The sequence below is a fragment of the Manis javanica genome, chromosome 3, assembly GCF_040802235.1.
Source record: "Manis javanica isolate MJ-LG chromosome 3, MJ_LKY, whole genome shotgun sequence".
Classification (NCBI taxonomy): Eukaryota; Metazoa; Chordata; class Mammalia; order Pholidota; family Manidae; genus Manis; species Manis javanica.
Genome location: NC_133158.1, coordinates 59,487,278 through 59,609,173, shown reverse-complemented (window position 1 = coordinate 59,609,173; position 121,896 = coordinate 59,487,278). Strand labels below are relative to the sequence as shown.

The 121,896-nt window shown below is 35.7% G+C and overlaps 3 protein-coding genes across 8 annotated transcripts; 2 read left to right on the top strand and 1 right to left on the bottom strand.

Annotated features, from left to right (window-relative positions):
* Positions 1 to 471: 471 nt before the first annotated feature.
* Positions 472 to 49,095, bottom strand: IQCB1 (IQ motif containing B1). Of its 4 annotated transcripts, none has more exons than XM_017676630.3 (15): positions 48,973 to 49,095; positions 48,413 to 48,495; positions 46,422 to 46,533; positions 46,037 to 46,196; positions 44,004 to 44,133; positions 41,740 to 41,833; positions 38,318 to 38,417; positions 34,366 to 34,544; positions 32,433 to 32,542; positions 31,710 to 31,819; positions 16,630 to 16,772; positions 14,986 to 15,134; positions 9,610 to 9,741; positions 1,929 to 2,085; positions 472 to 1,075 (listed from the first exon to the last, which is right to left on the bottom strand). In XM_017676630.3, the coding sequence occupies exons 3-15, from the start codon at positions 46,519 to 46,521 to the stop codon at positions 846 to 848; spliced, it is 1,794 nt and encodes a 597-aa protein (XP_017532119.3). In that variant the 5' UTR covers positions 46,522 to 46,533; positions 48,413 to 48,495; positions 48,973 to 49,095; the 3' UTR covers positions 472 to 845. The 4 variants fall into 4 exon arrangements, with proteins under 4 accessions (XP_017532119.3, XP_017532126.3, XP_036869014.2 ...); XM_017676637.3 differs by having other exon boundaries at positions 48,921 to 49,005; XM_037013119.2 differs by lacking the exons at positions 34,366 to 34,544; positions 38,318 to 38,417.
* Positions 49,096 to 49,137: 42 nt separating this feature from the next.
* EAF2 (ELL associated factor 2) lies at positions 49,138 to 74,719 on the top strand. Of its 2 annotated transcripts, XM_017676668.3 has the most exons (6): positions 49,138 to 49,366; positions 55,175 to 55,269; positions 59,116 to 59,252; positions 61,024 to 61,169; positions 69,036 to 69,290; positions 74,515 to 74,719. In XM_017676668.3, exons 1-6 carry the CDS (start codon positions 49,258 to 49,260, stop codon positions 74,559 to 74,561), a joined length of 789 nt encoding a protein of 262 aa, XP_017532157.1. In that variant the 5' UTR covers positions 49,138 to 49,257; the 3' UTR covers positions 74,562 to 74,719. The 2 variants fall into 2 exon arrangements, with proteins under 2 accessions (XP_017532157.1, XP_036869016.1); XM_037013121.2 differs by lacking the exon at positions 55,175 to 55,269 and having other exon boundaries at positions 49,226 to 49,366.
* A 7,218-nt stretch (positions 74,720 to 81,937) lies between these two features.
* SLC15A2 (solute carrier family 15 member 2) lies at positions 81,938 to 112,657 on the top strand. Of its 2 annotated transcripts, XM_073231568.1 has the most exons (22): positions 81,939 to 82,200; positions 84,011 to 84,098; positions 84,702 to 84,843; positions 88,361 to 88,453; positions 89,515 to 89,614; positions 91,678 to 91,768; positions 92,040 to 92,117; positions 96,973 to 97,055; positions 97,477 to 97,563; positions 97,737 to 97,826; positions 97,914 to 97,958; positions 99,006 to 99,038; positions 99,740 to 99,828; positions 100,963 to 101,044; positions 101,334 to 101,468; positions 102,360 to 102,524; positions 102,675 to 102,721; positions 104,278 to 104,388; positions 105,057 to 105,153; positions 109,355 to 109,501; positions 111,301 to 111,405; positions 111,750 to 112,657. In XM_073231568.1, the coding sequence occupies exons 1-22, from the start codon at positions 82,069 to 82,071 to the stop codon at positions 111,924 to 111,926; spliced, it is 2,217 nt and encodes a 738-aa protein (XP_073087669.1). In that variant the 5' UTR covers positions 81,939 to 82,068; the 3' UTR covers positions 111,927 to 112,657. The 2 variants fall into 2 exon arrangements, with proteins under 2 accessions (XP_073087670.1, XP_073087669.1); XM_073231569.1 differs by lacking the exon at positions 104,278 to 104,388 and having other exon boundaries at positions 81,938 to 82,200.
* Positions 112,658 to 121,896: the final 9,239 nt, after the last annotated feature.

The window sequence follows — 121,896 nt, the reverse complement described above, 5'->3', positions numbered from 1 at the left end:
AAGACGATGATTTGTTAATTGTTTCTAACTTAAATTCCTTATTGTTACAAACAGAGATGGCTTCTGGTATTAAAACATAAAGATGCATAGGAAAATCAGAAATTACTAGGTTAGAACCAAATTAATTTTATAGGTACCTTAGGATCATAACAGAAATTAAGCATTATATAGCTCTGAGCTTCCTAGGAGAAAGTCTGAAAGGGAAACAATGGGCTATATAGTTCTCATAGTTCAATAGAGTACAATTTATCTGGAGAAATTTTTCTTGCATCGAAGCTTAAGAGATTTTAAAATATAGTTCCTTTTAGAAATAACAAGATAAAAAGTGAGTTTAACCATTGTTTTGTAGAAAATAGTGATATGCCCTTCAATTGACCATTTCTTTACCATACTTTAATAAAGGCTAAGAGAACACTTCCTATATTAGTAGAAAAATAGGAATTCTCACTACTAAATGTGAAAAGTCGAAGTAATCCTGACAAGTTTTTCAGAATCGTTGAAAATGTTTATTTAGAAAACATTTTTTCATTGGAAAACAGCAGAAACAAAAGAAATATCACATTTCATATAAGCAGTTGAATGCCATGCTGAGATGGCTCCACAATAAAAGCCATACCAATTACTACTGTGTATGGCTAGGGATGGAGGTGGGGAGAAAATAAAATGAGATTTGAGATAGAGGTAGAAGGTAACTAACTCTTTTTTTTACTGCCAGCAAGTTTTATTTGGAGAGGAACCTCTGGAAAACCATGAGTTAGGATAGCTCTAGTCTACTAGCATGTCAGAGGCAAAACCAGTAAAATCTCCTGAAATATAGGATTTGTGTCACTTACAAGGATCTCTCGCTAAGGAGGTTTGGTTCCACCAATGAATAAAGTCCCTAACTCTATACTAAGCTCATCCTTTGGAACATCGATCGCATCTCCTGCTTCTTCCCCAAGCTTTTTCCACCAGGGTGCTTGTATATGCTTCAGGGTGGCGAGGTGGGCCTGCTTGGCCTTGGCTGCCACAGGCCTGGATCTACTTAAGAACAGCTCAGGTTCTTTCCCTGCTGCCTCCTTCAGACTTGGTGCCTCTGTAGTAAACAGAAACAAATGGAACAAAACAAAACAAAAAAACAAGTGAGTGGAAGAGTTCTATACCAAACAAGTAGGAACTTGGAAACTAGAGTTGGGACTCTATAATAGTAGGCAGGGACAGGCTTACAACTCTGAATCTATTATCACTGCCAGCTGCATATAGCATGTGGCTATTTCATCTGTATAGCTTTGGCTGGCAGTGACTACACTCCCCTACCCCAATTCTGTGTTTAAAAGAAAAAAAATTGTAGATTTTAGAAGATAATTTATTTAAAGAACAGGAACTTTTGAAATAATAGCAGAACCGCATCCTATATATGAGATGTTCAGTTCAGTGACCTGACCATTCAAAAATACAAAATTTGCAAGTAGTGTTATGAAACAGAGGACCCTGACCCTTTCTACTCCATTAAGTGTTTCAGAGGCTGACTGAAATACTGTGGCTTTATGGATGGGAACTTTCATGAAATGCACCAATAGTTGTGAAGAGATAAATCAATTGAAAATATGTCATTAAAAATTATAAAATGATGCTGTAACTATTGTCATCATCTACTTCTAAAAGCTTTTGAGACTACATAATAGAATCTAGTACGGCTTTAAAATTAGTAACTTTGAGTTGTTACCTATGAATGATAGCAAGGCTGGGGGAAGCAGTTAAGAAGGAGGTTATGGGATCTGCATCATTTGAAAACATCGTGTGGTGGCATGATCTAAATGTAGAAATTTCTGAGGACAGGAGATGGGCTAATAGACCATTAACAGTAATTTTATTCTGAAGATTTTAGAGGTCAAAAAATCTTGCACAGGATGTTCTTTGTAGGAAACAAACATGGAGTGAGCACATACTCATTAACTGTTCAATGTTGGTGCTGATCTGAGCCATCAGGGCCTCCCTGTGCTGCTCGGCTCTCTCTTGTAGGACCCTGCCCATTAAGTAATGCTGCAGTTGTTCTTGAGCTTGAGAATGGAGCTCCCTGCTGGTCACATCTGACATCTGAGTGCTCTGGAAATGGAGAATAGAAAGAATTGTCACAGGAAGAACATATTTATCAAAGTATGTTTCACCCAACCACTTAGCAGAGGTTCCAAAATGCTGAAATGTCTCTCATCTTATCAATTGAATTCTATGATTGATGTCTACCTTGTACTCTTGTGCAAGCACTGAATAGCCTCTTAAGAGCAGCTTTAGATACAAATGCAGGTGGGGGAGGTTCTTTTTGGTATGCTCTCATACCACACTTTCTCATACACTGTGGAACTGAGGAAGAACAGATTGAGAAATCACAGAGAAAATTACAAATGGTTTGGTAAAGATACTGGCCTGGAAGCTTTGTTCCAGACCCCAACTTTACTTCTTATCCAACTTTCACTCCCAAACTTATCTAGGATATCATGTTATAACTGGTTTCACAGAATAAGGGATGAAATCAGCCAAAGGACCACATTCCTTTAGCTAGTCAGCTGCTTCAAAGGGAACTTAATTAGTTTGGACAAGGATGCAATAATCTTAACTTTGAAGCTGATAAAACTTCTGACACCACAGCTTTCTCAAATTTTCCAGTTCCTGGATCTTGGATGCAACCCAATTACAGCTAACATCTTACTTTTCAGCCACAGAATCTTAAACAGCTGCACTAGATTGTAACTAAAGCAGTACTTCTTTTTTAAACAGGAGTATGCATCAGAATCACTCAGTGCATTTAAAATAAGATAGAAATCAAAGACCAAAATTTAAGACCTAAAACTCTAAAACTCTTAGAAGAAAAGATAGGAGAATAGCTTCATGACATTGGATTTGGCAATGATTTCTTGGATATGAGACTGAAGGAGTAGGCAACAAAAGAAAAAATAGACAAATTTGGACTTCCATCAGAATTAAAACTTTTGTGCATCACTAGACACTAAAGGCAGTACACAGGAGAAAATATTTGCAAATCCTGGTAAGGGATTAAGATCCACAGAACTCCTAACATTCAACAACAAAAACCCAAAGAACCTAATTAAAAAATGGCCAAACACTTGAATAGACATTTCTCCAAAGAAGATATTCAAATGGCCAATAAACACATAAAAAGATGCTTAAAATCACTAATCATTAGGGAAATGCAAACCCAAATCCAGTAACAATGACACACCACTTCATATTCATTTGGACGTGAAAGTAACAACAGGTGAGGATGTGGAGAAACTGGAAACACTGTGCACTTCTGCTGGGAAAATAAAATGGTCAGTGCTTTGGAAAATAGTATGGTGCTTCCTCAAAAAACTAAAAATAGATACTGTATGATGCAGCAATTCCACTTTTGTGTATATACACAAAAGAAATTAAAGCAGGGACACATATGTGTACATTCATGTTTATATTCACAAGAGGCAAAAGATGGAAGCAACTCAACTGTCTATAAACAGAAGAATGGATAAACAAAATGGGGTATATACACACAATAGAATATTATTCAGCCTTAAAAAAGAAGGAAATTCTGATAAATGATTTATGGATGAATCTTGAAGACATTATGCTAAGTGAAACAAGTCAGTCAGAAGGATAAATACTACATGATTCCACCTATACCATTTATAAATACATAAAGTAGAATGGTAGTTGCCTGGAGCTGGGGGGAAGGGAAAATGGGAAATTACTGTCCAAGGGATATAAGATGAAAAAAGTTGGAAGATCGATGGTAGTGATAGCTGCACAACAATGTGAATGTAGTTAATCTCTGAGCTGTGTACCTAAAAATGATTAAATGGTAATAGTTTTATATATTTTACCACATTTAAATAAATTTTTAAAATACAGTATACAAGGACACACCAAACCTTCTAAATCAGAATTTCTTGGGGGCTATGTGTTAGGAGTTGGGGGTGTGTGTGTTGTGCACGTTACTTTTTAAAGGGATTAAATTTTTAACTCTAAAACTGTCCTGAAATGATTAAATGGTAATTGTTTAATCCTCTATGGATCTTAGGACCCAATGATGTATTTGTTGTGGAAGAGGGACTTTCTTTTTTAGTATTTAGGTTAAATTTTTTTTTAACATACAGCTTTATTGAGGTAAAAATGACACCCAATAACCTTTAATTCAAAGTATACAATTTGATGAGTTCTGACACATGTATACATCTGTGAAAACCACCACCATAATCAGGATATTGACACCCATCACCATCAGGAGTTTCTTAGTCTTTTTATAATCCTTCATTCCCATATCCCCCCCAACCTCCCATCTCCAATTAACCAATATATTTCTTGGAATCAACCTATTTTTTTTACTATAGGTGAGTTTACATTTTTTAGAATTTATATAAGTGGAATAGTAATAGTATGTATTCTTTAGCTTCTTTTATGTAGCATAGTTATTTTGAGATTCATCCATGTTGCTGCCTGTATCAATAATTCATTCCTTTACATTGCTGATTAGTATTCCACTGTATGGATATATTACAGCTTGTTTATTCATCTGCTGAAGGACATTTTGGGTGCTTCTGGTTTTTGGCTATAAGCATTCATGTACAAATGTTTGTATGGACATATATTTCCTTTTCTCTTGGGTAAATACTTAAGACTGGAATGGCTGAATCACATTATAGATATATGTTTAATGTTTTAAGAAATTGCCAAACTGTTCCCAAAGTGGTTGTACTATTTCACAATCCCATTAGTAGTTATGAGAGCTACAGTTCCTCTACATGCTTGCCAACCTTTGGTATAGTCAATCTTTGAAATTTTAGTCATTCTAACAGGTGTTGAAGTATTCACTGTGGTTTTAATTTGCATTTCCATTACTGACTGATGATGTCTCTTTTCATGTATTTGCCATCTGTATATTTCTTTGGGGTGAAGTGTCTGTTCAAATCTTTTGCCTATTTAAAAAAACTGCTTTGTTTTCATCTTGTTGAGTTTTGGGAGTTCTTTCTATATTTTGGATATAAGCCCTTTACTGGATGATTTGATGTTCAAAATACTTTCTCATTTCTCTTTTCTTTTCTTCTTTGATCCTTTGGTTATTTAGAATTATGCTGTTCAGTTTTCAAATATTTGGGGATGACATATCCAGAGATTTTTTTTGAATTTCAAACTTAATTACATTGTGATCAGAGAACATACTTCGTATGATTTTAGTCTTTTTGAATTTATCGTGACTTGTTTTATGGCACAGAACATGATCTATCTGTGCACATGAATAAAATGTAGATTTTGTTATTGTTGAGGGGAGTGTTCTAAAAAATATCAATCAGGTCAAATTGTTTGATAGTGTCATTCAAGTCTACTATATTCTTGTTGCTTTTCTGCCTACTTATTCTGTAAATTTTTAAGAGATCGATTGTGGAATCTCCAACTATAACTGTAGATTTTTCTATTTTTCATCACAGTTCCATAGTTTTTACTTTGTGGTTTGTTTTTTTTTTTTACTGTGGCACATAAAATTTATGTTAACTACTTTTAAATATACAGGTCAGTGACATTAAATACACATTGCTGTGCAACCACCACTACTGTCCATCTTCAGAAATGTTTTATCTTTTCAAACTGAAACACCATACCCTTTAAACTGTAACTTCCCATTCTCCATCCCTAGCTCTTGGAAACCACCATTGTATTTCATGTCTCTATGAAAGTAGAATCATAAAATAATCATCCTTTTGTGTCTGGTTTATTTCACTTAGCATAGTGTCTTCAAGGTCCATCCATGTTGTCCTCATTTATTCTGAAGCTCTGTTATCAGGTGCATAAACATTTGGGATTATTACATCTTGATTAATTGACCCCTTTATCACCATGAAATAGTCTTCTTTACTTCTGATAATATTCTTTGCTCTGATATCTACTTTGATATTAACATTGTCACTCCAGAATTCTTTTCACTTGTGTTTGGCACACTCACACTTTGTTCTTTCTAATTTTTAACATTTTTGTACTCAAAGTGTATACAATCAACTCTTATTTTTTAATGTAATCAGACAATCCCTGCTTTTTAATTGGGGTGTTCAGACTATTTACATTTAATGTAATTATGATATGGTCATGTTGGAGTCTATCACCTTGCTATTTGTTTGCTATTTTTCCCATCAACTTCTATGTTTCCTCTTTTTCTGCTTTCTTTTGATTAATCAAGTATATTTTATAATTTCATTTCATTTCCTTTGTAGACTTAGTAACTATAACTTCTTTAATTTTAGTGGTTGCTTTAGGATTCATCATATACATCCTTACCTTACCAATCTACTTTCAAGTAGTATTATCCCACTTCATGTTTAGCATATGAATCTTTCAATACTATACATCTCTCTCTCTTCCCCTGGCTTTTATACTATTGTTGCCAAGCATTTTACTTTTATATATGTTATGAAAGCACTATACATTGCTATTTTTTTTAAAGCAAGGACCAAACTAAAACCAACTGCTTGTTTTTAAAAATGAAGTTTTACTGAAACATAGCCACATCTATTTCCTTACATATTATCTATGGCTGATCTAGTCCTACAACTACAGTGGTGAGTAACTGTAATAGAGGCTCTATGGTCTACAAAACCAAAACTTTTTATTATCTGGTGTGCATTACAGAACATTCAATGACATCCTGATTCAAAGAGTCAATTATATTTTATAAAGATTAAAATGATGAGGCAAATGTCTAAAATATTTATTTATATAGTTGCCATTTCCAGTGCTCATAATTTCCCTGTGAAGAATTAGCTATTTCTCTGGATTGTTTTGACAGAAATCTAAAATCCTTTACAACTTAAAGGAGATAACATTTCTGGCAATGTGAACATGCTGGTGATGAAGTATTTCATCTTCCATATGTCTGAAAAAGTTGCTGTTTTGTCTTTGTTTCTGAAATATTTTCAGGTAAAGAATTCTACATTGATAGCTTTTTCAGTAATTTAAAGAAATATATCTTCTTTTTGAATTGTTTTTGCTGAGAAATGTGTCATCTCTTTGTCTTTACATAATATTTTTGTTTTTTCTGTTTTTAAGATTTTCACATTATTTCTGGTTTGAGATATTTGATTATATGTCTTCACAGATTTTTTTTTCCATTTGCCTTTGGGCTTGGGTGTAGATTTATAATTTTAAGTTTGTAAAGTTTTTGGCCATTGTTTTTTTCTCATCTTCTTCAGGGACGTCAATTATTCATTTATTAGGCTAGTTGACATCTCAACAGCTGACTAATGTTCAATATTTTGAAAATTTTTTCTGTGTTTCATTTTGTATAATATACACTAGTATTCCTTCAACAGTAGTTTCTATCCATCAATGTCTAATGTGCTAGTTATTTGATCCAGTGTATTTTTCAAAATGCACATGGAAGTTATCATCTCTAGAAGTTTGATTTGGGTATTTTTTATATCTTCCACATCTCTACTTAAATTTTGAACATATGGAATATAGTTATAGTAACTGTTTTACTGTCCTTTTCTGTTAATTCTACCATCTATGCAATCTCTAGGTTGGATTATCCTCCTCACTGCAATCATGTTTTCCTGCCTCTATGCATGCCTATTAATCTTTGACTGAATGCCAGACATTGTGACTTTTACCTTAGTTAGTGCTAGATATACTGGTGCTCCTGAAAATCTCAAGCCTTTTCCTAAGAAGCAATTAAATTACAGGAAAACATTTTATCTTTTTGGCTCTTGCTTTTATAATTTGTTCGGCAGAATACAATAGTCTAAGCTACTGATTTTCTACTATAAGGTGAGACCTTCCTGAGCACTCTTTCCAGTCCCCTGTGAATTAATGCCCTGTGAGTTTTACCAGTCGTGATGGGAACATGCACCCACCATTCTTGGACCTGTGTGAGAACAAGGTACTTTTCAGATGACTGTTTCCTTGGCCTTGGGCAGTATCCTTTCATGCTTGTGCTGGTTAGTATTATGAAATATACTCAAGGGGAACATTCTGCAGATATATGGGGTTCTCTCTGCAGCTCTCTTTGTTCTGGTACTCTGTCCTATGAAATCTAGTTGCCTTATTCTCCTCGGATTCTCAGTTCCAACTGCTCAGCATAGGGATTCCAAAAAGCTCCTCCTCTGTCCCTTCTCCTTGTGCTGTGACCTAAAAACTCTCTCAAGACGGTAAGCTGGGGTAATCATAGGGCTCAGTTTGTTGCTTCTGAGGGATTACTGACCTTTGTTGTCTATGTCCATGTTCTTGAAAAACATTGTTCAATATATTTTATCTCCCCCACCGCCCCAGTTGTTTCAGGCAGGAAGTAAATCCAGTCCCTGTTATTCTATCTTGACTGGAAGCAGAAATCAAAACTTTTTTCAACTGACATCCAAGGGTAGGCGTGTCCTCTTCTCTTTCTCCACAGGCTCATATTAATTTGTAGGTTCCTAAATTCAGATCAGTGGGAGGGGAAGTAAAGGCCTTACTTATGCCTCCCAGATTGAGTCTTGCTGCTCAATTCTGCTTTTAGCAAGCTCAGTTCCAGTGGTTATCAAGTAAATGCTCAGGTATAATACATTAGTACTCTGGTTTCCACTTATATAGTTTTTTGGGATTTCTTTTGCATAAAGCTCTTTAGTTTGGGGAATTCTGGAAGAATGAAAGGATGAATGATAGGATTACATAAATATCACATCAAACCTCTAACATTAATCATCCAGACCTTCAGATTTTAGACATGTGTTTGTATGTGAGAGTGAGGAGAGGGAGAAAATGAACCCAGCCACAAACAACAACAGAAGTACAATAAACTGGATGTGAAAAGTACCAAGTGGCACTTTTATGAGTGGTAGGTTCAAATGAGGGAAGTAAGAATCCGGATTGGCTGAAATGTGTGAACTACCAACTTTCTGCATAAAATTAGAGAAGTGTAGAAGCATGGGAAAAGGATCAAGAGAGAGGACAGTGGAGGTGATAAGCAGAGGTGGTTATTAAAATTAGTAACAGGGATGATGAGTCACTCTAAAAGCAAAAAAGAAAATGATTTTCAAAGACATATAGGAGTACAAGGTCAAGAATTCCAAAGGGAAAAGCAAACAACACCTGATCTGTAGTACTGTGATTCTAGAAAGTGAAAGACATAGACATTTCTATTGGGAGAATGGTACTAGCAATATTACAGTGATCCAATCCTAAGAGGCAGTCAGTATGTTTTACATTACTAGCTCCTGGAGTTTCAGGAATAGTCTAAGGGATATCAGTTCCTACATGCATGCATTATGTGTTTTTGAGTATATACATGTAAGAATGCGTACTGACTAGCATCTATATATACCCTTTCTAGAAGCTTCTACATAGTCAGTTTTATGTACCTTTGCCAAAAAACAATGACCAAGATGTGCTGATACAATATGGGAAATAACTGATTTGAAGCAAAGTCTCCTTTACTATTGACTATTCTTCTTATGGTAATCATAAGCCACCAAGTGTATTAACTCTATAGTAAAGCCACTGCACTACCTTATTACACCAACAATAAATGTACATATACATATAAGAGATTGTTCTGCTGGTGAGTATCATGCACTGGGATAATGTTACACTGATATCGTGGCACAGAAGCCTACATACTGGATGTCTTCTGACATAGTCATCCACTTGTTGCTTCAGTTCAACTCTGCGTGCATCACTGAGTTCTTGAAGTCCTCGCCAAGGAGTAAATAATTTCCTTTTCTTACGGCACTTGGCTAGGAATTTGAGAGTCTGAAAAAAAAAAGGTTTGTGATTTTTATTTCCTGACTAATGTAACCATTTTCTTCCTAGACATACAGTAACAGCAACACTGCAACCGATGTTAACTGACTGTGTCCAGGCAGAGGGAGGGGCGCATGATGGGAGGAAGGGAGGGTAATGGCTTTAACTGCATTCTTCTGCAGTATTTTAACACTTTACGAGGATATATTCATATATTATATGTACAGTAAGCAATAAAGAGAGAAAAAAAAGAAATAAATTCTAATCTCATTTCTAGTCCTTTATATACTATATGATTTTGGGCAAGTCACTTGATGTATCCAGAACAGGTTCTATGTCTACTTTTCTGTTTTTTTTTTTCAGTTATAAATAGGTACTATTTACAGACTTTCTTGTATGGAAGATAAGAATTTAGCTTTCACTGCTTGTATACCCACATACTTTCCATAGCCCAAAACATCCAGTATTATTAAAAATTTAGTTAAATAAATGTTCAGCATTTACATAATTATAACTACATAAAGACTATTCATTTTTTAACCAGACAGTATATGATGACTGCTCTTCCTTCTATGCACATTTTTTTCTCTAAAATTAGTAATTCTGATATTTCCCTGTGCTTAGTTTTCTATGCGCTTACCATTGATTACGTATCACAAACTGCCCTGTTAATACATTAAAACATATTAGGCATTCTATCAAATTCATTTTCTTGGACACACATTGCCTGGAGCTCTCTGACCTGCTCCAATCTGGATTGGCTGTTCTCTATGTCTGGTGTACAACTGTCATCCTCAGATCTCCATTCACCATCATCTTAGTGACTCCTATTCATCTTTCCTTTTTGTTTCCTGGATTCCATGTTGTCTTCTTCCTTGGGTTATTCCCTTATTTTAGAAATTTTGTGATGCACAAAAATATCTTGAGTCAACCTTTACCATTAATTTATTGTTTAGCTAGGTGTAGATTTCTAGTTAGAAATCATTTTTCCTCAAACATGTGAGAGGCTTACTCCAATACATTTTAGCTTCCAATGTTGCTACTGGTAAGTACTTTTGTTCCCAGTGTATTTCACAGTAATGCGAAATAAACATGGGTGTGAATCAGTCAGTCCTTTAAAACTCATGACATCCAGTTCTAAGAAACCTTGAATTATTTGATTTTCTCTCCTTCAGTTTTTTTTTAGTTCTTTGCTTCAAATATTTCAATGTTTGACCTCCTGGATTGGTTATCTTTTATTTCTGTCCTGCTTTCTAGATTTCCCAAACTTTTCCCCCCTAGCCTTTTTATTATGTCTTTCATTTTTTCTTTTTCTTCTATTTGTTCTTTTAGAAATAAATTTGTAAATAGAAAATTTATTCTATTTATTTGTTCTTTCATGTAGTATCTTGGTTTTGTTTCATGTATTATCTTCTCTTAGTTCTCTGAGGAATAATAGATTTTTAAAGTTTTCTTAGTCCTGCCATCTCTGTTTTTCTACCAAGTAGTTTTATTGTTTGTCTTGGCCTCAGCTTTCCTTAGATGTTTTGTGATACTGTCAGCTGATATTTAAGAGTGGGCACTAAAAGCTATTCAGTAGGGTTTATCTATTAGTACTTCAATACAGGGCTACTGAACTGAGTTGCTGCTTTGGGGTTCCCCATTGTGAGTATACGTATGACTTTTCTCAAGATTTCCCAAGGAAAATGCTTTCAGTCTACTGTTTGCAGGATATATGCCTGTCTGACAGCATCCTGGGAGCTGAAGAAAAAATGGTGGGCTGGAGGTCTTCACATTCAATATATAAAATCTCCCTTATACTCTTGCTTTTAGTATGGCACGTGAGCCTTCAATTGTGGAGAAACCCTCCTCTCCTTCTGTCTTCCCTTTGCTTTTTCTCCCCCCCTTGCTTTTCCTTCTCTCCTTTATCTCCTGCTTTAGTACACCCTAGGCTGATGATGCAGAATAAAGATTCAAAACAGAGGAACTGCTGCACTTAGATCAGAAAAGCACACTTTGCTTTTCTTTGTCTCCCTCATTCTTTTGTCATGTAGGACTACCCTGAAATTATATTTATCTCCCAGTTTTTATTTATTTTCTCAACTGCTAATGGTTTGTTTCACTAAGTGCTTTTGTAGTCAGTCTGTGATGGGTATGTATAACAGTACTATAATACTTTTCTGCTATAATCATGTAGCAAGAATTAGCCATTATTCTGGCTCTAGAGACCAGACACCAGCAACCATCACCTTCCTTCTGAGCTTCTTAAGAGATGAGGAAGCAAGAGAAGTAAATGCTGGAGCGTTAAAAGGGAAAAGACAGCTAACTCTTCAAACTTAATTTCAACACACTGTATCACTCACTACAGAGAACTCCAACTTGTCTATGTAAGGATGTATTAATTTGAAATTAGTAAGTTTCCACAGGGTTTTCTTGATTTTTAGCTGCCTGAGAAACAATGCCTCTATTTTTGCACAAAGTAAGGGAGGGACAGAGGTAAAGAACAGTTATGGCCTTTTGTTCAGTTCAGTTCTGGCCTTTTCCTGACATGAACACTAAAAACCAGTTTTTCCTGAGGAACAAGTTTAATGAAATATTCCAGCTCCTTTTTACTACTTTCCATGAAATGGGTGAATTATTTCCTTTTCCTATCTACCAAGGTCAACTGCAGTGCTAATAAAAATGTAATGTGGGGCAGGGCATAAATCTGCAAAGAAGTAAAAAGCTAACCTTTTCAAACAATATGGCTTCTCTCTCACTTACCAACTTTACATTTCCCTGTATGGCCCCGGAAGATGACTGGTTAGCCAGAGACGGGTAAGATTCCTCAAGGGAGGAACAACCTAAGATAGGCACAGTCGCAGGGGGGCCATCAGGTGAGAAATTGGGGATCAACAGTGGTGAAGCTTAGAACCTCACCCCCCCTGTTTTTGAGAGAAATCTTCTGCATCCGTGGATGGTTTATTGCCCTTGTCTAGCTTGGATTAACACATAGTCTACAGGCACACACCTGATCATCTACAATTGCTCTCTTACAACACTAAACTATGTTTTCTACCTTTATCTTGCATCTACCTACCACTTCAGCATTTTATTAAAAATAAAAATAATAATAATAATAAAGGGAGAAATGTGGGATCTGCATATAAATCAAGTATAAAAATCAAACGAATATTCATATTTGACCTGATTGTTTATAGTTCATAATGCATGGCCCTTGTACTGTTCACCATGTAAGAACTTATTCACTGTGTAAGAATTCGTTCACCATGTAAAAACTTGTTTGTTATGCTTCAGAAGATTGGAGACTGATGATAATTAGGCTTGAGATGGATTAATGATTGTGCATTGAGCATTGACTCCCCTATACAGAATTTTATTGTTGTTAACAACCATTTGATCAATAAATATGAGATGCCCTCTCAAAAAAAAAAATGTAATGTGGGTTACATAAACAATTTTAAATTTTCTAGTAGACACATTAAAAAAATAAAAAACAGGTAAAATTAATATTTTGCATACACTAAGTTATATAATATCTAATCAATATAAAAACTATTAAAGAGATGTTTTACACTTTTTTGCACACTAAGTCTTCAAAATCTGCTGTGTGTTTGGCACCTGCAGCATATCACTAGTCCATGTCAAGCACTGAACAGCCACACATGGTTCATGTCCACGGCATTGGAAAGTCTGTACGCAGGTCTGTCTGTTTCATAAAAGAATAGTTCAAAAATGTGGCAAAATGTGTCCTGTACTGACCACTGCCCTGTTCAAAGTTTACTGACCACCCTCCTTTTTCTTCCCTCTCTGGTCATATTTCTTTCTCTTTTCTCTCTTTGAAAGGAATCCTCTTCTTACCTTTTCTATTTTGGGCTGGCTTTGCTTTGACTATTATTTTTACCAGTAAGCTGCAAAAGCTGAAAGCATGACCTTGACCCATCCCTTTCCTGTTCTTACTTCAATGGAGACCAATATTCCTTCTCTCAGGTGGGGCAGAGATGAGGCGATGTGACTCATTTTTTTCCTCATATGCCAAAGAAAAGTGTGAAAGGCAAAACAACATTGCATTCAAAGCCTTCAGATATCTTTCTCTAAGGAATGGTGGACAGACTGGTAAATCTCACTTGAGGGAACCTTTTTATAAAATATTGGACTTATCTAAATAGGCCAAGGTAGTAAGTCAACTTAATAAGGACCCAGTTGATTCTCTGACAGGGAAAAGTTTGAAAAGGAGGTAGCCAAGAGGTAAAAGTATTAGAAAAGACCCAAAGTCTCCTTTAGAGGAAGTGTCTTCAACATTGATATCTATGGGTGAATTTTCAGATGGCCTTGTTTAGCGATCTGAACAACAGGTGTGGGTGTATTTTGGCGATGGTACAGGATTGTCTGTTGCAGATAGCTTGAGATCCCCAGCAAAGCCTGAGGAAGAAGAGGATGGTAGACAAATCTCTATTTCCCTAGTACTTATGCTAGCCTGCTTTTTTAAATGTAAAAAAAAATCTTTGTAAAAGGTTCATCACAAAGAATTTGGCAAAGAAACTATTCAAAATCTTTCACTGTGAAAAATGGTATCAACAATATAGGATTATAAAATTAAATGCTATTGGACCTGAAATCATAATATAAAAGTTAACTAAGTATAAGTAAGTAGCCAAGTATTAGGAAAACTGGTCATTAAATGAAATAAACAGCCTTGTGCTATGCTTTTCCAAGACAGTAAAATACTACCATGCTCCAGATAAATCTCAGGAAAACTATCATTTAAGAACATTATAATTCAAGAATCTAATATATCATCTGTATATTAAAGAAATCAAATATGATATGCTGTACTTGCATAGGACTTTGTATTTTACAAAAACTTTCCCATAAATTAGGTCATCTGATTCACATAACAACTGAGTAAAAAAGGTAGGACAGATATCCATTCACACATTAAGCACATGCTGAGAGCTGACAATAAATAAGACTTAGTTCCTTACCCTTGAGAAGCTCACTGCCCAAGACAAAGAAAGAAAAAAAACTAACAAATAACAACATTACAGTATGGTAAATGATGTACAAAGGTTCTATGAAAGTACTAAGGGCTGAGTATCTAAAACCATTTGGTCAGTGGTAAGGAGGTTTTTATTTTGTAAAGGAAGAAACTAAAGCTCAAGAAAGCTAAGTGACTTGACCAAGACTTTACACAGCAGGTAAATTAGCAAAATCAGATTTGATCCCATGTTTTTGCTTCCTAATTCAGTATTCTTTTTACTACATCAGACTCACTGCTCTCTGAAGTGTGACAGCTGCTTTATACTCCATGAGAGATGACCTCTGTTGGTGAAAATTTTTCCTTTCCCTGTACCCTCTCCAGTGTTTCTGGATAATCAATGCTGATTTGTCTTCTATTTCCCGATTATGTTTTTCCACCTGACCTAAAAAGATGACAGACACTATTACAACATATTCATTGCTATACTTTGTCAAGTTCTGGAATCAGGATGTGATAATAAAAACAATCTGACAGCCCTTTTATTTTTTTCAATATTGTTCATTTATTTTCCCAATTACATTATTTCACATTGGTACTAGGATCTCAGAAACAAAAAGCCCAAAAGCTTTCTCAGGTTATATAGCTTCTTTAGAGAAAAGATTCATATAATTTTGTGTGGCACAGGAATGAGAAAAAGGCTAAAAATCCAATAGCAGGAACGTACAGAAAGAAGAATCACAAGTACACAATTAGGAAGTCATTCAGTACCACCAGAAGGAAAGGGCAAAACATGTGCATGTGTTACCTACTCTGTGTACTTCCAAACTTCTCTTAAACCACACAGTTCATTCTATTGATGACTTTCTTTCTACTTCCTAGGAGCTGATAGAGGTGAGAGAGGGAAAAAATCCTAGGATATCTCACAGATGGGATATTGAGAATACTGGTGCCATTGCCTGACATGGGGAATACAGGGAAAGGAAATTAAAGGGAGAAGATAATGACTAGTTTTTGGTACCCATGGATATCTAAGTAAAGCTATTCAATAGACAGCCACCTACAGAGCTGTGCTGTCCAATATGGTAGACACTAGTCACAAGTGGCTACTTAAATTTTAAAAAATGAAAAACTCAGGTCCTTGAGTGTACTACCCATATTTCAAGTACTCAATAGCCACTTCAGCCAGTGGCAACCATATTGGACTGTGCAGATATAGAACATTTCATTTTGCACAAAGTTCTATCAGGCAGTGCTGGTCTAGAGCTTGGGACAGAGGGTGAGGATGCAGAAAAGATTTAAAAGTGCAGTCACTTGGTGGTTGAAGCCATAGTTGTGAATGGGATACCAAGAAGAAGAATATAAGAAGAACAGGGTGAAGATGGAACCCTAGGAAACATCTATATTTAAAGGAAAGAAAGAGAAAGAGGAGGATAGTGAAGGACACTAGGAATTAAGTGGTAGGAGGGAAGGAGAAGAATAAAAAAAAATTTTGAAATCACTCAGATTCCCAGACCACACCTTAATATTAATTTCAGCTTAGTGTGTGTCAGAGGTGGCAAGAGATGTCACAAGGTTTATGCTGGAGTATAAGTAAAATTCTAATGGCAGAATGTAGCAATATTCTAACTCCTTACTTAGGGTTTTTTTCTATCTCTGATAGCTATCCTTAAGCATAAATTTTTATGTTTCACTAACTTATCTGTAAGATAAGAAAAGAAAACTAGGGGAAGAGATCAGTTGCATCAACAGTAGGCCTTAATCAGAAAAAGCAGTAATTTTTTTTTGATTTAAGAGATTTAATAAGGTTTACCTGAAAAAAGAGAAACAGGGAAAAGGTCCAAAGCAAAAGAAAGAAATCATCGGGTAGCTAGGCAATTTGGTTCTTTAAAAGATAATCTAAACATTCTTACACTTATAAAGCTGACACTGCCACCTACCTGGATGAACTATTTCGAGCATACTCAGCCGTAATTCTCGGGAAAGTCTCAAGGCTCTCTGTCTTTGAAGCTGCAATTGTAATTTATGGTCCTCTTCTTCCTTTTGCTTATTTAGCTTCAGCAACATCTTTGTTCGTTTAGATCTGTGACGGAAACATTAAGTGTCTTAAACACAATTTTTCATAAATTATATGCCCACTCAAGAAGTATATGAAAAATGTTGACTAATGCCATTTCTAATAATTTCTTAAGGAAATAATCAGATATGTAGTACAGATTATGTTCAAGGATGTTCTCCATAGCACTAAAACAGGAACAAGATGAAAACAAACCATATAGCCCACAATAGGGACTTGGATAAATAAATACTGCTGCATTCCCTGGATGGAATCTATGACCTATAAAAAATTAAAATTTCAAAGAATATTTAAGTATAGGAATGTACCCATAATCTAATGCCAAGTGAAATAAGATCAGGGTATAGAAGAGATCCAAATTGTGTTAAAAATTTATATTGGCTTACATAGAAAAAATTATTAAAAAACATTAAAATTTCAAGAGCAATTCTTACAGCATGGGGTGATTATAGATATATTTTATTTTCTTCACATTTACCTATTTCTCAATTATTGAAGAGTAAACATTGTTTTTAAAACTTATGAAAATTTTCATGTAGCTACAAAAAACTTATTTAATTAACATTTCTGTATTATCTGCTTTTATTCACCAAAATTTCTCCTTAGCCATTTCTATCTAATTTTGATTGCTTCCCATATCACTATGTGAGGAGATCACAAGTATTAGTCTACAGTAAATATACTAAAAATACCTTCAGATACTTATAGAAAAAGAAATCAGAGGTTAAGGAAGAAAGAGAAGCAGAATACATTAATTATTTTATCTCTATAGATACAGTGTGTCTCACTCAAGAGCATATGTTTTCTCTTAGATTCTTTTCCTAGAATTAAAGTGCCAACAAGTATGGTATCTTGGCTCTAGCTTTGTAGACAGACTTCATAACGACATACTTACAGAGGGTTATAATGACTTGTTATTCAATTTCTTTTAAAAAAGCAAGAACAATTAAATGTAAGACAACTTTAAAAAGAAAGTTTTTGAAGTAGAGAAGGAAAACTCACAAAATTATTTTGATAAACTTTTATGTGGGGGTATGAGTGGCTGTTGTTTGTTTATTAAAATTTAACTGCTACCAATTACAAGTTTTCTTTGGCTTTATATTTAGGCCAGAGTTGAGAGTTTGTTTCAAAATGTCTTTCTTAACCTTATTATCAAAGGTAGAGAACACCTCAAGTATGTGTGCACCAAAAGGAGAAGAGACTCTAGAGAAGATGTAGGGCTAGAAGAATAGTTTCTAAGTGTCTCTTGCTCTTCCTGAGAGTTGGAGATGAAATAAGGGATCTTTCCCATCCCAAAGAATGCCTGATGGAAACTTGCCTTGCCTACAGAACTCTTTGACCCCCTCAAAATTCTGGGTTTATATAGCATGTAGATAAGGACATTTTACCCTTTATTCACTTACAGAGGGTAAAGAGAAGAGGCTCTACAGAATCTCCTTTCAAAATGATTAACAACAAAACAAAACAAGAAAAGCACCTCTGTTTCTAACTTCTAACTGGTTACAGATTATAATGTCTCATGTTGCATTATCAGTATTTTTAACATACCACTAGTCTAAGAAATATAGTAGTCATTAAAACTGCATTACACAAACCAGAAAGACAGTAGAGAAGTGAGTTTCAGTGATTGAAATGACTATAAATTATAATATACATATTTCTTGATTCATATGCTTTAATATCATGTCTAAAAACATGTATTATGAATTCATAGGATTTTGATGTCCCCTCATGCCCCTTAGAAAATTCTAGTTATTCTGTGGCTAAGAGCTTCTACAATGACTCAGAAATTGAAAGGTTATTCATTTAACTGGTTTATTTGTAAGAAAGAATAGGCATATGACCATCTGGCATCTGTATTGCACTTCTGAAAAGGAAATGATTGATCAGATATCATCTTCTCAAAACTATTTAAGTACATTCCATGATTTACATTTAATCAACATGAATCTTTACCATCAAAGAGGGAGTTGACAAAACTGTCTGTTGCTTCTCTAGGGATTCCTCCATGTAGAAAAATAATTATGAACTGGGAGTGCCCCATATGAGTTTGATGTAGGGCAGGGACTTGGGACAAGCATCATAGTTAACTTTTCCTGCCTATGATGAAAAATGCTATGATATGAACAGTATAGTAAGAACAGGAAGGATTACATCTTAAAACTAAGATTCCATTTTTTTTTTTTTTTTAGATTCCATTTTAAAAACCAGGAAACTAGGAAGTAAGATTCCTAAAATATTCTTTAGCAAACAGACAATAACTCAATCACAGGGTTGGTGGTCTTGATCAATATGTTCCCAGAAGGAAGAGGCTCTCCTGGAGAAGAACTGACAAATTTTTTGTGTTAACTTTGCAGAATTACCTGGAGGACTGATAATAAAAGAGAAGAGACTTAATGTCTCTCACCAGAGATAAGCATTTACAAGTCTATACCCCTTGGCCCTTTGATAAATCCTTAAAAGAGGGAACTCCCAGCCTTTTAGAAAGCCTCCTCTCTTAAGGATGCCTGCACTTTCTCTCTATGTGTATACCTTTAAATAAAGGTTTCTCACTGCTCAACTTACTGCATTGCTATTTCATTCTATTTCCAAGTCTCCATTTTATGTCTGATAAATAGGGAGGGGATGCTGAGAGCTCAGAGTTGGGCCTGAAAGTTACCATCACCTGGATGACCTGCACAGAACTGCAGCTGCAGGAGCCTGCCTGAAAATCTCCTTTCTTTGGGAAGTTCCCAAATGTGGATAAAATGGAAGTTCCTGTGGCCAGGATTGTCACCTGGCCCTAGTTGGCTAGCTCACTGCACACGTGTGGGCAATAAGTTGCTATTGACTCTATATAAAGAGCTCTGCCCAGTGCTCTGGGTGATATGGTGGCATTGCTACAGGAGAGCAGAGCAGAGGTTGGAGTAGTGGCAGCGCTGAGGACAGAGGCCCAGAGGACAGCTGTGCAGGCAGAAAGGCCAAGAGGCAGAGACTTGCTTGCTGCACGCAGACTCGCTCTGAGTGAATAGGATTTTAGTGATTGACCTGCCACTATGGAAATAAAGTTGGGTATAACCCTTTCACCCCAAGAACATTTTACTATCATTTTCTTTGGTCACACTGAATCCATAGTGAACTTACCTGGGGCTGAAACTCATTGGCAAGACAACTGGCGTAGTTGACAGGATTCATTGTTAACCAAGGGAAAAGACAGGCTGCCCTTATGGGAGGGGTGCTTCAGCAGGCTGCCCCTGCGAGACAGAGTGCCCATGAGGCAGCAGGGACTGTGGGTTGGTATTAGAACAATATTTAAAAAGTTTACAGAAGAGGACACGCTTGTGAAAAAGACCCAAGAAATGGCCGCACGAGAATGTGAGCTGCAAACTGCTGTGAATTCACTGAAGAAGTAAATGACATTGATGTGAGAGGAGGCAATACGAGAATGCTGGCAATGAGGTGCCGTTGAAGAGGTAAAAGATTCCTTATAGAACGAGAGAGTAGCACTGCCAGGTTCTCTGAAGGAGGAAAAGGCCATAAAGGAAAAAGAGGAACTCCTAAGGGAAGCACAGGTGGAGGTGGCACGAGAATGCCAGCTGCAAAGCACTGAGGTGAATGTAAGAGAGCTGCTGAAGACTGAGCTAGCACTGCTGCAAGACAGTGTAGAAAAGGTAAAGGATGTAGCAGAGGAGGCACTCGGGGGAGTGGAGAGAAAGGTGCCATTAGCCCCAGAAATGGAGGAGCTGGGGAAGGATGAAGGGGTGGTGCTGGGGGCACTGACCCCTCCTCTACTGAAAGCATGCCCAGTGGTTGTAAAGAAAATAAAAACCCAGCAGCCGAGGGTTCCCAGAGGAAAGGCACAGCCCCCTCCCCAGGTCGTGGAGCACTCTATGCTCCCCCCTGTATACTCAGGCTAAAGCAATGAGAACAAGGAAAGAAATAAGGTCTGCTACTCACAAGAAGAATGTAAAGGGCCCCGTGAGGGTTACGAGGACCCATATGTGGGTTGATTTAATATGGGAAGGAGCAGATGGAAGGAAATTAGATGGGAAGCCAAATAGGATCTTACTGGAGCTATGGCAACAACTAAAACCAGAGCAGCAGTTCCAGCCATTAAGACCAAAAAAGCAGACGTCAGAGACAGCAACAATATCAGCCTGTGTGCCTGCAAGACATTTTGCTGGAGAGGCTGGAGAACAATTTTCAAGCTTCCTTGCACAGGGACCATTGCAGAGGATGGAGGGCACATAGATTGAGAGGAGAGAATCTTGGAGGGGTGGAGTGTGGATAACATGAAAGTTCCTATGGCCAGGATTCTCGCCTGGCTCTGGCTGGCTAGCTCACTGCACACCTGTGGGCAATACTTTGCTAGTGACTCTATATGAAGAGCTCCACCCAGTGCTCTGGGTAATATGGTGGCACAGCTGCAAGGCTGCAGGAGAGTAAAGCAGAGGCTGGAGTGGTGGCAGCATTGAGGACAGAGTCCCAGAGGATGGCTGCGCAGACAGACAAGCTTAGAGGCGGAGACTGGCTTGCTGCATGCAGATTCACTCTGAGTGAATAGGATTTTAGTGACTGATCTGCCACCATGGAAATAAAGTTGGGTATAACCCTTTCACCCCAAGAACGTTTTACTGTCATTTTCTTTGGTCACACTGAATCCATAATGAGCTTGCCTGAGGCTGAAACCCACTGGCAAGACACCAGAAAATAATTTCACTCCATCGTGTGCTCCATGGCTCCCCAAATCCTGCGGTGGTAGGGGCTAGTTCCCATGCAGTGCAGATTCAAGTGGACATAGAACACCAAGTGACACTGGCTTTAAGAGAGGGCAAGGGAATCTGTACTATACCAAGAAAATGTTTAGCAAATTTTCCCTCTGCACCTCTGCATTTTCCTGCTCTCAGCTGCCTGTAAGGCCACTGCCATTCATTTCTACTCTTGCTCTAATGAATTCCTTCTTTGCTGACACTCTTCCCATTCTCGTTCAGTCAAGAACCTTCCCCAGTTCAGGTTGAGGTTTCACGTGGTGTGCAGGAAGAGACATACCAGGCACAGCTGCCCAGCAACAAGTTGATGGGCAAAGCAGGTGATAGGATCTGTTCATTAGCTCAACAAACATTTATCTGAGTAACTGCTGCCTGCTTGGTACTGTACCTCAGGCAAAAAGAAAAGAGACACAGTCTGCCCTGACAGTGGTCAATTTCAAGGGATAATTGAAGAGTAGCAGGATATGCCACTATAGCATAAATATTATTTTGACCTGGAGGCAAATGAAAATCAACAAATGCAGAGAGCAGCCTTCCTGGAGCTTCCCTTACCTGACTAAAAAGCAGAAACTTCTGAGAAATGAGGACTGCCATAAACCCCCTCCCAGGGAAGTTTTATGGCAATGAAGAAGAAGAAAAGTTGGTGCCAAGATGGAATTGTACAAATAACTCCTGTCTTTCATTGGTTCCCCAATATATTTACCTTCCCACAGTTGGCTGCTCTAGGAAGCCTGAAACCCTTTTCCTTGCCCCTGTCACTTCTCTACAAATTTATTATACTTTGTTAAGGTGCTATATAAGTCCAAGTTCTAATTTGAGTTTCTCATCATACACGGTTTCTTCTGTATAATGTATGTTGCACGGGTTAATAAATTGTTTTTAATCTGTTTTTACTTTTTCTTCAGTCTAATTTTCAGGGCTTGAGCCAATGAATCTAAGTTGGGTAGAGGAAAAAGATTTTTTTCTTTCCATGTCTTGCCAATGGGTTTCAGCCCCAGGAAAGTTTACTATGGATCCAATATGATTTCATTTTATTCACACTGTACAAAGCAAAATAAGTATAATTAAAACACCTAAATATCAGCACCACAATAGAGGTAGAAGGTTTCTAAAAGGTAACTGAAACAGCTGTTAGCTGCTTTAGAAAACCTTGCTGAAGAAAAGAGTACTTAACAGAAAATAAAGTTTCTGATCATGAAAACTGATTAAATAAAAAAGAAACTCCCAGGGAAGTACTTTAGTAAGGGTATGACCATAGAAGAGTGCCTCTTGCTGAATCTAAGGAGCTCTGATGAATCTAAGCTCATACTTACAAGTGGTGGGCAGTCCCTCCCCCAAATAAACATGGGAAGGGGAAATTACTCTGAGATAATGAGCTCACCACAAAGAGACAGAAATAACCTTTGCAGAAACCCCAGCTATAAAAAAAGCGAGAGAAATTTGTATAAACTGTTGCAATTAATAGAAGAGTACAGGTGCTGAAGTCTGGAGTAAACTTGAAATTTAAAAACTTAATAGAACCCAAAGGTTAAGACTGTACTTCATATCCGTCCTGAAACCTCAAACTCAAAACAGCAGAAGGAAACAAACTCATTGTAATTTGAGGTTTAAGTAATTTTGGCTTCACAGCTAACCTGTTTTAATGGAAATATTTATAGCTGGTCTGGTTTTATAACACAAAGCAATGGAATTTCTACTTAAAATAGTGGAATATTATAAGATTCACAGATAAATACTTTTAAGTAGATAAAATCTATAATCCTGGGATACTTTTAAGTAAAGGTTTTAATACTGAAGAGAAGTAAACTGGCATATTTGTTAACTATGAGGCTAAATATTAAAGGTCTGAATTCATAGTATAGAGGTACTTTTAAATGTAGGAAGACAGAGAGCTTAGCATGACATCAGTAAAATCCATAAATAATAAATACTCTGAGTTCACAACAGAAGGTAAGGTATGGATAAAGTGAAGGTTCCTGTGGCCAGGATTCTCACCTGGCCCTGGTTGGCTGGTTCACTACACAGGTGTGGGCAATGTGTCGTTATTGACTCTACATAAACAGTCCTGCCCAGTGCTCTGGGTAACACGGTGGCACAGCTGCAAGGCAGCAGGAGAGCAGAGCAGAGGCTGGAGTGGTGGCAGCACCGAGGACAGAGACTGGGAATGCTGCGCGGGCAGAGAGACCCAGAGGACAGCTGCGTGGGTAGAGAGACCCAGAGGCAGAGACCGGTTTGCTGCAGGCAGACTTGCTCTGAATGGACAGGAGTCTAGTGATTGACTTGCTACCGTGGAAATAAAGTTCGGTATAACCCTTTCAACTCCAAGAACTTTCTACTGTCATTTCTTTGGTCACATTGAATCCATAGTGAACTTGCCAGGGGCTGAAACCCATTGGCAAGACATAAGGCTATACCAAGAACATCTCAGATATTTGAATAGAAGAATATACACTGTGACTCTCCAAATATACACTGTTTCCCAAATTTATTTGACCAAAGAAATCCTTTTTAATGTTTTTAAAGAAATAGCTTATAGGATACACAATAAACTTTGAGCAATGCTGGAATGGATTATATGTGCCTCTCATGAGTACTATTTACTTTAAGTATTTGTTGATGTTACTAGATTTGTAAATCTTTAAGTGCTAAAAATGTGCTGTATGCATTTTTCCCTCTACCATTTTTTCTAAGTGCCAAGTAATATGCTAAAAATATTTACATCATTTTAATCTTGTGAGGGACATAAACAATTATCTCCATTTTACAGATGGGAAATGTAGAGCTGAGAAAGGTGGGGCAATTTGTCCATGGCCATTCGGCCCATCAGTTGCTGGGGTAGGATACAAGCTCAAGTCTGTTTAACTCTCCCAATAGCTAGAATAGCCTCTGGTATATATTATGCACTTGAAATGTTCAAAAAATTAATGCTTGTTTTGCTATCATTATAGCAAAATTCATTCCCAATAATATTAATAATCTATTTTTAAAGTCTTCTCTGAAGGTAACTTTCATCAATGAAAATATCCACTAAGGGACAAAGTTAGCCAGAGTGGCTCCAATATCTACCACCACCCATCCAGATTCTTAGCAGCAATGGAAAGAAAACATACATACACAACTGACTTAGCTCCTAGATGATTTATAATAAAGTAGAGCTATCTCTGCTATCTCGTGCAGCTTAACTAAAGCTAAACTATAGTTCACTATTTTGAAACATTTTTATAACTGAGAAATGCAGCTGCAGTTATTAAAAGAAGTTTCGGTGTTCTTAAAAAAATCAAAATCTACAATATGCAAGTTTCACTTTAAGTGAACTAAAATTTAACTTTAAGGTTGCATGAAAAATCACCTCTAGGATGGCTCTACTTTATCATTAATGACCTGGGAGCTAAATCATTCCATATGTGTCTATGTGGTCTTTCCACGCCTCTAAGAATCTGGATGGGTCAGTCACATAAAAAACTGGGCCATATCTTCAGTATTTCATTTTTGGTCAATGTGAAATGGAGGTAAATGACAAACTACATTGTATTTCAATGATCTTATTTATCCATGCCATATTTACTGAGGAAAATCATGTTAACATACTTAAACCTTTGTATACTCACAGGTTTTTACCATAATTATAATAACAATTATAGCAATTTTTGATTTTAAGGGTTTAATAAGGTAATTGACCATTACTGACTTCAATTGTAGACTTAGCTTAGAAAAGACTTATCAAGTAAATAGTTGATAAGTTGATAAGTTTGTTACCTCAGATTCCTGTCTTACTTTAAGTCCTTTACTGTGGAAGTACATCTGGTTACTGGTACTCAGAAAGTGCTTCGGGGTGCTCATATTCAGAACAAAATAAAAGCAAGAGAAAAGAAGCAGCTGAAGGATCAAGATGGTGGACAGGAGGATCCTGAGCTCACCTTCTCCCACAAACACAGCAAGGCTATAACTACCTAACAGAGCAAATTTCTCCATAAATGGCCTGAAGACTAGCAAAACAGCTGTTCTACAGCTAAAGATACAAAGAAAAAGCCACATTGAGAAGGGGTGGAGGAGCAGAGATGCAGTGTGTCAGAATTCACACACTTCTGGCACTGACCTACAGTGGAAGGGTTATCACAGGTGCAGAGGTCCTGCCTGAGGCACAAGCAGTTCAAGCCCCACACTCAGTACCCCCACCCCAGGGATCTGCAGTGGGAAGATGAGCCTATACAAGGTCTGGTTTTGAAAATTAGGGGGCTTAACTCTGGGAAGGACTATAAGAAACTGACACATGCACAAACTGACTCGCTCCAAAACCCAGCACAGAGGCAGCAGTTTGAAAATTGAGCCACACAAAGATTTACTGACTACATTTTGGGTGTGTGCTGAAAGAACAGGGATCTGTAGGAACTTTCTCTGGAAACAGAAGTGCTAGTGGGTGCCATTTCTGACACTGCCCATCTTCCTAGAACTTCTAGCCCTGCCCTGGCATTTCCCAGTGGACATTAACCTGTCCAACCCAGCCTCCCCAGCAGATGCCCTTCCAAAGTGGCTCCTGCTCCACAGAACCTGGCTGATGACCTTAGCTGGGACTGGCACCCTACCACAAAGTGACTCCTGCCCCACCACACCCAGTGTGCAGCCTCAGCCTACACCAGCATCCCACACAAAGTGAATCTTGCCTTAGGTAGGGGCAGCCCTGCCCACCAGCAAGCCTCCAACAGTTGCATGCCAGTCAAAATGGTAGGATAAACATCCTACACAGGACAAAGCTGGGTCTGGGATTGTGCTTTTGAGCTCCACAAGACACTTTTTACATAAAGTCACTCATTCAAGACTGGAAGATATGGCTGATCTACCTAATACATAGAAACTAACACAGAAGTCAGGCAAAATGAGGAGACAGAGGAATATGTTCCAAATGGAAGGACAAGACAAAGCCAAAAAAAAAAAATACTAAATGAAATGAGATAAGCAAATTTACCTGATAGGGGGTTGAAAGTAATGGTCATAAAGATGCTCACCGAACCCAGTAGAAGAATGAACACAGTGAGAACTTCAACAAAGAGATAGAAAATATAAAAAAGAACCAATCAGAGCTGAAGATTAACAATAAGTGTAATGAAAAACAGACTAGAGAGAATCAACAGCAGATTTGAGGATGCAGAAGAATGGATCAGCAACTGGGAAAATAGGGTAATGAAAAAATACCCAAGCTGAACAGCTAAAAGGAAAAGATTATTTTTAAAAAAAAGAGGATACTTTAAGGGGTCTCTAGGACAACATCAAGAGTACTAACATTTCATTATGGGGTCACAGAGGGAGAATAGTGAGAGAAAGGGGCAGAATACTAATTTGAAGAAATTATAGCTGAAAACTTTCCCAACCTGAGGAAAGAAACAGACATCCAGGTCCAGGAAGCATGGACAGCCCCAAATATGATGAACCAAAAACTACACCAAGACACATAGTAATGAAAATGTCAAAAATGAAAGATAAAGAGAGAATCTTAAAAACAGCATGAGATAGGCAACTAGTTACTTACAACTACTTACTTATTACTACTTACACATAAGACTATGAGCTAATTTTTTTAGCAGAAACTTTGCAGGTCAGAAGGTAGTGGTTCAATAAATTCAAAGTGCTGAAAGGAAAAAACCTACAACCAAAAATACTCTATCCAGCAAGGCGATCATTCAGAATTGAAAGAGAGAGAGAGAGTTTCCCAAACAAATAATAGTTAAAAGTAGTTCAACACTACAAAGTGACCTCACAAGAAATATTAAAGGACATAACTAGAAGTAAGAAAATTATGAAAAATCTGTTGGTAAAAGCAGACATATAGTAATGGGTAGTAGATCAACTGCTTATAAAGCTAGTATGAAGGTTAAAGACAAAAGTTGTCAAATTAACTATATCTACAATAATTATTAAGGGATACACAAAATAGAAAGATATAAAATATGACATCAAAACATAAAATGGGGTATGGGAAAAACAGTGCTTTTAGAATGTATCTGAACTTATGGTCTGCTTAACAGACTATGCTCTCTCTCTGTCCCTCTGTCTCTCTCTCTCTCTATGTACACACACACACACGGTGTTGTATGAACCTCTTGGTAACCACAAACCAAAAACCTGTAATAGATAACAAAAAATAAAGAGAAAGGAATCCAATCAAACACTAAAGTCATTCTCACAAGAAAAGAGAGGAAGAGAAGACAGGACCAGAGAAGAATGACAAAACCAACCAGAAAATCTTCAAAATGGCAGTAAATATATACCTATCAATAATTACTTTAAATGTAAATGACTAAATGCTCCAATCAAAAGACACAGAGCAACTGAATGGAAAAAAAATAAGACCCATATGTATGCTAACTATAAGAGACTCCCTTCAGACCTAAAGACACACAGAGATTGAAAGAAGTGAAGAGATGAGGAAAGATATTCCACTCCATATAATTAGAGACAAAAAAAAAGCTAGCATAGCAATACTTAAGACAAATTAGAATTTAAAACAAAAACTATAACAGGAGACAAAGAAGAGAATTACATAATGATAAAGGGATCAATCCAACAAGAAGCTACAACTGTAAATATCTCTGCAGTCAACATTGGAGCACCTAAATACAAAAGGAAATACTAACAGACATAAAGGAAGAAATTTAACAGTAAAACAACAATAGTAAGAGACTTCAACATCTCATTTACATTATCAGTAAACAGTGGTTTTGAATGACACATTAGACCAGATGAACTTGACAGATATATACAGAACATTCCATCCCAAACTAGCAGAATACACAATCTTTTCAAGTGCACATGGAACATTCTCCAGGATAGATCACATGTTAGACCACAAAACCACCAAAAGGTGAGGAAGGAATCAAAGAATCAAAATATACCTTGAGACAAATAAAAACATAAACATAATGTTCCAAAATGTATGGGACACAGCCAAAGCAGTTCTAAGAGGAAAGTTTATAGCAATACAGGCCTACCTCAAGAAATAAGAAATTTCTCAAATTAACAATTTAACCTAGGAAAAAAAATCTGAGAATAAGAACAATCAATCTAAAATTAGCAGAAGAAAGGAAATAAAGATCATAGTGGAAATAAATCAAAGATGTTAAAAAAGCAATAGAAAACATCAAAGAAACTAAGAACTGGTACCTTGAAAAGATAAAACTGATAAACCTTTAATCAGACTGATTAAAAAGAAGAGGGCTCAAATAAAATCAGAAATGAAAGAAGAGAAATACAGAAATACATTGCATTATAAGAAATTTACTATGAAAAATTATGTATCAACAAAGTAGACAACCTAGAAGAAATGGAGAAAGTCCTAGAAACACACAATCTCGAAAGACTGAATCAGAAAGAAATAGAAAATCTGTCAGACTGATTATTAGTAATGCAACTGAAGCAATAATAAAAAAAACTTCCAATAAATAAATTACCAGAACCAGACCACTTTATAGGTGAATTCTATCAAACATTTAAAGAAGAGCTAACACCTATCCAACTCAAACTATTCCAAAAAATTGAAGAGGAAGGAGCACTTCTATATTCATTCTATGAGGCCAGCATTGTCCTGATACCAAAAACAAAGATACTACAAAAAGAGAAAATTACACGTCAATACCCCTGATTAACACAGATGCAAAGATCCTCAATAAAATATCAGCAAACCAAATTCAACAATATACTAAAAGGATCATTCACCATGATCAAACAAGATTTACTGTAGGAATGCAGGGTGGTTCAACATCTGTGAAGCAAACACGATACACCACTAACAAAATGAAGGACAACAATCACATGATCATCTCAATAGACACAGAAAAAGCATTTGACAGAATTTAATATCTACTTATGATAAAAATCTCAACTAAGTGGGCATGGGGTAACAAATTTCAACATAATAATGACCATGCACGACAAACCCACAGCTAACAGCATAGTCAATAGTGAACAGCTGAAAATTTTTCCCCTAAGATTAGGAATAAGGCAAGAATGCCCACTCTCAGCACATTTATTCAAAACAGTACCAGAAGTAATATCATAGGTTAAGAGAAGGAAAAAGAAATAAATGGAATCCAAATTGGTAAGGAAGAAGTAAAACTATCTCTATTTGCAGATGACATGACACTATATACAAAAAACCCTAAAGACTCCACCAAAAAACTACTAAAATAAATGAATTCAGTAAAGTTGTAGGATACAAAATTAATATACACTAATAATGAACTACCAGAAGGAGCATTTAAGAAAACAACTGCATCTACAAATGCATAAAAAATAATAAAATACCTAGGAATAAATATAACCAAGGAGGAGAAAGACCTATACTCTGAAAACTATAACATTGATGAAAGAAACTGAAGATGACACAAATAAATGGAAAGATATACCATTCTAATTGGTTAGAAGAACTAATAATATTGTTAAAATGTCCACAGTAACCAAAGCAATCTACAAATTTAATGCAGTCCCTATCAAAACACCAATGGCATTTTTCACAGAACTAGAACAAATAATCCTAAAACTTACACGGAACCACAAAAGACCCCAAATAGCCAAAGCAATCTTGAGAAAAGAGAACAATGCTGGCAGTATCTGACACCCAGACCTCAAAATATACTACAAAGCTAAGTAATCAAAACAGTGTTTTACTGGCAAAAAGACAGAAACATAGATCAATGAAACAGAAAAGACAGTCCACAGAAATAAACCCAGGCTTATATGGTCAATTGATATATTACAACAGAGGGAAGAATATATACTAGGGGAAAAGACAGTCTCTTTAACAAATGGTGTTGGCAAAACTGGAGAGCTACATGCAAAAGAATGAAACTGGGCTATTGTCTTAAGCCATATACAAAACTAATTTCAAAATGGATTAAAGACCTAAATGTAGGACCTGAACCCATAAAATTTCTAGAACAGACAGTAACCTCTTGGACATTGGTCTTAGCAATAGATTTTTGGACTTGTCTCCTCAGGCAACAAAAGCAAAAATCAACAATTGGGACTATATCAAGAAAAAAGCTTTTGCATAGCAGCAGATACCATCAACAAAATAAAAAGAGAATTTACTGAATGAGAATTTATTTGCAAATGATATATCTGATAAGATCCAAAATATATAAAGAACTCATACAACTCAACACCAAAGAAAAATAGCAATTAAAAAACAGGCAGAGGATCTGAATATACATTTACCAAAGAAAACATACAGATGGCCAATGGACATGAAAAGATGATCAATATCATTAATCATTAGGGAAATACAAATAAAAACCACAAGGAGATATCACTTCACAGCTATCAGAATGGCTATTATCAAAAAGACAAGAAATAAGTGTTAGTAAGGATGTGGAAAAAAGAGAACCCTTTCACTGATGGTGGGAATGCACACTGGTACAGCCACTATGGAAAATGGTATGTAGGGTCCTCAAAAAATTTAAAATAGAAATACCTTAAAACCCAGGAAATTCATTTCTGGGTATTTTCCAAAGAAAATGAAAACACTAATTGGAAAAGATAAATGCACCCCTGTATTTATTGAGGTATTATTTATAATAGTCAAGATTTGGAAGCAACTTAAGTGTCCATTGGTAAATGAATGGGTAAAGAATATACGATTCGAACGTAAGAACATGTTGACATACATGTCAACAACACGGATGAACTTAGAGGGTATTATGCTAAGTAAAATAAGTTACAAAAAGAAATACTGTATGATTTCACTTAAATGTGGAATCAAAAAAACAAAACACAACAAACAGAACAGAACAGACTCACAAATACATGAACAAACTGGTGGTTGCTAGAGGGGAGAGGGTGGGAGGATGGAAAAAATAAGAGAAAGGGATTAAGAGGTACAAACTTCCAGTTATAAAATAAGTAAGTCATGGGGATGTAAAAAGGCACAGGGAATATAGACAATTGTACTGTAATAATTGTGTGGTGACAGATGGTAACTAGACATTGTGGTAATCATTTCATAATATATGTAAATGTCAAATCACTATATTGTATACCTGAAACTAATGTAATAGTCTATGTCAACTACACTTCAATGAAAAAAAAGGTTAAAGAAACACATTACAAAATTGAAAAAAAAAAACATTAAGTTTTCAGCCAGCTCTATTCTAATAAGACATTTCCAGCGCTCTCAGATCATCATTCCTCTCATCAAACTTTTTACCTGAAACTCCTCTGCAAAGTTATCACAGCAGATGGAAGCTTCTTTAATCTCTTTCTAGTTTGGAAACCCTTCCAATAAGCTTGAATCAAGCAAGCTGCTTGATGTAGTTTCTGAAATTAAAGGCCAGAATCAATTTAGAGACATCGCTAAGAAAATATTTTTTAGAAGTTTACCTCTTAAAAGTATCAGGCATAGGCAAGTATTAACTTTCATCACTAATAAGTTGGGCAGGAGGCAAACATTTTCATAGGCCCAGGAAACGGAAGGCCAAGGCATACTAAACCCAACCTCCCAAAGGAGGTACATTAGGCCTTGGCAATTTCTAGAATGATTTCAGAATAGAGCCTGATTAGGTCCAAATTCTCCCTGATTAATCTCACCTTCACTCCCTTTACAAGGATTTCATAGTTCTACTTGCTTATTGCTTTAGCCTCTTTGCTTCACTTCTTGTGCCTGGCCTCATTTATTCAAGGATTCAAGGGTAAGAACTTTTTGTACAGGCAAAGTGAAAAAAAAGGCTCTGGGGTTAAAAATTCAGCCTATAAATAATGCCTTCCCCATCAAACTATGGTTGCTCTCAATGTTAGAGGGAAGTAAGTACAGAAAGAGGGAGAGAGAGCAAAGAAAAAAATTCAAGAGGCCACCATTCTCCAATATTTTGAATGTAATATGTTCAATGAAATGTTAGCAAATATCATGCAAACTGGTTTTATAATTTAATACCTGATCTTCTATTTCCTGAGATATCTTTGGGCTTAAAAGGCCAATGAGCTGTCTAAGTTCTTGACTGAACTCTGTCCCAGGCTCCTGCTTATACAGTAGGCTTGTAAGCCCTGAAATGGAATAACAAAGGTACAACTATTAATAATAAAATATGATGTTATCTAATCAGTATTAACTTGAGGCTAAAATTTTTATATACTCACTTGTGAAACTTGATGAAAAACCTGTCTAGTAAATCTCTAATTAAAAAAAGGTTAAGCAGAATCATTGTGGTAAGTCAAATAGAGATATAAAATATTTTTTTGTTTGAACCCAATTACCTTAAACTTTTTAGAAAAGATAATGCATACTGAGCAAATGCTTACTCTGTGAAAGTACTTAAACAGGTTATTATTAGTCATTATTATAGGAAGTTATTAAATAAAAATGTATAGTAATGTATGTAATTTGGGGCAACTCAGTAGTTTTTGAACAAATATTGTTAAGAGAAGTGCTATAACACTAAAATACTGCATTTTCATACCAAAATAAAACAGAGTAGTAATATGAGGTACAAAGTAAGTACTACTTCCAAGGCATGTTGGAATGATTTATTATCATTTATGTATTCAATCTAAATAAGCAGGTAAAATGGCCTTGGACTGTACAACTGCAGAAGCCACTATACAGATATTTCTTTACCTTTTATTCTCTTTAAGACTCAAGTTTCCAGAACCATTAATAATTATAAAGTATCTTGAGAAAATGGAACAATTCTACTATTGAAAAAAGAAAGGGAGATGGATTGTTAGAGTGAAATTTCTTTATAATGAACTTTCTTGGACATTCACATTTCTATAGAAGAAATCTAATTACAGAATTTAAAAATGTCTACTTAGCACAGTATCAACTAGAGAGTTCTATTACTGGTACTTTCCCTCTCTACTCATATAATATAAAATAATGACAATGCTCAGTAATGGCTGATGCAAGGTAAGCTACTCAAGTGCCTTCAAAGTCATCAAGAATGATTAAAGGCTACTGTAATACTTTTGGTATTAAATGCATCACATTATACTCTAATCTTTAAAATTTTTCATATAACCCTGTATTAATAAGTATATTTAATAAGCAAGAAACCTATTTCCTGACATGTTGAATAAGAAAATATACTGTTATGAATTCATGGCTCTGGCTTGCAAAGAAATAAAACAAAGTTAACATATAACTTCCATTGGCAATTAGAAAAAAAAAGACACTATCTGTGTGATGTTGGGTAAATTATCTAATTTTTCTGTACCTGTTTCCACTGCTATAAAATGAGGATAAGAATAAATACCTCATAGGGTTGTTATGAAGACTGTTTTAATGCACATAATGTAGAATAATATGTTACATAGTAAATGCTCAATTAAATGAAAGTTAATAAATGGGGATGGTAATATACTTAGCCCTTTCCTCCCCAAAATATCTGAACTTTTACTCACAACCACATTTGCTGGAGGTGAGGAAGATTTTTGTTTGTTTTTGAGGAAAGTCAGAGAAGGAGTTAAAGAGTAATTATGAATTGGTGTGAAGTTCAAAAGGGTTGTCAATCTCTTGAGCACAGCTCTATTTTCTCCAGTGAAGTTATTAGTCTTCATAAGTTCACTAGTCTTTCTGTTCATTATTTTACTACACTATATAGTATATTCAATACACAACTTTTTTGTCAGAGAGGGAGTATATATTCATTGTAACCTCATCAACAAAGCACCGTACATCATCTGTTGAGAAATAAAGATAGCTTGATTACATAGACTTTTTCCTGAATTGCTATCTGTTTTAATAGGGTGTTATCGGCACACTTCAGTTGACTTTTTCAAAACATAGATATTTTGTTTTGTTTCCCATAAACTATCAATTAAAAAAATCTTTTTGAGAATCTCAAGAAAAGAAAGAATATATACACTACCTTTGTAGCATGCACTTAGTCTCAATAAAATTAAAATTTCCTGATGGGATTCAGCCATCAACAGTAGGAGCTTTGCAGCAGTACTTCTTATGACTGGACTAGGGGTTGACAAAAGTTTGAGAACAATCTCATCTAAAATTGAATGCAGGGTTCTTCTTTCTATTCTGAGTAAATCACCACTAATAGAACAATATAAAGAGATGAAGAGTATACCATTACTAATTGATGTATAGGTATCATAACAAATTAAATAAAAGGTTCAGCAACTTGATGTTTAACTGTGGTCTGATCCAAGAAGATAACCCATATTTTAAAAGTATACCTTAGTTCCAAGAATGCATCACATTAAATCAATTAATAGTTATTGAATTCTTGCTGTGTGCAAGGCACCATGCTAGGTAAAATAGGGGAATACAAAGTAGCCAAAGGCCCTCTCCTTAAAAAAATCTGCAATCAAATTGCAGAGGAAAGATAAAGGTACAAAATATTAAATAGAAGATTCAAAAGCTTCAAGGCAACAAAAAGAGGAAAATCACAAGACAGTACATGGTTCATTGCTTAACGATGTATGAAGACAAAAACACTATATTCAATTATCAGGTACTTAATATAGGAGTAACTTTATCTTTCCTCTGGTTTTTCCTTTGTTACATTAACAGCCTCATCTTGCATTACTGCCGTCATGAAAACTTATCTGAAACTTACAAATGGTCAAAAAGGATTATGGGATGTCCTTTAACACATACTCTTAAGCAATATGTGATTTTTTAGGGATATGTACTTTTTTTGACTATCTATTTACTATTGATTAAAATATTTTCCAATTCTGTAAAAGTAGAGGTTGGCTTGTAGAAAATGAGTAATAGCCACGACTCCTATCTGAAAGCAATGCAAACTGATTCTCACTCAATATAAATGACTTTTGTTGACTAGAAAAAGAAACTGTAAAGGTTACTATCTACTGTTTTATAAGACATTAATCAGTTTATCTATTACAAATTCATTTCTACATCCCTATGACAAACTAACTCTGTTAAGTCTCCCTTCCTTAAATTCTCCTTTGAACCTATCTATATAATTATCTTACCAGTTCCCTCATTAACTAATGAGTTGAATAAAATTTTTGATCTGTTAATTTTATTTGCTTAAGAGTCATGTTTTTAATTTCTTGAAAATTGTAGTTCAGCAATGGCCAAAATGATTTTAAGAGAAAAAGAGATCAGTATCCTATCCTACGTTAGAAATCACGGATAGAAAGAGACTTTAAAGGTCATCCAACCAAAAATGTGGGAATCTTTGTGACACCTTTTCCTGTACCACCTTGGCTTTTACGCTGTACCCTGTGCCTAGTATGCCCACCCCTTTCCCTTGTACCATTCAGTGTTATCACACTATTCAAAACTCAGGTCAAAAACATGCTCATTTCTGGAAGTCTTCCAGATATATCCCTAACTCAATCTGATCATTTGTTTATAGTCTACATCCCACAATAAAGGTTATACTATATTGCAAAACACTAACTGGTTTAAATGTTTTTAATTGCTCTTTAATATCCTAACCCTAAAAATCATCTTCTGTAGGACACTACCTACCTACCATGTTATCTTTCTGCATCTCTTCTCATTGAAACTTCCCTATCTCTACTTTCTCACCTTCCATTTATTTCTCAAATCACTTCATTTGGTTTTCTGAGCACTACTTTACTAAAACTGTCATTGATAAGTATCTCATCAATACAAATTCGTAAATGCCAAGTGCTTATTTTCTTTGACCTCTCTATCTGTACCTGATATTCTCTACCTAGTCAGCTTCTGTGCTACAATGCTCTTCTGGTACTCCCCTCCATCTTCTACCCACAGCTTTCTGATCATTCCTTCTCATTCTTCACTTCCCCAGGATTCCATTTTCAGCCCATTTTCTTTTTCACTTTATTCATATTTCCCACTGAACTCATCTTCTCTCATGTTTATAACTATCGTTATAGACTGATCACTCAGCAATCTATAACTTGAGTCCAGATCTCTTCCAGAAGTTACAGTTTATCTATTCACCAATGAACACTTAAGTTCATTAAGTGTTCATTAAAGCTCATTAAAGTCTTATCTTTGGTTTTATAAATAAAGCTGCTATGAACATTTGTATACAAGTCTTTGCATGGGCTCTTATTCCACTGCCTATTGAATATATCTATTTATGTTCAACAAAACCAACATTGAATTCATCATGTCTCCCTAATCCAACTGCTTATGTTATTGTTTTGGTTATACCACTATCTATCTAATCACCAAATAGAGAAAACTTGGTGCCATACCTGAATGAACCACTTATTTTATCCCTATCAAAATGCTCAAGTGGAGCTGTTTTGTTCTCCCCGGACTCTCAGTTCTCTCTCTTCAACTCAGCCTGGTGGATATACCCTTCTGCACCACAGCCTGGAAACTCTCGATGCTATTTCTCCCTGGGAAATTGCTAGGTTCACTTCATTCATTTATTTTTCTCAGTGCTCACTTTCTTTCACTGACTGAAGTTTGGTTTCTTGAAAACTGTTGTTTTATATGTTGCCTGGTGTTTATTTTTCTCAAGTAGTAGGGTAAATCCACTTTTGTTAATCCATCTCAATCATAAAGGGAAGTGAAGTCCTGATGATTTCAATTTTGTTCTGTTTTGCTTTTTTAGTTTTAAAAAGTTTTGCAGTTTCTATATTGGGTTACATACAAATGTGCAAATCTTAGTGTACACCTTAATGAATTGTGACATACGTATATATTCATGTAACCATTACCCAGATCAAGGTATCAAGTATTGTAATTTTTTTCATCAGTTTAAAAAACCCATTCATTTTAAAATCCATTTGGTGCCAGTGCCTAAGGCTAAGCTACTGTCACTATGGTGGCTTCTACTAATTTCCTTCTTTATCTAGAGTTTTGTCCCCCTTAAAACTTTCCCCAAACAGTGACCAGAGTGATATAAGTGACATGTAATCTGACCATGTTCATACACTTAATTCTTTCATGGTCTCCACTGCCTGTATACAGTATAAGACTTAGTTTCCTTAACACAGCATATAAGCTCTTCATGACTTAAGTCTGTAGAACTTATTAGGTACCTTTACATACCAAACTTCAAATTCCAGCAACAATAAATTTTACCTACTTTTCACCCTCAGCATGTTGTTTCTTGTCTCAGTGCATTTGCTTGTGTTGTTACCTTTGCCTAGAAATACTGCTTTCTTTCCTTCCTCCCTGGCTGATTTTTCAGCCTAAGGCTTTCATCTCAGGTGTTACCTAATCCAGGAACCATTACCCCTCAGTTTGGGTTAGAAGCTCCTTTAACATTTGTGCACATCTTTAACATTTTAGCTTATATACTGTAATTATGTTCATATGTTTCTTCCACTATACCATAAGCTATTTGAAGATATTGTTTGTATCTTAATCTTTGTAAACTTTGTAAACCCAGTAACAGACATATACTTGGCACACAAAAGATGCTTATAAATCTATACTGAACTGAAAGAAAAAATTATTTAAACTGTGTATACTCTGCTTTTCTACTTTAACCTGGCAAAATTGCCTATTTCTTCTTTTCCTTTTATAGCACCTGGCAAAATATTGAGCTTGCAGTTTGCCATACATGCCACCTATGATTAAGTATTTTTTATTGTGATCCCAATATTTTTCTTCAGATATCAAAGTAATTTTTCTTCTCTAAGCCTGAGATTTGGTGTAAAATCTTCTTAAGCTCTAAGATAACATACCAATTTGGTAATAAATTTCCAGTCTTTTAGAGTATTTTATATTCATTTTTTTCTGAAAGACAATGATAATAGTAGAGATTTTTAAGTATCATGTAAAAGTCATATGCAGTCAATGATTTCAACAAAACTTGAATAAAACTGGTAATGCTTCTGATCAAAAATTAAAAATTACAAATATTTTGTAAAACCAACTACCTATTGATCTGCAGTATGCTCTGTAACATGGTCATGACTGTAGATCCTATTTGAACATCGTCAGTTTGCAGTAAGTGCAAGAAATGATCACTTTGTAGTACTAAAAGAGGAGAAAAAAGGAGAGATTAAAACAAAGATTCTATGATGATACAATCAGGATTTACTTGTCCTTTCAAAACCAAGTCAAAGTATGACCATTTCTGCTAAACATGCTGCCTTTGCATACTTTACAGTAAAGAAGATTTTTAGACAGTTTCAATAAACATAAATAGTCACTCCAATTTTATAAACTGTTATAGTCAGGGTACATCCACAAATACGAAGCTAAGAATCTACTGTTATCTCCCCTTGAATTAAAAATAAAATATATCCCAAATCGGAATCACTTTTCCTAGCAGTGAATTTCAGTAAATAAAATAAATTTCCTGTGAAGGAGAATGTGAAGGAATGGAAATGGTACAGAGGACTGTAATTAGTAGCTCACACTCTGTTTTATAATTTAGAATGCTTGTTAATAATGAAATCATTAACAACAAAACAATATTTGTTTTTAGGGTGGTTTACAATTTTTAGGCTCTAAATAGTTATGAAGATTTGGCATTAGATGCTTACATAAACTGCTTAACCTCTCAGAATACCCATTTCTTCATTTGTAAAACTAGAAATAATAGGCTCTCACAGAGTGTTACAGAATGTCATAGAATAGGACAGGTTCCCAGTAAATGTGTTTCTATTCTCTTTGTCACTAACTAGAATTCACTAGAATCAGGATTCTAATTAAAGTGGGATGAGGTATGTTGGCAAATAGCTCTGTGAACACTACCCTAGCTTCTACAAAACAACTTTACACTTTCTTTCTCCTGAGGGAATGTATTTGATTTCTTTTGGATACTAACTACAGTTCTTTATTTCTATTTACATAGTCTAACATTTCAGTATTTTACTAACGAAAATAACAATTCTTAATGTTTCACAACTTTAAAAAACAATTCTCCTACTATTAAAATTTCCATGGCCTCTTATTTTCTATTACTTCAATAATAAAAAAATTCTTTTCTTCTCAGTGTATTATTCCATTTTTGTCCACTTAAAGGCATTAATAACTATTTAATTACCTTTGAATTCACTGTGATCATGTACTAAGTAGTATGTATGTAAGTTTATCTTTTTTTCTACATTGGAAAAATTTTTTAAATAATTTACTAAATAGTCATTCCACTTTATTCTTTATATCGTTTGCCTTATAATGTATTATTATATAACTTATTTATAACAAACCAAGTCTAAACTATAACTGTAACCTTTGAAACTTAAAAAATTTTCCCCTAGGGATTACTCCTTAACAGGATAAAACTATTGGTAAATCAAAGATCAACGCATGCTTTAAATATCCTTAATGTTGATCACTTAAAGGGTGTCAGATGATCAGCTATGGAGGTACTCTTTTCTGATAATATTCCTTTCTCTTAATTAAAAAAAAAAAAAAAAAAAAAGCAGTTACTGTGTGCTGACCTCCAATGAGTTCTGCACAGTGGTATAGAGGGCATGTCAAAGTGTGGGCAAAGGGTCTGTTTGTTTCTACGCAGAAGATCAAGGCCTAGCTTGGATACCCAGAAAATGAAATAAGATACGATATGAGGAGGAGCTTCTGGCATCAGCACTCTCTGGAGGACTTGTGCCGGGGGATGATCATCAAAAAGCCTCCACAGGGATCCGGACGATGCTGCGGTTGTGGCTGCATCCAGCCCACCATCTCCTGGACTTGCCATAAGAATGAGGAGGGAGATGTCTAGGCTGGCATGTGCATACAGTGAGACAACGAATTTGACCGGATCTGTACTGTTGGAACTCAATCAGGAGTTGGGAGGGGTGCAAGTTGTAGCACTCCAAAATCTCATGACTATAGACTATCTATGGTTAAAAGAACATATGGGATGTGAACAGATCCCAGAAATGGGCTGCTTTAATTTGTCTGATGGTTCAAGTACAGCTGGAGAATATCCATCATATCATAGATAAATTTTCACAAATGCCTAGGGTGCCTAAATGGTTTTCTTGTCTTCACTGGAGATGGATGGTAATTATAGATTTGCTTTGTTTATGTCACCATATTCCTATTATGTTAATATGTGTGTACAAATTAGTTAGTAGTTTAAAACCTATACATACTTAAGGTACTCTACAAGAAGATATGTCAAAGAAATAATCAATCCTCCCAAGTTTCCTTCATATGCTACATCTATAGCTTTTCTTCTTCCTTCCTAATTACAACCCTTAAATAGAATTCGTGCCTCATATCGAATTTACCGAGTATCATAATTCCTCCAGGTGGTAAAGATACCTCGAGACAAGTGCTGGGCATAGAAGCCACAGGGCATAAATCTGCAAAGAAGTAAAAAGCTAACCTTTGCAAACAATATGGCTTCTCTCTCACTTACCAACTTTACATTTCCCTGTATGGCCCCGGAAGATGACTGGTTAGCCAGAGACGGGTAAGATTCCTCAAGGGAGGAACAACCTAAGACAGGCACAGTCGCAGGGGGGCCATCAGGTGAGAATTTGGGGATCAACAGAGGTGAGGCTCAGAACCTCACCCCCCCTGCTTTGAGAGAAATCTTCTGCATCCGTGGATGTCTTGCTGCCCTTGTCTAGCCTGGATTAATACTTAGTCCATAGGCACACACCTGATCATCTGATCATCTACATTTGCCTTCTTACAGCACTAAACTATGTTTTCTACCTTTATCTTGCACCTACCTACCACTTCAGCATTTTATTAAAAATAAAAATAATAATAATAATAGGAGAAATGTGGGATCAACATATAAATCAAGTACAAAAATCAAACGAATATTCATATTTGACCTGATTGTTTATAGGTCATATTGCATGATCAAAACCGAAAGTTTCTGTGATGACTGCCCTTGTACTGTTCACCATGTAAGAACTTATTCACTATGTAAGAATTCGTTCACCATGTAAGAACTTGTTCGTTATGCTTCAGAAGATTGGAGACTGACGAGAATTAGGCTTGAGATGGATTAATGATTGTACATTGAGCGTTGACCCCCCTATACTGATTTTTATTGTTGTTAACAACCATTTGATCAATAAATATGAGAGATGCCCTCTCAAAAAAAAAAAAAAAAAAAATTTTCCCCTAGATTAATGTAGGATTTGCTAAATGGAAAAAGCTAAGGTAAAAGTTATATTTTAGAAATTTTTCCATTATAATATCTACATTGTCAATATTGGCTCTTTAAAGCTGGAATGTACAAACAAGATTTATTTTTTGGTAGGGTTATTTCAATGTGGTTTAACTGGTTGTCTGTATAGTTAATGAGTTATTTAATTTTAGAAAAAGATAAAAAAATCAGCAGGTGACTCTATGATTATGAGTCATATTAAAAATCTTTTCTTACCATTTTGGATGAGTTGAACATGGCCTTCCAACAGCCAGAAGAGAGAATCGGTCACAATTTGGAAAAGATGTAGTAATTCATCTTTTTCTTCACCCTTAACACATATATAAAACCCCAATTTATTTCTCTGTAATTGATTTAAAAAGAGAAACAGATAGACTTCTGTTTCTGGATCGAACTTGCTTATTTATGAGGTACATGATCTTGTAGACTTTACTTAATTTATAAAACTTGTGGTTACAGGCTAGCAATACCTTCTCTACTTCCTAAAATGGTTGTTAACCAGAGATAAATGAGACAATATAAGTAGGATAAGAATTACAAGTTGATACACTAGGATTTCTCAACACTGACTATGCATCAGAATCATCTGTGGAGCTTTTTACACTACATCCATGTACAGGACTTAGTCCAAACATACTGAATCTGAATCCCCAAAGTTAAAGCCTGTATTTTTACAAAAAGTTAAGTGTGTGATTCGGTTATGCCCCCCAGGGATGAAAATCACTGCAATATGCAAATATATAATGTTAGCATGTAAATCATTATTAGTGCATTTCAGTGGCAGCTTCTCTTCTGACTCCATGAGGGCACAGACCATGTTATTTAGCTCTCCACTATACACTCAGTGTCTACAACAGTTCTGACACATAGTAAATGTTCAATCAATATTTATTCAATAAACAAACGACAACTTTCTGCTTCTTTTCTGGAAAGTAGGGTGACAAATTATTCTAGATTGGAATATGTATCACAGTAGGAAATAAAAATAGATCCAACTCACAATTCTGTCATTTACTAGCCATGCTATTTTAGTGAAAAGTTGTAAAAGGCTACTAATATTTCATCCATGTTCCCACAGTTCACATGCTTTAATTGACCTGAATTCAGTTAAAGCTACAAAATATGCAAATATTTATTTAGTGCCAGCATCTCTCAAAATGCCAATGGAGCTCTTAGAAGTAGAATTTGTGACCTATTACATAGAAAGCATATATTCTAAGTTAAATTCTCTGCCAACAATACTTCCTATAATCAAACCACTATGCTGTCCACATTGTTTTTATGTCTCATTCAACCTCATTCTTATAATTTTTTAATTTGTTGTTTTTTGAATTAAAAAGTCATCTCTCTTAGGTTTTCTATAAGAAAATATCGGAGATCTTTTCTACTTTATTAGTCTGGGAGTTCTTTAAATGCATGATTATATCTATTCCTCATATACCCAAAGCATCGGAAATGGAACTTAATATCCCATGGTGATTTAGTTATTCCCTTTCATAATTTACAGAAGTTGTTAATCTGCTCAATCTCTGATGTAGCAGTAGACCTACATGCATACAAGCCAAGAACTCTGGCAAGGTAAAGGAATTTCAGCCTTGTAGACTTAGCACTCCTTTTAAGTTCTATAACCAAATCAATCTAACTGACATTCACAGAACATTACATAAAATAACTGCAGAGTTTACATTCAAAATACAGGAAGTCCTTGCTTTTGTATGGTACCATGTTAATTTAAATTTGTGCATATGAAAACCTTTATGTGATTCTAATATGCATGAGTTTCAGTTAAGATGACACTGCACAAAGCAAACACTAGTTGCAATGGAACATGGACCAAAAAATATATGGAGGGCCATAACACAAGTCGGAAAAATTTTCAAAAGATGGGAATGATACAAAGTATGTGTATTACCTGACTATGACAGAAGTAAATCAGTAACAATAAAACATCATGAAAATTCTCAAATACTTGGAAATAAAGCAACACACTTCTAAATAACCCATGGGACAAAAAAAAAAAAAGTACGTATTGCATCTAGCACAATTTACCCAATAAATACTTGTTGGATTGAAATGACTCCTATGTTTGGGTTGAAATATTTTGACTAGAGAAGATCTGAAAAATCAAATAGGAAGTTCACCTTTATTCTCCTTCACAATTGGAGCTATTAGGAAAGCCTTGGGCCTAGAAAACAATACTTCACCATTAATTTAAGTAGAAGGTATGTTAGGAAGATGCTATGGAAATAACTATCTAATGGGTGCTACTCAAAGTTGAGTAGTAAGTCAGATCCTTCAAAAAGTCTTACATTATGCTTCAGCAAGCACTTTAAGAATTCTGAATGTAGAGATTCATTTTTTTATCCACTACTCATATTGTATTTTCAGTCAAATATTGCACATCTGAAAGATAATGTGGAATTTTACCTCAAGAATTAAACCATTTTGGCTACAAAATACAAAACACTAAACACATATACCTTAGCTGCATTGATGAAACATGTTTGTAATCGCCTCTCCAAAACTAGAAAATGTTCTGCAGCTGCTGGAAGTAATTCAGTGTAAAATTCCTCTGCATCTTCTCCCGGCTCCAAGCCCACACAGCAATGGCTGAAAAAGAGTAGAAGTTTGTGACTTGCTTTGTGTTAATTACAAATATCCGCTGAATACTAAACCTTCTACAGTCATTGTGCCTTAATGAGAATTTTCAGTATCTTTCTTTTTTTGCCAACCTAATAAAGAACTTTTGCAGGAAAATTAGTGTAATAATTTTCTGAAAAAGTAAACAGTGGTATGGACTTTGCCTATAGAGCCAGGACTCTTATGTCCTAAAAACCTACTAGTCAACCCCTCAGGAAACAATACACTTGGTTCACATGAAGAGAAACAAGGCAAGTTTTCAGTGAATGAGCTATAAACACTAAAAGCAATAGGATACTTTGAGAGACTAATTCATGGACATTTGAGTTAACAGATACATTTTAGACATCTGATAGCTGATAAATATCCAGGGTAGGATTAGTCTGTGGGGGACAGATTAGGAAATCAATTTAATACCATTTCTACTTTCCAATTTGTCTACTTTCCTAAAATCTGCAAAATATTTGACTACATATTTCTTATATCAAAAAGGGGAATAGTAAAAACCTAATTCTAGTAGGACCACTGTATATTCAAGGAGAGTCATTTAGAGAAATGGGTCATCTTGAAACTGCACATAAAATTCAGACCCTGGATATAAAATGAGTATATTTCCAAGTCTCAATAATAAAAAGTATCTGTGTAGACAGACTAATACTAAAAATAGTCCCCAACCCCAAAATGGTCTCTATGTGTGCTCCATAATGAATAAATACTGCTGCTTGAGGCTTTTCAACAAAATGTGCAGACACTGCAAAGCCAACGATGACTACATATTGAGTATGCTAAAAACTCAACTGGCTAATGCTCAATGTATCGTGTTTTGTTTTATTTTGCACACCAAACCCTCAAGTTAAGGGACTAATGCTCACATGCATCAGTTACTTTTTTTTCTTGGGTTCCTAAAGTTAATTATTTAAGAGTACCTATTTTGATTAAGAACATTAATAAATGAAATTATGCTTTCATACATTTACAAACATGGGGATTTCTAAAGACTTGGATTCCACCCCACAGAGCCTATCTCAATCAGTACTTTCAGGATCTAACATACATAACTAAAACAAAGACAAAAGCCTTGTTTAATTAAGAAATTAATCTAGAAAATTAAACTGTAAAAAAGAATATTATGTACATTTGTTTTTTTCTAACTGTATAAGCTTGAATCTGGACTTTACCTAGGAACAAATTGGGAATAAGCAGTTTTGAAAGCTAGGATCCAATTATGTACACTTTCAGTTACTTAACTAGGAAGTAGCTAAGGCACTGATTTATTGCTTCCTTTAAAAATAAGATTTTGATCTCTTTTCCCTTAATTTCTAGCATGGTAGTAGGTCAGTAAATGCTGCTTCTAAATTTTATTGGCAGAATTTGAGCTACATCATGAAATAGATAGTTGAGATAGCTACATCAATACAAAATGAAATGAATAGTTTCTGTATCTGTTCTCCTACAGTACTTTGCTTGTGCATTTTATTTTAGCACCTATTTCAATCAGCCTTGTATGATAAGTTCACATAACTGGTCACCTCCATCTTAAGTTTTTCCAGTATAGAGCCAGTGCCTTAATATCTTCATTTCTTCACTTATTCCTTAGTCAGTAATGAGTCCATTAGGTACTTGGGATTCAGTGGTGAGCAAAAGACATGATCACCATCTTCATAGAACTTGTGGAGCAAAGTTTTTAAACAGTGAAATACTCACAAATATAGAGTTATAGAATGATAATACAAATAATATGAAGGACAAATATAACCATAACATAGGAGGGTGCCAATGTCATTAGGCAGATGAATAAAAAGAAGCAAATGTTGAAAATAAGAATCTATTCCTACATCCCTCAAGAATAAGCTGGCTTATTGCTTCATTTTACCTTATTATCTGTGTGAGTTGTGAAAATGTAGTCCAACCACCCTGGATTCGAGAACAATCTTGATTGAGGACCAAGAGGCAATACTGAATGAGGTCATAACAATATATATCTTGTTTGATTTTCTTCAACTCTGAACTTCCTAAAGGTGTGTTTATTATTTCTAATGCAAAAGAAAATAAGATATACTTATTTTTACTCAGTAAATCCAACAGTTGTTTGTATTTTTATAGGTTAAATAAAAATACATTAAGAAGGAAAAAAAACCACTGCTTTATCACAGTGTTAAGATTTTACTGAACAAAGTAGAAACAAATGCTAAAAGTACACCCATGATGGAACCATTTTGTTACTTAAACAGTGTTAGCCAATCAAAAGCTTTTCTTACCTTTTAACTTCAACAGTATAACAGGGACATTCTGCTCAGGACTTTTTGCAACTTCAGCAGCTAGGGACAAGATCCTTGGGTCTGTACCTTTTGGCTTCATTTCTCATACCACCTATTTTAACAGTGTCAGGAAAAATAAAGGTCAAACAGCCCTAAAATATTCACTCCCTAAATAATGTTTGACTATAGTTTCAATATACCTGAAAACTTAGCTTTGCTTGGCTTCAGAAAGGTAGATTTTTTTCACTTCTTCCTTATAGGAAACTGTTTTTCCTAACTAGTGTACCTCTAAAAGAGCTAGAGACCCCTATACCTTACTATAACAGCTACAGTAGGCATTGTTTACTTTGCACTAAGAGCCGGGAACTGTGCTCGGTACTACACATTCACTCTCTCTAATTCACACAACGATCTTAGGATAGGAATTGATTTTCTTTTATCATAAAAGAGAAACTGAGTGTGCAGAAAAGAGCTAACTTGGGCCCCAGAATGCAGTCCTTTCAAAGGTCTACTTACAAGGCAGGCCATTGGCTGGTGTCTAGAACTTGGCTTTCAGGAGGGTTTCCACTATTCCCTAATAAGAATGGCTCACTGTGCCTAAACTGTAAAAACAATGTGGTTTATGCCCAACACCATAAATTCCTGAGATAATTTGTCATGAATAGACATAACAGGAACAATGTGAAATGTTAGTTGTATATTTTTGGGCTCTATTTAGTGCATTAATCTATTTGCTCATTCCTAGGCTACAAGAACATAGTTCATTGTGATACATGTTGGAGAAAAATAACACTAGATAAACTTCATGAAGGCAAAACTCATACTATCCTTGGTGGCTGTCTTCTTATTTCTAGTTCACAGCTATGTCCCCAGAGGCTAAACTAGTGCCTGCATGTGGTAGGTACTTAACAAATATATGTTGATGAATAAATGCAAACTTTGGGCATTTCAAAACTCAATTTCTTGACCCTCTGCTTTTCTTCTTGTCACAATATGGGAACTTTAGATTTCTGGTTAGAAGTCTTTTTAAAGTAAAACAGACTTAAAACATTGTCCCTCCTCTCTGGCTAACATAATAAAAGATTGCTAAAACAGTGTCATCACAACCAAACACAGATGTTAGGGTGCTGTGAAAGATGCAAGGGTCACAAAGGTTTTCTAAAAGACAGAGTCCCCAACTCATGTTCTGACTGGGAAGGAAAAGTATACACACACATGTATAAATGTATCTAAAATAAAGTAATTATATAAAATATGTTAAATGCCAAATAGATGACACAGACAATAAGAAAGCAGACCATAGTGAGAGGACTAAGATTCCTTCAACCACTTTTCTTATCTGTAAACAAAATAGGAATTCCTACCTCCTAGAATAATTCAAAATTTAGAAGAGAAGGTAGCCACCAAGAAGAGTCCTAAAATGTTGCATGACAGTAGTTAAGCCTCAATAATGACCATTGGGAGAGATTTTACTCTGTACCATGAACTAACTGTCTTAAATGCTTTCATATGTTAACTTATTTAATCCTTTCAACAACTCTAAGTACTATTATATTTTTCCCAAGTTTTATGGTGAATGCACTTAATTTTAGTTTGTACTAATTCACACTGCAGAGCATGGAGCTGGGGTTCAAACCCAAAAATTATGACACCAGAATCAGAATGCCTATCATACCAAATAATCTTAGTACTCCTTAATAGGGCAGACTTTGGACAAGCTGACAGGTTGAGGGAGACACATTCATCTACCTGCCTGAAACAATAAATTGAAAAATTTGACTAAGGTGTAAATTAAGGGAGTAGAATTTGATTACACACTTGCTCTGAGAAATCACCACCTGTTAGGGCAACCGTTTGTAAACTTTCTCTTGGGCGCCTCTCCTCTAATACAACACTTCTCTTATCTTTACCATTAAACTCACGCCTTTCGAGTTACTGAATTGAATTACTGAATTTCGAATATCGAATTTTCCAATTATTAATATGATTACCCTGTTGTCAGAAAACGAGCTCTGGCCTTGATCCTCTGGGAATCTCTTCTTCTTGGCCGCGCCCTTACTGTCGCCACGGCTCACTAGGAAGGAAGACAACTCAATACAATGTAGTTGCAACTGACCCTAAACACCTGCAGTACACCCCGAATCTCTCCCCTCACGGCGTCCCCTGCCCCGACCCAACACCACTGGGAACTTCCTCTGGAACATGGGGTCAGAAAACGACTGCCGAGGTAACGGCGCCCCTCCAGTCAGGTCCAGGGACCGAGCCTCTGAGGCTTCTTTACTCCGATTCTAGACCCAGCTTGGGCGCTCCCAGGCCTGGCGTCCGGATTCGGCCCCTCCTCCAAGCCTCGGTTTTCACACCACTTCTGCACAGAGAGGGAGTCGATTCCCCTGTTAAGAGCCCCTACAGGCCGAATCACTTGGCTCAGAAGCTTGTGGCCAGGACCTCCCGGTACCCGGAGCCCTTCTCCTTCCCGCGCCGCCACCCCAGGTCCGTTACCTCATCCTTGCTTCGGCTTCCTCCGCCCAAGAACCCGGCTCCCACCACTCACCTGGGAGGTGCGGCCTTCCCGGGTCGACGTGCGTGGCACCGCGGGAAGGAGCGTGGAGGCGGGACCAGGATTCTCAGAGCCAAGGGGCGGGGCGTCCTTCCCTAGGCAGCCAATCAGCACGAGAGAGGCTCCCGGGGGCCGCTCGCGACTCGAGGGGGGCGGAGCCTGGAGTTGCGGAGCCCCGAGTGACTGAGCCCGCTGCAGCAAGTGCAGCAGCCTTAAGGCTGAGGTGGCAGATGGTAGAGAGCGCGGTGGCCGGGACAGAGTTATCGGAGCTGCAGGATAATGATGAACGGAGGAGGAAGACTCTCGCACGTCGACAGTCGTGAGCGGGTTCTCAAGTTAGGCGAGAGTTTCGAGAAGCACCCGCGCTGCGCCTTCCACACTGTGCGCTGTGAGTGAGGACGACTCCGGGGAAAAGGAGCTCTGGGTATGGGTATGGTGGCACAAACCTCTCCATGCTGTGTTGCCACAAACCACCTTTCACTGCCGGAGAATGGGGTCCCTAGAGCGATCCACTGCCCTCCCCGCAGTCGAAGGGGTTGGTGGAAGGAACCGGCGTTGAGCAGGTGTGGGGTAAACCCTAGGCAGATAGACTTGACCAACAGGCGGAAAGGGAAACTGTGGAGAAGGTCAACGGGGGTGACTGTAAAGACATACCTGACTGGTGAATGGTGCAGAGGTCCCAAGGAAAGTAGTATGGTGACAAATGCAAGGGAGCAAAAGGACCGAGCTACTATGCGGGGCAGGGGGAAATGCCTTGAGGCTGGTGGGGAAATACTTTCTCCTTTCTTCACTTTTTCTGTCTGTTGAGGGTTCTTATTTATTGTAAGTGTATTCCTGGGGAGAGACTCTGAACCATTCCAATGATCTATATGGCTTTTGGACTTCTTATTTCATTCAATTATCAAATACTGATTATGATTATCAAAATATTGGAAGGTGTGTTATTTAATTTTTTATTAGAAAATTACTTACTCCCTATGATTTCTCCTTTTTATTTCCTTTTGTTTTTCCTCTGGAAGTACTTTTGGTAAATTTTTCCCTTTTATGTTGTTGAGGTAGAAAAGGAGCTCTTTTGCTTTAATAGTTGGATGATGTAGATTCCAGAAAGAAAATAGACTTACTATGATTTGCTATGTAAAACATTCCTTTTTTGCATAATAACCCTCATAGAATCATAAAGTAGAAAGGAAACTGAGATCATTGAATCATAACCTCTTATTTTTCTGTGGCAAAGTGGTAAAGTAGGTATTTTTTCACTTCCTCTCCCCAGCCTTGCCCTTCCTTTGTGTCTCATCATTCCAGCGGTTGCATTCATCTTGTCCTTAGACTGTCCAGAGATCTTTATAGTTTTTAACTCTGAAGTGTTCCATGCTTCGAAGCACTCAGTTCAAACTCACATTCTCCAAGAGTTTAGTTAAGTTGCAGACAATCTAACTGTAGTAATTCAAAGTAAAAGTATAAAGATCAATAGGTCTAACTCTCCAAGGTTATATTTACACCTTATAAAAAGGTTTTATTAGAAAATTGACATCCAGTTGGTAGAACAAATAGGAGAAATATTTGCAGATGAAAGGTTTTCAACAGTGTTCCTTGTTTATTGTTCTTTACCAAACTCTGTCAACCAAGGCTCTCACAACGAGACATTTAGTGCTGGCTAGGCAGTTTCTTTCCTTCAGTCCCATTTTCCAAAAGTATGATATAATTATGATCTGCTTTCTCCATGCCTTCCTCTCAAATAGTATCAAGTTCCTTTCCTCTTCTTTCTCAGGTATCCAGTAGTCTTCATATTCGTTTTTCAAATTACAAGATTTAAGATTAGAAAAATTTGCTCAAGAATATATTTTCATATAACTGGCATATATTATCTTTTTAAGGGTGTGAACCCCAAATTAAGTGAGTAAAAATAACCTGTGAAAAGCTTCTTGCAGGTGTTTCCAAGTCTTTCATTCATAAAAGTTCTCAACATGCTGGAACTGTGTCTCCAGAGTCAGAGAATCAGATGATCCAGCTACAAGAATGAAAGTAAAAATAAACAAAATAACAATAACAACAACCACAGTAAACCCAGATGTTTCAATATGCTCTCTGTCCTTTGGAAGACATAAGAAAGGTTTTCAGCCCTGAGTTTAATTCTTGTTGAAGCAGGCAGACTCTTTCTAAATTTATTTAAATAAAACCAGTCATTATCCTTGAAGATAAGTTCATTTACCATGTGCTCCTCACTCTTAACTCAGAGTGAGGGATGGAAACTGTAAAATAGGAGATCTGCCATACAGGGTGGATGGACCTAACTTATAACACTCAAGTCAAGTAATCTGGGAAAAAGTAATATTCTATCTTTATGTACAGGGGTAATTATGCCTGTCTAATATGCTTAGGCTTTGGACAAACCTGGATGTGAATTCTGGCCTCCACCAACTATATATGTAGTTTTAATTTGGGAACATTCTCTAAGTATTCAGCCTCAGTTTTCTTATATGTAGTACAGTAATAATGGTACCTACATTTCAGAGTCTTTGAAGGATTAAATAAGATAGCATAAACAACCTCACACAGTATTTGGTGCATGATAGAGAATAAATATAGTTACTATGATTATTGAAGCATTATATTCTTGTGTGTATGAGAAATGCTAATGAATGAAATTTAGTTAAACCCACAAAAAGCATTTATCAGGGCTTGGCAATAAGACCTATCAAAAAGATACTCTGGCATGTGGTAGGGAAGACATGGGATGTTCTATAAATAAGCTAAATGCATAGCAGCAGATGCTTCACTGGGTAGAGAATGGAGTAACAAGACTTGCTAGAATATTTTGAATTTGGGCTAGTACTGGCTTTACAATTTATATCCAGATAAGAGAATAAACATTGGAATTCCTAAGTTTGCAAACAACATCACTTTTTGCTATCAGGAAATGATGAAGCCTCAGACAATCTTCCTGTAGTCACTGCCCAAGAGTTCAAGTGGAGCTACTTCCCAAAAAGTGGTAAATACCTAAAAACCAAGGTCCTTTTATACAAAAATCTGAATTACCAGCTTCTCTCTAAACATCATAATATAACCTGGCAACACCAAGCCCATATTCCTCTTGGCAGCAGTTGGCTGGGGCCAAGCTGTGAGGGTCACTCACTATGGTTCCTGGCAGTCTGCTTTACTGCCTTGAGTTACCATCTGACCTCTCCTCTAAAGCATTATTCAGCTAAATAATAAAAGTTAGTTAGATAATGGTGATGCTACCCATTATTGTCCTTTGTGTCACTGGTGAAAAAATACAGGAGATTAGAGGGCCATGATTTTACTCTAGGATGTCATTGTAATGTTTTATATGTTTATCATACAAAATTCTTTATTGTCAAATACTAAGTAATGGGTGCCCTCTGTGAGAATAGAAGTGTACTAGTCAAAAGTACAAAAGGAATACAGCAATACTTACCCTAAAGAAATGAGAATCTTCAACTAAAGATTAATCTGAACCTCAGGAAAAAATTAGAAAGCACTCTTTTAAACATAATTTAGCTTAAATAAATTTATACTTAAAATAAGGTTGGAGTGGTTCAGAGAAGGGTCAATGCCAGAGTCAGTTACAAAGATCCTTTATGTACCTGCAAATTTAAAGGCATTTTGCTAAGGGTCCCAATTCTGGAGGAATTAAAATCTGAGGCCTTGTGTTTAAAAAACGTACAGTCCAATAGGGCATGACCACAAAGAGGTACATATTATCAGGTACTTTATATTATATTTTGATGGGCAGTATGGAAAATGCTACAGAAGTGGACAAGAAATTGAGATTTTTGAAGAGTACAGAGAGGGCTGCATCCAGAGACTGCTTCAGGGAAGAAGGGACTTCGAAATAAGTTTCAAATTCTAAGAGAGCAAAACATGGAGAAAAGCTGAAGGACAAGCTGTAGGTACTTTGACAAGTTAGTCTTTTGTAGACTGAAAACTAGTCCTCAGCAAGAATGGAGGGAGATGGCTTGGGAAGATATTATAAAAGAAAACATTATGATTAGGTGACAGTGATGACAAAGAGGGAGGAATGTTTCAAGGAATACTTACACTGATGAGCAGAACCTTGAAGAATAGTTAAAATTAGAAAGTTGAGCACATTTTAAGACCAAAAAGTATGACACCTGCATAGGCCATGATGATGACTACACTAAAATACTTTAAGTGGCAGTTACTTCATTTCTACCATGTAGATACTTAACATTCTTTGTTTTTTAGGATCAAAAACTTGAAGTTACCTTCTTTCCCCACTGATATTGATATCAGTAAGACTGATAACAAAGGGTGTTGGTCAACCCCTCATCTGTTTATTCTAGCTGAATTTTATGATTCCTTAGTCTAGCTTTAGCAAATATTAATTGCATGATCTGGCCAAGGGATTTAATTTCTTTCACCCTCACTTCCCTTATCTGTAAGATGGGGATATTCACTGCTTTACAGAATTGTTGTGAGGATTTAAGATAAAAGTAATTGGGGGGTTACCACATTATTTCACCCTCTTGTTTGATATCTTTGCTAATTCTCTTGGATTTTTCTGTCTTTCCTTCTGCCTTCTATTTTCTTTTTATTTCTGTAATACTCAAGGCTCAGTTCTGATTTTTTTCTTGAATATCACTGTCTTTTCATTAGTTGACATTAACACTTATTTCCCTAATTCCAAAACTTCTTTCGAGCATCCAAAAATTAACACTGTTATTATCCTTCATCTTTCTCATTACCATGATGTTACTAATAAACTCCCCAATTATTTTCAGCCTATTCTTTATCCTCATCACACTTCCTAGGGATATGTTACAAGTCAAACTCACATTTTTAATATTGCTTACATTACATTTTCTTATGTTTCTTAAAATCTAGAACTACACATCCATAGTTATTGCATGTATTCAGTTTTGAATTGAAGCTGCATGAAGAATACACCATAATATAAATAATACTTTGTGAATTATTTCTAATCACATGTGTTTAAGGAACATGAGGAGTGGATAATATCATTTCCTAGAGTTGTTAAGAGAATTAAATATGACATGCTAAGTAAGGTGCCTAGCAGGTAGCAAGTGTTCCATAAATGTTAGATATTATAATTGTTATTGTGGAGCAAGGCAATCTTTATGTATTGACAGATTTAATGAGTACCGGAATATTCTCTTTTCCCAAGATCTGCCCAATACATTTCCCTAAATTCTACTAGTAAGTATTTATTACCTTGGATTCAAATTTTTGCCTTTGGGGCTTCTGTATTAAGATAATCTCCTGGGGGTGGGGGTAACTGGGAGGAGCTTTTCAGTAATTGATAATGTTCTAGTTCTTGATCTAGGTGCTGATTATACACATGTATCACTCTCTGAAAATTCAAGTTTATGATTTATGTTCTGGTTTGTGTGTATGCTATGTTTTATAAAGAGTTAACCTAGAAAAAATAGGAATTCTTTATGAGAATTATCACCGATAACATATTGATGTGAATTATTTTTAAATGGCTTTCACATCTTAGAGGTGTTGAAGCTTGTTCAGCATGTGAAATATGTCAGCATCCTAAATTCCTTCTAGGTGATATACTTTAATGACATTGTTTGAATTGTCGTTTAAATCAAATTAAAGCTTATTTTAAGTTCTTCTGAAGTTGCCAATTTGATTAAATTTATGCATCTTTTAGTGGCATAGATATCCATGAAAAACTCAAACTGTCACTAAATAAGATTGCTTTTTCTTAAGTTTCCCCATGAGTAACTATAGTCATTTGTTTTGTATTCTGCTAGGATAACCCACAGGTGTTAGCAGGCACCCAACATGATTTAAACAAAATTTATGTGAGAAAAAGACTGAAAATTGAAAATACTATAGGAGTAACAGTTTTAGCAAATTGTGAACACTGATATTACTTAATTTATAACAGTGGGACATCTTAGTATAGTTTATCTTGACTAAATAGGATTCTGAGGGGGCATTTTTGGAGTTTGAGGAACACTGTTTTAAAGTACAGCCCTTTCTGATTTTTCCTCAGAATTATACATACAGGAATAAACTAGATTGTACTTTGTTATTTGTAATAAGAAGTCTCTTCTAAACCATTTTAATTGATGGCTATTGAAAATGATTAATCGCTCTGAAACATGCTTATATTTTTGATATACAAGTATCCAGGTATTCCATCTTAACAAAAATCCACATCTGTATCTATTCTTAGATGACTTCAAACCTGCTTCTATTGATACTTCCTGTGAAGGAGAGCTTGAAGTTGGCAAAGGTGAACAGGTGACAATAACTCTGCCAAATATAGAAGTGAGTATATTATATATAGAAGCAAGTTTTTAGCCTAACAGGATATTTTTGCAGGATTTCCACTAAATTCAAATGAAAATGATTGCATAATTCATATAGTGGTAGTTAAAATAATAAACACACCAAAATTTTTAAAAACTAATTTTAAACTATCTCAGGTAAAACAATCTTAAATTATTTTCATCTATTTAATAAGTTTCAAAAACTATCATATCGAATGATTTGAAACAATTGGAGGTCTAAATGAATAGTTTTTAAATTACTATTTGTAATAAGAAGTACTCTGAACTAGGAATAATAACATATCCCTTGCCTCCTTAATCCTAATCAGTTATAGTAGATAGATACATCAATATCTATAGCCAAAAGTTAAAGCATGTACAAAATTCTGTGCAAGTGCATAAATGTCAAAGTAATGAAAAATGATAGGAGTAGAGACTGGAAAGATAGATTGGGATCAGATTGTGAAGAATCTTTTTTATGCTGCAATGTAGGATTTGGTATCCATTTCTAATACCTTAAGTATTACAGAGCCATTAGAAGTTTCTAAACAGTCAACTGACTAAGATTGGTGCTTTTGGAGTGATTTTAGCAATAGTCTGGGGAATGGGTTGGAAAAGAAAGAGACTAAGTCAGGGAGGCCTTGACCAAAAATTTTGTTCATTTTTAAAATTTCAAGATGTTTCCAAGTAACACATCAAATACTATTTACATAAAGTTCTTCATTGTATGCTCTAGTTTTTTCAGTTCTTATATTAGAAATTTCTTAGCATTCAACTTAAGTTTTTTTTTCTTTTATATTGACTTGATTTATTCTTAGGGAAAACCAATATTTTAATATATGGAGAAAACTCTAAACTTGACAAGATTTTTTTGTTTTGCTTAATTTTTCTAACAAGAATGATATTATGCTGCTTCATCCATATTCTCCTTTATGCATTTATGGCATGGATGGCTTTTCATGGTTAGAAGTATAGCAAGCAAGATCTTTGTGCTCTAATCTTTTATCTTTTTCTTATTTTTATCAGTCAGCACTGTTTATTGATACCCTATTTTTATGTTAGACTGTATCAGTTGCTGCCTCTGAAGGTTTTCTATGGTTAACTAAATTTGTGGGGGCATTTTATTATATATTTCTCATTTGTTCCCTTAGAAACAAGGAACCTAAGAATCAATTCAGTATAAGATGTGAATAAGTAAACCTTCGTATTATACTGTTATGAAAAAGTGTTCAGATTCTGGTGTCTCTAAAATAGTTAGGAAATTTAGTACCCTTAAATCTAATTTTAAAAGTTATTATACTCCCATAATATTCTTAATTTTAAAAGTTATTGAAAAGTCTTAAATTGATAGATAACAAGCATCACTAGCCTGGTCTCAGATTATAGGATTGCTGATTAGTGATGATTGGTTTCCAGAAAAACTTTAATTGGGTACTTCTTAGCCATGTAGAATATTGTTTTCTCGAATTACAATCCTCCCATCCTCATCCTTTACATTGCTTTTCTACTCCCAAGTAGGATTTATTTGTTAATAAACCTTTTTCATTCACACATATCCTGTTTTCGTCAAGAGTTACCATTCATCATGTGTTTGGTTATAGTCTCAATTGAAATACCTCTTAAAGAAATAATTACTTACAGGAGGAAGTTTTTATGCCTTCAAATTGTAAATTTCTGAAACAGAAAGAAATCATTTGGGAAAAAGTAACCCCTTCCCCAGCCCAGCCCACCAGAGATGTATCCACAAAAAATATGCTTCAACATATTTGTATGTGTATATGCATACACAGAAAAAAAGAGAAAGAAGAGAAAGACAGATGGAAAGACAAATAATCTATACATGCCCTTCTGTGTAGCAAGTCCTGTGCTAGGTAGCTATTGGGAATATAGAGGTAGACTGAACATGGTCAGTGTCCTGAAAAATATTACCATTTAATGAGGAAGATGGGAAATAACTAATTAAAATGTAGAAATGTAAGGACTGTCATAAAGGTATACACAGAATATTATGGGAATACAAGAGAGGTAACTCGGCCAGAAGAGGGAGAGGGACATAGGATGCCTAATGTAGATGTAGGTTGTTAGTAAGAATCTAGTTTTTGTTAACCTTTTATTATGTAAAATAGAATAGTAGAACGAATCCCTATGTACTCATCACTGAGCTTCAAGAATTCTCAACATTTTCCTATTCTTTTTTATATATTTACCTACCACTTCTTTTTCCTGGAATATTTTAAAGCAATCCCAGACATTATGCTATTTCATAAATGCTAATATATATCTCTAATTGATTAGGATATTTTTATTTTTACTTACATACTATGCTATTATCATAAGTAGCAGAATTAATTGTAATACCTGGTCCATATTAACATTTTCATGATGGTCCCTTTTTTTTTCTCAGTTTTTTCCCTAGGAATCCAAATAAGATTACTATATTGTATTTTGATACATTTCTTAAGTCTCTTTTATTTTGTAATAGCCACTTCCCATTTTTATGCCATTGGTTTGTTGGAAAAACCAGGTTATTTGTCCTAGATAATTACCCACATTCTGAATTTCAAATTGCTTCTGTCTGGTATTATTTAACTTGTTCCTCTATTTTTCATATTTCCTATAAACTAGTAGTTATATCTAAAGGCTTGATGAAAGCTAGATTCATTGTGGGAATTTTTTAGGCAAGAGTATTTTCAGGTGATGCTTCATACTTTCTTATCACTTCATGAAGCATATAATGTCTGGTTGTCCCACTTAAAAAATTTTTTTATTGCAATAAAGTTGATCTACAATATTATGTTCGTTTCAGATGTACAACATTAGTATTGTATACATAACCAGATGATTGCCACAATAGGTGCACTTACCCCATTAACATACCAAGATATTACAATATTATTGGTTAAATTTTCTATGTTGTACTTCCATTATTATGTCTAACTTATTTTACAATTTGCATTTTGTATGTCTTAATCCCCTTCACCTATTCACCCATTCTCCAGCCTCTTCCTTATGGTGACCAACAGTCTGTTGTCTATATTTGTGAGTCGATATTTCTTTTTTGTTTGTTTTTCAGATTCTACATATAAGTAAAATCATATGGTATTTGTCTTTCTTTGCCTAGTTTATTTCACTTAGCATGATACCGTCTAGGTCCATCCATGTTGTTGCAAATGGCAAGATTTCCTCTTTTATGGCTGAGTAATATTCCATTGTGAATAAATACCACATCATCTTTATCCATTCGTCTATTGATGGGCATTTGGGTTGCTTCACTCTCTTTGCTATTGTAAATAATGCTTCAGTGAACCTAAGTGTGTGTATCTTTTTGAATTAGTGATTTTGTTTTCTTTGGGTAAATTCCCACTTTTAATGATGCTAAAATCAATCAGTAGGTTCAGTGTGACAGGTGTTCCTTGATTCATTCATTTTCCTTAATCTGCATAGGGAATCACCACTTTAAGAAATGCCAGATTTTAAAAACTCAACTTATGAAGGAAGAAGAGGATGGGTAGGAAATATGATTCAGGGCTTCTGTTCCCTTATTCATAAAATATATTGATTGTATTAGAATTGAATCCCAATTGCCAATTGTAGACCAATGAAACAAATCTTTGTTGACTCAGGTCAAGCCCTTCTCCTGTTCTCTTTTCTCAATGGTAGGAGCTTTGAGATCTCAGCCTTTCTTCCTCTGCCTTTTTTATTACACTCCTATTCTCAGAGTAGTGAACTTAGATAATTAGGTGACTTGAAGTATAACATAGATGGGGAAACCCAGATCTCAAAGGCCCTTCCAACTGAATTTCTATGATAAATTTCAAGTAATGATAATTAACTTTTTAAACAGGGTTCAACTACACCAGTAACTGTTTTCAAAGGTTCAAAGAAACCTTATTTAAAGGAATGCATTTTGATTATCAACCATGATACTGGAGAATGTCAACTAGAAAAGCTCAGCAGCAATATCACTGTAAAAAGAACAAGGTATGTGGCTAATGAAATAAATTATTTTATCAACACGTAAATTGCTAAGGAAATGTCAGTGAAAAAAGTTAGTGGATTAAATGACATTATTATATAAGGGTTATTTCTGTGTGGTACAAAAACGTTTTAACGTTTTTCCAAGTTTAAATTTAGTGGAGCTAATAAAAGAAGAAATGAGTAAGTAAATAAATAAATTTGATGGAAATCCCTACCCAAAACCTTCTACTACTTCTCCCTGTGGTATATAAAAGCTTGTTTTGTTTCTGAATGTTTTCTATATGTGTAGGTATACCTTCTATTCTATTGTAGCTTCTGTCATAGAACTGGACTAAAAGGAGCCATTATACACTCTCAAAAACAATTGCATCTTTATTAGTAAAAATTTATTGAGCACCTAGAATTGATAAGGCACTGGAAAAAGGAAACAAATACTAACCTCAAAACTCCTGCATTTTAATTGGATTAACAGATCATTCCCTTAATAAAGTCAATCAGAATATAGCCACCTCAACTCCTTTTTTGCAAATAGATGGTATACTAATTACCATGTAATATGAGGAATTTACTATATAAGCCATACAAATAGTATGTACAAAAGTTGTTCTAGGAATTAAAGGAAGGGAAAGGTTATGGTTAATTGGAGCATTCAGGGATCACTTACTGATGTACTGTGAGAGGTTAAGATTTAGGGCTTTAATTCCCCAGCATAGTTGATGATATGAATTACCATGGGTGCCTCTTAAATGTGAATTCCCAAATCCAGCTTCAGATCCGAGAATGAGTCTGGGAAGCTCTATTTTTTATTATCCCCTCCCTGACCATGTGATTTTAATTAGTAGGAAAGTTTGGAAAATACCGATTTAATGATCAGAGAGAACATGAGGACATAAGTAAGATTTGACTTATTTGGGGCCAATGAGTAAGACCTGTTTGACTAGAGCAGAGATTTGTCTTTGCCTGTGTGTAAGTATCGGGAGTGAGGTTCATAGTAGATTAGAGGTAAGGTTATAAAGGTGGGTTGAGGCTAATGCCTTCAAAATTAGCTATGAAATCAGGACATTGTCTTATTGGCATTGATTGCATATCAAAGTTTTTTTAACCAGGGATTGGCATGCTTGTATTTTTGTTTTAAAACAATCCACCAAACAAACTGAGTAAAATTAATATGGGAAACAGAAAAATGCATAAAACATTATTTTTGAAAGTAGTATTGAAGAGAAAAGTGAGATTCTAACTACTTTGTGAAAGAAGAACTGGCAGAATTTGGTGACTGGAAATGGGAGAGGCAGAAGTCAAGCATAATTGTGTGATATAGTCTTTTCCTGAAAGTATTGAAAGGGAAGTATGAATCTCCTTTAATAACATGTCATAAAGTTAGAAATGAAAAATGTGGAAGTGATTGAATTTTAACAGAAATGATCATTTTAGAATTCAGAGAATGCATTGCACCTGTTGTACGCTTATGGATAACTTCATTTTATTTTAGTTATTTGTATACATCTTATCTCTTCAATTTTAAGTGGTAGTCTTATTTCTGTTCACATTGTATCCGTCAACGGATCTGTGTGTATGCCATACATACAGCAGGGTTCAATAAATATTTGTTTGATAAATATTTGTGAAATAATAAACTAACATAGTGCTTTAATTCTTAAATATCATTTTAAAGATCTCTTGGGAAACAAGTGGTCAATTATAGTAACTTTGAAAGTTGAAGTTGTTGTTACCTTGCTATCACACTTATTTTGACCTTTGATGTTCTTAATTGCAGATTTGAAGGAAGTAGTAAAATTCAGTATCGTTTAGAGCAACAGCCCCAACAAATGTGGAATCCAAGTAGGACTCCCAGTCTTATAAAACGTTCTCCATCCAAAGACAAGATGTCCCCAGCATCTCCAATGGATGATATTGAAAGAGGTAAAATTTAAGTGCGTATATAGTGTGTTTTTGTAAGAAATTATTAAGAAATGTTAAGTGAAAATTTTCATTTTAATTAATAAGAAAACTATTAACTTTTATTGAGAGCATAATATTTTTTGTTATTTATTTGGGGGGAAAGAATATAGTTCATGATTTTTAGGGGATTATGTACATAATCAGTTGTACATAATCCCCTAAAAAGTCATAGAATCATTCTATAAAACAGAATTTGTACCCATTTTTCAGGGGGACAAAGTGACTGTTTAGATGTGTGTAACTGGAGTTTTCTTCTGTTTGACAGCTGTGATGATTCAAATACAATTCTTCCCAGCATCTTCCTATTGAAGTTCTTTATGTATAGCCAGACTGTAGATGTCTAAGGTGTCCCCAAACCAAGAGTGAAATGAGGGATTGTAATAAGCAAAAGCAGCAGAGGCAAGTTCTTCTGAATTGCTGCTCACTTCTCAGCTTAAAGGTGTTTCTAGGGAGGCACAGTCCATTTGAAAGTAAGGAACCTTAAATCTCCTTTCTTTTTCTAGCTGAAGTCTGGGTGTTGGTGTTACCATAATTGTGGTAGGACTAAGATCCTTTTCATCAAAGTATATTTTCTTCTATAATATTCTTTTGTAACTTGAATGTTACTCTCCCATCCTTCTAGGCCCAGTACAGTATTAGTTCACTAATGTATCAGTGGTCCCTTGACAAACAATAAAGAGGATTAAAACTCAGAACACTTGTTGCTACAAAGGGTCTTCAGTTTAATTTTATTATTATAGCATATCTGCTTCCAAAATGGATTTGAATCATGATGTCATTATATACAGTATACAACAAAATACTGGAACAGAAAATCAAGATATTGAATGGAAAGAGGAAGCAAATATGCTAATTATTAAAACATTAAATTCAGATCTGAAGTTCCTAGCCACTAAGATAGAAATGTAGATCTAACTAGCATGTTTTACATTATCTAAGAGACAGGTTGCAAAGAATCAGACTTCCCTGCTACTAAATTCCAAAAGGAATTCATACGGAAACTGTTATAGGAAGCATTAAACTATATAGTATCTTCAACAATAATTTTATAATACAAGAAGAAATCTAAGTGTCAGTTTTTTTAGCAGATTTTATTAAAAGCATTGTATTGAAGCATTGTATTGCAGAGGATAAGTTAACATGATCCAAGCATAAGATCTAACTTAAAGAACCTACCTTGAGATGTGTGCATAGCATGTTTCATAGTCTGTCTTCTTTTAAATATTTTCTTGACTGCTCTATTGGTGTCTACTGCTACAGTTAAATAATCTTTTCAAATTGATGACTAGATGTCTGGCAGTTATCCCAGTGTTTCTGTTGTTTGAATTTTTACATTTATATCATTGAGCTATCTGGAATTTTAGTTTAATAAATAAAAATTTAGATTTCCCTCCTTTCAGTGGTATCAATAAATAGGTATTGATAGAGAATCAGCAAACATGGTATTGACAAAGAGCATGTATCAATATCCATTTATTGAATAAGACATTTCTTCTGATATGAAATGCCATTTTTATATGCAAAATTTCTATATGGACTTAAGTCTGTCTCACAACATAAGATATATAATGGCCAATAAATATATGAAAAATTTATCAGATTCCTAATATTTTTAAAATACAAATTTTAAGAAGAGATACTTTTTATTTATGAGCTTGGCAGTAGCTAAACCATTTGTCAACATTCATACTTGTAAGGATATAAAGTAGGTACCTAATCTTTAGAATCAAGCTGCTTAAATTCAAATCCCAGCTCCATCACTTTTCAACTGTATTGTCTAAGGAAAGTTGCTTAACCTCTTATTCTCTCTGTAGATGTTTCCTCATTTGTAAAATAGAGGTAATAATTAGGGTTGCTGAGAGGACTAAATGCAATAATACCTATAAAGTGCCTAAGCAATTTCTGGCACTAGAAAGTGTTCAAATATTAGCTATTATTTTAACTTTAATTATTGGGTTTTTTTCTTGTTCCTTTGTTCACTCTTTCATTAATGTCTGCTCTTCTTCCTTACCAATCGAGATGCCATTTATTAATTAATTAATTTAGTTGTTTATTTTTTATTTACTGCTCCAATTAGAACTTCCAATACAATGTTGACCAGAGGTGGTCAGAGTGGAAAACCTTCTCTTTTTTCTGATGCTAGAGGGGTGGTCAGAGTGGAAAACCTTCTCTTTTTTCTGATGCTAGAGGGAAAACATTCAGTCTTACAGTTATGTATGATTTAAGCTATAGGTTTTTCCTAGATGTCCTTCATCAGGTAAATGCCCTTCTATTTCTGTTTTGCCGAGTTTTTACCAAGAATGACTGCTGAAATTTGTCAGATGCTCTTTGTGCCATTATGAGATGGCTTTTACTTTTTAATATGGTGAATTATTGATTGGCTTTTAAAAGTTTGCATTCCTAGGAAAACCTCACTTGGTCATGTCATGATGTACTGTCCTTTTAATGTGAGCATTTTTCAACTTCAGCAATATTGGCCTTTGGGTTTGGGTAATTCTTTGTCAGGGGATGTCCTGTGCATTGGAGGATGTTTAACAGCACCCCTAACTCTTACCTACTAGGTGCCAGTAGCTCCGCTCCCCACCTCCACCCCATTGTGACAATCAAAAATGTCTTTAGTAGACCTATACTCTGAAAACTACAAGACACTCATGACAGAAATTAAAGAAGATACCAATAAATAGAAACACATCCTGTGCTCATGGATAGAAAGAATTAATATTGTCAAAATCACCATCCTGCCTAAGCAATCTACAGATTCAATGCAATCCCTATCAAAATACCAATAACATTCTTCAATGAACTAGAGCAAATAGTTCTAAAATTCATATGGAACCACAAAAGACCACAAATAGCTGAAGCAATCCTGAGAAGGAAGAAAAAAGTGGGGGGAATTACACTCCCTGACTTCAAGCTCTACTATAAAGCCACAGTAATTAAGACAATTTGGTACTGGCACAAGAACAGACCCACAGACCAATGGAACAGACTAAAGAGCCCATATATAAACCCAACCATATATGGTCAATTAATATATGATAAAGAATGGGGATATAGAATGGGGAAATGACAGCCTCTTCAACAGCTGATGTTAGCAAAACAGGAGAGCTACATGTAAGAGAATGAAACTGGATTATTGTCTAACCCCATACACAAAAGTAAACTCAAAATGGATCAAAGACCTGAATGTAAGTCATGAAACCATAAAACTCTTAGAAAAAAACATAGGCAAAAATGTCTTGGACATAAACATGAGCGACTTCTTCATGAACATATCTCCCAGGGCAAGGGAAACAAAAGCAAAAATGAACAAGTGGGACTGTATCAAACTAAAAGGCTTCTGTACAGCATAAAGAGAGCATGTAGGAATCTAAATGAAAGTGAGGTCTTCACACCCTGTTCATAGTGGTAAAGCACTGATACGTCATATGTGTATATTGAAATACACAAAACAGCCATCAGGAAAAAATATACAAAGTGACACCTTCAAAAGCACTATAAAGATGAAATTCTAAAGTGATTCAAGTAACCCACAGAAAGGCAATAAAAGAGAAGTAGAGGGAACAAACAGAAAACAAAATGACACATTTAAGGGCTAACATATCATTAATTACCTTAAATATAAATGGTTTAAATAAATCAATTAAAAGGTGGAAATTGACGGAATGTATTAAAAATTAGCATACAGACAACTATGTGCTGTTTACAGGAAGCTGACTTAAATTCAATAAAATAAGTTAAAAATAAAAGGATTTTTGCTTTTATTTTAAAATAGGTTAAGAGTAAAATGATGGAAAAATATGTGCCATGCAAACATTAATTTTTAAAAGCTGTATGGCTGTATTAATATTTGATAAAGTAGACTTCAGAGCCAAGCAAATTTCTGCAAACAAAAGGAGGCATTAATAATGATAAAAGGATTAATCTACCAGGAAGACATAAATGTGCATGTATCAAACAACAGACCCTCACAATACATGAAGCAAAAAGTGATGGAGCTGGAAAGAGAAATAAATTCACAACTATGCTTGGGTTCACCAAGATTCTACTTTTTCAACAATTGATAGAAAAACTAGAGAGTAAGTCTACCAAAATATTGAAAAACTGAACAAGACAGTCAAAAAACATATATATATATATATATATATGTTCTATGCAGTATCAGTGAAACTCATCTTTTTTTTTCAAGTACCTATGGAATATTCAATAAGACATACCATATCTTGGGCTGTAAAAGAAGCATCAGTAAATTTATAAAAACTGAATCATACAATGTTCTCCAACCATAATGGAATCAACCTAAAAATAACAGATAACGGGAAATCTCTAAACATTTGGAAATGGAAGAGTATACTTCTAAATGATTTATGGGTTAAAGAGGAAGAATCAAAGGAAATTAAAAATACAGAACTAAATGTATAAAGGAAATACAACATAGCAAAATATGTGGGATGCAGCTAAAGGAGTACTCAGAGGGAAATTTATTGCATTCAATGCTTACATTAAAAATGAAGAAATAATTTAAGTTCCTATCTCAACAAACTAGACAAAAAAAAGCAGATTAAACCTGAAGCAACAAAAAGGAGCAACTTATAAAAATAAGGACTGAAATCAATGAAATTAAAAACAAAAATCAATGAAACTAAAAGGTAGTTCTGGCAGGACAAAAAAAGACAAAAGATACAAACACGAATATCAAAAAAGTAATGATATCTTTACAGATCAGCAGCCATTAAAAGGATTACAAAAGAATGTTACAACTTTATGCTCATAAATTTGACAGTTTAGAAGAAATGGACCAATTCCTCAAAAGCTAAAACTGCCAAAACTCATTCAAGATGTAGATAATCTGAATAATCCTATAACCATGAAATAAATTGAATTAGTGACTTTAAAGTCCCCCCCAAAAAGAAATACCTAGACACAGATATTTCACTAGTGAAATCTACCAAACATTTAAAATTACAAGGTCTCTTTTAGAAAATACAAATAGAGAAATAGTTCCTTAGTTCACTTTATGAGGCCAATATTATCTTGGCTCAGAAACCAGACAAAAAACAGTACAAGAAAAACAGAATCTCTCTCATAAACTTAGACTTAAAAATTCTCAACAAAATACTAACAAATCAAATCCAACATTTTATTAAAAAATTATGCATCATGACCAAGCCATACTTCCTATTCTCACATTGCTTATATTTGGGAGTGTGGTATAAGGATGGGAGAGATAAACAGTAAGCAAGCAAATAAATAAGCAAATGAATTTCAAAAAAAAAAGTGCCTTCAAGACAATAAAGCAAAGGGGTAGGGAAGGAAGGAGCACTTCTTGAAGAGGTTACATTTAAACTGATCTGAGGAACCAGCCTTTCAGAGATCTGGAATCTTATCAAAAGACACCATTGATAAAGTGAAAAGTATTGCTACAGACTTTGAGGGAGATATTCATAATACATATGTCTGACCAAAGGACTCCTAGCTGGAACTAGTTATAAAACTCTTACAAACCAGTAAGAAAAAGGCAACCAAATACAAATGGACAAAAACTGTGAGTGGGCATTTCACAAAAGAAGATGTCTAAATGGCCAGTAAGCACATGAAAAACTGCTCCATATCATTAGAGAAATGAAATTAAAACTATAAGGTACCATTGCACACCCACCAGAGTAAGTAAAACTGAAATGACTTGCTTTACCAGTGTGTGTGTGCCAAAGTCGAAGATCTGAAGCATCAGTGACTCTCATGCATTGTATCATGCATCATGTAAAACCACTTTGGCACTTTTTGATTAGATTAAACTTATGCCTATCTTAAAACTCCACAGTTTCTCTCCTAAGTTTCTACTCAAGAGAAATGAATGCATATATCAAACAAAAAGGCTTATAGAATAATTTTATACAGTTTTATTCATAATAAACCCAAAATGAAAACAACCCAAATATCCATAAACTGATAACAAGTAACCAGCCTGTGGTATATTTATACAATAGAATATCATGGCAATAGAGAAAAATGAGCTGCAGATTCATTCAATAACATGAGTGAATCCAAAAACATTAAATTGACTAAAGAAGGCAGACATGCTGAGTGAATCCATTTATATGAGGTGAAATATTTAGAAGGTGAAATGGTTGGTATTGACTGGAAAAGAGCACAGGGGAACATTCATAGGGATGAAAATGTTCTATACCTTGACTCAGTGTTAATACACAGGATATACAGAGGCTAAGATTCATATCTTTTCTATACATTTTGCTGTAAGTAAATTATAAAATGAAACAGAACATGGTGGGAGAATTTACCAAACAGCTGATGAAAAGAACATAGGGTGGAAATGTATTTGATGTGGTCAAATAACAAAACTAGTATGTCTATAATAAAATGGGGGAATGTGCTAGAAATTATCAGGTAGTTTAATACAGCAATGTACTAAGTCGATATCAAATGTCAGTATGGTGACTAAGCAAATTATTCATTTAGAACTTCTTGGATTGAAAAATTTTTGTTGAACTACTTGAAATTTGTATTCATGTACTAGAAAAATATTGACTGAAAGTCAGTGGATTCAGCTCTACCCCTAAATGGCTGAAAACTTTTGGCTATTCTGGACCTAGGTTCCCTCATTTGTACGACTGATCCAAATGATTTGTAAGATGCATCTAAATGGTAGCTGAAGACCTCTCCAACCATAGATTTTGTATATCTTAAAAAATTTTGAAAAATACTAAAGAGGAAGAACAGCAACATATTGCTCTTTTTATCTACTGAAACATTTACAACCAAAGTTAAAATGGGAGCTGCCTTTTAAAAAATACTTGAAATATTTCAAACCCTCATCAAGGGGGTGAGGAAACCTAAGTAAAGATGCTTCATCAAAATGTTCTCTAGGAAAACCAGGAAAAGAAGGAAATTCATCTAGGGGAGGTGACATAGACAAGATGATGGAGTAGGAAATACCAGTCTTAGTCCCTCAACAGAAAAAAAAACACAAAAATTAGACTGCTATCCATGAATGAAAATAGCCCTGGGAGGGTTCAGGAGTCCAACTAAGAACCTATAAGCAATATGGTGGAGTAAAAAATGGAAAGTAACTGCACAGAAAGGATCACTAGGGAGATTGGCTTAGCTGAGACATCTGGAGACAGCTAGAGATAAGGAGGAAGGGCAGAAGCTATAAGTACGAGCTAGGTGGAAGGTACCACCATGGTCACCAGTGACCTGCTCTTCAGAGGACCCGGCAGCCTTTGCCACTGAGGACTTCAAGAGCTGTGGATTCACAGCAGAGGACCTTGCAGTGTTAGCACAGACTCCAGTGGCTTCCTCCTCGAGGGTACCACCACCTTCCGTCACAGGTAACCAACAGCCATGGACTTCCTGAAGTGAGAGACACTGCTGCATCTGAAAAAGCTGAAAAAAAGAGAAAAGAAATCATCTATGTGTTGCCTTGCATTACATGTATTGGGGGAATAAGATGGGAACTGGAGGATGACTTCTGCTAATTAGATTTTAATTTTTGTAATTTTAATTTTTTACATCCTTGTATTTTATTTGAACTACATGTGATTTAAGTGCAGTGGTATAAATAAATATAATGTTTAGGTTTAGACATTGCCTATGTCTTTTAATTTTCATAAGTCTAACATTGAAGTATGGCTTGTCTCAATGGTAGAGGAACTTTTAAAATAAAATGCCTTAAATGCTATAATCGCATGTTTAATCTTATTTATTCCTCATCAACAGTTTCTTGAAAACTAACAAATTTTACTATATTAATTTAATGTTTATATCATATTTATTTAACCTATCTATGAATTTCTGTTTTATTTTCAGAACTGAAGGCAGAAGCTAGTCTAATGGACCAGATGAGTAGTTGTGATAGTTCATCAGATTCCAAAAGTTCTTCATCTTCAAGTAGTGAGGATAGTTCCAGTGACTCAGAAGATGAAGAATGCAAATCTCCTGATCCAGGGAATTATATCTCAGGACATCCTACCATATCTGCCATGCCACAGTTAAGGATCCCCAATATAGATGCTGACCATAATAGATACCACAACAACAGTGGCCTTCTGATGAATACTTTAAGTAAGTAGATATAAGCATGAATAATTAGAAAAGTAAGCATTCATAGTGGAACCATAGTGATTATGATCTAAAATTTGGATAAAAGCTCCTATTTTATTTACTTGCCACTATTAATTATTACATTTTTATTGAATTATTCATTTTCTTTTGACTCTGTGGCATAATGCCTTATTGGTTTTTCTCCTTTCTCTCTCTCCTTTGCCAGTTTACAATTTCCTACTCAGTCATTACTGCTTGAGTTCCTCAAGGTTTAATCCTAAGTTCTTTTTCTTTTTATACTATACTCCGTTCCTAGATAATATTTCCATTGCTGTCAAAACTTATGTACAGACAACTTGTAAATTTGCATTTCTGACCCAGACCTCTGAACTCTAGACACATATGACCAACACCATCTCTTAGTAAAAGGCATTTCAAATTTACTTTGTCCAAAACCGACTAAGAATCTTTCATTCACTGTATTTCCTCTTAGTGAAAAGCAGGTTCATCTAATTATGCAAACCAGAAGCCTATTGGTGAGCAACGATTTCTTCCTTTGTCTCTTTCAGTATAGTCAGTCCTTCATCAAGTCCTGTTTATTTTGCCTCCTTACTTTTTCTCAAATTCATCTACTTCTCTGCATTTCCATCACTATCTCTTTCATTGAACTTAACACTTATTTCTTGCTTTAACTTGCAATGACTTCCTAAAGGGCTCACCCCTCAGCTCTTCAAACCCATTTTCATCCATTACATACATTGCAGGCATACTAATCTTGTCATTATTCAAATATAATTTGTCACCTCTCCTGCTTTAAACTTCTCAATAGCCTGTGATTTCTTTTAGGACAGAGACAAAACACCTTAACATAATAGTCTTGCTCTTTCTGTTCTAGCAACATTCATCTTCTTTTTGCCACTCTACTCAAATACTTTCACCCACCTCAGGACCCTTATACATGCTTTCCTTTTAGCCAGAAACACTTCGTTCTTTTGGGGTAACTTTTTCTCCTTTAGATTACAGTTCAAAGTATCCTTTATCAAGGAAGCCTTTCATGACCTTCCTGACAAGGTCAAATTCCCCTTTCTATAGACCTTCAGAGCAATAGCTTCTTTACATAAATTGTCACAGTTATAAATTTATATTTATTTGTGTGATTTGTTCTCTTTTAAAATATAAACTCCAGAAGGACAGCTATCTTATTTTTGCTTATCATTGAATACTATCACCTAGCACAATACCTGATATACAGTAGGTGCTCAGTAAATGCTTTTTAATAAAGTCATTCAGGTTGATACTCTCTGGGGAAAAATGGGACTGTTAGTTAAAACTAATCTCACTCTGTTAATAAATGATGATAATGTCACTAGGAAAGACTGACTGTGGTTCTAGCCCAATACCAGAAATAAACAAGGGAGAGAGAAGCCAAGATTGGGTGGCAGAGTGGGTAAAACTATGAGTTAATTTGGGACCAAGAAAGGTCTTTTGAACTTCTAGGTATTTATGTCTTTTTTCTTATTCCTAACTTGAGAGGTAAAATTGGAGTGTCTGATTTCTTGAATGGCCAAATAATGACAAAAGGTTCAAGTCACCAGGAGGATAAACAATTATGAATCTGTATGCCATAATAATATATCTTCATCATGTATGTACATATATATTAAAATATATAGTTCATATATATATATACATATATATGAGTATATGTATAAAACAAAAATTGACAAGTAGGAGAAATTGACAGGCCTCTATCATAATGGAAGACATAATGCATCTCTAATCCAGCAGACAAAATTTAGTAAGGGCATAAAATCATTGAAAAATATAATTAATATGCCTATACTAATAGTAAATATACAATCCTACAAGCCAAAAATGAGATGCAAACATTCTTTTAGGTATCACATGAAAACTTTATAGAAATTACTTCCTACTGGGACAAAGTAAATAACACATTTCATAAGATCATATTTTATTGATCATATTATATGACTATAATACAATGAAAACAAATAACAACTAGTTTAAAACACATGTCTAGAAACTTCAAAACACATGCCTAATTATAAATTTCAAAATACATGCCTAATAACTTACATGTTAAAAGGAAACTATAAAGAAATTGCAAACTCTAATTAAACAATATCAAAAAGAATATGCTCAGCAATTTTGGATGCAACCAAAATGAAATTTATAGGGACATTTATAAGCCACAAAATATTCTTTTTAAAAATTTAAAATAAATGAGTGGAAGTTTTACTTTGAAGAACTAGAGGAATAGTAACATCTTAAACTTAAAGCAGAGAAAGAAAATAATATAGATTAGAATACAAATTAATGTACTAGGCAACAAAGAAACAGTAGAGGACCAATAAAACTAAAAGTAATTTCTTTGAAAATTAATAAGACCAATCACTATCAGGAGCTGATGAAAAAAATAAGAAAATGCACAAATAAACAATATTAGGAATGACAAAGTAGGTAAAATTATAGCCATGATATGCTTTCATTTTTGAAATTATGAGAATTTTATAAAAATTTTATCCCAATAAATTTGGGATAGAAATGAATAATTTTCTAGAAAAAGAGTATTTTACCAAATCTGAGTCAAAGAGAAGTGGGAACCCTAAAGAACCTAGTAACAATTGATGTCTCTTCCTCTTCCACCCTGTCTCCATATCCCCAAGGTCCTGGAAAAGTGAAGATAGTTTTGCAGATGAATTTAAACAGATCTTCAAGGAACAAATAATTTTAATCTTCTACAAACTCAGAGAATAGGAAAGCAGAAAAAATGACACAATTGTTTTATAATCCTATGATCTAATCTCAATATCAAAACTGAACAAGAACAAGATAACAAGCATTATAGACCACTTTCACTTGAGAACATGGATGCAAAATTACTAAAGAAGATATTGGCAAATTGAATAACTAGTAAAATTAAACAAGCAAGCTGAGTCATGACCAAATAAGGGTCATGCCAGAAATGTAAGAAATGTTCACTATATGAAATGGGTATCAATATAATTAACCACATTAACAGATCATAGAACTAAAGCTATACAGTCATTTCAACAAATTTGAATTAGACAAAATTCAATATTCAGTAATTTAAAAACTTTTACCAAAGGTTGAATGTAAGGGAATTTCCTTAACTTTATAAAAGTTAATTACAAAAACCAAAACTACTGCCAACATTATGGGAATAGAGATTCTAGAAGTATTCCCATTAAAGTCAGGAAGAAGACAGGAGAACCAATATCATGATTTCTATTCAGCATTGTAGTGAAGCTTCTAGCAAATGCAATAAAACAAGTAAAACAAAAAGGATATAAGAATTGGAAACAAGAAATAAAATGCTTATTTGAAGACAATGTAATTGCATAGAAAATCCAAGATAGTCAACCAACTATAGAAATATTAAAATAATTTGGAAGGATTGGGGATATAAAAATTATATGCAGAAGTCAGTAGTGATTTGGTATGCCATTAATAACCACTTGGAATTGCTTTTTCAAAAGTAGTTTCCTTTCCTGAAATACTTTATCAAAACTGGAAGTTTCCTAATAATAGGAAGTAAACCCTCTCTTACTGTAACTGCATTCATCCCATGTCTCAACCTTATCAGACCCAATACCCTCTTTTTTTTTTTTGAGAGGGCATCTCTCATATTTATTGATCAAATGGTTGTTAACAGTTAACAACAATAAAATTCTGTACAGGGGACTCAATGCACAATCATTAATCCACCCCAAGTCTAATTCTCATCAGTCTCGGATCTTTTGAAGCACAACAAACAAGTTCCAATACCCTCTTTTATATATTTTTAAGTCCCCTTTACTATCTTGAAGTTACCTTCATAGCTTAATATTATCTACATACATACATCTTTGAAAATAATTAACTTAATGTAATATCAAGACAAAATAAAAATAAGGTAATTTATAGTAAAGTAATATATATTCCACTTGTAAATGATCAGGTATGACTATATCAGAAGACATAACAATTAGTCATTTGTTTGCATTTACTTTTAATTTGGAATTAAGAGAAGCAAGACAACATTCAATTCATAATGTCAATAATCTTTCTCTTTATTTAACTTGTTAAATAAGGACTTGAAAAAAGTCTTTGAAATAAGGACTGGAAAAGCATTGATATCATTAATGTGTTTTCCAAAACAATTTAACAAAGAAAATCTTTGTAAAGTTCTGGAAAAAACAAAGTAAAGTCTTCTTTCACTTTACATGATAGTTGCATCCTTATAAATTTCAGTGAATTTTTATTTTATTATTTTCACAGGGGTCAGGTGGGGACTTAGTGAATTTTAAGTTCATGCAGAATACTTTTAGTTTATAAAAGTGAAATTGGGTTTCGGTCTTACAATTATAAACAGATCTTCCATGTACATGAATCTCCCACTGGACTTTCAAAAAGTTTTGCAGAATGTAGAAGAGTTCTTTATTGTTGAAGACTGTCCTTGGTTTGCAAGACATTTAACACTCCTGAATTCCCCTCCCAGTAAATGTCACTAGCAATGGAAATCATCTGGACAAGCAACTCCTCATGTAAATTTCTGTAACATCTACTAGAGGGCAGTATTGCTTTCATTGAGAAACATCGGTTTAGGCCTATGAAAGAACAACCCTGCTACCTAAGGGCGCCTCCCACCACTTTCCCCAAACCCATCTTCATTTTCCAAAGTATTTATCCCTACTGGGTATTATATTATATATTTGTTTACTTGTGTACTGTCTGTCTTGCCCACTGGATTGTATGTTCCCTGACTATAAGCACATGGATGCATTACAAAAGGAATCAATAATGAAATGCTCTAAACATACACTACTTAATGATTTTGATTAAATTTTAAGTAAAAATTTATGTAACGTTTTTCACTCTTCAAAAGATATAGTCTGATCTAAACCACATTTTCTCTTATTTCCTGATGTAATTAAATCAGTGGTGTAAAGAGAAGAGTCAAAGAAGACTAAACCAGATGCCAGGTGATACAAAAACTATGCTGAAGATTGATGGTGTATTTTTTCTTTACAGGCAGTATTATTTGAGTTACTAATGATGTGACTAAAATATTGGATAAGCAGTCTGATTATGACAAAATGCTGGCTAACCAAGATCACCTTCGGGGCTATATTTTGCATAATATTTATGTTATCCAAAAAGTAAATGTATTAAATAGTAAAGTATTAAATAATTACTACATTTTGCTATTTTTTTATTTTAGGAAATGATTTGCAGCTGAGTGATTCAGAAAGTGACAGTGATGACTGAAGAAATATTCAGCTATAAAAATAAAATCTATAAGATGTGATAATTTATATTAAAAATAAAAATTCCTAAGACTGAGGAAAATGTTGCATCTTAACTTTTGATGCTGTAAAAAAAATTTTGGTGTTTTAAAGGAAATTAAATATGATTCAGAATTTTCAGTTGATGTTATACTTTGATCTTTTATGAGTACCAGTATTTTCATGTGTTTTCATTTAATCTTAAAACTTCAAGAAGTTTTACAGACAAGAAAACAGACTCACAGGTTAAGTTACTTGCCCATATATTGTTAGTTAACAAGTGGCAGATCAGGTGTTCTAGAGTTCAAGTTTAGTGCTTTGTTTTACCACACTGCTGTCTCTAATCATGCAATGTCAAAATTAGTGATTTATAATAAATGTCCATAGTTTTTATTATACCTCTGAGCCTTTTCTGTATGATAGTCCTTAAATTTTGGTGAAAAAAGTCTTAATTCTTGACAAAATTAAACTATGATTTAGGGTAAAAGTGAAGCTAAATAATTGTTTTAGTGAAGCAACTGTTCTTTTACTCATAATATTTTCCATCATTTTTTTGTTTTGCTTTTGAGAGGAAAATAAGCAATTAAGTGTTAAGGAGATAATTAATATTTATATTTTTGAATTTGGGAGAAATGAAAAATATAGTTGAAAGTCCCGAAATAGCAAAACTTTTTTTTTGATTAGTGAACTTAATTTTTTAGAATAGTTTTAAGTTCACAGCGAAACTGAACAGAAAGTATAGAGAATTCTCATATACTCCCTGTCCCCGCATAGGCACAACTTCCCCCACTGTGACCATCCTGCACCAGAGTGGTATATTTTGTTACAACTGACCAACCTATACTGACACATCGTCACCCAAAGTCCATAGCTTACGTTAGAGTTCATTCTTTGTGTTATACATTCTGTGAGTTTTGACAAATGTATAATGACATATCCACCATTGTAGAATCATAGAGAGCATTTCACTGCCCTCCTCCCTCCTCCCCCACCAACCTCTGGCCACCACTGATCTTTTTACTATCTCCTTAGTTTTGCCTTCTCCAGCATGTCATATAGTTGGGATCCTACAGTATGCAGCCTTTTCAGACTGGCTTCTTTCACTTCGTAATACATGCTTAAGTTTCTTCCATGTCTTTTTCATATCTTGATAGCTCATTTCTTTTTATCATTGAGTATTACAGTGCCTGGATATACCAGTTTATTGATCCATCACCTACTGAAGGAAGCTTGGTGGTTCTAAGTTTGGGCAATTTTAGTTGAATAAATAAACCTTAATAATTGCCTTTTACCATAGGCATTTTTATGATTCTCTTTTAAAAATATCCTCAAGTTTTGGTTTTACTCTCTCCTACTTTCTCCTCTCTCCCTTCTTCTCTCTGGCTTACATCCAGCTAATCTATTTGTATGTTCTCTTTTATTTCTATTTTAGTTATTATAATACCTGAGAACCATAACTATGTCGCTTATTACTTAACTAATGCAAGCTTGAATATTCAAAGTAGCCAGTAAAATATATTTATCGCTTTAATATAGGAATACAAATTATAATGGTTTCTGCTGAAAGCTGTTATGCTGAGATTTATTTTATTAGTATTTACCAAAAATGAGTATATGGTGGTATGAGCGCGTAATGATGGCGCATAGCACATCATGTTCTCAAATTATACCTCTTGCAATCTAAACAGCTCATCCTTTCCTCTTATTGCAATTTCCCTCATAAATGAAGCATGTTCTCAGAGGCATGTTCTTTTTTATGGATTGACTATCCAATATATCATTCCCTATAGTCTTTCATGGTAGATATAAGTAGTTTAGAGAAAAATAAGATAATACCTCCTGTGCTTCTGTATCTCCTCATTTGATGTGTTTTCATCCGTGGATGAGACAAGTTCCCAGATATGTGGTTCTCTGCCAAACCATCTGATGACCCTGACATGATTCTGAGCAAATATCTTTTTCCCCCAGCTTTATTGAGATATAATTGATATATGAAATTGTATATATATGTTTAAGGAGTGTAACATGATTTATACACATATATATTACAAAATGATTACTACAATAAGGTTGCTTAACATAAGCGCATATCCTTTTGGTTTGAACTGTTCTACTAATTTGATGAAACATGATGATATAAGCATGCAAGTAGGAAGAGTAAGTTGGCTACAAAGAAGCAAACATCAATGGACTTCGAACCATTCCGTAACAGTACAGTAAAACCCTAAAGTTAGTAAAGCTGCATCTGCACAAGAATATGACTGTGACCTATGAATTATATATTCATCAAATATATAAAAATTCAGGAACTTTTATATCATTCACATACCATTCCTATAATAATTACCTTAGTAATTTCTAATTTATTAAGAGATGAATCAAAACAACTCAAGAATGGGAAAAATATCATAAAAATGTATACTAAAAAGGTTGATAGCTCTTACGTTCTGAGGATTAGGATTAGCTCCTACCCTGCCTCCATGAAGTGGACTTGCTCAGTTTGTAGATGTAGGTGACATTGACACCCAGCAGCAGCAAATGTGGAGGTGACCTCTCAGATGCCAGCCAATGGGGGCAGGCCAGGAACTTAGCCCTGATAGTCTGAGGTTGCAGTCCTACTTGAGACAGTGATATTTTGGGCTGAGGCTTTCTACATGTGCAGCAGAGACCAGAAATGCCCCTAGATATTCACACACTCCTGACCAACCCTGAGACGATACGCATATTCATGGAACACTGCAAAGGGCCTGATAAAAAGTAAAATTTTGTAAGACTTGAAAACAGCCTGAACTTTTAATGCAGTCCTCTACACCTAAACATCCATCACCAAAGTGTTCAACCATGACCTCTGTCCAATCTTTGACCATTAAGAGTAATACTTGCTGCTTCATTTCCACCTCCCAAATCTCACTCAAGTTCTTATGGCCTAGAACCACATAGAGAAGACGATTCTGGGAAACACAGTTCCTAGGCTTAACCCAGTTGATAATAACCAACCCTAACACTGGAAACAACTCAAATGACCATCAACAAAAGAACGGGGAAATAAATTGTGGCATATTTGTACAGTGAATTCTACCGAACAGGAAAAACACCTTGTTACAGGCAACACATGGATAAATCTCACAGAAGGAGTATTGAGTAACATAAATCAAACACAGAATATAAACAGTATTATTCCATTTATAAGAAATTCCAAAGAGGCAAAACAAACCTATGATGATAGAAATCAGTAATTACCTTGATGGAGGAGGGTTTGACTGGGAGTTAGGAAGCAGCAAGTATTACTCTCTGAAGGACTTCCAGCACTGAGATGCTAGAAATATGTACAGTTTTTGTTTTATATGAGCTGTGTGAGTTTTGCATGTATAAAAAATAATGTAGTTTTATATAAAATTTATGCATTTTAGGTTATATTTAATTTTATAATTCTACAAACAAGATCAGTAGAAGAAATATTTGCAACATTGAAAATGGCAACACACTACTATCAATATACATACAAGTAGATCTTAACAACTTACAAGAAAGGAACAAACAATTCTGTAGAAAAATGGGCAAAGAAAATGAATAGGCAGTTCCAAATATTATAAAAGTATATACTTTTGTCTCAGCAATCTTACTTCTGGATATTTACCCTGCAGATATATTTGACTTATATGGAATTATTTATTTTAGTATTATTTATAATAGCAAACTCAAAACAACCTGGATATGTATCTTTTTGTAACTGCCTTTTGAAGTTATTTAGTCTGCGCACAAATCCTTGATTTCACGTATCTACGTGAAATATGAATATTTTGTCCCACTATGTGAGTTGTCTTTTCACTCTTAATGGTATCTTTTGGTGAACAAAAATTCTTAATTTTAATATTGTCCAACATATCAATTATTTTTCTTTTTGGTTACCATATTTTATGTCATATTTAAGAAATCCTGGCTTACTCAATACTCATAAAGATATTTTTCTGTATTTTCTTCTAAATGCTTTAATTTTTTTTAACTAAACAGATCTGTAATCTATATAGGTTTTTTTAGATGTATGGTTTAGATAAGGTTTAAAATAAAGCTTTTTCCGTATGGATGTCCAGATGATGATTATTTATTAAAACACCATCATTGTCCCTTCCCCACCCCATGCCCACCCACGGCAGTGTCCCCTTAGTCAAAAATGATGCCTCAGTATGTGTAGGTCTTTCTCTGAACTCTCTTCTGTTTCACTGGTTGCCTTATCTATCTTTGTGTTGATTCCACTTTGTTATAATTAGTATAGTTTCATAATAGACTTTTACATTGGGTAGTGCAAGTTTTCCACTACTGTTCTTTAAGACTGTTTTTGCTATTGTTGTTTTTTTGCATCTCCATATGAATTACAAAAATCAACGTGTCATTTTCTACACTCACAAACCTGTTGGGATTTTGTGTTGAAAATGTAGGGTGATTTGGGGAATACTGTCATCTTTCCAATATAAACCTTCTAAATCATGAGCATGGTATCTCTCCATGTATTTAAATCTTCAATTTCTTTCAATAACATTTGATAGTTTTTAGTGTTGAGGACTTGAATTTAGTCCTAGGTATTTTTTTATGCTACAATAGCTGGTATCATTTAAAAATTTTCCTTTCCTATCTCTTTTTATTGATATTTAAATACAATTCATTTTGTGCACTGATTTTTATATTCATACACCTTGTTAAGCACATGTTCTCTTTTAATTCCATATTTGCCTCTTCTTTTTGACTATATTAGTATCTATCATTTTAGAGCTTCAGTCTCTTCTCTCTACGTGACTGTAAAATATCAGTCTGTGCTCTCATAATCACTGAAGCCACAAATGTTTTTTACTCTTATCAGTGATATTTTTAGATTTTTCCACTTTTATGACCTTTTTTTTAATCTCTGAAGAGTTTGTGCTCATTTCTATCCAGAAGTTGCTTTTCTCTTTTATCCTTTCCCTTTTATCCTTCTGTCTGATTTCAACTTAACAAACATGATAGGATATAAGAGGTATCTTGATATGATAGTACAGGCTCTGGGAGGCTGGCGTTTTAGTGCTCTCTCTATCTCTTCTGAGCTCTGTAATTTTCTTCACGCTAGATTAGGATAGGGATTTCAAACTAGTGTTCCCCAAATCTCTATCATTAGAATCACCAGAGGTGCTTGTTAAAACATATGTTCTGAGATCCCTACTTAGACCTATTGAATGGGAATTTTCAAGGGAATGGCCTATAAATATGTGAGTGTGTACATGTATGTGTGTATATATATATATATATATATATATATATATATGTATGTATATACATACATAAATATATGAATTATCCTAAATGACTCATCAACAAGGAAGTTTGGTTTACATAAGACAAGATTACATTTCCTTCCATCTCTGATATTATTTGATTGTATGAATGCTGGTATTATATTGCCATAATCAAAAGAAGAATTTAATGTAAACAGAGGAGTATCAAAGAACCAATGCCAATTCTCTGAACTTTGGTGTTTTGGGTACCTATACACCCAAACGAATTGGTGCATTGCCTACAGGTCCTATTCCATCTGCTCTGCCAGATCAAATGTTATTGTAGAGGTACAGGCCAGAGCAGCAGGAACTACTGACCCGATTAAATTTTCAAGACATCAGTGTCTCCAGTGGTTAACTTAACTAGTAACTTCTGACTTTTTACCATCCAGAGTCATTAATCAAACCAGGTCAGAGAGGGCAATGCTTCCTGAAAGAGTAACTACAGCTTAATTATTAATGCAACATTCAGAAATGGACTCTTCTTTGAGTAAAGGTTGATGGGGGAGAGAGGAAATGAGGAGAAAAGTAGAAGCTGAGAAAACATGGTCAAAGTCTGAGGTAGAGTTTAGGGGAGGAAGGCATAGAGTTTCTACTGGCCTTATTTGTCAATAAATTACTCAAATAGATAAATAAGCATTTTGCAAGGGATATAGTTATAGGTCCTCTCTCATTATCTCAAATACAGTAATTCATTCTCCTGCTTCCTGACCTCTTTGCTGGTTTAGTCCTCATTTTCCTAATAGCTCTCTGGTCATTCTTTTCCTTTCCTGACAACTAGAAGGGCATCATACTCTTTTGTTCTTTTACCTCTTTGATTTAGCAAAAATAATACAGTATAAAATACATCTACCATCATCATGCCTGTTCTTGTTCCTCCTTGATAAGGGCTAAATATTATATTTTGGAGTAATTTAGGAATCCATCCACTAAAAATTAAGGGAATGATGTTTGCAATAGTACCTAGAAAGTAAGTGGTTCATAATTTTTGCTCAAATTAAATTTTACCTATCAATGAAATGATGGATTTTTCTTGAAGTAATGAAAATACAGGGAATGAACTTAGAGGAAGAATGATTCCCAAATGTATATTACCAACCCTTTTCTCTCATTTTCTTTAGCCCCACCTCTTTAATTGCTTATAGGATATTTTTAGTTGACCGCTATTATGTTGAAAATCCAAATCAAAATCTCTTCTCTAAATTCAATTTTCAATTCCCCTACATTCTTACATTTCCATTTCCATAGTTTCCATACCTGAATAATGGCCATAGGCATTGCTGATACTAATCTCCCCTATCTGCATAGTGAAAATTCCAGATATATCACTTACTGGCCACACGACTTTAGACAAATTACTTAACTTTTTGGAACTTGTATTAGTTCCTATAAAAGAGTGATAGTAGTAAGAATTAGAATATAGAGGATACATATTATATATAACATATATATAATTCATACACAGTTGACCCTTGAACAACACTGGTTTGTTTTCATGGGCCCACTTCTACATGGATTTTTTTTCAATAAATATATTGGAAATTTTCTTTGGAGACTTGAGACAATTTTAAAAAACTTGCAAATGAACCATGTAGCCTAGAAATACTGAAATATAATTTTAAAAGGTATTTCATGAATGCATAAAATATATGTACATACTAGTCTATTTAGTACTATTATTTACTACCATAAAATCAACAGTAGACTATTAGTAGTGAAGTTTTGAGGGAGTCAAAGTTATATGCAGATTTTTTTAACCGTGTGGGGTCAGTGTCCCTAACTCCCACATGTTCAAGGGTCAACTGTATATATTAACCTTGCCCAAAATAGGTGTTTAACAAATAGCAGCTATTGTTACTCTGACATTTATTTTTAAATCTATCCTTGAGGTGTTGTATTCTTAACTATTTTGCCCCCATTTGCAATTCTCCAGCATTATCTTGTCCCATCTTGTAATGTGTTGCTCTTACTTCCCCATGTTCTACTATTTGCATAATCATTTTTTGAACTAGGCTCTGAGACCCAACCCTTCCTTTTCCTAAGGTTTGCGCTTTGCTTTGGGACAGGCAGCTGCTGAAGCTGACTCCCACAGGGTTAAACTGAGTTGCTGAAGCCAACCCCTCTTCTCCTCCCAGTCCCCGTTTTCACAGTAGGCTGGCAGCTGTCCCAACTGCCTACCGGAGCCAAATGCTTAAGGAGAGAAAGGAGCCAGCTATGAATCCCTTCCAGAAAAATGAGTCAAAGGAAACTCTTTTTTCACCTGTCTTCACTGAAGAGGTACCACCTCAACCCCCGAGCCTTCCAAAGAAGCCACCTCCGGTGAGTCCCCAGATTCATTTCCGCCTCTGACAGTAACAGAGTTATTTTTTGGTTCTCCTTCTTGGCCTCTGGAGCTTCAGGCTGAACTGTATTAGGGTATTCAAAACTATTCTCACTTTGGAGGTAGAAGTAACCAAAAAACCAAATCTAAACAGAATTTTCCCTTACTTAGGAGAGGAAGTAGCGGGAAGAGGTAATCAGAATTCATCAGTTGGGATCCAGGACTTCGCTCTATTTCATTGTATATTCTGAGTTACTCTGGGGTGGAAAAAAAAAGCAATTTGTATGTCCAGGGAATCTTGGCAAGCATTCCTGTCTGGAGAACTGTGTGTGATTGTTCTTTCTTTACCAATATAAAAACTCAGGCCTGAGATCCCCCTGTGTGCAGAGTCTTATGCTGGACACCAAGGGAAGTTTTAGAATAGATTCAGTCTGTGTTACTATGTATTCTGGTTTACAGTGGGAGACAGGACAGAGAAACAAAGAAGTAATAATGTTTTGCATTATATGCTTGTGAAAGCACTTCTAAACTAACTATCTCATTCAGTAATCATATCAAGTGGAGAAGATACTGTAATAATAGCCAATATTTACCGAGTTCCTACTATAGACCAAGAAGTGGTGGTATTCTCATTTCTCAGAACTGAAGCATAAAGACAGGTGTAGTGACATGGTCAGGGTCAGTATGTTAACACAGCTAATGACAGTGTCATATAGCTAGTAAGTATGTTTGCTAACCTCCAGGTTGCATAATTCTCAAGCTGTGATTTGCGTAGGTAAGAAACTAGTCCATTGTGTCTTTTAAACAAGTTGTTATAATATGCTAACACATATTAATCCTTAGGAGGGTTGTGTCTACCTAGATGGGTAAAAGAAAGAAAACATTACATTATTACTTTATTTATTTACTTATATCTCTTCAGGTCTCAAATAATTTAAGGCTGCCTACAAAGATTTATGTATTTCTTATGAAACAGGAAGCAATATAAATCTCATGGTAAGATCTGACTACCAAGGATAGGTGTCTCCATCCCCCCCATCATGTTAGTTGGACCATCACAATGGGTAGGGATTTGAAATAAAACATGACATACCTCATATTCTGACAGATATACTGCATGAAATAGCATAATCCTTTTAATGTCCAGTAGGATTAACAAGAAAATATTATGGAATCTCTTTCACAGGGAGAGTGGACATTTAATATTACAAGATTTAAGAACTCCCTGCTCAAGGTCAAGCTGTTCCATCAGCTTACCTTTAGGAATCTATGTTGGCCTCTGAACCTGGCTCCAGCAGCCTCTGTATATTGCTAGGATCCTTCCCAGCATGGTGAACAGGGCAGGTGGACACAAGAGAGATTAGCCTGCACAGTGGAGCTAAGCAGGTTACTGACATCTCAAGGTAACCTCTAAAGGACATAAAGTGCTCCATAGGCCAACTCTTCATTCTGTTCCTAGAAATAAGTATGATTATTCTTCTGCCCAGAGCCTCGGGCTTTTCAGTTAGGAATTGTGGAAAGATGAGCAGGTCCTAGAGTTTAGGATCAAGGAATGTCTGAGTAGTCCCATGTTAAATTAATATGGAACAAAGTAATACTCAGAATAGCTTCTACCCCTCCTAAATCAGCAATGCAAGCACTTTTAGTGTGATGGTAACTGGTTCATGCAGAGAAGGTGCCATTGTTTCACATTACCTATCATGGTGATTTAAAATAAATGAATTTTTCTGTTGTGGAGCAATCTAGTGATTTACATAGGGAAGAAGGGGAAAAAACTCATGCTTGAACCACTACCTTTCTGTTTCATAGAAAATTTGTGGCTCCAACTATCCACTGAGCATTGTCTTCATTGTGGTGAATGAATTCTGTGAGCGCTTTTCCTATTATGGCATGAAAGGTAATTTTGTGTCCCAGTGTCTTAACTCTTCTCCACTCACCTTCACTCCATTCGTAACAATCTGGTATCCTTATATGTACTTATGTCCCTTATTACTGACTCTTTCTGCCTTCATCCAAATTGGTCCTTTCCATTGACCAAGACTTCAAATAAATGCCTCATGAGATTTCACCTAGTAACTCATGCAGACCAAGAACAGAAGGCCTAACAGAAAACCAGAACACTGTCCATGAGAATGTAAGTGGGAAAATTCTCAACATCTGAGTTCCATTCTTCATATCTGTTCCTCAGGTCTGTGAACTAATTTGTTGCTGGGAAGGAGAAAGAAGGGATATTGGAAGCACAATGTTATTTATCTCTGTGATTGGCCTAATGATGCTATGCATGCACATAATCTTAAGAGAGGAGTATTGCATTTGTACACTAAGCACAACCCCATTCAATCCTACAGCTCTTGGCCCAGTTTCTACTGCCTGACAGTCACTTCCCTGATAGGAGTGTTGAAGGTCAAGATCACCTTCAAAGACCAGAGATCAAATGTACCTCTCCATAAGTCACTTTAATGCATCTGTTTTGTTTTGTTTCCCCTTTTTTTCACCTCAGCTGTGCTGACCCTGTATTTCCTGTATTTCCTGCATTGGAATGAAGACACTGCCACATCTCTATACCATGCCTTCGGCAGCCTCTGTTATTTCACTCCCATCCTGGGAGCAGCCATTGCTGACTCATGGTTGGGAAAATTCAAGTAAGGAAGATGAGAGGTGACAATCCCAGAAGCTTCACAGATTAATTGTGCAGAGGTTATCACTTCTAGCGTTTTTCTTCCAAGCAAGAGCATACTGGTGTCATCCATACAAATAAGAATCTCTCAAGACTGACAACACAGAAAAACTATTTTCTTCATTATCAGTTCTTCCAATATTTTTACATCCTTTTCAGTCAGGAGTTGTTTTGTTTGTATTTTTCTTAAATCAAAATTTAATCTTCCATTCTGTAATTTAAGACCAATTCTTATTCTGATCTCAGGGGCGATATGATTGCTACCCACCAGAAAATTCATTATTTTAGAGACCTCAGTGTTAGTTATTTGATATACTCTGCCTATCTTCTCCAGACTGAACCATCCGAACTCCTTTGGCATCTTTTTATGTTACAGTTGTGTCCTATAACATTATCCTCATAGGCTAGAGGTGAGTCTTAGATAGCCATCATCCAGTTATTTTCTATGGACTTGTCATCTACAGATTTGTCTGAATTAGCATTTCTCAAAATGCATTCTGTTGAGAATCATTAGTATAGGATATAATGAGTGTTATGTGGAACAAAGTAATACTCAGAATAGCTTCTATCCCTCCTAAATCAGCAATGCAAGCACTTTTAGTGTGATAGTAACCAAATAAGTTTAGAAAATGCTAGGCTGAACAAAGCTAAAAAGGTTTCTTTCCTGAGTAACTTCTTATAGCCTTTAACATGCTTACACACACTATAAAATCTTCAAGAGAAGATTACAGTATCCAAACTTGTTTGACCATGGAGTATTTTTTCTGGGTATCTGGTAGATCTAGTGTTCTAAGGAATACTCTGTAGTAAATACTGATGTTTATCTCACTTTGGCCTATATATATTCAATGTTTTAAAGTGTTTAATTAGCACCTAATATCTAGCTACAACCACAACAGAATACTAAACAGTTTCTTGACTTTGAGAGAGGGATGGTGGCTGAGTGGCTGAGATCTGTTTGCTACTTATATAGTGTTAGTTACCAAGTCCATCCACATGGGGGGTTGGCTCTATGTACAGAATAAAAAGTACAAGCCATAGTCTTTATTCAGTTATAGAAAAAGAGACTTAAGTATATGACATAGTACTTTTTTTATTTTTTAAATGATTTCCTTTAAAATTGAAGCATGGATATTGGCTTTCCATAATTTCTATAAACATCTACTGAGAGGGTTAACTACCTGCTATTCTATTTTTGATGTCAAGTTGCTTTTAAGAGAGAAAAACATTTTTAGTCATAGTCCCTAATGTTGGTTTTTATACCCTGTAGCCCATCCTATCAGTCTGTACTCTTGGCCTTGGCAATCACAGACACTCTCTTTGCATTTATTGACAAATATGTTTTTGGATGTCCTCTCTGTGCTTCTCCTTTCTCTTTCTTGAGTGGGTCTGCAGCTCCCTCTCCCTCTCCTGTCTTTTTGATCTGGTCTGAGCTAACCCTCTTCATGCTAGCTCTCTTTCTCTGCCGCCACAGCACTTACTCCTCAGTTACTAAGCCCTAATTAAAAAATGGCTCTGGTTGCAAAATGAAATTTAAAGCTTCTTCTTCCCTTTCCTTATCCTGTGCTAACTTGTTCTTATTAAAACTGAAGGAACACTAGGCTATGAGTTAGAAAGCAGAAGTTCTACACCTAACCCCTATTACTTATTAGATGTCACTTTAGGAATGTCCTTTGATCTCTCTGTATTTCACCTTCCTCATGTGCAAATGGAAAATTGGTCAGGTCTATCTAAAACTATATGTCCTATGGTTGGGATTACAAGGACCTTAATGACCCCATTTAAAGTATGGAATGTCCAAGTCTCTCTTGACTTCTTTCTCCACCTTTTAAAGTTTCCTACCATTAGTTTCCTCTCTTAGATTCTTCATGTCCTAGACTAAGTCCCTGGGTCTGTCACCTAGAAGGTTGCCAGTTTTCCTTCTAAGCCACTTACACTCCTCCCATTCATTTAGTCCAACAGATATTGCTCTGATCTCCCTACTCACGTTCTTATTCCTGCTTAGATTCCTTTTGTTTTTTTCTAATGGTCTAGGTTCATGATAGCTGGCCTTTTTTCAGTCCTTTTCATTCCCTTTCTATTTATTCTTTTTATTCCAACAAAGAGCTTTCCTCCAGAAGATGCAATAAGGCCTTTTGGGAAAGCCTTCCCCCTCCCCCAATATTAATTAACCCTGGATTAGTCACCCCACTTCTTATCCCCTACTTGCCATTATAAACCATCTAAGGTTCCTTCCCTGGAGAGTCAAACTAGGTCTACAGCATGTGGGTCTGTAAGTGTCCTTTCCCCCTGGTATCTTTTTAGGCATTTAGAATGAGAAATCCACATCTTAAGATTTCTGGCATCCCCAGCTTCTCTCTGATACCTTCATTCCATTCTTTATATTCCACATAAAGCATTTAATACTTTAAAGTTACAGATGTAAACTATATATATATTTATATATATAACTATATATTATATGTAATATATACTATATAATATATATAACTATATATTACATGTCATATATACTATGTATGTAACATTATATATTAATATATTATACATATATTAACTAATATATTATATATGTAATATTTATATTAAATTTCTAAGTTTCCTTCTAGTACTAACATCCTACTTAAATGTAAAGAGAATACTGGTGTGATAATACTCATAAGGCGTATATTGTATATATGGCAGTGTGCCATGTTTCAGTGGGTAAAGCTCTACAGATGTTTTTCTTGGAATTCCTCACTCTTCTACTTCATTTTTGCCATTGGGTTTCTTAGAAAAACAACACAACAGGAAGTCCCCACCACCTGCATGATCTCTATCACTGGACAATCTATTCAAAGTCCCTGGCTCCTTTCTTACCCTTGGTAACTTGTCCATGAGAAAACTGTCATGGGGATTGTAATTAAGCCAAGTACTCAAGTGACCAGGCTGAACCTCAGAGCCCTTTATTTCTTTATATATCCCAGTGGTTGGTCTGGGTTTAGAGAAAGTTCTTTATGTTGTTCATTCTTTGTGTTGTTCATTCCTTTTTCCATTTACTTGGAGTTCTTCCTTGACTCCTATTGATTTCTCAAAGACATTCTTTGAGAAAAACACCTCAAGTCAAACTATCTTGTTCTTCTGGTTCTCCTAATTTAAAACATTATGACTTGCTACAAATCCATCCTGGTCTTGACACATGTTAAAAGCAGTGATACTCTGTGAATGTGCAGGGTGAGTTGGGGGAAAGAAGAGATCGGGTATAAGAAAGGAGCTTGAAGGGAATGTCCATCACCTCCAGTACAACAGGGTAAAGAGTTACTCTCTCTTTTTCTAATCTTTTTACTTCATTCACCACTATTATTTCTATTTTAATTTCTCAGGTAATTCTTTCCTCCTCCTGCTCCATTTATCCTGGCATTGAAACAGTATGAACTCTGAGTCTGTATTACTCTAGTCTCTGAATTCTGTCTGTAGACCAACTGATTTAACTTTCTCAACAGGACAATCATCTATCTCTCCCTGGTGTATGTGCTTGGCCATGTGATCAAGTCTGTGGGTGCCTTACCAATACTGGGGGGACAAACAGTACACACGTGAGTATCATGGAATAAGCTAAACCACTTTTCTTGTATTAGTTAAATGTCTCACACATTCAGGGCAGATGATTCTCTATTTTCTTATCAGAGATGTCCCTTTATTTTCCAACCTACTGTTTTATTACCAAATTGGTTAAGAAAAAAAATTATTTTATGACCAGTTGAACTCTTTCTTACTTTATCTGAGCTCTTTTTTTTAAATCAAGCATTTGGGGACTTATAGAATGCCTAGTTAATATCCTCTTCATAAAAACATCATATGCTTAAAGAAAATCATTAGAATCTTCATGCCATCCATATTCCCTTACCTATTCACCCACCAATGCATCTGTACTTTGCAGGGCTAAAAACATGCCTGTAATATTTCCTTATACTACACTGTAGAAGTCATATTCAAATTCCACATATTCCAGTTGCTCTATCCCTCTTTTCTTAAGCTATTGATGTTTATAGGGCCAGAGGCATTTCATAGATTCTGATATCTGTTGGTTCAGTCAGTAGACAGGATGACAGTTATTCAAGCAGGTCATATGTATTCATGTTTATAATGTGCCTGTATATATACGTATCCAGTGAGTAAGGAATTTGTTTTAAATTTAATAAATATTATATAACTCCTTGTTTTGTGTCCCATCAAAAATCAGTGACAAATTTTAACATTTTGTTTTGTGGTTGGTAAGGGTATGTGGGATAAGGGTTTACAAGGTCTTTCTATTGGAAGTGTCCCTTTAGCTAAGACAAGATTGAGAACCAGAGATTTAACTTTGGAATTCCTTCAGTATCTGCTTATATGTTGCATACAAGGAGTAAATGGAACTATCAGGGACAAAATCTTTCCATGAAATGCGTATTTTCTGGCAGGGGCTCAAGGGTCATAAAGATGTCAAGTACCCTTGAATCTCTCCTAGGAGTGAAGGCAAATATAAAGTGCCCACAGGGTAAAAATGTGAAGTGGGTACTTCCCCTTGTACACATTATTTTTCTCTGTAGCTTTATATTCAGTTTCTACCCCTGTGTTTTGTGTTGATATAGTTAATATCCTTACCTCTCCATTTCAGGATCCTATCATTGACTGGCCTCAGTCTAATAGCTTTGGGGACTGGAGGTATCAAACCCTGCGTGGCAGCTTTTGGTGGAGACCAGTTTGAAGAAAAACATGTAAGATCCTGCTATTTCCATATTTTCAGGAATGTAGAGTAGGCCTTAAAAGAGGTACCTGGCAGGTAGCCATTTGCCAAGAATGAAGTAATCCACAGATTAGATCACATCTGAGGAGTTGTGTTCAGTGCTGGGTACAAGTCATTAATAGAGAGAAAATTGAAACATGTTCACAGAAAGTAACCAGCGTGGACTAAGAGACACATCTTATGAAGAAAGGTTAAAGGAATGCAGATATTCAACCTGGATAATATAAGGATTAAAAGGAGTATTATAGCTATCAAAGGATGTCAGTAATTAAAGTGAAGATCAGTGAGTGAAAGCTATTGGGAGTTAGCTTTTTGCTTGATGGAAGAAAAATCTTCAGGTAGAGGTTGAAGTAGTAAGTTTACTCTCACTTGAGGTATTTAAGAACAAACATGGTAAGCAGTTTGAAAATGGGAGGTGATGAGTAGTAAGCATCTCTAGCTTTGAAATTCTATGAAAGGGGAAGATGACCATTCAGAATCAAACAGAAAGAGTTTGTATAGATGAACTTGTCTGGATGATGATTCCCTATTTTCCTAAGTACTTCCCACTGTCAAAGGGGGTAGGAGAATATGAATAAGGTAAATATGGGCCCATATAGGGAAGCTGTGACAAATAGGCAAGGAAAATACAGTTGACCCTTGAACAATGCTGACCTCCTGAAGGTGAAAATTGCGTGTAATTTTTATTTGTTTGTTTCCCCAAAAACGTAACTACTAGAAGCCTTATAGATAGCATAAACAATCAATTAGTACATATTTTCTGTTATATGTATTATGTACTGTTTTCTTACAATGAAGTAGGCTAGAGAAAATAAAATGTTTTTTCAAATTGTTGCAAATCTCAAAAAAAGTTTCCAATATATTTATTGAACTGTAGGACCCACACAGTTCAAACCCATGTTGTTCAAAGGTCAACTGTAGTCTTATTGTAGGTAGCCAACATTTTTGGCTTCCTCTCTTCTACTCTCAGTTTTCTTTTTGCCTGTCTTCATGTGTTCTTCCATCTTCTATAGCTATTTATCATGTTTCTATTTTTTCTCTTTCTGTTCTTTCTCCAAGTCCTGTTTCCTGTGTTTCTCTTATACTTCAGACCACTTGAGTTATTGTTTTATATTCTTTATCTGTCTGGGGGACCATACAGCATAATTGCTGACTTTGAAGGCAACCTTTGGGATTCTGTGCACAATGAATTCTACAAATAGATGAATGGAACGGATTTAAATGGAAACCAGAAGAGAAAGCAAACAAACTGTAAATAGAAAATGGGGAAGGACAGATTGTCCTGATATGTCAGGAGAAGATCTGGAGTACCAGACTGAAGCACAGCAGTATATAATGAGTAAAGCATCAGCAACTTTATTTGAAAGTTGCTTCATTCAGTAACTGCTCCATAAAAATATTTCAGTAATAGGACAAACTTACCTCCAAGTTTCCAGCAGCCACTTCTAAGCCCATGGACTTCCTTTTATGTTCTCTGGCAGACTTCTGGTAAGCATTAGGTGAACTACCCTGCTTGATCAATAGTTTACTTCACCAGCTTATGTTCTAGTCCCATCCCTACCACACATCCCACAAAACCTATTATTGAACTCAATCAATCATTCACTTAACTCAGTCAATAACATGTATTGAGTCTGTAACATATGTCAGGTGCTATGCTAGGTTGTGGGGATCACAGAAATGAGTAAAATGTGATTTGTGCCCTAAAGGAACTCTCAACCTACTGAAAGAAACAGGCATTTAATGCAAAGGAATTGGTACTAAAATAGATATGTGGAGGACAGAGTAGCAGCATAGTGTACAGGATGGTCATTTTTGCCCAGGTAAAGGGGTAAAAGAGTGTTAAAGATGTTTGTACTGAAATTTGAGAGGTGGGTACGTGTTTGGGACCAGATAGGTATGTTTTAAATATTTCATGTGATATTTAGATACCATGGAGGCAATATCTGAATCTGTCTCTGTGTATATATCTCCATCTTAGGCTGGTGGAGCACAGAGGCATGTTGCACGGATAACTTGATCTGTTTGTTTCAGGCAGAGGAACGGACTAGATACTTCTCAATCTTCTACCTGTCCATCAATGCAGGGAGCTTGATTTCTACATTTGTTACACCCATGCTGAGAGGTTAGAGTCTTTCCTGGGGGACCCTGTATAAGGCCTTACTCTGGCCAATCAAAAATCTGTTCAAGGCCTCCTGCTATCCATCCTCTCCTTTTATAAGGGCTTGAAAATCTGAGAGAATTTCTTTTAATCTGGATTTGTCTGTCCCACAAGGATTGTGGATTAGGTAATGGGAAGAAAGAGGATGGCTATGTCTATGACCTCAAAAGCCTGAGCTTGTCAGATAGAACATCAAAGATTCAAGATTCAGGAATACCTTTTCTCTGCCCTTTAGGAGATGTCCAATGTTTTGGGGAAGACTGCTATGCATTGGCTTTTGGAGTTCCAGGACTGCTTATGGTCATAGCTCTTGGTAAGTGCTTTGGGGGCAGAGGACCCTATAACCACTGATGCCTGCCACATGTAAAGCATCATGTGAGCACTTTATACAAGCAATGTTATTTAATACTCATGCTAACCCTATAAGGAAAGTGCTGTTGTAGGGGTTTTCCCTAGACATTGGAGATAAATAAACCTAAGGAAGTTACAAACCTTAAAAAAATGTGCCCGAAGTTGGGCAACTAATAAGTTCCCTGGAGAGCTTTAAAAAAGATTGATCCCTAGGCCCCACATAGGATGAATTAAATCGGTATCTCTTTGGGATAGAGTCTGAGCATCTATAATTTTTTAAATACCTAGGTGATTCAAATGTGTAGTCAAAGTTGAGATCCACCACTCTATGTTACAAAATGTAAGGAAGATGTTTAATCCTTCCTCTCAAACTAGTTTATTTCATCTGATAGTTATTTATCTGGTAATTGGAGGACATTTTTAATTGTTTGGACCTTTTCAAGTAGCCTCTCAGTTTAGCTGTCTCTGTTATGCTCTATGATGCTCCCAAGGAATTTGCTCCTAGGCAAAGAGAATAAGAAGCAGTAGGTGGAAACTGAAGCAGCTTAATTCAAGTGACATTGCATTCTCCTTACCACTGAGGCCCGGGTAATAGAAGAGTAAAGGGGATGCAGTCCAAGGGGAAACTTGGACATGATTGTTCCTAATCATTGACCTGGAAACCTGTTCGTAGTCTGAGCCTTTGGGTGACACCCCTCTGGAAGATATCCAGTCCAAACACATAAAGAGCTCAGTAGAGGACAAAGAGCCCAGAGACTCGATGCTCAGTCTGATTATTTTCTACCAGGGGTAGCTGATAGTAATATACTCAGATTTCAATTCCAAGGAAATTTATGTATTATTCCAGGAGAGCTGTAATAATAGATTCCTTGCTTCCTTCTCCCTTTGAAGCCAAACATTTTCCCAAATATCATCCACTGGTTTTCCACTGATTAGTACTATGTGCCCTTCTCTGGATCACTGCATATTACATATGCTTTGTAATATGTAAAACTACATATGCTGTAAGTGAACTATTTTATAAGTGAAATGTTAAACAAGGGTTGGCTGTCATTATTAGTCAGCTGCTTCAGTTTTCTGGAGACTAAGAAATAACTCAGCCCTCTGGTTTTTCTCTATAATTTAACTTATTAATTTTTTCCTTCTTTAATTCAACAAACATTTATTTAATGAACTATTATGTGTCAAATTCTATGCTACGTATTATGTTGATATTGGTGAACAGACAGCTACAGAATTCATGCTTTCAAAAACTTATATAATCTAGTAGGAAGAGAGAGTCAGACAAGGAAGCAGGAATTTCAAAAGAGTGTGATCATTGTCACAACTGGGGAAGTACAGAGAAAGCTACGGGAACACATTGGAGGAATATCTAAGACCGAGGGTTAGAAAAGGTTTGTCTAAAGAATTGATACCTAAGGTGAAATGTGAAGTGCATTAACAGCAATTAATCAAGAAAGCCATTGGAAGTGAAACAGAAATAGGACAGGGAAATGTAATACAAGGAGGCCAAAGATAGTTTAGGCCTTAAAGAAATTCAGATTGCCTAAAGGATGAGTTAGATAATGAAGGGCCATTTAAGTCATTAAGGAATTAGAACTTTATCAGGAGGACAATAGCTAGCTACAAATAGGATTTTAAACATAAGGCATGACATTACTTTGTTTTTTTTCAGTGCTATTCCTAACTGTAATGTGGAAAGAATGAGGTAAGGGTGAGGCAAGGGTACTATTTATCTTGATCACTGGATTTTTGGCACTCCCTTACATTTCTGTCTTAAGGTGAGTGCCTCACTTACCTTATCCTAGTCCTGGGCCTGGTAGAATTGATGAAACTTTGTATCATTAGATAAGTGAAGTAAGGAAGAAGTTTAGTCAAGGTTGAATGTTGGGTTCTGACTTGAGCAGCTGGATAGATAGTGGGATCATTCACTGAGATAATGAGGGAGGGAGAACAGGTTTGGGGCAATACTAATGAATTTGGTTTTTGGCCATGTTACATTTTAGATGATTGTGGAACATCTAATTGGAGTTTCAAACAGTTATTTGGAAATACAGGTTTGGAGTTCAAAAGAAATGTTTGGGCTATAGATAAAGATCTGGTGCTTTTGAAATACAGATAGCAATTAAGTCATGAAAACAGATGAAATAACTAAGAGATGATAAGAATAAGAGAAAGAGAAGGCTAGGATAGAACCCTAAGGATTATCAGCACTAAAAGATAGGCTTGGAGGAAAAGCCCACATATGAGACTGAGAAAGAATGGCCAAAGTGGTGGCCGTGCTATCTTGAATACCCAGAGGATTTCAAGAAGGGAGCCTTTCAGAGTAACAAACGTTACTGAGTGGGAAATTGAGGTAAGAGTGAAAACTCCATTGAATACAGCAACAAGGTCACTGATTTGGTTATATCAGTTCTGCTAGATTGGTGGAGATTGAGGACTGGTAAGAGTAGATTGGCAAGAGAGTAAGAGTAAGAAAGGAAAAATTGTGTTGTCAAGAGAGTGTATCAGGCATGCTTGAATATTATTAGGAAGACTCCCATAGAGATAGAGGTTGAAGATGCAAAATAAAGACAGTGTAACCAGAATAAAAGCACACATGGAAGAATTACCTTTGTGTAGGAGAAGGAATGTCACCTTAAACTAACTGGAGGGAGGAGAGGATGGATGTGGATACAGGAATCAATAGATTTGGAGACAGGAAGCTAAGGGAGTTTGCATTTGAAGGTTTATATTTTCTTTGTGAAGTAGGAGGCAACATCAACTACTACAAGGAGGAGATAGTAGAGAAACTCAAGGTCCCTACTGATCTTTAGTGAAGTGGTCTTCAAATTTAAGTGCGACCTTGTCCAAGTTGATCACATGGTCTTCCTTTTATCACTCCACTGTCACTATTGAGACCAGAATTTCTGATATTTCCAGCCTCTTTCTAGGATCATTCTTAGTTTCAGGAGCAGTCTATTTCCCATCCAAAATCCTCCTCTTGTCTAGATAACCTTTTTATCTGCCCACTTGTCAACTAAGGATTAATTAGCCTTCTTTCTCTGAACTGTTTTTTTTAAATTTATCTTTCTTTCTTTCTTCTTTTTTTTTAAATTTTTTATTAAGGTATGATTGATACACACTCTTATGAAGGTTTCACATGAAAAAACAATGTGGTTACTACATTTACCCATGTTATCAAGTCCCCACCCATACCCCAATGCAGTCACTGTCCATCAGTGTAGTGAGATGTCACAGATCCGACTATGTGCCTTCTTGGGCTACACTGTTCTCCCCGTGATCCCCCACACTGTGTGTACTAAACATAATACCCCTCAATCCCCTCCTCCCTCCCCACCCGCCCTCCCACACCCCTCCCCTTTGGTAACCACTAGTTCATTCTTGTAGTCTCTGAGTCTGCTGCCATTTTGTTCCTTCAGTTTTGATCTCTGAACTGTTTTTTCTGTCAAAAATAAGAAAGCTGGGTAGGTAAAGCATGCTATTTGGAGAAGCTCTGGGGAAACTGAGAGGATGAATAAAGAAAAAGTGGTAGAGTGAATCTGACCTAGAGGAATAGAGAATTTACAAAGTTAAGGCAGAGAAAAGTAAGGTGATTGGGTTTTCGGGAGTGTGAAGAAAGAAAGTGCTGCTCACTGAGGAAGGCGTCTGGGAGACTGTCTGCTAGAGGAGTGTCTTGCTGGAGTTGGAAAGTCCATTAAAGAAGAACACACACAGCTGGGAGGACACCAAGGAGTCTTCCCACTGACTTCAGTTAAAGCTAATAAACTTGAAAGAAAATAACACTCACTATTTTATAACTATAAAAGTAATACCATGTCATTGTTAGTAATTTGGAAAACAAAAGGAAAATAAGAAATTAAAATTCACCTATAATTAGCTGTGGAGATGTGGTTAAAGAATAAAGATGTAGCTTAAGGGAAAGAATGAGCTCAAGAACAGAAATAGTACAGGAGAGAATTTTTGGTAGGAAAGATGAATAGTGGTTAGAGTATATATATATATATACAATAGAATATAATAATATATATAATGATGTAATATATATATAATAGAATAATAATAGTTAGAGCATGTATGTATAATGAAATATAAAGTAGGAAATACAGGTGGAGATGAGCTACACTGCAGACAGGGACCAAGTCTTTTTTATCTTTAGTCCCAACAGTGTCTAGCATAGTGAGCAATGCAAGAATGAGTGAATGAGATGCTTTCTGATGGTTAAGAGCATAGATTTCTGGGTCAGGCCTCAGGTCAAAAATGCAGTTTCTGGCACTTTCTAGCATGTAATCTTGCACAACCATCAGGATAATAATGAATTTGGGAAGGCCTTTCCTGCAGGAATTTGAGCTTATAAGGTAGGGCCTGTAAGGAAGGTTTCAATTTGACATCATGTAAGAGAAGAAAGAGACCAGGGATTGAGAAACTAGTTTGTGGGCATTTTAATAATCCAGGGTAAAAATTGTGAGGTCCTAAAGAAAAGTCATAGCAGTGGCAATAAAAAAGAAGGGCAGATGTGAAATACACTGAAGAAAGAGGATCAATGAAGTTGTAAACATTATCAGACATAGCAGTGGAGAAAGAAGAGGGAGTTCAGAGATGACTTCCATTTCTGTGATGACAACGAACGAACATTTCAAAGATCTCTCTTACCAGTTGGCCATTTTATTATCTTGGCTTTCATAATTTTTATAACTGCAAAGTTGGAAAGTGTAAGCCAATTTCCTGGCTGTAGAATGTTTGCCAGCCACTCCTAACCTCAGCAGTCTGTCCTTAGCAGTGAGAAGCTAAGAGCCTTGTCTGTGTGTCCACTGCAGTTGTGTTTGCAATGGGAAGCAAAATATACAAAAAATCACCTCCTGAAGGAAACATAGTGGCTCAAGTTCTCAAGTGTATCTGGGTAAGTCCATGAATTATTTACCTGCCTTTTTCAATCTAAGGGAAAGAGATGCTATACTGAACATATAAGCCTTCAAACATGGGTATACATTTTTCTCAATGACTTCTGTTCTACTTCTGTGCCTTTTGGCAAACAGATTAATTGGTTTCCCTCTGTGCCTCTACTAAAGCATTAAGAAAAAAAACATAACCATTGTTTAAAATCGGCAAAAGTCTTCTGAAATGTAGTTTTATATGTTGCTAACAGGATATAAGGATAGATAAGAAAAAATCTGAAATATTTTGAAATTCAATGTCTGATGAAATCAAAAGGTTGGAGAAAGTCACCTAAAAGATGTGTGTTTGGGGGAAAGGATAATAAGCTGGAAAAGGCAGGGGTGGTTTCTTTTTGCTTCTCCTCAGATATCTGTGCTCTGCCCTAGTTTGCTCTTTCCAACCGTTTCAAGAACCGTTCCCAGGACATTCCAAAGCGACAGCACTGGCTGGACTGGGCAGCCGAAAAATACCCAGTAAGTTGGAACTGCAGAAACATCTGATGCCTCCATGGAGTCTTTCCTAATGTCCAAACTGATTCCCTCCTGCCGCATCTGAATTCTTCTCTTACTGTCCTGGGGCACTTCTGCTCTAAGCAGGGAAACCATGTCTGGCAATTCAGGCTATTCTTTCTTACCCCTTCTCGCAGAAGCAGCTCATTATGGATGTGAAGGCATTGACCAGGATACTATTCCTTTATATCCCATTGCCCATGTTCTGGGCTCTTTTGGATCAGCAGGTAATAGTTCTTGAGAGCTTCCCCTTCTTCCAGCCCCTTCCTTTTCAGAGGAAGGGGAGTTCTCAAAATAGCATCTGTCTGTCCTAGGGCTCACGATGGACTTTGCAAGCCATCAGGATGAATGGGAATTTGGTGAGTAGAAGAAATTGTTCAGAGAAGTCTGTTATTTTCTTTTTAATCTACCTGAAGGAAAAATTAATTTTCTGTGTGTTTTTGCCTGAAAACTGACCTAAGATCACAAGGGAAGGTGAAGGTCTTTTGCATGAAAAGTACTGAGTAGGCAAAGTAAAGAAAGCTAGTCTGGAAATAAAAAAACAGAATCTTATCTTTAGAAATTAGGAACATAAGGATAGGAAAGTCTTAAATATATACAAGGAAGTATTGAGAGGGTGGCAAATGGAAGTGATACAGACCTGAGAGAGTGACTGTTCTCTTCCATCTAAGTCTGTCCAGGGCACAGCAGCAACAGGTTTTATTGGTACTAACAACTGGCCCCGTCTCTCAGAGAGGGATCACAGCAAACAGAATATTTTACATACAGATATGGAAAGAATGGGAAAGTTGTAAACATTATTTTCTCTTTGTCTAATCTCCATTCTTTGGCAAACACAAAGTTCCACCCGCTCGCAAATGTTCTGCTTCCTAGGTTGTTGTACTGTTCTTCTACCATTTCATTTGTGAAGAGGGCAGGGTGGATGATGCTGGGGTCTTATTAGCCAGTCTATTTGGGGCCTACCAAATATAATTTTACCTTTCCCTTCCCCTGGTGGTTCAGGAGTTACCATGGCTGTCCTCTTGTTGACCCCCTAGCGAACAACTCTGGAAACACTGTGTGTCAGTGGGAGGCTTCACCCTGCCGTGATGACTTTCCTTCATATTATTACAACCTACAGGTGCAGTCACTGAGATTAATAAAACATGCTGGCTCTAATCTCTCTCAAATTAAGGAATTCACAGTACGAAAAGAATGTCCTCCATTAGGCCCACCTGCCTTCAGCAAACATAGCCTGAAGCCATTTCCATTCTGTGCACCACATACCTTTATAAGTATGGTAGTGACCTTGAACCAAACACTTGATGAATTTTATCTTGTGCTTCTCACCTGCTTAGTAGCAACGTTGTTGATCTAGGCTTTTCTTGTTCTTAGCCATCATCTAAATGTGATTTATTATGTTTCAGGGTTTTTTTGTGCTTCAGCCGGACCAGATACAGGTAGGAGAGTTCTCTATAGTCACGGGGACTTATCTTTCCTCATCTATATGTCTATTTGTGGTAGTAGGATCACCAACCATAATTTGATGTTTTTTCCCTGTGTCCTGAGAAGGATTAAGCACAGGGATGAAAATATTCTCCTTAAGTTCCACACTTCTCTCTCACATCCTCTGTTAAGTAAGTAGCTCCTGCCCAACTCCAGGAAGAGTGAGGTTTGAGCTCACAGGAAAAGCATTGGATTTTTACCCCCATGTCAAGGTAGTATCTTGGAAATATTGTCATGTGTGTAAATAACAAAGGCAGAATCTCTGTTTACAGATGACTTCCAGTTTCTTTTTTAACCCCCTGTTCAACAATCCCTAGTTTTTCCTTTTCTCCTTCCTTTCTCCTGGCCATGATATTTTCCCTTGGGCTGCGAAACTGGAGAAGAAAAGTGAAAATGGGAGGGAAGAGCTCCTAAATGACTAACAGAAAAACAAGTTCAGACTGAAACTGGTTCCTTGAAATGTTTGGAAGCTAAGGTGCTATGCAAGGCAAATGGAGTCTTGCATGTACAGGGACTGAGAGATGTATAATCATTCTGCACTTTGTATGATGAAAGTATGTTTGGAAGAGAGAGTGAGCACAGGCAAGCGAGGTACACGCTCACCCTAATGAAAGTAAAACACTTGTCACTAATCCTTTTTACTGTGGTGTTACAGGTTCTAAATCCCTTTCTGGTTCTTATCTTCGTCCCATTGTTTGACCTGGTCATTTATCCTCTCGTCTCCAAATGTGGAATTAACTTCTTGTAAGTGCTCGCTATTCCTTTGTTGTTCCAAACCGACTCTTTGTGCAGCTTGATAAAACTTTAATGTCAGTACTTTTCTACTTAATAATGATTTGTTTTGGTTTATAATTTTTCTGCTTCTGTTTACCCCAGTTAGACTAAATTCCTATTAATACTGGAGGATGGGAGCTAGATCTAATAATTCTTATCATAGAGAGACTATATAGCCATTAGTATAGGCTTAAATGTGCAGTGTTGAAGAGGTAGGTCTGAAGTTCATGGAAAGTCAAAAGTATGTCAGAATAGGCTCTTAAGCCCAAAGCCTCTGATGACAACTAACCCATTTAAATCCCCTATTGTCCATATGAAACAAGTGGGGACCTGGTGAAAGTGGAATGGAATTGTCTCTGATTACTGCTTTTCTCCCATTCTACACAGAAGTGTTATTGTTTATAAAGTTGGACAAAAGAGGGCTTCTCATCTCCTCTAATTCCTGATTTAACAGCAATTTTCTTTTGATGACCACTTTACTATATTCAAAGGCCTTGTGTCATTTACTCATTCATTGAGCAGATATTATTGAGTTCAGCACCAAGTGCCATGCATATGTAAAAGCACAAACCTTGCCCTGAAGTTTACTGTTTAGTAAGGGAGCTAGAACACATGCAAGGATAGTTATTACACAAGGTGAAATATAGTAAGTGCGCTAAGAAGAGAAGCAAAGTGCCAGGGAGGTGTAGAGAAGAAAGAGAGGTGTTCCTGCTGCCAGGGACAAGACTTCCGAGCAAGAGGAAAGTGAGGTAATAGTGCAGAGTGCCTGGTATATGTAAGTACTCAATACATCTGGCTGTATTACTATTATTTTTGTTATTATGACATAGTGGTAGAAAAACCATCATAAACAAAGGCAGAGGTGGGAAGATGAGGTGCATTACAGAGAACAGTTCCATGTGACTTCGTAAAGAGAGAAAGAAGGATATGTGAAGGGGAGTTCTGGGAAATACTTTGAGAAGTAATTAGGACAAAATCAGGAAAGGTCTATAATGATAGGCTTAGAGGGTTTAGATTTTATCCTCTAACCTTTAGAGTCTAAATTTGTACCCATCCTTTGGAGTCTAAAGGTTAGATATAATTTTTTCTCCCTTTCCTCTGCAGATCGCTGAGGAAAATGGCTGTTGGTATGATCTTAGCATGCCTGGCATTTGCTGTTGCAGCAGCTGTAGAGATAAAAATTGATGTGAGTTCAATAAATTGTTATCTCTGGGAGGAGATGACCATACCCATACTGTTACTCATCTGACTTGTTCAATCTTGAGTCCCTGGGACCTAGCACAGTATCTGTTTTAAAGAAAGAATGTGAGTGTTTGTGATAAGTGAGTAGATACAATGGTAGAGTAGCAATGCAAAATGACGTGTCCTCCTGTCTAGGTATGCTAGGTGATCAGAGATAGGACTGAGATAGGTGTTCTCATTGTACCCGAAGGGTTAATTTTTTGGTAATTCTGACATATGTTCTGTGTCCTAAGGAAATGACTCCACCCCGGCCAGGTCCCCAAGAAAGTTTACTCCAAGTCTTGAATCTGGCAGATGATGAGGTGAAGTTAACGGTGCTGGGAGATGAAAATAATCCTCTGTTGGAAGAGTCCATCAAATCCTTTCAGGTGAGGTATGGACTTGAATGAACTAGAAACACATTCAGATAATGCACTAAGGCAACAGCATAATACAATGGATTCAGACTGCCCCCATCTAATTTCTGGTTCTGCCACTCCCTCGCTATATGATTCTGAACATGTTATTTTATCTCTAAATGTCAGTTATAACATCTATAAAAGAGCAATACTTTTTATGTGATAAGCTGTTGTAAGTATAAGTATTATATGAAAAGTGCTTAGCAATATGAGACATTGTAAACTCAACAGGTTCTTATTTTTATTATTATTTCAATAATAATCACATCCTCTGGAAGAGTTTGGCTTGCATATTTTCACGACTATCACTGTACACATTCTGAAATGTTGATTTTAGAATACTGTTTTTAACATGAATAATATACACTTATTGTTGAAAATTGGAGAGTAAGTAGAAAGGCATAAAAACTGCCTATAATTCTATCACCCAGAGGTAATCACAGTTATCATTTTTGTATATGTGAATAAACAAGCTAATTTTCTAAAAGTACTTAAATTCTATATATGCTGTATTGACCTTGATTTTTTCTTAACATTAATTGCATCATAAGCATTTTCCCATGTCCTTAGATAATCTTTGAGAACATGATTTTAATGGACACACAATATTCCATTCTATGGCTATGTCATAGTTTATTTAGATATTTTTTATTATATATAATCTTATAATGAACATCTTTATTCATAAATCTTTATGCATGCCTCTAATTACTTCTATATTATATATTATTAGCAATGGAATGACTAGGTTAAAGGGTAATGCTGAAAGTATCTGATGAGCTTACCTACCCTGGGATGCTATGAGATTGTGATATCCAAGATGGGGTAGAAGGTGAATGTGACGGGTTCTTCATTCTGCAGAAAATGCCACACTATTCCAAACTCCATCTGAAGGCAGAAAGCCAGGATTTCCACTTCCACCTAAAATATCACAATTTGTCTGTCTATACTGAGCATTCTGTGGAGGAGAAGAATTGGTACAGTCTGATCATTAGAATAGATGGAAAAAGTATTTTCAGCATGATGGTAAGTTGAAGAATGGCCTTGGTTTGAAATTCTTAGAGTATGATGACTGGCTCATCAATAACTTACCATGACATGCCTAATGGTCAAATTATCTGATTAGCTGTTCCCTGTTGTCAGCTGTAAGTGTTTTTTATTTTCCTCTATTTGTAGGTGAAGGATACAGAAAACAAAGCAAGCAATGGGATGACATTTGTGAGGTTTGTATGTCAAAGACACTCCAGGCCACCTTGCTCCCTTGAATTTTGAGTCTCATGTGATCTGTGGGGCTTCATACGAAAAGGCCTCACATTCTACTTGTCTTGTACAGGACTTCTCTCTTCTATAATGTCACATGCATGTCAGAAAGCATCTTCCAGGACAGGGAGGCAGAAAGGCTTGCTTTCCCATGTGGTGTAAATACAATACAATATTCATATATGCCCCCTGTGCTCTGATGCATACATTCCTTCTAATGAATTTTATCCACTTATCTTGCTTTCTGGAAAATAACTGAGTACTTTCCTCTTTGAGATCACCAGAGAGAAATGTTGAAGTGAGCAGCAATAATCTTCCCTTCATTATTGGTAGTTGAATATCTCTTATTGTTAATTTGTTTTTAAAGTATAGTTTTTATTATAAACCTATAGAGGCATCATGATGGAGTAAAAGTAACACATTTGGAGTCATAAGCTTTGATTTGAAATCCAGATAAGACTGGAAATCTTGTCAGACAGCTAGAGACACTTACAGAGATGGAACACTGAAGAGGTCACCTGCTGTCTGCAGCAGAAATGGGACATGAAATAGATGCACATGGCTATGGCCATCAAGAAAAGGTAGTTGAGAATAGCACTTTAGAAGAGAACTTTTAACAAAAAGTCTGAATTTTGCTGAAGGGTGGAACACTTATAATAATTTGTTTTTGAATATGCTTCTGAAAAAGTTAACAGGTTAAAATAAGCAAGACAACAATGATGATAGGACTGCCCTGGGCCAGAGAGCCATAAGAATATCCAGGAGGGGTGAAAGGGTAAGTTTCTTGGTCAGTGCAGGATTATCTGAAGTCTAGGAATCAGAAATTAAGGATTCTAGAGGGAATTGCCCTTCTTATCCCACCGACCAGAAGCTAGAGCAAAACCTATCAAAATAGAAATGTAACAAAAAACTATATTGAGAGGACAGTTGAGGGGCCCAGGTTCAGAAGGTTGGAAAGATCATTTTGAGAGGGCCAAGGATTGTCTGCAGACTTCAAAACAAAAGTAACTTAACCTACTATTAGCTGGGAGTCTGAGTTTTGAGAAGTCAAATCAGATTTCATTTATATGAGGATAAAGTATCAGTTTTATGTAAATACTAGTGTGTGTGTGTATAAATATATATATTTATTTATTTATGTATATAATTATTTTTCTTAGTGGAATCTCAATTGATGAGTACCACTATTATAAGAGGGAAAGATATTGGTGCATCTAACCTGGATTAGTGAGGAAACTCAGACTGCCATGGGTGATCATGATAGTGTCCATCCCGGCTAGAGAAAATAATACCTCAGGAAGGAGAAAGTTAGGGACTTCTAAAGACCACCAATTCCTTCTTACAGGTAGGTTCATTTGTTCATCCAGGTAACAATATACATCACAGACCATTCATGTGCCAGTCACTGTTCTAGGCAATGGGGATACACGGGAAACAAAACAGAAAAGGCCCCTACCCTTTTAACAGGTGCCCTATTTGAGAGGGTTTGCCTAATCTGTAACAATTTCTCTCCCCTTAGGTTTGTTAACACTTTACATGAAGAGGTCAACATCTCCCTGGACAAAAATATCTCCCTCAGTGTTGCTGAAGACTATGGTGTGTCTGCTTACACAACTGTGCAAAGAGGAGAGTAAGAACATTACCTTTGTGGACGTGTTGCTTTTATGAACAATTGTTTTTTAAATGCTTTCTTTGCTTATAGATTAGGGGGATTAGGTATATCTAGGCTAATTTTGAGTGTACAGATATCTCTTATTTTTTGGGTCTCCCTTTCTTCCTTTCCTCAGGCTCACGTTTTTCTGCACACATATTGAGATCATAATTACTGTGAAGGCCATGCTGTGTCATTAACTAGGCCAGTTTCAGGGAGTTTTGCAAAATTGTTATTGACTCCCATTCCTACCCTTTGGTACCTTCTATTGGCACCTCATTGCTTCAAGTATGTCCTTTCAGGCTCACTGTTTTATGCTGTTCCAATAATTCATAAGACTTAGATGAGAAGAATTCACAAGTCTTTGAGGAGAAGACTTAAGGACTGAAGTCCATAATAGAAGATTTGTGCCTTCTTTATTCAGGTTTAAGGTTAAAAAAAAATTTATAGGCAATGAAGAGCTCAGATCAGGGGGAGAAAAAGCTAGCTTGAAAATAATTAATTCCGAGAGATTTCTCTCTTCAAAAAAGGGTGGTGGCTTCGCTACCAACTCACCATCAGCATGGATATATCACTTTTTCCCCTGGAGGTGGGAGCACTTTTCTAAACTCTGATGTTTATTATAACTTAAACTCATCCTGTTCCAGATACCTTGCAGTGCCTTGTAGAACAAAAGATAAGGACTTTTCATTGAATTTGGGCTTACTCGAGTTTGGTGCAGCTTATCTGTTTATTATTACTAATGTAAGTAGCTCATGGCCACCCCCACTCTCTCTTCCACATGTCCAAATCGATATCTGTATATATATCTGTGTTTGTGTCTGTATCTATCCTGGGGTCCAAAGAATCTGTGGCAAGACAAGATTGCATACTTATTTCCAGTGTAAGACAGTAGATTCTATAGTGACTTTAGAAAGCCTACTAAGGTGTCCATAGGGGACTTTAAAAAGATAACATTGGCAGCAGGCACAGAGTCTTGGGGAATGGGAGACATAATTTATCTTGAGCCATTGTTATGAGGTGACATGGTCTGCTCCAGTCTTATTATGGCTCCAAGGAAACAAAGATTATTTACCTCTTCTTGACTGATTACACATACAGGTCTCTGGCTTCCTAGAAATTGATCCACAGTCTGAAGTATGAAGATTAGTAGCAAATGTCAATTTCTCCATAAAGTTTGGGGGCATTAGTTAACTGTGGTCCATCGAAAGCAACTGCCTCAGCAGTCAGGGCAGGGTACCTCTGAATTCTAATTTTGATGTCAATTCTGATTCTAATTTTATTTCATTACTCTTGACATTGTATTAAACATAAAAAAAAGTTAGTGAATAAGAAAAAGATGAACATTTCTAGAAGTATGAGAATAATCTGTAAAATTTTATTTAGTTAATTTAATTAGCCTGGTATCTTTGGTATGCCGTTTTTTTATTACAGCTTTATTGAGATATATTCCATATATCATACAATTCACCCATTTAAAGCACATAATGATTTTAATATATTAACATATTCAATGTATTAATATATATTCAATATATAGAAAGAATATATTTTCAATAATATATATTCAATGGTTTTTAGTATATTCGGAGTTGTGTGCTTTTAGAATATTTTCATCATTACAAAAATAAGGCCCATACCCATCAGCAGTCACTCCCCATTTGCTCTAAAACCTCCATCCCTAAACACCCACTTGTCTACTTACTGTCTCTCTAAATTTGCCCATTTTGGGTATTTCATATAAATAGAATGACGCAATATGTGGCCTTTTGTATCTGGATTCTTTCTTTTGGCTTATTTTTCAAGGTGTTCTTTTCATTCATGTTGTAGTCTGCACTTCAGAAGTCAGTACTTCATTTTTTATTGCCAAATAATATTCCATAGTATGGTATAATACACATTATCTGTTCACCAGCTGATGGACATTTGGCTTGTTTCCACCTTTTGACTATTGTAAATAATGTTTTTATGAGCTTTCACGTAAAAGTTTTTCTGTGGACATATGTTTTCACTTCTGTTGGGTATAATACCTAGGAGTGGAATTTTTGGGTCACATGGTAACTCTATGTTTAAGCATTTGAGAAATTGCTGTACTTTTCCAAAATGAATGCACCATTTTACATCCCAGCAATGTATGTATGAGAGTTAAATTTATCCACATCTTTGCCAATGCTTGTTTTTTGTGTCTTTTTAATTATAGCCTTCCTAGTAGATGTGAAATGGTACTCATTGTGGTTTTGATTTGTATTTTCCTGATGGCTAATGATATTAAGCATCTTTTCATGTACTTATTGGCCATTTCTATATCTGCTTTAGAGAAATGTGTGTTCAGATCCCTTGCCCAACTTCTAATTAGACTGTCTTTTTGTTACTGAGTTGTAAGCATTCTTTATATATTTTAGAAATGTCTGCTATCAGATATATGATCTACAAATATTTTCTCCCATTCAATAGGTTATCTTTTTAACTTCATTGATGGCGTCCATTGAAGCACAAACATTTTTAGCTTTTATGACATTCAATTGATCTATTTTTTCTTTGCTGGTTTATGCTTGCAATGTCATATCTAAGAAGCTATTACCTAGTCCAAGATCATGAGGATTTTTGCTTATGCTTTCTTCTAAAATTTTCATAGCTTTGGCTCTTGCATTTAGGTCTTTAATTCACGTTGAGTTAATTTTTGTATATGGTGTGAGCTAGGGTGTTAACTTCATTCTTTGATATGTGAATATCCACTGTCCTAGCACAATTTGTAGACAAAACCATTCCTTTTCCATTAATTGGTTGGTACTCTTGTCAAAAATACTTCACCATAAATGTGAGGCCTTATGTCTGAGTTCTCAATTCTATTCCTTTGATCTATATGTTTATCCTTGTGCCAGTACCACACTGTCTTGATTATTGGTACTTCGTAATGAATTTTGAAATTGGGAAGTGAGTCCTTCAATTTTGTTCTTCCTTTTCAAGATTGGTTTGTATATTAGTTTTTAGGGCTGCTATAACAAAGTACCACAGCTGAGTAGTTTAAACAACAGAAATTTGTGTATATTAGTCATGAACACTAGAAGTCTAAGATCAAGGTGCTGGTAGGGTTGGTTCTTTCTGAGGGCTGTAAGGAAGAATTTGTCCCATGCCTTTCCATTCTTTTAGTGGTTTTCTAGCAATATTTGTTGGTACTTGACGTGTAGAAGAATCACTCCAGTCTCTGCCTTTGTCTCCATATGGAGTTCTCCTTGTACACTTGTTTGTGTCCAAATTTCTCCTCATGAGGACACACCAGTCACATTGAATTAGGGCCCACCCTAATGACCTCATTTTCTCTTAACCAATTATATCTGCAACAGCCCTATTTCCAAATAAGGTCACATTATCAGGTACTGGGGATTAGACTTCAACATTTGAGTTTCAGGGGACATAATTCAATCCATAACACTTGCATTCTTGGTATTATCCCATTATTTCTTTGTTCTGTCTGTCATGTGCTGCTCAAGATAGAGGCCATATATATTGTTTCTGAATGCCAGAATTTAATGAACATCTAGATTAGAAATAATAAATTGGAGGCCTCCTGGCCCAGTTCCTTACATAGTCCTATTTTGTTTGCCCTGCATGATGTTAACCAAAATAATCATAATTATTGTTAACTGACAATATTTCAAGTTCAAGAAATTTCACCGAAGAAACTGGATTCCTGACATTCTTAAAAACAAAATCAGAAGATTTTGTAACAAGTATTACTGTGTCAGTTGGCTGGTGCTATAGTAGCTGTACCCTTCAGCTGGGGCCTGTGCTAACCACTTTACCACAGTCCCTATCATTCCCCATTCAGCCTACTTTGTTTACTTATTGTCTGCCTGAGGGTACTGGTGACCTTGATTTAGAAGCTCAGGTCATGGTCTGCTCTAAGGCTGAGAAAGCCCAAACCTAAGTCAGGTGATTTTCACAATATCTAAATCACAATAACTAAAGCAAAATTTACATCACTTTTTGGAGCCCAATGGCACTTTGACTCAGAGAATCAAGGGCATTTGGGCGTCAAAGACTTTTGATTTCAAGGACTCCTGACCTTGATGTTTTAATTCTACCATTTTCATCTCACCATATATCCAGATATTACATCTACAACCTAATATGATTTTAATATTGTATATATTCTGAGAAATATACAATTTTAAATATTTCATTTTTAATAACAAATATTAGTACACATAATTTATATAAATAAAATCAACCATAGTTAAAAACCTGCAATAGTAAAAGTAGTTTTAGACAAAAGAATTATAGAATCCTGTATATTTGTTAATATTAAAAACAAAAAATTAACCCTGAAAAAATTATTTTTGACCAAAATTTTATAGAAAAGTTACATCTTTTTGACAAACTTGAATGTGTAAGATTTGAGTTAAAAAATAATGACCAGTATATAGAATTAAAAATAGCAGGCAATATTTGATATGGATTTTTTTAATTGATCAACAAAATCTTCAATGTAAGGGTTACTGAGAAAACAGTTCATTCTGATAAATGTAATTTTAGTAAAATAAAAATTTAAATGAAAAACATAGAAAATTAGACAAGAAATTAGACTTTTCTCAATAATGTGCTTTCTGAAAATACACTATGTTTGTATATTTAGATGTTGTTTAAATTTAAAATGGTAGCCAGGATGAAAATATCAAATCAGTCAAAATCGTGGGAAATCCAAACTACAATATCAAAATATTCTGCCTGTCGATAATGGTATCTGATTGACTAAAGCCAGGAAGTGAATGCAGCAATACCAAAAGGAATTTCAAAAAAAACTGAAGTTGTGTAGAAATTGTTCAATCTTTTGAAGGCAGCAAAAGGTTGAAAATACCAATAGGTGAGGGATCATAGACTGTGGTAGGTTAGGAATATTTACTTGAGACTACTGACAAGCGCATTTCTTCTTTCCCTCACTAAGAGCACCAATCAGCGTCCTCAAGCCTGGAAGATGGAAGACATTCCAGCCAACAAAATGTCCATTGCATGGCAACTACCACAATATGTCCTGGTTACAGCTGGGGAGGTCATGTTCTCTGTCACAGGACTTGAGTTTTCTTATTCTCAGGTAGGTTTTTGCACGTTGAAAGTGGAGATGGAGATAATGTTCTGAGGATGGTGAGTTTTAATCCTGGTACTGCCTTAAATAGGTATGTGACCCTAGCCAAGACCTCCATAATTTTTGACCTTAGATTCCTTAGATATGGCCCTGAACAGACTGTCGTCTTGCTCCCGGGATCATGGCAGTGCAGCATAGAGCCTATACTGTTTGGGTTCTAGGAAAAGATACTTAAAGATTAAGAATAAGGGCTGTGAGCAACTTTTTTCTGAATGCATCTCCTCGGGCAAGGGAAACAAAATAAAAATACAAATGGGACTACATCATGCTAAAAAGCTTCTGAACAGCAAAGGACACCATCAGCAGAACAAAAAGGCATTCTATGATATGGGAGAATATATTTGTAAATGATATATGCAACAAGGAGTTAACATCCAAAATATCTAAAGAACTCACATTCCTCAACACCCAAAAAGCAAATATCCGCCTGGAGGATATGAACAAACACTTCTCCAAAGAAGAAATTCAGATGGCCAACAGGCACATGAAAATAGCTCCACATTGCGAATTATCAGGGAAATGCAAAGTAAAACCACAATAAGACATCATCTCACACCAGTAAGGATGGCCAACATAGAAAAGAAAAGAAAGAACAAATGCTGGTGAGGATGCGGAGAAAGGGGAACCTTCCTACACTGCTGGTGGGAATGTAAATTAGCTCAACCATTGTGGAAAGCAGTATGGAGGTTCCTCAAAAAACTCAAAATAGAAATACCATTTGACCCAGGAATTCCACTCCTCAGAATTTACCCTAAGAATGCAGGAGCCCAATTGAAAAAGACAGATGCACCCCTATGTTTATCACAGCACTATTTACAATAGCCAAGAAATGGAAGCAACCTAAGTGTCCATCAGTATATGAATGGATAGGGAAGGTGGAGTACATATAAACAATGGAATATTATTCAACCATAAGAAGAAAACAAATCCTACCACTTGCAACAATATGGATGGAGCTAGAGGGTATTATGCTCAGTGAAATAAGCCAGGTGGAGAAAGACAAGTACCAAATGATTTCACTCATCTGTGGAGCATAAGAACAAAGCAAAAACTGAAGGAACAAAACAGCAGCAGACTCACAGAACCCAAGAATGGACTAACAGTTGCCAAAGGAAAAGGGACTGGGGAGGGTGGGTGGGAAGGGAGGGAGAAGGGGAATAAGGGGCATTATGATTAGCACACAAAATGTAGGGGCGGGGGCACGGGGAAGGCAGTATAGCACAGAGAAGACAAGTAGTGACTCTATAGCATCTTACTACGCTGATGGACAGTGACTGCAATGGGGTATGTGGGGGGGACTTGAGAATGGGGGGAATGTAGTAACCATAATGTTGCTCATGTGATTATATATTAATGATACCAAAAAAAAAATTTAGACATGGGCTGTGGAATCAAACTGCCCATGTCTAAATTTTGGCCACATAATCTACCATATAATTTTAAGCAAGTGAATTAAAATCCTTCTAAATTTTTCTTTATGTATAAAATAAGAACACTAATAGAACTCATCTCTTAGGGTTATAAGGAAGATTATATGATATAATTAATGTAAATATTCAATTAAGAGCTCCATCTTATTATTCCTGTGTTACCATTATTACCACCCTGTGTCCAATATGATAGCTGAACTTCATGGGGCAAGTTCAAATCTGGAAGCTTTTGTGGGAGAATTTTTCTGGATAGATGCATGGGGCATAAAAGGGTGGTTTGGGGGAGTTTATTTACTCACAAACTTGTGTCCTCTCTAGGCTCCCTCTGGCATGAAGTCGGTAATCCAGGCAGCCTGGTTGTTGACAATTGCGGTGGGGAACGTCATTGTGCTTATTGTGGCGCAGTTCAGCGGCCTGGGACAGGTATGGATCTGAGGGAAGCAGAAGCTGTGTCTTCCCAGGGCTTCCCCACCAACTTCATCTTCTTGATCTTCCCCCACCTCTCTGCCTCCCACACTCCCCACTCAGTGCTGTGACATAAGACAGGTTAGATATACACAAACTGTCAGGAAACCAGACATGTGAGTGGCAGTAACGGCCACCACAGGCCCATGCGGGGAGAAGCCAGTGAGACCAGTCTTCTTCTAGCAAATCTCTGCCTACACTGGTGACCCTGGGCCAATCTGCTCCCTAGTTCTCATCCTATGAAGACCCCTTTAGCTTCAAGTATCTCTAGATTCTTCCCTTGTATTTATTTCTTCCTGCAGTGGGCTGAATTCATCTTGTTTTCCTGTCTCCTGCTGTTGGTCTGCCTGATCTTTTCCATCATGGGCTACTACTATGTTCCTACAAGGACAGAAGATATTCCGGAGACAGCAGATATGCAGATTTCCCACATCCAAGGGAACATGATCAACCTTGAGACCAAGAAGACAAAGCTCTAATGGCTCTCTAGACTCTGCCCGGACCCCAGCTCCTGGACCTGGCCTTGGCCATCACTCATCCTCAAGCATTGTTTTCTCCTACATGGCTAGGGAGAGACTACATTATCTGAGCTGATCGCCTCCATTTTTCTCCCATAATAGAGGCAGTTCTAGGACAGGATTTTCTATTACATTAAAGAGCAAGGCCCCTGAGACTGTCTTCCCATTTACCATGAAACTGTAAACCTTGTGTAGTGTTGCTAAAATCGTCCTGGTATTTCCAAATGGCCATGAAAAACACAAATGTGTAATTGAGATTAGTCTCCATGGGTAACGTTCTATAAGATTTCCTTTACCTGTCATTTAGAACTGCTGACCCCACTTCTTGAGATGCTGATTTAGGAGCAAAATTGCAGAGTAACAGAGAAATGGCATTTCAGGTTTCCTTATAAGCAGTGTAAATGTACTATTCACTAGGACCTCAAGAATTGGTATATATGATCTGTGATCTGGTCCAGGGGCCAGCTTGCCAGCTGTCCAGGTTTAATAAGACCTTAGTAAATTTTTCAGTACAGATGGTAGGAGACAGAGTATTTTATTAACACACAGGAGGAGATATGTCCTTCTGATAACTACAGTATCTTATCTACTAATTCAAACACCCCTTTCTCAGTACTGATAGGTCTTTGGAAACCCAAGTAAAGATGGCAAACATGGTTCTGGAAAATAAAAACAAGTACAAACTGTACAAATTCTGATGAGCCATTCTTCTGCAGTGCACATCCTCCTTAGGGACAACAGTGTTTCAGTCCTGGAATATGCCCTTCTACAGAGGCTTAAGTGGATGCTAATTATAATTTTCCAATCCTGCCTTTTCAATGTTATTGGGCCAACTTTTTCTTATTATTACATCATATCTTGCTTATTGCAACAATTATTGCAAACAGTATTTTTTATGAATCCAACTTCCTTTTGTTATTACTCCCTTCAGCCTTAAAGTGGTGACTTCATTTTGATAATTTTCCATTTTACTTTTCCCATAATTTTTAACTGCTATTTCTTCATCTAGGCCTGGGAATTCCCTGTTTATTCAAAATATTGATATTAACACTATAGATTTGAGTTTCTGAAATGGTGATGTCTGAAGGAGAGGCAGGGTCTCACGTGAGGATCTTATCAAAATCTGTGGGGAAGGGGAGGAGTGGTAGAACACGAGGGGTTTTTGTTTGTTTCTGTGTTAAGGAAAAAGATGAGAAACATTACTTTGTACACAATGAATAAATCAGTAGATGGACATGGGGATGCCATTACTCTATGGTATGTTTTAGGGGAAAAGTTCAGAATCACTGTAATAGAAAGCCCCATTTCCATTAGTTTTGCTCCATTGTTCTCATCTAGAACTGTGCTGTGACTCACACTGTAATTATAACACAAGTAAGAGAAATTGCTCCAGTTTCCTGAGTGTTATACATACAGCTGACTCTTGAATAACACAGGAATTAGAGAAGCCGACCCCTTCACAGTAAAAAATCCACATATAACTTATAACTTGATACCCCCAAAATTTAATTAAGAGCTTTCTGTTGACCAGAAACCTCACCAATAATATAAACTGTTGATTAACACATATTTTGTATGCTATATCAATTATTTACTGTATTATAAAGTAAACTAGAGAAAAGATTTTTCAAATTTTTGCAAGTCTCTCAAAATTTTCCGATATATTTATTGAAAAAAATTCACGTATAAGTGTCCATGCAGTTCAAACCTGTGTTGTTCATGAGTCAACTAAATTTTAATGACCAAGTTTTCAGAAGTACCAAAATGACAGCAATATCATTCAGTTTCCCCAGATATCTTATTGTGAATCTGACCCTACTCCTTCAGAAGATAATTCTGTTCATTTTTTAGAGCTTTAACTCAATCTGTTCTATGAAATATTTTTTTAAGAGATGTTAACAGAACTCTGTAATAAAAGTTGCTATGGATAAAAAAAGGGGGGGATAAGGCATATTATATCCTCTTTTTAACATTTCCACATTAAGGATGCTGAGAAATCCTGGTAAAAACACAAGATACTTTGTTTAGCCTAACATGGTAGCATTTCCCCAGAAAACTGGTTTAGGAAAAACTGTGATAGGTAATTCTTTATGCTGCACGAAAGCTTCCTCTCTGAAATCTCCAACCATTGGCTCTTTCCTTTATAGCCAACAATAATAAGCATAACTCCGTCTTTCCTGTGTCAGACTTTTTGCTATTTGGGGAGAGCTTCTATGTCTCCTCCCCCAGTCATCAAGTAAATATATATCTAGTTAAAGATTTGCACTTCCTTTAATGGGTCCTCATAGAACATAGTCCAGTCCCTTTACCACCCTGCTTTACTTTTTCTGAAAAATATCCTTTGCTTGAAGTGTAGCAGTGGATCAGAATCCCTCTTAGAATGTGATACCTGGAGCCAAACACAACATTCCAAAAGTAGTCTGACTAGAAGAACTAGAACTTGCCTTTCTCAAATAATACGCTTCTGTTAGTACAGCCTTAGGTAACATTAGAGGTTTTGGGCAACTACATCACAAGGTAGACTTATATTCTAACCATATGGTTGGCTAAAATCTCCAATTTTTTAAAGAGAGCTTTTGTTTATCCAAATACATATATGAGTTCTACTATGTGCCATTCACCAAGTTAGGTGTTGGAAAAATAAAGATGAGTAATCTACTATGCCTGTGAATAAGGTTACCTCACTTATCTAGCCTGACTGTCAAGATCCTAGAGAGTACAAAGGCCTTGAGGAAATAATGGTATATTGAGGACAGTATGACCGATTGGAGTAAGGTGTAAAGAGGTAAAAGATGCAGTCAGAGGAAGCTAGGGACCAGGTCCTGTGGGGTCTTGTGATTACGGTAAGACATCCTGATACTATTCTAAGCCATTGGAGATTTGGAAAATGGGAGTGACATAATCTGATTCTCTATTTAAGATAACTCTGCCTGCTGAGTGGAGAATTATCTATCTGTAGCTGGGAAGGAATGGAAGCAGGAAGTCCAATTAGGAGACTTTGGTAATAGTCCAGGAAATTAATAATTGTTACTTGGACAAAGTGGTAGCAGTGAAAGTGGGAAAAAATGGCTTGACGTAGAATTTAACTGTAAGTGAACTGACATAATTAGAGTTTGGTTTGTGTATATGGTATAAAAGAAAGAAATCGATGCTGACTCGTAGATTTGGGGTATTGAGTAATGAGGATGAATACTGATGCAATTTTCTGGGAGTAGAGAAGACTAGGGTAAGATTAGGTTTGGGGTATAAGGTAGTTAAGTTTTGGTTTGCGCATATTGAGCTTCAGATGCCAATTCGGTATCCAAATGGTGATGTTAAACTGGCAGTTTCATGAGTCTAAGTTCAGTTATAAACTTGAGAGATATAAACGTAAGAGTCATCAGCATATATGGTATTTAAAGCCATGAGATTGGATGAGAAATCCCGGGAAGCAAACATTCATAGAGAAGAAATTCAAAGACTAGTCCTGGGTTTTCCAACATTAGAGATCAAGCAAAGAAGGAGGAGCCAGTAAAGGTGATCAGAACAGGTGACCTGTGAAGTAAGAGGAAAACCAGGAGAATTAACATAGATGATACATTTTTTATTATAATTAGATAAAATTAAAATGGAAAAAAAAACATGACCTAAAGACAGCATGTGTTCCTGTTATGAAATCCAGATTCTGACAATTTCTATGTAAGTTTACTGAATCCTTTTGTCTCCAAGATTTAATTCAACTTCATGGAATTTTTTGGAACTTGCAAGACATTTTGTCAAGAGCTATGGAAGAAATAAATGGTTATAAACAAAGAGTCCCTGCTCTTAAGGAGTCTGCAGAAGGAAGACGAAGCATGTTTATAAATGACTATTACCTAAATAAAATGTGTAATAATTTTCATTTGTTTAGTATCTTACTTTTCACATGCATACTTCAATCCTTTTTACTGAAGATTAGAATGTGACCTATGCCAAGGAAATCACAAAATGTTATGGAGTTCATAGAAAGGAGAGATTACTGCTGGCCATGGGTATTAGGGAAGGATTCATGAAGTTAGCATGAAGTAGATAGCATTTTAGGCTTAACCTTGAAGGTTGCTAGAATTTGAAAATGGAGGCAGGAGACAAAAGGGTATTCCAGGTAGAGAATCCATCACAAGAAAAGATGAAGAGGCAGAAAAACAAAGCATTGGAGATATGATGTGTAGTCTGATTTGTGTGGAGTAGAGTGTAAGCAGAGGAGTTGTGGGAGATGAGGCTGGAGAAGAAGTATATAATAATATGTTAATGCAATGGATCAGAGTAAATGGATCTGATTTTGATCCATGCCTAATTTCTTCCTTCCATGGCTTCCCATCCCAATAAGAATAAAATCCAAGCTCCTTACCTTGATCTATAAAGCCCTATGTGGTCTGGCCTTTGCCTGACCTTATCTTTATTAGTCTCTGTGGCTTTAACTACAACTGCTCCAGCTTTCCTCTCAAACATGTTAAGTTCGTTCCTGCCTTCGGATCTTTGCACTGCCTGGCATGCTCTCCCCCAAGTCTTGATTGGTTCTTCTCATCACTCAGTTGTTAGGTTACTGTATCACCTCTCATCGCCTAACCTCGAAGTTGGAACTCAAAACATGTAACATAACATCCAGCATAACATGTATAAATATAAATTTCTGAGGACAGGAGAGCAATAGAGTCAGTTCAATCAGCAAATACTTACTGAGCACTTGCTTTGTTCCAGATGTGCGATATACATGGACACAAAAACGAATGGAACACTATTCTTGCCATCAATGAACTCATACCTTTTCCAGTTTCAAAAATTTTCTTCAAAAACATGTGTTTCCCCATTATACTATCTCTCAGTCTTATTCTGCCTTATCTTCTGCAGTCACTTTTGGAGTCTTCAACATCCATCGACATAAGCCATTGACACCCAGGGCTCATAATTCTTTGATCCCTTCTTAATTCAAATGACCACCGTTTTACTTGGGGTAACTCAGTCATCCTCAGATTAACTACCTCAAACTTAAACATACCTTGAGAAAAAAAATCCCTAAAATCTCCAATTTTGAAATCTTTGACATAATCTCTCCTTTTACAAGTCTTCCTTCCCTTTTCCACTGTACTTACTGTTCACCGTCATTGTAACATCCTATTGACATGCCAGTTCCTTCAGATTATATGCGAGTCTGGTCTTGAAATTAGCCTAGGCCACATGGTCAAATATTTTAGATATGCATTTCCTATCACTTCAGAATTATTGGTCTTCTTTACCTTCTAACATTTCTACCAATCTATACCACTAGGCAAATCTAACCATTACTTCCATTTCCTGTTTTTGGGCTGCCTGGCACTGCAGGAGAAAGTCACAAAACTATGATTATAGAGTTCAAAATTCAACACCATCTACCCATTTTCCAAATGAGGAACTTTGGCATTATTCATGACGCCACCAGTTCATACATATCCAATCTATTAAGGCTTGAAGATTCTATTTACTTAGTAGGTTTCAAATCTGCCCACTTCTTTCCTTTCCCACTGTTACTGTACAAGTTAAAGTCACCATTATGTCTCCAGATTATTACAACAGCCTTTTAAGTTTAGTCCACGCCTTCATTTTTCCTGCTGCATTACTAGCAATATGATCATTCTTACAGTGCAAACTGGTACTGCTCTCCTGCTTAAAAATAGTACATTGCTCCCTATATACTGTAAAGATAAACTTCCAATTCCTTAAGGCCATCTGACTTAGCCTATTACAGAATTTATTGTAAACAGCAAATGGTTCCTGCTATAATTATTAGTTTGTTTACTTCTGTCTGTTATACCTGTCTGGGCTCATCCCTGCCACTGGCTCTCGTCACGTTGCCCACACCCATACAGGAAGAGATCTGATGAGATCTTAATCAGAATTTCATTGCATTTATAGATCAGTTGGGGAGAGTTGGAGTTGGCATATTTATCACATCGAGCCTTCCAAACCTTAAAAATCTTTTTCTTTTTTTTTTAATGTTCTCCCTTCTACTCTCTTTGCATTAAATTTCCTTTTCTCTTTCTAATTTCTTGAGATGGATACTTAGGTCTTTCTAAAAAATGTTTATATTGAAGTACTTACAATAAACTGCACAAATCTTAGTTTGGTGAATTTTCACATGTATACACTCATGTAACCAAGATCATTTATTTTTCATACTTCTTTTTATAATACATGTATTTGGGATAGTAATATTTTTAAACTTTATTTCCTCTAATTACAACTTGAGTTACAACCTTTATTTTTTTTTGTCTCTGTCCTATAGTTCTCCATTTCAATTTGAATTACAACCCATTAGTTATTTTTTTTTGCCTCTGTCCTATAGCTCTCCATTTTTATCATATTTGTCCTTTAAAATCCCATTCAAATGTTACCACTTTTATGAGATCTTTTCTGAACTACCACTGAGATACACATGATTGCTTCAATCCCTCAACCTCAATGGTGGTCTAATTGTTTTTTGGTGGAAGACAGTCATCATTTTCTATCTTGTAGCACATGCATGTTTTGTTGCTACATGTCTTCTGCTCAACTGTAGAATACTATTAGTTGTGCTATGTTGCATTTTCATTATAATACTTTTTAATTTCCTTTGTGATTTTTCTTTGACCTATGGGTTATTTTTAAGTGTATTCTTTAATTTTCAAACATTTGAATACAGTCTGAATTATCCTTTTATTATTGATGTCTACCTTAATTTTCAGTGTAGTCAGAATATATTCTGAATGAAATGAAACCCTATGAAATTTGTTCAGGCTTGTTTTATAAGCTAGCATGTGCTCCAGGTCAGCTTTAGCAGATGGTACATGTACACTTGAAAAAATATACATTGTTAGATGCCATATTCTATATATGTCAGTTAGAGCAAATGGCTTCTGCTATGATTATAGATTTGTCTACTTCTAATGTTGCTTTATATATTTTGGCACTATGTTACAGGTACATATAGACTTAAAATTGTTGTCACCTATGGTGAATTGATTCTTTTATTATTATGTCATGCTCCTTTTTATCTCTACTAAAGCTTCTTGCCTTAGAATCTACATTATCTAATATTAATAAAACTAAATCAGCTTTCTTTTGGTTGTTTGCCTGGGATATTTTTTCCATCGTTTTACTTTCCATTTTCTTTGATTTTATATTTAAGCTGTGTCACTTATTGGCACCATATGCTTTTACCCCAGTGTAAGTCTTGCAATTGGAATAGTCTATTTATATTTAATACAATTACTGGCACATTTAAGTTTTATCTACCATATTATTTGTTTTCTATTCAACAACCCTGCTTAATATCCCCTTGGCTTCCTTTTCTGCCTTCTTTTTGATTAATCCTACATTTTTTATTCCATTTCACCCACTGATTATACTTTTTCCTGATTCTACTTTTTTTTTTAAGTGATCACCTTTGGGCTTTTCATAGTAGATATTCATGATTAATTTAACCACTCCCTGACAATGCTTGGATTTTAGAGCATTGTAATTCCATTTCCTCTTTTTTTACATGTTTTAATTCTACATATATTTTGGACCCCACAAGACAATATCAGTATTGTTTCACATACTCAATATTCATTTACATTTATTTGTATGTTTACCTTTTCTCTTTTCCATCCTTCCTGCGTTTCCAGGCTTTCACCTTGGGGTCATTTTCCTTCTTCCTGAAGAATTCTCTCTCAGTGGCTCCTTCAGAGCAGCTCTTCTAGGTTGTGTTCTCAGTTTTTGTTAGTCTGACAAAGTATTTCTCCTCTACTTTTGAAGGATATTTTTGCTGTTTGTGCGTTGAGGGTCCATATTTCTAGATGAGCAGTTATTTTCTTTCACATCTTATATTCCAGCTTCTATCATTTTGTTAAAAAGTCATCGCCAAGCCAATTAAGGATTGAAGGTAATACTTTCCCCCAGCTGCTATAAAATTTTTTTTATCTTGGTTTTTATTAGTGTTACTATGTTTGCCAAGATGTGATTTTCTTTATATTCATCCTGTTTGGGGTTTGTAGGGCTTTGTGAATTAGAAGGTTGATGTCTTTCATCAATTTTGGAAAAGTTTTAGCCATTACCTCTTTAAATCTTCAAATCTTGGCCTCTGTCCTATTATCTATTTCCCTCTCACTCTCTCATTCTCTGTCTCTGTCTCTCTCTCCCTTTATCCCTCTCCTTTCCTCCCTATCTTCCTGTCTCTTTTTATCTTTCCTTCTGGGATTCCAATTAGAATATTTCATTCTTTATGTTTCTCATTTTATTTCCAAATTTTTCATCATTTTCCTTTCCTGTGTGCCAGCTCTGTGATAAGTAGTAATGAGAACTCACATGCCTCAACACCCAAAATACAAATAACCCAATTAAAAAATGGGAGGAGGATCTGAGCAGACACTTCTCCAAAGAAGAAATTCAGATGGCCAGCAGGCACATAAAAATATGCTCCACATCGCTAATTATCAGGGAAATGCAAATTAAAACCACAATGAGATATCACCTCACACCAGTTAGGATGGCCAACATCCAAAACACAAGGAACAACAAACGCTGGCAAGGATGTGGAGAAAGGGGAACCCTCCTACACTGTTGTTGGGAATGTAAATTAGTTCAACCATTGTGGAAAGCATATGGAGGTTCCTCAAAAAACTAAAAATAGAAATACCATCTGACCCAAGAATTCCACTCCTAGGAATTTACTCAAAGGAAACAAGACCCTAGATTCAAAAAGACATATGCACCCTTATGTTTATCACAGCTCTATTTACAATAGCCAAGACATGGAAGCAACCTAAGTGTCCATCAGTAGGTGAATGGATAAAGAAGATGTACATATACACAATGGAGTATTATTCAGCCATAAGAAGAAAACAAATCCTACCATTTGCAACAACATGGATAGAGCTAGAGGTTATTATGTTCAGTGAAATAGGCCAGGTGAAGAAAGACAAATACCAAATGATTTCACTCATTTGTGGAATATAACAACAAAGTAAAACTGAAGGAACAAAACAGCAACAGACTCACAGACTCTGAAAAGGGACTAGCGGTTACCAAAGGGAAGAGGTAGAAGAGGGTGGGTGGGGAGGGAGGGAGAAGGGGATTAAGGATCATTATGATTAGCACACATAATGTAGGGGAGTCACAGGGAAGACAGCATAGCACAGAGAAGACAAGTAGTGACTCAAGCATTTTACTAGACTGATGGACAGTGACTGCAATGCAGTGTAGGGGGGGACTCAATAATAGGGTGAATGTAGTGACCACAATGTTGCTCATGTGAAACCTTCGTAAGATTGTATATCAATGATAGCTTAATTAAAAAAAAGGAAACTGAACAAAATTAATAACCTGCCCTAAAGTACTTTTTTTATTCAGACAGTATGTTGTAAATTACTTTCTTTTCTCTTAATAGGACCTGGAGGTACAAAGTATCTACAAAGTGACTGTCTAAAAAAGGTTATATTTACTAATTCAGGTTCAGATGAGGTTTCCAGTAATACAAAGCTTGAGTATGCTTTATCTTACCCACAATTTCTCTGCTGTATTTTCCTGCTATTCAAGGTATAGAAAGTAGCTAAGACTCTTATGCTGTTCAACGATCTAATGGCTCATCTGAAATGTAAACCTTTATGTCTGTCAAGAATTGTGAAATATGTTTGAGATAATGAAAAGAAGACAGAAGGCCTGGCTAGTTTGTGTGTTGAAGTATCAGAACTTGAAATGAACTCTATGAACTCTTCCATTCAACTACCACACAAAAAACAGTGTTTTACTCTACAGAATAAGACCAGAACAGTTTCTGATCTTTAAGACGGCCATCAGAATTCTTTGTAGCTCCTCTATAAACCTTGGAAAGTAACTTTGAATAAAGACTATCTTTTTCAGGTTTTCTTAAACAAACATAACTGGAAATTTTGTTTAATTTGACAACAAAACTAAATTG

Bases quoted from the DNA above. Each gene is read 5' to 3' on its own strand.
- SLC15A2 (XM_073231568.1), top strand. From the start codon at position 82,069: ATGCTTAAGGAGAGAAAGGAGCCAGCTATGAATCCCTTCCAGAAAAAT. The intron at 101,469-102,359 runs GTGAGGTATGGA...TTCATTCTGCAG, and splicing joins AGTCCATCAAATCCTTTCAG to AAAATGCCACACTATTCCAA. The intron at 104,389-105,056 runs GTAAGAACATTA...ATCCTGTTCCAG, and splicing joins ACAACTGTGCAAAGAGGAGA to ATACCTTGCAGTGCCTTGTA.
- IQCB1 (XM_017676630.3), bottom strand. From the start codon at position 46,521: ATGAAGCCAAAAGGTACAGACCCAAGGATCTTGTCCCTAGCTGCTGAA. The intron at 34,545-38,317 runs GTAGTTGGTTTT...TTGTTCTATTAG, and splicing joins AGCATACTGCAGATCAATAG to TGGTGATTTACTCAGAATAG. The intron at 32,543-34,365 runs GTAGTGTATATA...ATTCCATTTCAG, and splicing joins ACTAAGTGCATGCTACAAAG to GGCTTACAAGCCTACTGTAT.
- EAF2 (XM_017676668.3), top strand. From the start codon at position 49,258: ATGATGAACGGAGGAGGAAGACTCTCGCACGTCGACAGTCGTGAGCGG. The intron at 49,367-55,174 runs GTGAGTGAGGAC...ATCTATTCTTAG, and splicing joins CGCCTTCCACACTGTGCGCT to ATGACTTCAAACCTGCTTCT. The intron at 69,291-74,514 runs GTAAGTAGATAT...TTTTTATTTTAG, and splicing joins CCTTCTGATGAATACTTTAA to GAAATGATTTGCAGCTGAGT.